The following is a 144,179-nucleotide window of genomic DNA, read 5'->3' on the forward strand; positions in this document are numbered from 1 at the left end:
AGAGAACGAAGCATCAGCCTGCAGCTCAGAGACATGGACTCCCTGCCTTTGCACCCAGGAAGCAGACAGTGAACCTGGCTCAGTCATCTTTTATCTCCACACAGATCAATACCAGTGAGGACAGGATACTGTTTGCTATAAATTATCAACTGCTGAGATTAGCTATCATATTTTGAAAGCTTGAGAAGCAGCAGTTTTGATGTGTTACAAGGAAAAATACAATACATGACAGATGAAAACAATTTTCCCAGTCCCAGAATTGGTCTGCCGAATGGATGAGTAGGGGCAGTGCACAGCCATGTCCCACTTCTGGTGGTCTTGGTACCAACATTCTTTGTTTTCCTCTCAGGCTGATGGTGTGGCTCAGCTTCCTGGAACTTTTTTCCCCTCCCTCCCCTGCTCCTATGAATGCTTCTAATTAGAGAGGTTCTAGTCATCAATGCTGTCTAACTCCCTTGGCCCAGAACTTCACCACAGCTACCCACGAGTAGGACACCTGCTGTCCCCCTGCCCACGTCCATTTGAAGGGTAATTTTCATTCTCTCCGAAACCAGAACCTCCTTATTTTTGACACAATGCATTGAGAATGGTGTGGGGAGGCATGTGATAAATCTTTGACTTCAGTAAAACTTTGACTGTCATGACCTCTCCTCTGTTTTTATAACAAGGCTTACGTACATTTGCAGAAGGCAGGTTAAAGTGGTAGACAAGGCCTCATGTCATCCAAGAAATGCCAAATGTGGCATCCTGAGTTAACACAGGTTAAAGAGGACTCCCAATTCTTGACACAGAATTACAAAGATTTATTATTTTAAGAATATTAGTGGTGTCATGGTTACAAATGGAGGAACGAGACCCACTGCTCTGACCAGTTGAGTATATGCTAAACTGGAGCTCCAGTAGATTAATTTCCAATGATGACTGGGTTCTCTCTTTGAGAATTCCCAGAGCTCACTATCAGAAGGCTGTCAGAGTTGGAATGAGGAAATATTTTGGTTACACAACCAACAGCACGGAAATGAAGATGTGAATCATAAAATGATAAAGCATTAAATATGGACTTTGAGCATTGAAGTCAGCTTTGACATTAGAGGGCTTTATGACTCTCCCTGGAACTCTAAAATGCTGAAGTTCAAGCTGGGGCCTGCTGAGATCCCCAACATTGACTAATAGCGAAACATTCAATTCATTCCAAGCTGTCCGTCACATATTTGGCAACAACACAGTTAAATATTAGCCCAAATCACATCTTTTTTGAATGCATTTCCAAGATGCAGGTGTCACTGGCTATGCCAGCATTCATTGCCCATCCCTACTTGTCGAGAGGAAAGTTCAGAGGTAACCAGATTGTCAGATTAACCATGATCTCATTGAGTGGGTCTGAAGTCATGTGTTGGCCAAATCAAGTAAGGACAGCAGCTTCCTTTCCTGAAAGATATTTATGAATTAAATGGGCTTTTTCACTGATATTCCATATTGGTTCCATAGTTATCATCAGACTCTTAATTCCAGATTTTTACTGAATTCCAGTTTCACCATCTGACAGTGAGGTTTGAAGCCCGGTCCTCCAGATATTATGCGGTCTTCTAGAGCTCTTCTTTCCCACGTGGCCACAGGCTCTCTGTAGCTCAGACCCAGTGCTTAATGAGATCATATTGAATTGCAAATTTTCATTCAGCATCTTCCAGCGTATCCCCACGTTTCCCATTCTCTGCTGAGCCAGGGAATGGTCTGCTCTCAATGAGATAATCATTTACAGAGGCGGAAGTTCATTTCCCTGTTCTCCCATACTGATGCTGAACAATTTCCACTTAACCACGCTGAGCAGAGACATTTATTAATGTCAGACAGGTACCCACTTACCCATTATTGATCTTTAGCGATTCCAAACTAATTCCTTTACCCCACTGTGTCACACAATCCCTCTGAATCAGCTCCAGACCAATATCAATGTCCTACAATCTCCTAACAGCTATGAAGCCATCCCCAACAATCCCAATCCCACAGCCTCATTCACTTACCTTCTACCACCTCTCCCAAATGAAAGCAGATGTAGGCCATTCTGCCCATCTAGTCTGCTCTACCACTCAATGAGATCATGGCTAATTGGATATACCTCAATTCCACTTGGCTGTCTTTTTCCCAGAATATGTTTTCAAGATTTAGTTTGTCAATCTCAATACACTTAAACAACTAATCTTTAACAGCCTTGTGGTGAAGATATCCATCGGTTTGATACTCTCAGGAAGAAAATTCCTCCTCATTACTGTGTTAATTGTGAAACCTCTTAGTCTGAGATGATGTCCCCAATTCCTACATCCTCCCAAAAGGTCTCCTCTGCAAATCTATCCTATTAAGTCCCTGAAGAATCTGGTACATTTAAAGAAGGTTTCCTGTTTCTTCTAAATTCTAATGAATAGAGGCCCAACCCACTCAACCTTTACTGGAATCAGCAGAGTGAAGCATTTTTGGGGTTGCCAACAATGCTGGGGTATTGCTTCTCAGAGAAGGGATGCAAGACTGCACACAGTATTCCACGTGCATACTACAGGGTCAGTACGGAGGGAATGCTGCGCTGTCACTGAGGGAATGTAGCACAGTCAGTCAGTTCTGAGGGAGATACTAAAAGAGTACAGAGGAACCTCGATTATCCGAATGAGATCTTGAGGTCCCAATAGAAGCATTACATCCAAGAGCTGCTTCAGTCCTGATCACGTCATTTGTTTACAATGATTAAAAACGATCTTGGCTTACTGAAATGATGCTGAGAACAGAACTGGACATCAATGAGAGCCCAGGCACCATCTCCAAATGACTGACCTCCTGCCCTTCCTGTCTCTCCCCACACTTTCCCTGGAGTCCTACATCAGGGTGAAGCCTAAACCCCCCTTCCGCTGATATTCTAAGGCAGCAGCAGTCTTACTATTGGTGTACAGTCGGGGTGGGGGGGGGGGGGGGGGGGGGGGGGGGGGGGGGGCTGACGAGGATAGTGGCACACAGGGCAGTGCTGGATGAGGTTGGGGGGCTGGCGGGGACAGACAGTGTTGGACAGGGTTGGGGATGAACGACAGACACTCACCTGCAGTGTGCTGCAGTCTCCTCTTGAGAATGGGGAGCAGCCTTAACAGAAAACTGAGACCCAGAATGCCGCCCATCTTGTTCGGGTGACCAAAGTTTCTCTGTATTCGCATCAGTGTTTACTGTGAAGAAGAACATGGAAGATATTGAATGTGGGGAAATAAATCACTACATCTTGGGGAAAAAAAAGTCTCCATATTACAGACAATGAGGTGTTGGCATCTTAAAATGCGTAGAGGTAGATAAATGCCTGGGTACTGACCAGATGTTCCCTAAAACTCTGGGAAGCTAGGGAAGTGATTGTTGGGTCGCTTGCCGAGATGTTTGTATCATTGATACGCATTGGTGAGTTGCTAGAAGACTGGAGGTTGACTGAGGTGGTGCCAGTATTTAAGAAAAGGTGGCAAGGAAAAGCCAGGGAACTATAGATCGATAAGCCTGACATCAGTGATAGGCAAGTTGTGGAGGGAATCCTGACGGACACAATTTACATGTATTTGGAAAGGCAAGGACTGATTAGGAATAATCAACGTGGCTTTGAGTGTGGGAAATCATGTCTCACTAACTTGATTACATTTTTAGAAACAGTAGCAAATAGGATTGATGAGGGCAGACCGATAGATGTGATCTATGTGGACTTCAGTAAGACATTCGACAAGGGTCCTCATGGTAGACTGGTTACCAAGGTTAGATCACATGGCATACAGGGAGAAATAGCCATTTGTATACAGAACTGACTCGAAGACAGAAGACAAAACTGTTGTGGTAAAGGGTTGCTTTTCAGGCTGGAGGCCACAAGGATTGGTGCTGGGTTTACTGTTTTTCATCATTCATGTAAAATATTTGGATGTGAACACAGCATGTATGGTTAATATGTTTGCAGATGACACCAAAATTGGTGTACAGCAAAGAAGGTTAGCTCAGGGTACAACGGAATCTTGATAAATAGGCCAATGAGCAATGGGAAGATGGAGTCTAATCTGGGAAGGTGAGTCTAACCGTTTCAAACACTTATCTGGTGCGTCAGGACCTCCATTTGCCGAGAGGTGTGAGGGAGGAGCAAAGGATTTCTGGGAAGGTTTTAAGTGGGTGAAATCTAAACCAGAGACCCTACACTGTAGGGCCTCCCTCCCAACCACCTCCTCTAACCTTACGAATCTGTATACTAAGTTCTCAGGTTTCTCTTTTTTTTCCCCTTTTCTTCCTTTGCTTAGTTCTGTGCAGGCTTTCAGAATAGCAGGATATGGACGTTAGGGCAGTTGCATGTTCTTCCTTCAGAATGTGGCAGGTGAGAGACACTTCACATGTCTCTGCCGACTACATCTGCGGGAAGTGCACCCAATTTCAGCTCCTTGAAAACCGAGTGAGGGAACTGGAGCTGGATGAGCTCCGGATCATCCAGGAGGCTGAGGGGGAAATTGAGAGGCTGTACATGGAGGTGGTCACTCCCCAGATACAGGATAAGGACGACTGGGTTACAGCCAGGGGGAGGAAAGGGAACTGACGGTCAGAGCAGGGACCCCTGTGGCCGTTCCCCTCAGCAATAACTATAACATTTTGGATACTGCTGGTGGGGACAGCCTGCAAGGGGAAAGCCATGGTTGTCAGGGCTCCGGCACTGAGGCTCAGAAGGGAAGGGGAGAAAATAGAAAAGCGCAAATGGTGGGGGACTCAATAGTTAGATGGATTGACAGGAGATCTCGGTCAGGAATGGGACTCCCGGAAGGTATGTTGCCTCCCTGGTGCCAGGGCCCGGGATGTCGCCGATTGGGTATTCAAGATGCTGAAGGGGGAGGGTGAGCTGCCAGAAATCGTGGTACACATTGGCACCAATGATACAGCCAGGAAAGGGATTGAGGATCTGAAAAGTGACTACAGAAAGTTATGGAGCAGGACGAGAAAGAGTAGTGATCTCAGCTTTGCTTCTGGTGCCACGAGATAGTGAGATGAGAGACAGTCAGCGAATGCAGCTTAACTCGTGGTTGCAAGGCTGGTGCAGGAGGGAGGGCTTCAGATACCTCGACCTTTGGGATACCATCTGGGGAAGGTGGGACCTGTACATGAAAGACAGGTTGCACGTAAACTGGAGGGGCACAATGTCCTGGGTGGAAGATTTGCTCATGTGACGCGGGCGGGTTTAAACTAGTTTGGCAGGTGGGTGGGAATCAGAGCCACATATCTGAGAGGGGGTCAGTTGAAGATGGGACAGTGACAGGATAGATAGATTCAATCAGGATGAATCTATTCATGCAATGAAACAAAGGGATCGGTTAAAGTGTCTGCTTTCATGCAAGGAGTATCCGAAATAAGAGTGACGAACTGGATCAGTACTTGGAGCTACGATGTTGTGGCCATAAGAGAGATGTGGGTTTCGCAGAGGGCAGGAATGGTTGCTTGATGTTCCAGGGTTTAGAATGTTTAAAAAGAACAGGGAGGGTGGAAAAAGAGGAGGAGGTGTAGCATTGCTAATCAGAGAGTGCATCACAGCGATAGAAACAAAAGGTTGTTGAGGAAGGTTTGTCTACTGGAGTCAGTATGGATGGAAGTTGGGAACAGCCACCACATTGGGAGTTTTCTACAGACTACCTAATATCAGTAGAGAAATTGAAGATGTTATAGGCTGACAGATTCTGGAAAAATGCAAAAGTAGCAGGGTTGTTGTTATGGGTGATTTGAACTTTCCCAATATCGACTGGAACCTCCCTAGTGCAGATGGTTTGGATGGAGCCGTTTTTGTCAGGTGCGTTCAGGAAGGTTTCCTTACTCAGTATGTAGACAGACTGACGAGGGTTGAGGCCATCTTGGATTTGGTGCTCAGCAACGAGCCAGGACAGGTGTCAGATCTCACGGTGGGAGAGCACTTTGGTAAAAGTGATCACAATTGCCTCATATTTAGTTGGCCTTGGAGAGAGTGAAAGGAGCAGTTACCAAGGGAAAATATTTAATTGGGAAACAGGAAATTATGACGCTATCAGAAAGGAGTTGGGAAGTACAGACTGGGAGCAATTGTTCCATCAAAAATGTCTCCACATGTCTGCTGTGTCCTATCTCAGCAGCAGTTGTTGCGAATGATGCACAAATTTGTTCCTCTGAGACAGGTAAGAAGGGGTATAATTAAGTAACCTTGGATGACGAGAACAGAGAAACTTCTCGTCAAAAAGAAGGCGGCAGCTTATGTAAGGTGGAGGAAGCAAAGATCTAGCACAGCTTTAGAGGAGTGCAAGCTTGCTAGGAAGGAGCTCAGAAATGGGCTGGGAAGAGCTAGGAGAGGGCATGAAAAAGGTTTTGCAACAAGGATTAGGGAGAACCCAAAGGCACTTTACTCATACATAAGGAATAATAGAATGATCAGGGAGAAGGTAGGGCCCATCAGGGATAGCGGAGGGAACTTGTGTGTTGAGTCTGAACAGATAGGGGAAGTCCTAAATTAGTTTTTTGCTTTGGTTTTCACCAAGGAATGGGAACTTGGTGTAAATGAAAACTTAGAGGAGTTGGGATACAGTCTTGACCAGATCAAGATTGATGAAGTGTATGTGCTAGAAAGTTTGGAAAACATTAAGATTGGTAAGTCCCGACGGCCAGACCAGAGAGTTATTCTAGGCTGCTCCGGGAAGCGAGAAAGGAGGTTGTTAAACTGCTGGCAAGGATATTTGCCTCCTCACTCTCCACAGGAGTTGTACCGGAGGATTGGAAGTAGGTGAATGTTGTTCCTCTTTTCAAGAAGCGTAACAGGGACACTCCTGGCAATTACAGACCAGTCAGTCTTACGTCTGTGGTCAGCAAAGGTTTGGAAAGAATTCTGAGGGATAGGATTTATGAATATTTGGCAGCATGATTTTGACAGAGGCAGGGTCATGCCTCACAAATCTTATTGAGCACTTCGAGGTGGTGTCAAGATAGGTCGATGACGGTCGAGCAGCGGATGTGGTGTATAGGGATTTCAGCTAGGCATTTGATAGGGTTCCCCATGGTAGGCTCATTCATAAAGTCAGAAAGTATGAGATACAGGGAGATTTGGCTATCTGGATTCAGAACTGGCTGGATAACAGAAGGCAGAGTGTGGTTGTAGATGGAAAGTATTCTGCCTGGAGGACAGTGTTGAGTGCGGTACCACAGGGTTCTGTTCTTGGGCCTCTGCTCTTTGTAGTTTTCATAAACGACTTGGATGAGGAGGTTGAGGGGTGGGTTAGAAAATTTGCAGATGACACAAAGGTTGGAGGTGTCGACGATAGCATAGAGGTTTATTGCGGGCTTCAGCGCGACATAGACAGGATGCAGAGCTGGGCTAAGAAATGGCAGGTGGACTTCAACCTGGATAAATGCAAAGTGATGCATTTTGGAAGGTCGAACTCAAATGCTGAATACAGGATTAAAGACAGGATTCTTGGCAGTGTGGAGGAACAGAGGGATCTGGGTGTGCAAGTACATAGATCCCTCAAAGTTGCCACCCAAGTGGATAGGGTTGTTAAGAAAGCATTTGGTGTTTTGGCTTTCATTAACAGGGGGATCGAGTTTAAGAGCCGTGAGGTTTGCTGCAGCTCTACAAGTCTCTGGTGAGACCACACTTGAAATATTGTGTCCGATTCTGGTCACCCTATGATAGAAAAGATACAGAAGTGTTTGAGAGGGTGCAAAGAAAGTTTACCAGGATGCTGCCTGGACTGGAGGGCTTGCCTTATAAAGAAAGGCTGAATAAGCTCAGACTTCTCTTTCTCGTGTGAGAGAGAGAGAGCGAGCGAGAGAGAGCGAGCGTGAGAAAAGACCTGATCAAGGTGTACAACATTATGAGAGGAAGACAGAGAGTCAATAGATAGAGTCAATAGCCAGAGACTTTTCCCCAGGGCAGGATTGACTGGTATAAGAAGTCATAGTTTGAAGATATTAAAAGGAAGGTATAAAGGAGACATCAGAGATAGGTTCTTCACGCATAAAGTTGAGAATGCATGGAATGCGTTGCCAGCTGTGGTGGTGAAAGCAGAGTCATTGGGGATATTTAAGCGACTGCTGGACATGCACATGGACAGCAGTGAGTCGAGGGGTGCGTAGGTTAAGATACTGTATTTTACATTAGGATTAAATCTCGACACAACATCGTGAACCAAAGGGCATGTTCTGTGATGTACTTTTCTATGTTCTAAATAGGTGCTACATTTTGGAAAGAGAAATCAGGGCAGGACTTTTATACTTAACGGTACGCTCCTGGGGCGTATTACTGAACAAAGAGACTTTGGAGTGCAGGTTCCTAGTTTCTTCAAAGTGAAATCACAGGGAGATAGGATAGTGAAGGCAGCATCTGATTTATTTACCTTGGGCAGTGCATCGATTGTAGAAGTTGAGAGGTCATATTCTAGTTGTACAGGATATTGGTTATGCCAATTTCAGAATACTGTGTGTAATTCTGCTCTCCCTGCTGGAGGAAGAATGTTGCAAAACTTGAAAGGGTTAGAAGAGATTTACAAGAATATTGCCGGGAACGAGTGTTTGAGATATAGGGAGAGGCTAAATAATCTGGGGCTATTTTCCCTGGAGCAGAGGCTGATAGGTGACTTTATAGATGGATAAAATTAAGAGGGGTATGAATCGGGTAAATAAACAAGGCCTTTTACCTGGGGTGGGAGAGCCCAGAACTAGCTGACATAAGTTCAAAGGAGAGAGGGGAAAGATTTAGAATATAGAGAACATAGAACAGTACAGCACAGAACAGGCCCTTCAGCCCACGATGTTGTGCTGACCATTGATCCTCATGTATGCACCCTCAAATTTCTGTGACCATATGCATGTCCAGCAGTCTCAAATGTCCCCAATGACTTTGCCTCCACAACTGCTGCTGGCAACGCATTCCATGCTCTCAACTCTATGCAAAGAACCCGCCTCTGACATCCCCTCTATATTTTCCTCCAACCAGCTTAAAACTAGGACCCCTCATGTTAGCCATTTCTGCCCTGGGAAATTGTCTCTGGCTATCGACTCTATCTATGCCCCTCATTATTTTGTATACCTCAATTAGGTTCCCTCTCCTCCTTTTCTCCAAAAATAAGTCAGAGCTCAGTCAACCTCCCTTCATAAGGTAAGTCCTCCAGTCCAGACAGCATCCTGTAAACCTGCTCTGAACCCTCTCCAAAGCATCCACATCTTTCCTATAATAGGGCAACCAGAACTGGAGCTGAAAAATGTGTTGCTGGAAAAGCGCAACAGCTCAGGCAGCATCCAAGGAGCAGGGGAATAGACATTTCAGGCATAAGCCCTTCTTCAGGAATTCTGAAGGGCTTATGCCTGAAATGTCGATTCTCCTGCTCCTTGGATGCTGCCTGACCTGCTGCGCTTTTCCAGAAACACATTTTTTAGCCCTGATCTCCAGCATCTCCAGTCCTCACTTTCTCCGTCCAGAACTGGATATAGTATTCCAAGTGCGGTCTAACCAAAGTTAGATAGACCTGCAACAAGATCTCACAACTCTTAAACTCAATCCCCTGTTAATGAAAGCCAAAACACCATATGCTTTCTTAACAACCCTGTCCCCTTGAGTGGCCATTTTAAGGAATCTATGTACCTGCACACCAAAATCCCTCTGTTCCTCCACCCTGCCAAGAATCCTATCCTTAATCCTGTACTCAGCTTTCAAACTCGACCTTCCAAAATGCATCACCTCGCATTTATCCAGGTTAACCTCCATCTGCCGCCTCACAGCCTATCTCTGCATCCTGTCAATGTACCTCTGCAGCCTACAACATCCCTCTGTACTGTCAATGACACCTCCAACCTTTGTGTCATCTGCAAACTTGCTGACCCATCCTTCAATTCCCTCAACCAAGTCATTAATTAAAAATTACAAACAGTAGAGGCCCAAGGACACAGCCCTGTGGAACACCAATCACCACTGACTTCCAAGCAGAATATTTTCCTTCTACTATCACTCACTGTCTTCTCTTGGCCAGCCAATTCTGTATCCACACAGCTAAGTTCCTCTGTATCCCATTCCTCATGACCTTCTGAATGAGCCTACCATGGGGAACCTTATCAAAAAATGCCTTGCTGAAGTCCATATACATCACATCCACAGCTCCAACCTCATCAACTTTTCTAGTCACATCCTCAAAAGAACTCGATAAAGGTTTGTGAGGTATGACCTGCCCCTCACAAATCCGTGTTGACTGCATTTAACCAAGCAATGCTCTTCCAGATGGTCATAAATCCTATTCCTAAGAATCCTTTCTAACACCTTGCAGATGACTGACGCGAGACTTACTGGTCTGTAGTTGCCGGGGCTTGCCCTATTTCCTTTTGAAGAGAGGAATTACATTTGCCTCTCTCCAGTCCTCAGGTACAACGCCAATGGAGAGTGAGGATGCAAAGATCTTCGCAAGTGGAGAAGCAATTGCATTTCTCGTTTCCCAAAGCAGCCGAGGACAAATCTGGTCCGGGCCTGGCGACTTGTCAACCTTAATGTTTGACAAATTTTCAGCACATCAGCCTCCTCTATCTCTATCCATTCCAGCATGCACACCTGCTCTTCAAAGGTTTCATTCACTACAAAAAGTTTGTTTCTTTCGTAAAGACAGAAGCGAAAAACTCATTTAGGGCTTCCCCTACCTCCTCAGACTCCACACACAAGTTCCCTAAGCTATCCCTGATCGGCCCTGCTCTTTCTTTGACCATTCTCTTATTCCTCAAGAGTAAAATGCCTTTGTGTTCTCCCTAATCCGTTCGGCCAAGCCTTTCTCGTGCCGCCTCCTGGCTTTCCTCAGACCATTTTTGAGCCCCTTCCTCGTCCGCCTGAGCTGAGCTTGACCCTAGCTTCCTCGACCTTATGTAAGCTACCTTCTTCCTCTTGACGAGACTCTCCACCGCTCTCATCATCCAAGGTTCCTTTATCTTATCCCTTCTTGCCTGACTTAGAGGGATATATTCATTCATCACTCGCAACAACTGTTCCTTAAACAGTCTCCACATGTCTATAGTGCCTTTACCATGGAACAATTGCTCCCAGTCCGCGCTTCCTAACTCATGTCTAATCGCATCATAGTTTCCTCTTCCCCAATTAAATATCCTCCCATTTTGCCTAATCCTCTCCTTCTCCATAGCTGTGTAGAATGTGAGGCAGTTGTGGTCACTATCACCAAAATGCTCTCCCACCACAAGGTCTAATACCTGCCCTGGCTCGGTTTCTGAGCATCAGGTCTAGAATGGCCTCTCCCCTCGTCGGCCTGTCAACATTCTGAGTTAGGAAACCCTCCTGAACACCTCACAAAAACAGCTCCATTCAAATCTTCTGCTCGAAGGAGGTTCCAATCAATATTGGGAAAGTTAAAGTCACCCATTGCAACAACCCCATTACGTCCACACTTTTCGGAAATCTGCCGACCTATGCTTTCTTCAATCTCCTGCTGCTATTGGGGGGCCTGTAGTAAACCCCTAATAAGGTGACTGCTCCCTTGCTGTTCCTAATATCCACCCATACTGACTCGGTAGACAGATCTTCCTCGACAATGGAAGCTTCTGTAGCTGTGATACCCTCTCTGATTAGCAGTGCTACACCCCCTCCTCCCTATTCTTTTTAAATGCTCTAAGCCCTGGAACATCCAACAATCATTCCTGCCCCTGAGAAACCCATGTCTCTGTTATGGCCACAACATCATTGCACCAGGTACTGATCCATGCTCCAAGTTCATCACTTTTATTCCTGATATTCCTTGCGTTAAAGCAAACACACTTTAACTGATCCCTTAGTTCTTTCCCACGAAAATCCTTCCCACTAGCTGGTCTACCTCTTGCTATTGCCTCATCGGCATCAACTCTCACCGCCGGTATACAGCTCAGGTTCCCACCCCCCCGCCATACTAGCTTAAACGGTCTTGAACTACTCGAGCAAACCTTCCACCCAGGACATTGGTACTCTTCAAGTTCAGATGCACAGTTCCCACATTCCCCAGAAGGATCCCAATTATCTACATATCTGAAGCCCTCCCTCCTACACCAGCTGCGCAGCCATGTGTTAAGCTGCACCCAAACGAGACTTAAAGAGCAGTTTGTTTCTTCCGGTATTTATAGTGGTCTGTCCGTGCCGCTTCCGGGTGTCAGTTTCAGCTGTCCGCTGTAGTGGTTGGTATATTGGGTCCAGGTCGATGTGTTTGTTGATGGAGTTTGTAGATGAATGCCATCAACAAACACATCGACCTGGACCCAATATACCAACCACTACAGCAGACAGCTGAAACTGACACCTGGAAGCGGCACGGACAGACCACTATAAATACCGGAAGAAACATCAAAGAAGCGCTTCACAGGAGGTTCCAGAGCACGGATGATGTCTCCTAGCCAGGGGACGAAACGTTTGCAACAAAAACTTCCAGCTCGGCGAACAGAACCACAACAAGGATGTAGGTTAAGCCAGATATGCTTGCACAAGCAGTAGTTATAAGCGTCTGTTTCCCACTTTTGAAGAAACACAGGAACTAACCCCAATTAAAAGGTCATAAGGATCACTAAGGTTGGGGAAAGCACAGATGGAGGGAGTAGATAATGGTGAAGAAAGGATATACCTAACAATGGGCCACAGCAGGATGTGGTCAAATGGCCTTGAGGCCAGAAATAAGCATTTTGTCGCAGACAAGGCCGGATAAGGCAAGAGATAAACAGGAGTAATGGGTGCCGGTCTTAGAGAAGTGGAAGATGTAAACGGGGAGGAGCAATGGGATAAAAAAACCAAATTACATAAATTAGTGTATTAGTTGAATTCAGTGTGTGTCCCTGCCTTGTAGACAGTGGACATCGCACCCTCTTGCAAGAGTGAAATAAATGACACTTCTGATTCAGATCTTGTCTTGAACTGAAATTATTGAAGCGAGTGAGCTTTGTTTCTCACACAGAGCATGTGAAAGAAACCCACGCAGACACAGGGAGAATGTGCAAACTCCACACAGACAGACACCCAAATCTGGAATCAAGTCATGAATGGACCTGCATGCCCTCAGTGGAGAGGGAGGAAGAGGTGAAGTGTTCAGCCACAGGGGTGGTAGGTTTAATTGGTGCAGGTGTCCCAGAGTTGTTCTCTAAAACTATTTGCAACATCACACTCTCAACTCTGATCTCCAGCACCTGGAGTCCTCACTTGCTTCCAAGGCTGGAATCGAACCCTTCCCTGGCACTGTAAGACAGCAGTGCTACCACTGAGCCATTTATTTAGATTATCTTGTCAGCTTAGAAGAGTTGGATTGGTCTGGTTCTGCACTATACATTACTATGGCTTCCAGGAGAAAGTGAAGACTGCAGATGCTGGAGATCGGAGCTGAAAATGTGTTGCTGGAAAAGCGCAGCAAGTCAGGCAGCATCCAAGGAGCAGGAGAATTGACGTTTCGGGCGTGAGCACTTCTTCAGGAATGAGGAAGATGTGCCAAGCAGGCTAAGATAAAAGGTAGGGAGGAGGCGCGTTGGAAAGTGCGATAGGTGGAAGGAAGTTAAGGTGAGGGTGATAGGCCGGAGTGGGGGTGGAGGCGGAGAGGTCAGGAAGAAGATTGCAGGTTAGGAAGGTGGTGCTGAGTTCAAGGGATTTGACTGAGACAAGGTGGGGGGGTAGGGGAAATGAGGAAACTGGAGAAATCTGAGTTCATCCCTTGTGGTTGGAGGGTTCCTAGGCGGAAATGAGGCGCTCTTCCTCCAGCCGTCGTGTTGCTATGGTCTGGCGATGGAGGAGTCCAAGGACCTGCATGTCTTTGCTGGAGTGGGATGGGGAGTTGAAGTGTTGAGCCACTGGGTGGTTGGTCCGGGTGTCCCAGAGGTGTTCTCTGAAACGTTCCGCAAGTAGGCGGCCTGTCTCCCCAATATAGAGGAGGCCACATCGGGTGCAGCGGAAGCAATAAATGATGAGTGTGGAGGTGCAGATGATTTGTGGCGGATATGGAAGGATCCCTTGGGCGCTGAAGGGAAGGGGGGAGGTGTAGGCACAAGTTTTGGATTTCTTGCAGTTGCAGGGGAAGGTGCCGGGAGTGGAGGTTGGGTTGGTGGGACGTGTGGAACTGACAAGGGAGTGACAGAGGGAGTGGTCTTTTCAGAACACTGATAGGGACGGGGAGAGAAATATATCCCTGGTAGTGGGGTCCGTTTGGAGGTGGTGGAAATGACGACGGATGATATGATGTATATGGAGGTTGGTGGGTTGGTACATGAGGACCAGTGGGGTTCTGTCCTGGTGGCGATTGGAGGGAAGGGGCTCAAGGGTGGAGGAGCAGGAAGTGGAGGGGATGCAGTTGAGGGCATCGTTGAACACATCTGGGGGGATATTGCAGTGTTTGAAGGAGGAGGCCATCTGGGTTGTTCGGTATTGGAACTGGTCCTTCTGGGAGCAGATGCGGCAGAGCTTCATGTGAATACAGTACCACATACCAAAGACAATCAACTGTAAATTGAGAAACACACATTCCCATTCAATCCATTTGAGCAGAGTGAACCCTGTCCTTGGGACAGATTATCCATATTTATTAATCCAACGCCATTAGGTGTTATTGCGGAGTTATGGTAAATTTGCAAAAACAGGGTTTTACAGGAACAAGAGCAGGCTGGCCATTCAGCCCCTCAATAAAGGTGCGGGTTCTGTAGCCTCACGCCATTTAACTGCTCAATGAATAAAAATACACACACAGTCCATTTCAGAGTTATATTAAACAACTGACCTGACACAGAGCGAGAGAATCCCAAACCAGGCCAACTCCTCCTCCTTCCCTCAGTCCCCGGGGCAGGGAGTGGGGAAGGTGGATCCTCCTGCGTCTGGAGGGGGTCCCGGGCCCGCAATCGCTGTGCCCAGCCATGCCTCTGTCTGCAGGCCGCAGCGACTGTTCAAGTTCAAGTGCTCGAGTTCAAAACAAAAACCCTCGGCCAGAAATTAATCCTAAAACAAAAACCTGTTCGGTAACGGCCGACCGGCGGGATGACTCTCCTCCCCTAGCGAACAGAGCATTAACGCTGACCACTCACCAGCGCCCAACGAACACGACGCCATTTTAGCTTCAGCACCCGCGTCTCCGCGCCCTTCCCCCGTCGCGTCGCGTCGCGTCGCGTCGCGCCCCGCCCACTTCGGCTCCGCGAAGTGACAGCACCCGTCCCTCGGCCCCCGCCTTCTCCCCAGCGTCGGGGTGGGGAGTGGGACGGGGGAGCGATTCGGCCCCGCCCACCCCACCGTCCTCGCCCCGCCCACTTCGGTTCCGCGAACTGCCAGCGCTCTACCCTCGGTCCTGCGAACCGAACCCCCACCAGGCCCCGCCTTCTCCCCAGCACCGTTGGGGGGGTGGGGGGAGTGCGTCGGCCCCGCCCACCCCACCGTCCTCACCCCGCCCCCTCCAATCGATCTGAGCTTGCAGCTGCTCGGGAACAGCCCCTCCGCCCGCGCGTGCCCCTCCCCCACCTCAGGCCCCGCGCGAGACGGCGGTTTAACGGCCGCTGCTCGTGTCCCTGACTGACCGCGAGCGCAGCTGCTTCAGGGAGAACATAGAACATGAGCGCGCAGTGCAGGCCCCGCGATGGCGCACCGCCCTGTCATACTAATCTGAAGCCCATCCCACCTACACCATTCCATGTTAAAAATCACACAACACCAGGCTATAGTCCAACAGGGTTAATTGGAAGCACACTCGCTTTCGGAGCGACGAATCAATCCAAACATCAGGTCACAGACAGAGAGCACAGGGGGCCAACACCTTCAACATATTGTCTAGCTATCACCATTGTTAACAGCTAACCCGAGAATGCAACTTTTAAAATAAAGGTTTAAGCCTTTCATCTGTTAGAATTCAGTGATAGTTTCACTTCTTTCAAGTGTAAATCACAAAACCCTTCCTTTTATAGTTGCATTCTCGGGCTAGCTGTTAACAATGATGATAGCCAGACAATATGTTGAAGGTGTTAGTCCCCTGTGCTCTCTGTCTATGCCATGATGAAAGGCTTAACAATCAATTTCTCAATGTATAATTTCAGTTACATCACACTGCAATTTTTTGCTATAAATTCTGTGTTACGATCGAGCCCTCCACTATCACCTGATGAAGGAGCGTTGCTCCGAAAGCTAGTGCTTCCAATTAAACCTGTTGGACAATAATCTGGTGTTGTGTGATTTTTAACTTTGTACACCCCAGTCCAACACCGGCATCTCCAAATCATGACACTATTCCATGTTTGTCCATTTGCCTGTCCAATGGCGACTTAAACTTGGCCAATCTACTACCAATGCAGGCAAAGCATTCCATACCCTTACTACTCTCTGATTAAAGAAACTCCCTCTGACATCTGTCTTATACCTACCTCCCCTCACTTTAAAGCTGTGTCCCCTCGTGTTTGCCGTCCCCATACTTGGAAGCATGCAGCGACTCAGTGGTTAGCAATGTTGCCTCACGGCACCAGGGTCCCAGGTTCGGTTACGGCCTCAGGTGACTTGTCTGTGTGGAGTTTGCACATTCTCTTCACCGCTAAATTTCCCCTACGTGTTACGTGCATAAGTCTGAGTGGGTTACTCTAAGGAGGGTCGGTATGGGCTGAAGGGACTGCACTGTAGGGAATTTAATCAGAAAAACAGCCTATTTTTAAAGAGAGACAACCCTTTGGGGAGAAAGTACAAAAACAGAATGGGCCGGCCCAGGGTGTCGCCAAGCAAAGTAATAATAACGACAAAAAATGTAGACAGAAAGTTTGAAGTGGTCAAGAACTTGGGCAAGTCCAAAGCTCACCCTTCTGAAGGTAGGCCGCCCCCGGGGACTCGAAACGTTGACACTGTTTCTGCTTCTCCGTCCTCTGTTGGAAAGTTGCTGCCAAATCTGAAACACAGCGAAAGGTTCCCCCCGCGGGTGTATCCCTGTTTAGGATTCTCTTCAGGTTCAGTTGGCAAGTGGAATAAAATGTGGGAAAGCGTGTGAAGTGGTGCACTGGGATTAGAAGAATAAGGTCATTAATAAAATACACAAGTTTGCAGAAATCTCAAGCTGAAAGCGGGACTTGTCAAGTCCGAGTTCAGGATGCTCTTCAGATTAAAATGCAGCTTTCAGGTGGCAGCAGTTGCAAAGACAAATGTAACATCAGTGTTTATTTGGAGAGGGCTAGAATAAACGAGCAAGGATGTACTGCGCAGTCTATAAGACGCTTTTGGAATATTGTGAGCAGTTTTGGGTCTCATTCCTGAGGAACTTTTAAAAATAAATTCCAACATATACTTTATTCACAACATCAAATGTGTACATACATAGTGACTGAAGCGTTTTGGTTGTGAAGAAAATAAAACAAACATTGGAGTTGTACTCCATCTGTGAAACACGCCAAAGGTATCTCTTTCTTAAGTAAGATTATATATCCACTTATATGTTAGGGGATTGCCTAATGGTATTATTGCTGGACTGTTAAGCCAGAGATCCACATAATGTTCTGGGCTCTGAAGCAGGCGGTGGAATTTGACTTCAATAATAATCTAGAATTTAGAGTCTAACAACGGCCAAAAATCCATTGTTGATTGTCGGAAAAATCCATCTGGATCACTGATATCCTTCAGGGAAGGAAGCTACCGTCCTTAATCGGTCTGGCCTACATGTGACTCTAGACCAACAGCCTTAACGGCCCTCTGGGTAATGAGGGATTGGCAATAAATGCTGTCTAAACAGCAACGCCCTCCTCCTGTAAGAAACAAACTCAATAAAATTATACAAGACCACTTGTATAATTCTCTTGCTGTACCCCTTTTCTGTATGCTTTCTTGATATCTGCAAAAACAGCACTTTTCCCCATTTCTAACACTCCTGTGAATGAATTTTAAAAATGATGTACCCGAATAGTCTGAAAACTTCAGCAGAAAGACCAAGCGTAAAGTAAGGAACTCACAGGGATTACACAAGCTAGAGAACCGTGAAGTCCCTCTTTGAATCTGCATTGGGCTGATGGAAAAAATCGTGGTGAACAAGAAAGGTTCTTTCGCCTTCTGAACACCACTGAGAATAGAGAGAGAGAGAGAGAAGTAAATGGGGAAAACTCCAGAAAAACATGTAGAGCCCACACCCACTGCAGACAGTAGGGGTCGATGTCACAGACAATCTCCAGGAGGTGGAGAGACAGCAAGCCTCATTCTTCATCTCCAAGGTAGTTTTCCAATGTGGGGTCCACACCATGGAGCAGGATAAAATGGATTTCATTTAATCTTCCAGATGGTGCACAGGGAGAGCTCTGTGCTCAACATCCTGAAGGCAGAAGATGGCTCAGTAAGGTCACCTCACTATGACATCCTGAGGATCAGCAAATCCTTTTATAGCTGATTACCTTGCACAAAGTCCACAGATAGCATGGCCTTCCATTCCTATCCTCTATCACAGAAATCTTAGATGAGACCCCTGGGAGAGGCTGGACCAGGCATTACTTCTAGATGAAATCAACTAGGCAAAAGTGAGGTCTATAGATGCTGGAGATCAGAGTCTAGATTAGAGTGGTGCTGGAAAAGCACAGCAGATCAGGCAGCATCCGAGAAGCAGGAAAATCGATGTTTCAGGAAAAAGCCCTTCATTAGGAATGAAGGCAGGGAGCCTCCGGGGTGGAGAGATGAATGGGAGGGGATGGGACGGGGGAGAAGGTAGCCAAGTGTACAATAGGTGGATGGAGGTGGAGATGAAGGTGATAGGTCAGAGACGAGGATGGAGTGGATAGGTAGGAAGGAAGATTGGCAGGTAGGGCAGGTCATGTAGAGGAGATGACCTGCAGGTTTTTTTTAATTTCAAAATATATTTTATTCATAGAAATAAATCCTTGGTACCTGTACAATTTGTCATGTCGTACATAGATATATACATTACATGTCTTAACATTACAAAGAACAGATTGAATTAATCAAGTTTACAGTTATCCAATTTACAGTTCCCTTTATTAACCATCCAGTCTCTTATTATTTCGCTGTGGCTTCAGCAGAACCCACCTAGTGAGTGGGTGCCCTGTTATACGATAGCAAAGGAACCTTCTTTAACCTTCAGTTTATGGGGTTACCATTGTCCATTTGACTGTCCTGTCTCTGGGGTAGCTGTCTGCATCCCCATGGTGAGCATGAATTGCTTGACCTTCGCTGGGCTGAGGTAGCTATCCAGCTCCTCACTGGGGTCATTGACCCACTCTGGTGTCATTGAGCCAAGGCAAGGGTCCACACCGTCCAGTTCTGTGTCTGACAATGGGACTGTCAGAGGATCACAGCTTTCAGTACCTGTAGTTTTAATAAATGCTTACACATTCATAGAATATATGCAATCTCAAATAATCTTACACTTGCCAAATGCTATCTCCATCATTTTTTACCCATTCCTTACTTATACATTATGTAGATTTGAACAGAGGTAAAGGAGCAGGTTTTGTGACCTTTCAGTGTGGCCTTGTACTAAAATTTATTTTCAATATTGGTGAAGACTAGCATGTGGGAATCATGCTCCTCAATTGTTGCGTGAAAAGTGAGTGTGAGCTGTCTTCACCTGCTGCAGTCCTTGAGTAGCCCACAGTGCTGTTAGGGCTGACTCCAGGACTCTGACCTGAATTGTGCAGAGAGATACTCTTGCTGCGAGTGTCCCTTTGCAGCATAAAGTCACCATAGACCAAGAGAATCCTTGGGAGACTGTGTGTGGAGTTTGCACATTCTTCCCTCTCCATGTGGGGTCCTCCCAGGGATCTGGATGTGCAATTTAGATGTATTGCTAAGATAACCTATGGTGTCGAGGGATAAGCAGGCGAGGTGGATTAGCTGTGGCGAATGCAGGGTAACAGAGTTAGGATTAAGGTGGATTGGGTTCTGGGTCTGGGTGGGATGCTCTTCAGAGCTCGGTGTTGACCCGATGGGCCAAAAGGCCTGCTTCCACACTAGGGGTCACTGGATTAAGCATAGAATCCCAAGTAATATTCTCGGACTTGGGTTTCAATTTGGCACTGGGGTGCATATGCATCATCACAGTCTGAGGGGTGTGGGTGTGGGCACAGTCTTAGCGAAGAGCAGGGCTGCTTTCTGAGGTGTTGAGAATGTGAACAATCTGAGGGGTCTGGGGGAGCACTGTCTGCAGGCTGGGAGGTAGGAAGAGACTGGTGCCCTTCCCAGAACATTTCCTCATGGCCCCCAAGGTGCGATGGTGTCATAATTTGAGTCGGAGGCCACTCCCCACTTCAGAGAATTCAATCTTTGGAAACAATCGGTAAAATAAATCACGTGCATGTGCGGGGAGTATCTTAAACATGATTGGAGGAAAATTATTATCATTCCAACATCACATGTTGCTTGGAGACGATTTATAAAAGCATACACCCAAACAGACCACGCAGTCACAACAAGAAGCAGTGCATGGGAAGATCCAATAAGTTATTTGCAATTACTGTCTATCCCTCTGTAGCAGACATCATCCGAAATCATAGTTCAGTCCTGGGAGAAATCATCTCAACATTGGAATTTGTCCACACTTGCACAGTAATGTATCGTGTGTGTGTGTTTGTGTGTATTAAACTAGCCAGAGTCATTCTGCTGTCATTTCAAGTTGATTGGTCCTTGATTTTTAAAAACTGGCAATAAACACAAAAGTGAATGTTGTAAAAGCTAAGACTCATTTAATTGGCATAAAGTGAACGCTTAAAATCTCAAAAGACATTGGGATGGAGGGGACAAGTAATATTACATTGAGATGAGGTCATGACATTCAGGGTGCGGCGGTATTGCCAGAATATTTATGCAAAGTTCATTAAGTCATTAGGATATTTCTTTTCAGAGAGAAAGAAACATTCCAAATACACTTGGAGATAGTTTTCTAACCAACCTGTAAATGGGTGTTATACACTCCACTGGAGCAGGTGGGACTTGAACCTGAACCACTTGACTGAAAGCTAAGGACACTACCACTGTCACATTCTACCTTTCCCACCATATACAAGAGCCCTACTCTTGGCTGCAAACAGGCATTGATTAAAAACAGCCAACTTGGTAAGGTATTCAAGAAGGGAGGGAGGATGAAGTTAGGAAACCACAGGGGACAGAAATTCTATGATTGGGAAACTCTTGGAAGCAATACTGGATCAAGGAATTAGTCTGCACTTGGAGAGAGGCAGGGATTAATCAACAACAGTCTATGTGGTTTTATTAAGGAAAGGTTATGTCTGACCAACTTGATTTCATTTTTCAAACAGATGACCAAGTGTGTAGATGAGAGCAATTGGTGTGGATTACTTGCGGTCACTGATGCTTTTGATAAGGTCCAGCATGGGAGACTGACAGTGAAAGTAAGTGGCTGAGTGGCAGGAAGCCGAAGGTGATGGTTGAGATGTATTTCTATAACTGGAAGCTGTGGCCAGTGGGATCTTGTTGGGGCACATATTGGAACCCTTACTGTTTCTGGTCGATCTAAACCATTTTGACTTGAATGTAGGAGGATTGATCAGTAAGTTCAAGGATGATATGAAAATTGATGTGGTTGCCAATAGTAGGGAAGATAGCCTTCCATCCCAGGAGGATATAGGTGGTTGGGTGAGATGGGCTGATCAGCGGGAAATGGATTTGAATCCAAATAAGTGTGAGGCAATGCCTTCAGTAGGATAAACATGGCAAGAGTATACATTGGAATAGTGAGGAAGGAAGTGGTAGGTTACAGCGGGATATAGATAAGTTGCAGAGCTGGGCAGAAATGTGGCAAATGGAATTCAATGTAGCTAAGTGTGAAGTCATTCACTTTGGTAGGAGTAACAAGAAGATGGATTACTGGGCTAATGGTAGGCTACTTGGTAGTGTGGATGAGCAGAGGGATCTTGGTGTCCATGTACACAGATCTCTGAAAGTTGCCACCCAGGTAAATAGTGCTGTGAGGAAGGCATATGGTGTACTGGGCTTTATTGGTAGAGGAATTGAGTTCCGGAGTCCTGAGGTCATGTTGCAACTGTATAAGACTCTGGTGCGGCCTCATCTGGAGTATTGTGTGCAGTTTTGGTCGCCATACTATAGGAAGGATGTGGAGGCATTGGAACGAGTGCAGAGGAGGTTTACCAGGATGTTGCCTGGAATGGTAGGAAAATCTTATGAGGAAAGGCTGAGGCACTTGGGGCTGTTCTCATTGGAGAAGAGAAGGTTTAGGGGAGATTTGATAGAGGTGTATAAGATGATTAGGGGTTTAGATAGGGTCGACACTGAGAACCTTTTACCGCTAATGGAGTCAGGTGTTACTAGGGGACACAGCTTTAAATTAAGGGGTGGTAGGTATAGGACAGATGTTAGAGGTAGATTCTTTACACAGCGGGTTGTGAGTTCATGGAATGCCCTGCCAGTAGCAGTGGTGAACTCTCCTTCTTTATGGTCATTTAAGCGGGCATTGGATAGGCATTTGGAAGTTATTGGGCTAGTGTAGGTTAGGTAGGATTCGGTCGGCGCAACATCGAGGGCCGAAGGGCCTGTACTGCGCTGTATCTTTCTATGTTCTATGTTCTATGATGACAGGACCCTGGGAAGCACTGAGATCAGAGGGACCTTTATGTGCACTTCCACCAGTCACTTAAGGATCAGGGTAGGTGAATAGAATAATTAAGGTATATTGGATATTGCATTCATTGGTCAAGGGATTGCATTTGAGCCAAGAGGTTATGCTGGAACAGTATAAAATACTGGTGACAGCATATTGTGTGCAATTGTGGAATCAACATTTCAGGAGGGATGTGATCGCATTGGAGAGGGTATAAAGGAGATTTACCAGGATGTTTTCTGGGCTGGAGAATTTCAGTTATGAAGAGAGATTGGACAGAGTGAGGCTGTTTTCTTTAGAGCAAAGGAGATTGAGAGGGGACATGATTGAGATGAATAAAATAATGTGAGGCAGAGACAGGAAGGAAATTTTCCCCACGTTTGAGGGATCAATTAAAGCACATAATATAAATGACAGAGAGTGTGTCAGATGGTTTAGATGGAATTCGAGTCGTATAGCACAGAAACAGACCCTTCGGTCTAATCAGTTCATGCCAATCATAATCCCCAACTAAACTAGTCCCACTTCATTGCACTTGGCCCATATCCCTCCAAGCATTTCTTACTCATGTACTTATCCAAATTTTTAAAACCATATAATTGTACCTGCATTCACCAGTTCCTTTGGAAGATTATTCCACATATGAACCACGGTGCATTTTTGAGAAAATGCTCATGTCTTTTTAAAATTTTACTTCTCTCATCTTAAAAATATGCCCCCATTCTTGAAATTCCCACATGCTATGGAAAATACACCTACCATTCATCTTTTCTATGCCCCTTATGATTTTATAAACCTCTCAAGTCACCTCTCGACCTCCTAAGACTCAGCCTATTTGGCTTCTCCCTCTAACTCAAACCTTCTATTCCTGGCAACACCCTTGTGTATGTTTTCAAAATCCTCCCTAGTTTAAAGTAGCCTCCTATATCAGGGGAACCAGGATGGACTTGGTATTCCAGAAGATGCTTCACCAGTGCCCTGTACAGCCTCAACATGACATCCCAACTGCTTTATTCAAAGGTCTGAGCAATGAAGGAAAAATATTTTCATCTCGAGGTTGATGAGAAATTGAAGTTTGTTGCCTGTAAGGCTATTATAGATAGAAACTTCCAAACTTCTTATTTAAGAAGGATTTAGGTGTACACTTGTGATGCCAAGACGTGCAGGGCACAAGATTATAATCGATAAGTAATTGTTTTTGACCAACACAGAATTGATGGGAAGAAGGGCCTTTTTCTGCCCTGCAGACTTCTGTAATTCTAAAAGCAGGACAATGAAAAGACTTTGATCAAGATGTTGGCACTAGGAATTGACAGTTGAAGCACCACAAAGATGGAGTTTTATTCTGAAACAGTATCACACCTGGACTCGAAGCATTACATCTGCTGTCTCTGTCTGCAGATGTTTGCACTTCGGCTAAGGTCCTCCAACATTCAGTGTTATTTGAGATTACAGAGCGGGCCTGAGACTCTAGAGGTGAAATCTGGTGGGTTGCTGGATACTGGAAGAGGAGACATTAACGTCCTGTTTGAAAATGGAAAATTAAACACAGAATTGGGAGGGTGTCTTTGAGAGAAGTAAGTAAAAAGTGCAGACTGGTACGTGGTCACACACTGTATCTGTAAATTCAAATTGTAAAGGAATGGGCCAAGTAGGAAAAGAATTCATTGCCGCAGAGTGCAGTGGAGGCTGGGAAGCTGAATGTCTTCAAGGCAGAGATTGATAGATTCATGATGTCACAAGGAATTAAAGGCTCCGGGGAGAATGCTGGTAAGTGCATTCATCTTGAGGTTGATGAGAAATTGAAATTTGTTGTCTGTAAGGCTATTATAGATAGAAACTTCCAAACTTCTTATTTAAGAAGTATTTAGGTGTACACTTGTAATGCCAAGACATACAGGGCACAAGATTATAATCGATAAGTAATTGTTTTTGACCAACACAGAATTGATGGGTAAGTGAAATGCCCATCAGCCATGATTGAATGGCGGAGTGGACCCGATGGGCCGAATGGCCTTACTTCCACTCCTATGTCTTATGGTCTTATGGACCCACTCTAAATTTATAAAGGAAGACTGAGAGCCCTCTTGCGGTGCAGTGTTAGTATGCCTGTCCTGAGAATCCCAGATTCAAGTCCCACCTATTCAATGGTGTTTAATAATATCTGCAAACAGGTTGATTAAAAAAAAATAAAAGAAAGGAAGACTGTTTGTGAGGCAAGATATTGGCAGCAAGTTCTGTTTTAATTTAAATGCCTTGTCCAGACGGTGAGAGTGTGTGAAGGTTTTCTGACTTGTGGGAGAAAGATGGATCTTCAAAGGGATATTTGTTCTGTTCAGTTTGCTCACTGTGATCATTACACAGTGTTGCATTTGCTCCCGTGGAGATGCTGGTCTAAGCTAATTTTTCACAATGTTGTTTAAAACATCCTGTTCAGGCAGGCTTTGAGGCAATTCTGGAACCAGTGGGGATTGTATCCAAGCTTTATGGCCTAGAAATAGGGATAAGCCCACTGGACCTAATGGCCACAGCGTCTTGATCAGATGGGCTAATGGACAAAGGAGTGGCAGATGGAGTACAATTTAGATAAATGTGAGGTGCTGCGTTTTGGAAAGTCAAATCAGAGCAGGACTTATACAGGTCCTCAGCTACCACCCCACCAACCTCCAGATACATCGTATTATCCTTTCTCTTTTCTGCCACCTCCAAACAGACCCCACCATCAAGGATATATTTCCCTCCCTTCCCCTATCAGCGTTCCAGAAAGAGCACTCCCTCCACGACTCCCTCGTCAGGTCCACACCCCCCACCAACCCAACCTCCTTCCCCTGCAACCGCAAGAAATGCAAAACTTGCGCCCACACCTCCCCCCTCATTTCCCTCCAAGGCCCCAAGGGATCCTTCCATATCCATCACAAATTCACCTGCACCTCCACACACATCATTTACTGCATCTGCTGCACCCGATGTGGCCTTCTCTACATTGGGGAGACAGGCCGCCTACTTGTGGGACATTTCAGAGAACACCTCTGGGACACCCGCACCAACAAACCCAACTGCCCCATGGCTGAACACTTTAACTCCCTCTCCCACTCTGCCAAAGACATGCAGGTCCTTGGCCTCCTCCATTGCCAGACCATAGCAACACCACGCCTGGAGGAAGAGCGCCTCATCTTCTGCCTAGCGACTCTCCAACCACAAGGGATGAATGCAGCTTTCTCCAGCTTCCTCATTTCCCCTCCCTGCACCTTATCTCAGTCCCAACCCTCGGACTCAGCACTGCCTTCTTGACCTGCAATCTTCTTCCCGACCTCTCCGCCCCACACCCCCTCTCCGGCCTATCACCCTCACCTTAACCTCCTTCCACCTACCGCATTCCCAACGTCCCTCCCCCACGTCGCTCCTCTCTACCTTTTTTCTTAGCCTGCTTGGCACACCTTCCTCATTCCTGAAGAAGGGCTTATGCCCGAAATATCGATTCTCCTGTTCCTTGGATGCTGCCTGACCTGCTGCGCTTTTCCAGCAACACATTTTTCAATTCTGGAATCAACCTACTGAACCCCATCTGCACCCCCTCCAGAGCTAGTGCATCCTTTTTTAACTAAGAAAACCAAACATGCACACGGTACTCCAGGTGTGGCCTCACCAGCAAATTGTACAGCTGTAACATTACGTCTCTGCTTTTAAACTCAGTCCCTTTTATCAATGAAGGACAAAATTCCATTTGCCTTCCTAATTACTTTTTGTACCTGCAGACTAACCTTCTGCAATTCATGCACAATGACACCCAGATCCCTCTGCACAGCAGCATGCTACAGCTTATTACCATTCAAATAACAATCTACTTTGCTGTTGCTCCTACAAAATGTATGACTTCACATTTACTAACATTGTATTCCATCTGCCAGACCTTTGCCCACTTACTCAATGTATCCATGCTCCTCTGCAAAATTTCACAGTCCTCTGCACAGTTTGCTCTGTCAATCCTCTTAATATCATCGGCAAATTTTGACACTGTACCCATGGTGCCCAACTCCAAATCATTTAGATTAGATTACTTACAGTGTGGAAACAGGCCCTTCGGCCCAACAAGTCCACACCTACCCGCCGAAGCGCAATCCACCCATACCCCTACATTTACCCCTTACCTAACACTAGGGGCAATTTAGCATGGCCAATTCACCTGACCCGCACATCTTTGGACTGTGGGAGGAAACCAGAGCACCCGGAGGAAACCCACGCAGACACGGGGCGAACGTGCAAACTCCACACAGTCAGTCGCCTGAGTCGGGAATTGGACCCGGGTCTCAGGCGCTGTGAGGCAGCAGTGCTAACTACTGTGCCACCGTGCCGCCCACTACATATCATCTGCATAAATTGTAAATAATTGTGGTCCCAACACCGATCCCTGAGGGACACTACTCATCACTGATTGCCAGCCAGAATAACACTCATTTATCCCCACTCTTTGCTTCCTGTCAGTCAACCAATCCTCTGTCCACACTAATACTCTACCCCTAACACCATGCATCCTTATCTTATGCAGCAGCCTCATGCGGCATTGATTAATGATTCAATTGCAGAGAATTGCATAGACTTTAGTACAACTGGAAAATAATTGTATCTATGCTCCCTATGAGATTATCCCTTTACCTGCGTGGCAATTACTCAGTGTACGTACTTCCTGCCTGCTTTACCTATTTGATTCAATGTTAACCCCATTACCCCCGTTTGTGTGAATGATATTGCACTGACAGTCAAAAACGTTTTATTGGCAAACTCAGTCCATAAAGGATTGAGGAGTCTTTGCAATGGTAACAATCCCACTGTCGAAAAGAGTTGTTCTGGAATAAAACAGCATGTCAGGCAGCATCTGAGAAGCCCTGATGAAGGGCTTATGCCTGAAACGTCAGCTCTCTGTTCCTTGGATGCTGCCTGACCTGCTGTGCTGTTGCAGTGCCAGACCTTTCGACTCTGACTCTCCAGCATCTGCACTCCTTACTTTCTCCTAACAATCCCAGTGACCCAGAGAGACTTAGCAGAATGAAGTCTGTCATTTTACTCTTCACCGTTTCTGGCAGCTTCATAATTTTATGGCTTATAAATGTTTTATGTTATTGTTATGTGGCATCTTTCTTTTGATAATACATCATTTAGTATTTTTGAACAATTTGGTTGGAGGCTGTAGAAGTTCAATTGCTGCAAAAACACCTTTTTTTCAAGCAATAGACATTATATATGTTCCCTCCACCACCAGGTAAGCTCCAGTGTGGCCAATTATAATTTATCAAGCAAAGTCTAGTTAGGGTAATGCTAAAACCAGAAGTGTGGGGATGGGGAGGTGGGGAAGAGAAGGAGGGGACTAAATCCAAATGGAGTAGGAGGTGGAAATGAAGCCCTCTAAATTCGGCAGTTTTTGCCTCTCCCAAAAGGCATTGAGAAAACTAGTGGAGCTCGCATCCTCCCTCTACACTGACTCAAATGTAACTGTGGAAGAAAGGTAAGTAGTTAGCATGAATGACCTTCTCCACTGCCACTGCCTGGAACAGGCTATGTCTCCAAATGGCCCTCAATAAATCCTGCTTCCTATGGATACCCCTCTTCCCTAGTACCCCCATCCTGTCCATTCACAGTCAGCATGTACAGGGACTGACCACTGGGATGTACAGGAAGATCCCAGTCTCCTGAAACCTCCCCACTCACTGAGAACGGGGATTTATCTGATTTCCCTTCCCCCACTCAGTTTGTCCCGTTCCCAAATATGCCCCCAATTGCATTCCCACGGATGTCTGTCCCCAGTTTTGCAGCTCCCATCATGCCTCCTATCTAATTGCCCCTCCTGGTGTGGCCTTTTTGCACTTCACAAACTGACCTTCACCATCGACGCCTCTCTCCCTCCCTCATATTTCATGCTCCACCCCCCCCAACCTTGCAGTGCCCACTATTTTACATCTCTCAATTTTGCTCCCAGAATTCCTCTCAACAATTTTATCCCATGCTAATTGTGCCCAGAACTGGGCAGAGTTAAAAATGGGGCGGGGGGGGGACATAATTTCCCTCATTTGGTCACCCTCCATTTTTTCTGGTCCTTCCCAGGTTTTGAACCTGCCCCAATTTAAAATTTCCCATGCCCCCGGAACCCATCTCCATTTTCCTGCCCCTGCATTTTTGCCCACCTCTAGATTTTCCACCCACACCCATCGCTTGTGCTTTTACCCCAAACAATGCCCCCCATCATCTTCTACAATTCTAATTGCCCCTCCCTCAAACTGTCACCTCTGCCAATCCTCCCTTCTCCTCTAACTGGATATAAAAGGCCTATGTTTCCACTGTGAACCCTCCCCCTACTTCTCTCAACCCTCGCCCCTGTGCTGAAAGGGGTGGGGGCACAGGGAGCAGTGCACTGACTGATTGACTGGGTTTTTGACTATGGCGTCTTCATGCTTTGCAAGATCTGAGGCCTCCCCCTGCACCCATCCCCAACCCTAGGTCAGTGAGAAAGGGGCTTTATCTCCCCTACCCACTGTTTGGACAACAATGGAAGACACCGGAAACAGCAAGATCCCACTCTATTAACTGCATGTGCCTACAGCTGGGAGCAACAGGACAGACAGAGGGGATGGAGGGAGAGATGGGGAGCGGGGAGGACAGAAAGCAAGTGAGATGAGGGGCAGAGACAGCGGGACTGACACACAGTGAGCCAAGAACACAGAAATATCCTGGGGAGAGACACTGAGATGGAGAGGCACAGTGTGAAACCCAGGGAAAGAGGGAAACATCCAAGCAGAGACAACAAAGGATAGAAAGCTCCCAGGGAAGCAAACTCCCAGGGAGATAAGAAAGGACAGACAAGAGAGAGTGTAAAACCCAAGGAAGGAACAGGACAGAGAGAGCGAGAGAGAACAAAAATCCCTGGGTCTGGTAACAGAACCCACAGGGAGAGAAAATGATGGACACAGGGAGGGGAGAGAGAAAGTAAAAGTCAAGGGAGAGAAATTCAAACAGGAGACAGAGAGAGAGAAATCCAGGGAGAGCATGTGAGAAGAACAGCCAGAGAGAGAGAGAGAGATACAACATTCAGTGAAAGAGAGAGAGGGGGTGATGGTATATGACAGATAGAATGTGTCTCAGCCAGAAACAGCAAGATCCCACAGGGCTGACAGAGAGAGAAAGTTGAGGGGAGGGGTGAGCAGTGAGGTTGGAGATTGAACAATTTAACAGTTCCAGAAAAGAGGGAGGATCCAGAGCTTTGTCGGAAGGGAGCCTTCAGGGCAATGTGAACAGGGAAGGATGGGGATTGAAAGAAAAAACGTGGGCCAGACAGAGGGCACTGGGAACACGGAGGTAGAGATGGGAGCTGCAGTGAGAGAGGAAGGCAGTGACATTTGTGGGATCAGACTGTGCAGCGGCTCCCCCTCCATCCTTTTGCCCCTTTGTCCCTGCCTCAGCCCAGAACTCGCCCCTTGTCGTAAAAATCCCATAGACAGCCTGAACCCCACAATTTTCTTTCCCTGTGGGTGTGAGAGTGTGTAAATGGACGACAAGGAGACAAGATCGTTTCTGATTGTTCTCTCTCTGGTTCCAGCTATTGTCCAATGATTCCTCATGGCAGAAATGATTTGATTCTCTATGGGTCCGCACCATCCCATGTTTCAACTCACGAATCCAATGTCCTCCTTGGAGCAGTGGGAAGCAAACTGAGAGAAATAAAAATAGATTTGAAAGAAAATGTAACAATGGCACGAAGAGCATAGCAAAGTCCCACTGCTCTCTGCCTCCCACAATCTCTCACTGTACCCTGTGATACTGGTTAAGTTTAATTATTGCTGCAAATGTGTTGCTGGTCAAAGCACAGCATGGCCAGGCAGCATCTCAGGAATAGAGAATTCGACGTTTCGAGCATAAGCCCTTCATCAGACCTCATTTTTTACTCTAAGTTTAATTATTGCATAATTACTACATTGCCTAACACCACAGCAACATCAAAATACACAAAATCACCATACAGCAGTTGACCAGATGCTTGCCCTCTCACTCTCGGTCTCACTTTCTCTCTCTCTTTTTCTGTTCCCCCGCCTCACTCTCTACATCTCTGATACCTCACTCTGTACCCTCTCTCTCCATTTCTGATATCTCTCTGTGACCTCTCTCTCTTTCTACCCTTCTTTTGCTCTGTCTCTGTTCCCCCTCTTTTTTTCTCTCTACATCTCTATTATGTCTCTCTCCAATTTAATCTTGTCCACTGTAATCTTTATTCCACCCTCCCCCGCCCACTTAAAATAACAATGGCTTTGTTGTACATGGTAAAGTTTTCTTTAACTCAACAAAAGAAACCTCGGGAGAAAGATGGAGAGAGACCCCCTCACAGCCATTCAGTGAATTAAATTGAAATGGCCAGCCCGCATCGTATTTCTGCAATTACCGTATTTTAGCCCCTTGGCCTATACACATCTCATATTACTCTGACATTGGAACGGATCTTTGGAGAGAGTTTCTCATTTAAGGTTTTAATTCCTTTTTTGGGGAGTCCTGCCTCCCAGATTCGGGGGGTTGACCACTTTGCATCACAATCCCAAGCTCTCAGTGACTTTAACTCCAGGTTTCAAACATGGTTTAAAAATGACAGGGCTGCAGTCCAACAGAACACAGTTCACCAGAAGCCCTGTAGAAAGCCTGCTCCCAACACACACACCCTCCCACCCACCCTCCCTTACCCCCCACCAATCACCACCACCCCCCCGCACCCCCCCCCCACCCCTTCGCCACTCTGTCTACCCTATGAGAGGATTAAACCTAGCGATCACACACGGACAAAATTCATCTGGGCCCCATGTTGTGCAGCCTGTCATATAGGCCTTTTTACCATGTCCTCCTCTGGAGGAAGCTCCTGCTTGAAGGTTTCCTGGTCCCAAACTCTCTCAATCTTCAATTCTTCAAGTGGCTGGAAAGATTCCTTTGGGAGGAAAGAGGAAACATTTGTGTCATTGAGATGTACAGCATGGAAACAAACTCGCCCAGGTCGACCAGATATCCCAACCCAACCTAGTCCCACCTGCAAGCACCTGACCCACATCACTCCAAACCCTTCCTATTCATATACCCATCGAGATATCTCTTAAATGTTGCAATTGCACCAGCCTCCACCACATCCTCTGGCAGCTCATTCCATTCATGTACCACCCTCTGTGTGAAAATGTTGCCTCTTAGTTCTCTTATATATCTTTCCCCTCTCACCCTGAACCTATGCCCTCTAGTTCTGGACTCCCCCAATCCAGGGAACAAAAGCTTTGTCTATTTACCTTATCCATATCCCTCAAGATTTTATAAACCTCTATAAGGTCACCCCTCAGCCTCCAGTGCTCCTGGGAAAACAGCCCCAGCCTATTCGATCTCTCCCCATAGCTTAAAGCGTCCAACATCTTTGTAAGTCTTTTCTGAACCCTTACAAGATTCGCAACATCTTTCCGATAGGAAGGAGACCAGAATTGCATGCAATATTCCAACAGTAGCCTAACCGATGTCCTCTACAGCCGCAACATGACCTCCCAACTCCTGGACTCAATACTCTGACCAATAAAGGAAAGCATACCAAACACCTTCTTCACTATCCTATCTACCTGCAACTCCACTTTCAAGGAGCTATGAACCTGCATGTCAAAGTCTCCTTGTTCAGCAACACTCTTACCATCAAGTGTATAAGTCCTGCTAAGATCTGCTTTGCAAAATGCAGCCTCTCACATTTATTTGAATTAAACTCCATCTGCCACTTCTCAGCCCATTGGCCCATCTGATCAGGATCCCATTGTAATCTGAGGTAACCTTCTTCCCTGTCCACTACACCTCCCATTTTGGTGTCATCAACAAACTTACTAACTATACCACCTATGCTCATATCCAAGCTATTTATATAAATAATGAAAAGTAGTGGACCCAGCACCGACCTTTGTAGCACTCCACTGGTCACAGGCCTCCAGCCTGAAAAACAACCCTAAACCACCACCCTTTGTCTTCTACCTTTGAGCCAGTTCTGTATCTAAATGGCTAGTTCTCCCTGTATTCCATGAGATCTAACCTTCTTCACCAGTCTCCCATGGGGAACCTTGTAAAATGCCTTACTGAAGTCCATATAGATCACACCTACTGCTCTGCCTTCATCAATCCTCTTTATTACTTCTTGAAAAAAATCAAGTCTGTGAGACATGATTTCCCACGCACAAAGCCATGTTGACAATCCCTAATCAGTCCTTGCCTTTCTAAATACATGTACATCCTGTCTCTTAGGTTTCCTTCCAACAATGTGCCCATCACAGACGTCAGGCACACTGGTCTGTAGTTCCCTGGCTTGACTTTACCACCCTTCTTAAACAGCAGCACCATGTTAGCCAACCTCCAGCCTTCCGGCACCTCACATGTGACTATCGATGATACGAATATCTCAGTAAGAGGCTCATAGTTGAAAGGCAAAGCAGAAGGGGAGATAGCACAGCATAATCTCAGGTTTTCCCCTCTCAGTGACACAGATAGTCTCTCAGCGGCATCCAAAAACAAACATATCGCCCGTTGAGTAGGGTTTTCATGCTGAAAAACTTTTGAAATACCGTATTAGCTGATTAAAGCACTCACTGTCTGTTACAATAGCATTGTGGCAACGGACGCACTGCAAGACCCCACATGTGACCACGCTGCAGCAGTTCGATAAACTGATCATTTTTATTTTCCTCCATGATGCTGGTTCAGTTTAATTACTTCCCGTCACCCCAGAATCGAACATTATAGTTATTCTTACATTCTCACAATGTCTCTCTCTCTCTCTCCCCTTCTGTTTCCCTCGCGCTTTCCATTTTTCAGTTCTTTCTCTCACTCTTTCTCTCATGATGAATGTTATCATCCTGCCCTCTCTGTGACTCACATGAATCTGACATTGTGACAAAATTTTAGAGAGGGTCAGATATTTGGGGCTTTAATTCTGCCTCCCAAATCCTGGCGTCTCACCTGTTTGAGTGACAATCTCAAAGTCCTGGTTAATTTAACCCCAGGCTTAAAACCTATTTAAAAAAACGACAGGGCCACAATCTGACAGGACCCAGTTAAGCAGAGGCCCTAACAAACCAGGCACCCACTCCCGCTCCCCTCCCCCCACCCCCCACCACCACGAGGAGATGAAACATTGGGGTAGTAAACAGACCACAACTCACCTGGGCCCCTCAGGGTGCAGCCTGGTGAACAGGCCTCAGGCCTCAAGCTCATACAGGGTGGCCAGTGGCTCAGTGGTTAGCACTGCTACATCACAGCACCAGGGATCTGGGTTCGTTTCCAGCCCCGGATGATTGTCTGTGTGGTGTTTGCACATTTTCCCTGTGTCTGGGTGGGTTTCCTCCAGGTGCTCTGGTTTCCTTCCACAGTCCAAAGATGTGTAGATCAGGTGAATTGGCCATGCTTAATTGCCCACAGTGTTAGATGCATTAGTCGGGGGAAATGGGTCTGGGTGGGTTACTCTTCGGAGGGTCGGTGTGGACTTGTTGGGCTGAATGTCCTGTTTCCACACTATAGGGAATCTATTCTAATCATGCCAAAACCCCTGGATGTTGTTCTTATCCAAGGCTTTCCTGACCCCAGTCATTTTGGATCTTCACTTTGCAGCTTTCCCAACAAAATTTCCTCAATATATAAGTGAGGAAAAATGAGTTGAAAGGGGGGAGTGAGATCACTTTGACACAAAATTGCAGAATAAGATCCCAGGTTTAAAAGCACTCCCATTCCCATTGCATTGCATAACATCCCATCAAAATCAAAATGCAAAGAAATCACCACACAGCAGTTGACCAGAGGCTGGAAACATGAATAAACACAGACAGCAAGATCCCACAAGCAGCAGTATGACCACAGACAGATCATGTTTTTAACTGATGTGGGTTAAGGTTTTGAATCTGTTTCCAGGATGACAGAAAGGGCCCAATCCTACTGTTTAACATTTCCAAACATTTCCCCCTTTCTTCTTTGTTCCATCTCTCACTTTTTCTCGCTCTCGGTGGCACAGTGGTTAGCACTGTTGCCTCACAACGCCAGGGACCTGGGTTCAATTCCCAACTCAGGCGACTGACTGTGTGGAGTTTGCACATTCTCCCCGTGTCTGCGTGGGTTTCCTCCGGGTGCTCCGGTTTCCTCCCACAGTCCAAAAGATGTGCGGGTCAGGTGAATTGGCCATGCTAAATTGCCCGTAGTGTTAGGTTAGGGGTACGGGTCGGTGTGGACTTGTTGGGCTGAAGGACCTGTTTCCACACTGTAAGCAATCTAAACTAAATCAATCTTCCTCCTCCCTTTCTCTCTCCATCTCTGATACCTCTCCCTCCGATTTAATCCTGTACACTGAAATCTTTCTTCACCCCCACCTCACTTTAAATAACAACAGCTCACTTTGTTGTCTGTGGAACAGTTTTCTTTGCTTGAAAACTCAGCAAAAGAAAACTGGAGAGAAAGAAAGAGAGAGAAGCCCTTCCAGTGACTCAGCGAATTGAATTGAAATGGCCAGCCTGTGTTTTATTTAAGTGACTATCACATTTTAGCCCACTCACCTATATACATCTCATTTTGTCTAAGAGAACAGTTCTTTGGAGAGTTTCTCACTTAAGGTTTTAATTCTGTTCTTGGGGAGTCCTCTGTCTGTCAGACACTCGCTGGGGATTGTCGTGTTTCGTTAAAACCTCAGGCCCTGGTTACTTTTATCACAGGCTTCAAATGACAGGGCCACAATCCTACAGGACCCAGTTAACCAGAGGTCCCTCCCCAACCCCAGAGAGGAGATTTAACCTTGACATGATAAGCAGACAACACTCACCTGGGCTTCACAGGGTGCAGCCTGTCAAACAGGCCTCAGGAGTGTGTGCCCCTCTGTAGAAAGCTCTTGTTCAAAAGTTTTCTGGTCCTAAACTCTCTCTCTTTGAATCTTCAAGTGACTAGAAAGATCCCTTTGGAGGAAAGAGGCAGCATTAGGGAGATTGAAACAATCCTTAGATAAGCACTTGGATGATTTTGAGATAGTGTAGGGGGACGAGCTGAGAATAGTTCACAGGTCAGCGCAACATTGAGAGCCAAAAGCCCTGTTCTGTGCTGTATTGTTCTATGTTCTATTGGTTGAAAAGGAAAGCAGGGAAAACTCCTACAGGGGTGTAGCACATCTAGATCCCAGGTTTTCCCCTCTCAGTGACACAGACAATCTCTCAGTGACATCCAAACATATTGGGCGACGAGTTGAGTTCTCATGTTGAAAAACTTTTCAAATAGATTAGATTACTTACAGTGTGGAAACAGGCCCTTCGGCCCAACAAGTCCACACCAACCCACACCCCTAACCTAACACTACAGGCAATTTAGTCTGGCCAATTCACCTGACCCACACATCTTTGGACTGTGGGAGGAAACCGGAGCACCCAGAGGGAACCCACACAGACACAGGGAGAACGTGCAAACTCCACACAGTCAATTGCCTGAGGCGGGAACTGAACCCGGGTCTCTGGCGCTGTGAGGCAGCAGTGCTAACCACTGTGCCACTGTGCCACCCACTAACAGGTTAGCTGATTAAAAACTCACTGCCTGTAACAATGACATGCGGCAATTGAAGCACAGAAAGATCTCACAAGCACCAACAATGCAGCAGCAGCTCAATAATCTGATCATTTTTATTTCCCTCTGTGATGCTGGTTTGGTTTAACTATTTCCTGTCACTCCAGAATCGAGTATTTTTATTTCACAATCTCACAATGCCTCTCTCCCTCTCTCCCCCTTTTCTTCTGTTTCTCCCGCGCTTTCCGTTTTCCAATTATTTCTCTCACTCACTTTCTCACAATGTCAACTTTAGTGAACCTGCCCTGTCTGTGACCCAAATTACTCTGACATGATAACAAGCCTTTTGAGAGGTTCAGATATTTTAGGTTTAATTCCCAACTCGTGGATTTCTGCCTCCCAGATCCTGGAAGTTAATCTGTTTGTGTCACAATCCTATGGCTCGAGTTACTTCAACCACAGACTTCAAACCTGTTATAAAAAACGATTGGGCCACAATCTGACAGGGCCCAGTTAACCACAGACCCCTACAAACCAGGCTTCCCCCAATCCCCATCTGAGGAGATGACACTTCGGGTCATAAACAGATCACAACTCACCTGGACCCCACAGGGTGCAGCCAGGTAAACAGGTCTCAGACTGCGCTCCCTCTTTGGAAGTTGCTCTTTTCCAAGCTTTTCCTGGCCCAAGTAATTTTGGATTTTCACTTTGCAGTTTTCCAAACAGAACTTACTCAAGATAAAAGAGGGAAATGGTGAGTTGAAAGTGGGGGGAAAAGAGAAATTTGATGCAAATTACACACCAAGATCCCAGGTTTAAATGCGCCCCCCACCCTTCCCGATCTCCATCCCCAATGCATTGCATAGCATCACAGCAACATCAAAATGCAAACAAATCACGAGATAACCAGAGCCTGGAAACATTAATAAACAAATGCACACATACGCACAATCTCAATCAGACAGGGAGAGATGCTCACTCTCAATAGAGAGAGAGAAAGAGAGAAAGAAAGGGTTTGAGGATTAATCTGACAATTTCTTGTCCACATTTAATCTCAGTGAGGGGTTTGTCGACTCCACCCCTATCTCTGGCATATTGCAAAATCCATCAGTCTGCTCCCTGTGGAGGCCTCTGTGTGATTGAGGTGTTAATTCCCAGGACAGGAATCTGGTTGGATATTAAGACTCTGACATATTAATTCTAGGGTAGTATGACATCAGCATTCCTACTTTGTTAAACTCTTTTTTTAAGGCTTGTTCGTAATGTCAGTCCAGTTTGAAAATATTAAGCATTGGTCCCACACTTGCATCTCAAAGCCTGACAGTAGACAACCCAAGGCACACATACAGCTGGGAAGAGAGGGAGATATCTGCTGAGGATCTCCTGGGATTTTCCTGGTGTATGTGTGGTTTCCAGAATCAAACTCTCTGTTTCTGACCCTACCTGTCTGTCTGTCTGCCTGTCTCTATTTCTCTCTCTCTCTGTCCCTGTATCTCTCTGTCTCTATCTGTCTTTCCCTATGCAGCCATTTCTAACTTGATTTTCAAATTCTTATTTCCTTCCTCGATTCCCTTTCTCAAAAATGTTTGCAGAGTTTGGGAACATAAGACATTGATCAAAAGCCTGCCTCTCAGCACCCACATTTCCCCCTCTCTGCCTCATGCCATCGTCTCTTGCCCACCCCACACCCCCCACCACCCCCCAACCCCCTCCCCCACCACACACACATATTTCACCCCCAACACAGGACTGGGGATTTCATCGGCACTATACACAGGTTTTGTCGGAGGAGGGAAAATCAGTGAGGGTCTGAGCTCAAATATTGTCACACAAATATCTTTGCGTGTAAGTGTGTGTGTGTGTGTTTGTGAAAGAGAGACCAAGCTTGTGTGTGTGCGTGTAAACATCTGAGTGCACAGTTTCCGTGTCAATGCTGTCACTCCACAGTGTAATTGTGTGTAATCCATGTGCTTGTGTCTCTATCCCAGTAATCCACTGGCCATAAACTGTCCATCACTCTCATTCACTTGCTCTCTCACACGTGTACACACCCACACTTGCACATCTCATTCAGTCTTTCACTCACACACACTTTTTCTTTCTTGCATGCGTGTACGTTCTTTCTCTCTCTCTCACTCTGCGTCTCGATTGCACACACATTCTCTCTGGCGCATACATACTCAGACACTCTCTCTTGCACACACGTGTTCACTCTCTTTCACATGCATGCCCACAGTCTCTTTCTCTCATGCACAAACAGTCTCTCCTAAACATGTGCTCTTTATCTTACTCGTGTACAAGCACTCTCTCTCACATGCACACACTGTTTCTCATGTGCGTGCACACTCTTTCTCGCTGACATGAAAACTCTTTCTCTCTTGCACCTGCACACATTCACGCAGGCACACATTCTATTTCTCTTACACACACCTGCTTTCTTTCCCATGTGCACATGCATTCTAATGCATGCATGCACTCTCTTTCTCTCTTGCACACGCACACAGTCTTTCACACTCATGCACATTCTTTGATTCTCACATACACTATATCGTATGTGCACACTCTCTTTCTGTCACACATGCATACTCTCTCCCACACATGCATGCTCTCTGAATGTGAGATTCAGCTGTCATTGAAGAGACAAACACAATTAGTTTGTATGGTAAAGACTATCTCACCCATCTCCTGTGGTGCTGCACAATGTTGATCTTTAAGGGGCCCTATTTTCTCCCTAGTTACTTAATGTACTTTATAATCTCTTTGGATTCTCCTTAACCTTATTTGCCAAAGCTACCTCATTTAGACAAGGAAGAGGCTGAAGGAGCACAGCAAGCCAGACAGCATCAGGAGGTGAAGAAGTCAGCTTTTCAGGTATAACCCTTCTACAGCTACCTGTAGAATGTCTCATTTTTGCCGTCTTGATTTCCCTCTCAAGTGCACTCCTACTGTCCCTATAATATTCCAGGGATTCACTCAATCCCAATTGTTCCTTTTTCTTGACCAGACCCTCAGGTAGATATTTCCCCTGGAGCATCGGGGGCTGAGGGGTGACCTTATAGGTGTTTATAAGATCAGGAGGAATATGGATTGGCTAAATATCCAAGGTCTTTTCCCTTGGGTGGGGTAGTCCAAAACTGGAACGCATAGGTTTAAGGTGAGAGGGGAAAGATTTAAAATGGACCTGAGGGCTAACTTATTTAAACAGGGAATGGTGCATGTATGGAAAGAGCTGCCAGAGGAAGTGTTAGATGCAGATACAATTACTACTTTGAAAAGATATTTGGACAGGTACATCAATAGGAAAGGTTTAGAGGGAAATGGGCCAAATGTAGGTAAATGGGATTAGTCCAGTTTGTGATAACTGGTCAGTGAGGAGGAGTTAGATCAAAAGATCTGTTTACATATTGTCTGACTGTATGACTAGGGAGATTTCAAGAGTCTAGAGTGTGTTGCTGGAAAAGCACAGCAGGTCAGGCAGCATCTGAGGAGCAGGAGAATTCACATTTCGGACCGGAGCCCTTTATCAGGAATGAGTCCAGAGGAGATGATTTGGGGAGTACAGTGAGAGAAGGACTCACTGAGATCTTTGCAGGAGAGGTGGAGAACTTTGTCAAGGTGGTCATCCTTGGAATAGGCTTCGCAATCAGGTTGAAATCACCTAGAAGAAAGTGAGTACTGCAGATGCTGGAGATCAGAGTTGAGAGAGTGTTGCTGGAAAAGCACAGCAGGTCAGGCAGCATCCGAGGAGCAGGGGAATTGATGTATCGGGCTGTGGCCCTTCATCAGAAATTTCAAGAGACAGACAGCATGAAAGACAGAGAGAGATAGAGAGAGAGAGAGAGAGAGAAAAAACACTGACACTTACAGGTTGACACACAGAAAGACAGTCCGTGAGTGGAATTTGTGATGCCTTTGTTATTGGGCTGCTTTCCATGATGACGCCAATCCCAGGTGTTTAGGAGTCCTGAATCTATGAAAAATTGAAGTTAAACCATCAACACACCTCTGACAATCAATGTAAAAATACACAGTAAGTAAGAGCAATGTAATGCAGAGAGTATGCTTTGTTTGCATATAAATACTCGAACAATATGATAGATCTTTGAGGAGGTGACCAAGCATGTGGATGAGGGTAGAGCAGTGGATGTAGTGTACATGGATTTTAGTAAGGCATTTGTTAAGGTTCCCCATGGTAGGCTTATGCGGAAAGTCAGGAGGCATGGGATAGTGGGAAATTTGGCCAGTTGGATAGAGAACTGGCTAACTGGTCGAAGTCAGAGAGTGGTGGTAGATGGTAAATATTCAGCCTGGAGCCCAGTTATGAGTGGAGTTCTGCAGGGATCAGTTCTGGGTCCTCTGCTGTTTATAACTTTTTTATTGACTTGGAAGAGGGAGTTGAAGGGTGGGTCAGTAAATTTGCAGACAATACGAAGATTGGTGGAGTTGTGGATAGTGAGGAGGGCTGTTGTCAGCTGCAAAGGGACTTAGATATGATGCAGAGCTGGGCTGAGTAGTGGCAGATGGAATTCAACCCTGTCAAGTATGAGGTTGTCCATTTTGGAAGGACAAATAAGAATGCGGAATACAGGGTTAACAGTAGGGTTCTTAGTAAGGTGGAAGAACAGAGAGATCTTGTGGTCTATGTTCATAGATCTTTGAAAGTTGCCACTCAGGTGGATAGAGCTTGTAAGAAGGCCTATGGTGTATTAGCGTTCATTAGCAGAGGGATTGAATTCAAGAGTCGTAAGGTGATGTTGCAGCTTTACAGGACCTTGGTAAGGCCACATTTGGAGTACTGTGTGCAGTTCTGGTCGCCTCACTTTAGGAATGATGTGGAAGCTTTGGAGAGAGTGCAGAGGAGATTTACAAGGATGTTGCCTGGAATTGAGAATAGGTCATACGAGGATAGGTTGACAGTGCTAGGCCTTTTCTTATTGGAACGGCGAAGGATGAGGGGTGACTTGATAGAGGTTTATAAGATGATCAGGGGAATAGATAGGGTAGACAGTCAGAGACTTTTTCCCCGGGTACAACAGAGTGTTACAAGGGGACATAAATTTAAGGTGAAGGGTGGAAGGTATAGGAGGGATGTCAGGGGTAGGTTCTTTACCCAGAGAGTGGTGGGGGCATGGAATGCACTGTCTGTGGGAGTGGTAGAGTCAGAGTCATTGGTGACCTTTAAGCAGCAATTGGATAGGTACATGGATAGATGCTTAAGTTTGGACAAATGTTTTGTTCTGTGCTGTATTGTTCTATGTTCTATGTTCTATCACATTATTTAAAGTATATCATTCCTTTGCTAATTTCTCGAGAGTACCAGCTGATAAGGTACGAGTTAAGCTCAAGCTCACTCTAATAGCATGCCCCTTTCTGTGGGAGAATATACATCACTGTGCAGACTAGAAATGATGCAGAGTCTTTAATGAACATGTGTAAGTGAATGCAGTCACAAATGAGGATGTGGAGTTGTATGAAGAAAGGTACTATTGTTCTCTGGCACAGATAAATGAGAGAGAAGGCTTAATGGGGTGTTTGAAAAAAATTGGGATATTTTAACAGGAACAGTGAGGAGAAACTGTTTCTACTGATGATGGTGTTTCCATGTTAATTAGAAGCAGGACAACAAATTCAGAAGACGAAGCAGAGGTGACTTGATGATGCATCTGTACAAGGAATGAATGATGGTGATTTGAAATTAATTGGAAGGGGATGAGAGTTATAAGTACAGTATTCAAACAGGGACATGAAAAAGCAAGAAAATTATAACAATTGAAAATTCCAGTAAACTCCAAATGATTTGGGGATGAGGGCAATAATGTTCAGTGGAGTCCAGTAGATAGCTCTTGCAAAAAAACTAACAGAGGCAGATTGGGTAGATTGTCCAGCTGATCCCTAATAGGCAAAGGTGCATGAATAGGAAGGGTTTAGAGGAAAATTGACCAAATGCAGGTGAATGGGATGAGTTCAGTTTGGGTTACTTGGTTGATGAGAGTTGTGTGAGATGACTTCGACTTGGAGACTCGCTCTCTCATTTTATTTTACTTGTTGTAACCTTGCAGAGGCAGCCAATTCTCAAATTCATTGTCATGTTAACCTTGCTGTATGTCTACTCCATAAATGTCTACCTCCACAGCTAATAGGAGAGACAGAGGAGAGCACGTGCATACAACACTGAGTTCAACTTGCAGCTCGGGAAGGCTGACAAGCAGGAAAGATCAGGAACACGTCCTGTGCACAGATTTGAGGGGGATTTGCCAGGTGAGAAAGAGTATTTTGCAGAGGGGCAGATGGCTGCCATAATCAGCATAATTATGAGCACTATGAGACAAGAGTGTCTCCATCAACGTCAGCAAGGCAACAGTCTCTCCACCAACATCAGCAAGAGAACAGCCTCATCAACATCAACAAGACAACAGCCTCTCCACTAACATCAGCAATAAACAGTCTCTCCATCAATGTCAGCAAGACAACAGTCTCTCCTCTAACATCAGCAAGACAACAGTCTCTTATCAACATCAGCAAGACAACAGTCTTCCATCAATGTCAGCAAGACAACAGTCTTCCACCAACATCAGCAAGAGAACACTCGCTTCACCAACATCAGCAAGACAAGAGTCTCCTCATCAACACCAGCAAGAGAACAATCTCACCATCAAAGTTAGCAAGACAACAGTCTCTCCACCAACATTAGGAAAACCAAAGATCTGGTCATTGACTTCAGCAAGTGGAGTGGAGGGCACACCACTGTCTTCATCAGTGGTGCTGAGGTGGAGAATGGTCAAACGTATCATCCTTCTGGAACTAACAATTACCAACACTCTGTCCTAGACTATCCACATTGATGCTACAGTCAAGAAAGTGCAGCAATGCCTCTACTTCCTCAGGAAGCTCAGGAAATTCGACATGTCGTCAATGTGTTACCACTTTGCATTAATGCACCAATGAAAGCATCCTATTTGGATGCATCACACCACAGTTTGGCAACTGCTCTTCCCACTACCACAAAAAAACTGCAGAGAGTCATGAACACATCCCAGTCCATCAAACAAACTAGTCCTCCCTCAATTGATTCCTAATGAAGGGCTTATGCCCGAAACGTCGAATTTCCTATTCCTTGGATGCTGCCTAACCTGCTGTGCTTTAACCAACAACACATTTTCAACTGTGATCTCCAGCATCTGCAGACCTCATTTTTTACCTGAAGATTTTAACCTACTGCGAATCCTCTTGCAAGGATGCCTTCCTTGAAGAAGCTCTCTTCCTCCCTCTACAAGGATTTCAGTGAGTCTCTCTCTCACTGCACCCCCCAGGTAAAGATTCCTGATGAAAGGCTTATGCCCAAAACGTCGAATTTCCTATTCCTTGGATGCTGCCTAACCTGCTGTGCTTTAACCAGCAACACATTTTCAACTCCCCCAGTTGACTCTATCTACACAACCCATTGTCTCGGGAAAGCAGCCAACATAGTCAAACACACCCTCACCCCAGTTATACATTCTTCCACCCTCTTCTTTTGGACAGAAGATACAAATGTTAAAATTACCGAACAAATAGTTTCCAGAACAACACCTTCCTTGCTGTTATCAGACTTTTGAGTGAACCTCTCAAAATATTACAGCTGATCTCTCTCTCGCTCTCTCTATACCATGGTGGCTGTAATACTGAATTCTGTTGTCGGCTCTATTACCCTGATGTCAGTTCATGTGGTATGATCTGCCTGAATAACACATAAAACAATACTTCTCACTGTATCTTGGTGCATGTGCTAATAATAAATCGAATGAAAGATTCTGTGCAGAAACATGACAATTGTTTGGATTGCATTTCCTTTGCAGCAGGAGACCCACAAAACGTCAGGGTGTTTGCTGTAAGAACACCAAAGTTGCAGACACCATGGCTCCCTCTGGATACATAAACCAGGATTGTTGTTTAGGCATTTTGAGGCAGAGCAGGATTTTGACACTCAGAGGACCATCCAACATGACCCTATGATGCTGAACTTCAAGACATATTTTTAAAAATCCATTGTTGTATGTTTTATTCACGACTTTCCACGATCTCATCGTAGTGCTTCGATTGCCCACTTGGGTGTGCTACTGCTGTGTGGATGCCCAGTTACACTTACAAACATTGTTTTTTGCGTGGTAACACACGACTAGCAGGACTGTGTAATGACTTGACTGAAGACTCCCCACTATCGAAATCAGTGTCTCACAGGACTGTGGCATTACAATGACGTCCATTTGATTTCTCCCAGCGTTTTCCCAGACGTGACCAATACATTACTGGACGGACGGCAACCTGAACGGGCTGAAGGCTGAATCGAAGAAGCCAGCCACCGTTGTAACACTGTTAAAGATGCACAAGTGTGTGCTCACTCCAAAGAGAGAAGTGCGACACGCAATTTACATGTTCACCATGGTCTGAAAGAGAATTGAGTTTGTTCTGATTATCAGGAAGAGCAAAATGCCCAAAGCATGGCAATAATGCTGCAAACTCATGTTCAGTCCAGATTCATGATGATGTTTTGGAAAATATACTTCGTTCCCCGTAATGAGACCTCAATGACCAGGGATAACAAGGGATATGAACCTAATATGCTCTCATGAGCACTCCCTCCAGCTGCTGTCTAATCTGCTGGACATTTCCAGAATGTTCCATTTTGTTTCCATGTTTCTCTCATGCCTTCTCATTAGTCATTTTATAACACTTTCAACTTTAATATTGTGGAGGGAGAGAAGTTTAGAGTTTGGTACTGCATCTCTCCCACTTTTGAGAGACTTGTTGTGTGTTCAATGACACCCATCTGCTGGTTTGCGTTTGGGAAGAGGCAGGATCTCATCAAAATTATTATTTTTTTCACTCGTGGGATGTGGGCGTCACTGGCTAAGCCCAACTGTTATTGCGCTCATTGCCCACTTGAGGAGGTTGGGGGGGGGGGGGGGGGGGTGGGTGAGCTGCCTTCTTAAACTGCTGCCATCCATGTGCTCTGTGTTCCCCTTAGGGAGGGAATTCCAGGAATTTGACCCAGAGACAGTGAAGCAATTTCCAAGTGATATATTTCCAAGTCAGGATGATGAGTGACCTGGAGGGAAACTCGCAAGTGGTGGTGTTCCCAAGTATCTGCTGCCCTTGACCTTTTTAGATGAAAGTGGTCATGGGTTTAGAAGGTGCTGTCTGAGGATATTCCGTTAATTTCTGTTGTGCATCTTGTAGATAGTATACATTGCTGCTACAGACGATCAGTGATGGTGGGAGTGAATGTTTGTGGATGTAGGGCCAATCAACTGCTGAGTCCTGAATGGTGTCAAGCCTCTTGAGTGTTATTTGAGTTGCACCCATTCAAACAAATGAGGAGTATTCCATCACACTCCTTACTTGTATTTTGTGAATGCTGGACAGGTTTTGGTGGGTAGGGGAGGTGTGGGGCGATGGGGGGGGGGGGGGGGGGGGGGGGGTGGTCCAGGATTATGACTTTGCAACCAGAGAATTGGATTTCATTCCTGCAGGATACTTCTGAAGACAATTCCACCATTCATAAAAAAGCGGGTCACTCACTGGACAGAATGATACAGCTATAAATGTTGGGAACGTGATTTGGACGAGCGAAGATCTACAGAGATGTGCAATGGAGAGATGAGAAAGTGCTGCTATAGAAACATAGAGAGGGAGAGAAGGGGATGGGATAAAACAGGAAGGGAGAGATGCATCATTAAAGTGGGAGCGAGCAATAGGAAGTATATTGTGAAAGGCAGGGAATTGGGAGATGAGATGGGAAGAGAAGACAGAAGCGAGAATGAAAGAGAGGCAGAGGCATGAATGGTGAGAGAAGGGGACAGCAAGAAGAATGGAAATCGGGGGAGAAAGTTGAATTGGCGACAATGACAGATGTAGGAGAGAGAGAAAACGAAGAACCAAAGGCGATCCGAAAGAATGGGGGGGTGGGGGGGGTTAGTTGCAGAGAGGTTTGTGAAGGAAGGGGAATAAGGAAGAGGGAGAATAGTGAGAGGTAACTACAAGGGATAAGAGAGAAAGAGAAATAACAGTGGAAGGAGAGAGTAGAGGGGCATTGGTATTGGGTGATCCCCAGACTAAACAAAAACAAACATTTCAAAATGGATAACACTGTTTATTAATTACTGAACGGCTTAAATACAATCTATAACAGAATAGTGCAACTCCTGATATAATCAGAATCGAAAGGTTTTGTCATTGATACTTTCAAATAAATGATTGGCTTGGCATAGGTTTCATTCTGTACTTTACTTCACATCCAAACTTCACAACCACCTTGTCACAAGCAGTCTTACCCCCCACCATGTGAAGACTCAACCTCCACATCGTCACCTCATCCACCTAACCCCTCTGCACTGCACACCACACCTCTGTGAGTTCCCAGGCTCCACTTTCCTCCCAAAGCCCTCCTTGTCTACATCCAAACTGCAGCCCTCAGCCTGCACAGCCTTACCCTACTAAATTCAAACCACACCCACAGGCACATATTGATTCTCACATGTGCACACAGACACACATACATACACACACACACAGAAATAAACATACTATCACATATACATAGAGATTCACACAGGGACAACAGATACACACACACAGTCACACACATACACATACTGTCACACAGATACACACAGACTGATGTACAAACATAGACAGATAGATCGACACACACATAATGGGTAACGGGCGAGCAGCTTAGACATCTGTGTCCTTCGTCAGCTCATCTCCCTGTATTTTGACCCCAGCTTGGGGATTCTGTTTTGTTCTGCTTTGTTGGAGTTCCTGTCGCCAGTGCAGGTACAGGTTTAAGGGATGTGTGTAGGTTAGGATTACCAGAACGATGAATCCAATGTTCACCTGCATCAAAATGGAGAGAAAAGTTCACAACAATGAGAGTATCCCAATGCATTCAATCTCGATCTTCCTTTCCTGAAACAATAGAAAGATGCAGTGTAGGAGAACGCCATCTTTTCCCATGTATTTTTCCTGCAGTTTCCAAAAGGAAATCCGATTTGTTCCAATCACTGCTAGGTTTTACTTTCTATCATTTCAATCTATTTGCTTTGAGCTGGAATGGCAGTGTACATAATGGTTAGCACTGCTACCTCGCAGCATCAGGGACCTGGGTTCAATTAACCCTTCCATGACTGATTGAGTGGAGTTTACAAGTTCTCTCTGTGTCTGTGTAGGTTTCCTCTGGGTGCTCCAGTCTCCTCCTATGGTCCAAAGATGTGCAGTTCAGTTGGATTGGCCATGAAAAATTGCCCATAGTGTGCAGGCTAGGTGGGCTAGCCATGGGAAATGTAAGTACATAGGTTGGGTGGTGGTTGGTCTGGGTTGGATTCTCTTTGGAGGATCGGTGTTGACTTGATGGACTGAATGGCCTCTTTATGCACTGTAGTGATTCAGTGTGAGATGATATTGAACCTGTGTCGCATATTAGTTCAAATAATGTACTCAGGAAGACAATGTGCTATTTCATCTCTTAATTCTTCCTTATGCTTGCTTAATCATCAACCTGTCTTTTCCGAAAGTCATTGAGGACTACAACACAAAGAAGACTCTTCGGCCCATCAAATCTGTGCAAGTCAAAACCAACCACCTAACTATTCCAATCCCATTTCCTATCACTTGGCCCATAGCCTTATCTACCTCTGCATCGCAAGTGCATATCTAATTACCTCTTCAGTGTGATGAGTGTTTCTGCCTCTCCCACCATTAAGGCAGTGGGTGCCACATTCTCACCACTCTCTGGGTGAAAAACATTTCCTCCCATCCCCTTTAAAACCCTTGACCCTTTACATTAAATCCATGCCCTGGGTCATTGATCCCTCTGTCAAAGGGAAATATTTCTGCCCTATCTTTGCACCTCATTATTTTATCCATCAAAATCATGTCCCCTCTCTGTCTTATCTGCTCTTAGGAAGACAGCCCCAGTCTGCCCAAACTCTCGTAATAACTGAGACTCTCCTGCCCAGATAACATCCTGGTAAATTTCTTGTTCTCTGTTCTATTGACAAGTTGTATTTGTTTCTCTTGTTTGCCTGTGCTTAATATTACGATGATTTAAGTGGATTCTTCTGTGAAGGTTATTTGCCTCCGGAAAACAACCCCAGATCTCCTGCCTGACCCAGACTGAAATCCTTTGTCTACAGAATTCTTGTAAATCTTTGCAGTTTCCTTTGTATAGCAGTCATTATCTTCCTAAATTAAACACAAAATTCAAGTGTCATAAATGAGTAATTTACATTGAGCACAGCTGCTGTCTTCTAATTCTGGGTCTCAGTATTATATTCCTTTTAGAGGTCCGGACGGATAACAAAGAGGGTGTGAGATCAGCTACACATCGGTCTTCACCTTTTGGAAACTAGAAGAGACTTCTCGTTCAATTCTATTTTGAAATAGTGGCGTCAGAGACACTCTACTCATTCCCCTCCTCACTTTATTTATCTTTGCATCTCCCTCTTTCTTTCTCTCTCTCTTTCTCACTCTTTCGTGCCCTCGCTCTCTCTTTGGGATTTCTGCCCTTCCCCTTCTCGCTATCCAACCTCACTCCTCAGTCTCTTTCTCATTCCTATTTCCCTCTTCCTCCTTTCATGCTTTCCACTTCCAAATCCCTTTTTCTCACCTCTCACTCCTTCATCATTTCAACATTCTCTCTCTCCTGATCTCCCTCGATTTTCTCTTATTGCCTCATTCTCTCTCCCTGTGCTCTCTTCGTTCCTCCCCCTTTCTCTTCTCTGTCCCTCTGTCTCCCTTCACTCTCTCCTCTCTCTCCCATTTCCAAACCTATTCTTTCTTTCTATGTCCTCGCTCTCTCAATCAACTCTATACACCCTATCTCTCTCTCTCTCTCTCTCCCCGTCAACTCTTGTCTCTCTCCTCCCCATATTCTTCACTCCTCTCTCCCTCTACTCTCACCTCCTCTCAATTTCTCTCACTCTACATTCTCTAGTTCAAATCTCGATCTTTTCTTCTGTTCCATCTCTCCTCTTTTTCTCCATCTTGTGTCTTCCCGCACTCTCTGTGCCTTCCCCATCTTCTGTGACACGCCCTCACACTCCAAGTCTGATACTTCAGAACATGCCTCATATGTGTTTCATATTTGACCCTTGGCTTTTTCAGGAATATTCACAGAGGGGATCTGAAAATCCTGATTGGTGGCACACACTCACAAAGAGAGGGTTATTATTCAAGGGTCCCTGGATCAGTGCGAAGCAAGGGTACTGAAGCAGCGAAATAAATGCTGAGAGAGTCTGTCCCACGCCATAGATTTTCCCGAAATGACAGGAAGGGTACCTGAAGGGAACAAGAAAGAACAGGAATGAAGGAAACGAATCAGAGAATGACATTAAGCAAGATGTTCACTATCAGCCTGCCATAGAATCATGAAGACTTCTAGCACCTAAAGCTCTTTTGCCTTTCAAATCAGCACTGGTCAAAAACCACCAGCTACCTATTCTAATCCCATTTCCCAGCACTTTCACCCATTGGTTTGTTTGCCTTGGCATGTGCACATCTAAATCCTTCTTCAATGTGATGAGGGTTTCTGCCTCTCCCACCTTTACAGGCAGCAAGTTCCACATTCCCACCCCATCCTCTGAATGAAGGAAATTTCCCTGCATTTCCTCTAAACCTCCTGCTCCCTCACTTGAAATCTGTTCCCTCTGTTTATTGATCCTTCTGTCAAGGGGGAATAGTTTCTTCCTGTCGACACTAGCTATGCCCCTCATGATTTTATACACCTCAATTCTGTCCCCCTTCACTCTCCTCTGTTCCAAGGAATACAATCCCAATCTGTCCAACCTTTCTCCATAACTGAAACTCTTCAGCCAAAGCGCCATCCTGGTTAAACTCCCCTTTCCAGTGCAATCAGGGACAGGTACATTTAGCTGAGCATTATTTTCACGCAAACTGCCAACCACACCTTTTAAGTCATTTGGTTACTAAAACATTTACATTGTCGTCAGTTTATCTGGCATCCCATGCTTGTATTTGCACAATAGCCCAAAAACTTACATTTCACAATAAATTTTATTACCATATCCCTCTCTGGCTAAAACATTGCTTTATATTTCGATCAACTATTCAAGGGACCGTGGGTTCAAGCGATTTTTCAAGTAGAGGCTTCTTGCATAGATTATACTGTTGGGATTCTAAGCAATCAACTCATCTTGTAGAATCCCTAGAGTGTGGAAGCAACCTTTGTTTCGTACCCCCCCCCCCCCACCCCCCCACCCCTTAGTTGACCTCGAGTTGAGCATCTTGCAAACACATTGTTGAGGATCCACAATCACATTGACGCCAAGTAAGGGTAGAATGGCTTCCTTCCCGTCCTGTTTGTTTCCACAATATCCGATGATGGCTCTCAGTGTCACTATCACTGAGACAACATTTCAAAATCAGATTCTTTGATTCACTTAATGCACCTTTAATGGGCATCAGTTGGCAGGTACAAGGTCTATTGCCAGTCACTCATTGTCTTTAAGATGGTGATGGGGTCTACTTTTTTAATCCATGGTACGCCTCGTGATGGGGTAAAGGTCAAGCCACCATACACGGGCTGGGTCCTTCGTTACTGCGAGGTGATTGATTGTGAGGGTCAGCAAGCCTCAGGTGAGTGGAGAATTTGCAAAGGCAAGACCTTCATGGTAACCTCAGTTGTACGGGAATTTAACTCATGCTTTGGCGCCATTGCACACCAGCCATGATACACTGGCAGTAGATTCATGGATTCACACAGATGTACAACATGGAAACAGACCCTTCAGTCCAACTCGTCCATGCCGACCTGATATCCCAACCCAACTAGCTCCACCTGTCAGCACCCGGTCCGTATCCCTCCAAACCCTTCCTATTCATATACCCATCCAGATGCTTTTTAACTATTGCAATTGTACCAGCCTCCACCACTTCCTCTGGCAGCTCATTCCATACACGTACCACCCTTTGAGTGAAAAAGTTGACACTTAGGCCTCTTTTACATCTTTCCCATCTCATCCTAAACCTATGCCATCTAGTTCTGGAATAACGACTTTGTTTATTTATCTTATCCATGCCCTTCATGATTTTATACACTTCTATAAGGTCACCCCACAGCCTCCAACGCTCCAGGAAAAAACAGCCCCAGCCTCTCTCTGTAACTCAAATCATCCAAACCTGGCAACATCCTTGTAAATCTTTTCGGAACCCTTTCAAGTCTCACGGCATTTTTCAGATGGGCAGGAGACCAGAATTGTATGCAACATTCCAACAGCGGCCTAACCAATGTCCTGTACAGCTGCAACATGACCTCCCAACCCCTGTAAACAATACTCTGAACAATAAAGGAAAGTCTATCAAACGGCTTCTTCATTATTCCATCTACCTACTATTAGGAAGGAAGGTTTTTGGGATTTGACAGGAATAGTGAACTTGTGGGTGATGCTCCAATGCGTCTGCTGATCATTTCCATTGTGCTGACAGAGTTGACTGGTTTGGAACGTGTTGGTAAAGGAGCATTGGTGAGTTAGAGAAGTATGCATTACAAAGGTGCCAGATGGGGCACAAGTTCACGCTCCCTTCCTCGCCCTGATGGTGCCAAGGATCTAGAGCGTTGGCGGAGTGGCATGGGCCCAGAGAAATGGAGAAGATGACTAGTCAGCTGACATTACCACTGCACCATCTTAACCACGTCATTCCCAATCACAGACCGAACCGGCTGGGAGGCATTTTTTGTGTTATTTGCTCATTGGAGATGGCCATTGCTGGATAACCATTTATTTCCCATCCATAGTTGGTCCTGAGAACGTGGTGGCAAGCTACTGCTGTAGCCCAGATGGTGTAGGCTGAACAATTGGTACAACTGAAGGGCTTGCTGGGCCATTTTAGACAACAGTTGAGAGTCAATCGCCTGTGGGGCCTCATGGATGCCTTCCCTGAAGGGCGTTAGTCAGCCAATTTTGTTTTCCTGACATTCGACAATTTTTTTATGGTCATTGGGAGATCTTTAATTCCAGGCTTATTTTTATTGAATTCAAATTCTGCCATCTGCCACGGCAGGATTCGAACCTGGGTCCTCAGAATATTACATGAGTTTCTGGATCGGTAGTCAGATGACAATGCCACGAGGCCATTGCCTCCCCATTGTTACTCGGAAAGAAAGATTTCCCACCAAATAATGGAGGCTAGACTTACACAATGCTGATGAATGCAGCATCTCCCCCGTATAGGAAGGAATGGTTGATCACTTGTAGGATAAAGGACACATACTGAACCTCCAGGATGGGAATAGTTGCCGATATCGAGAACAGGACACACTGAGTTATGGTGATAATGAGGGAAACCACAGCTGACCTCATGCCAGCCAATCGCTTTGAAACAACTGAATCTGACAAAGAAAGAGAGCAAGGCTGGTTAGATAGAAAGACTTATAATCACAGCCAGAACTAGGATGGACTTGAGTCAAGGGAGGTGTGGGTGGGGGGTCGGTGAGGGGAGGAAGGGAATTAGCATCAGTGACTTAGATGCACCAAAGATGTCTGACGATTTACCAAAATTAAGAACTGACCCTGCATCCATTGCTATTTGTGGATGAGAGTTCCAAACCTCTACTAGTCATTGTGTGTAGAAGTGCTTCCGAACATCTCCCCTGAATGATCTGTCACTAATTCTCAGACTCATTTTACAATTTACAACCAAAGGAAATCGTTCACCTTTATTTACTCTGTTAATAGCTTCAAACTGCACTCGATCATCCCTTACATTTCTAAGTCCTAGAGAAAGCAGACAAAATGTGTGTCATCTCTTTTCATCCCTGGAGTTCAGGCATAATTCTTATAAACCTACGTTGTACACCCTCCAAGGCCAATACATCCTGCCTGAGGTGTAATTCCTAAATCTGCTGACAGTACACAAGCGGGTTCGAACCAGGATTTTGCATAACTGCAGCATAATTTCTGCATCCTTATACTCAAATCCTCCAGATTTAAGGGCCAGAGGGAAAGTTGCGGGATGAAGTGGATCTTAAAAATAAACAGACGGAACGAGCAGAAGAGTGTGAGAAGGGATCAAAATGAAGATGATATCTTAGAAACATTCCCCCCCCCCCCCCGCAATTTTGTGAGAGATGAATACCTGCATGCGGTTTGCCTGACTCTGCCTATGTGGCTATGCACATCGTTAGGTACTTTTTGAATGGGGAAAGGCTTCAGAAATCTGAAGCTCAAAGGGACTTGTTGGTGCAAGTTCACGTTTTCCTTCAGGTTAACGTGCTGGTTCGGTTGGTAGTTAGGAAGGCAAATTCAATGTTAGCGTTCATTTCAGAGAGGGTTGGGTACTAGAGCAGAGATGTGTTGTTGAGTCTGTTTAACGTCAGGCTGTATTTGGAATATTGTGAGTAGTTCTGGGCACATATCTAAGGAAGAGTGTATGGACATTTGGTCCAGTGCATGTTGACAAGAATGATCCTGGGGATTAAATGTTTGTCATTTGAGAAGCAATTGAGGACTCGAGAACAGTACCCAATGGAGTTCAGATGGATGAATGGAAATCCAATTGAAATGTGCCGAACGCTGAAAAACCTCGATAGAATGGACATGGAGAAAAAAGTTTCCATTATTAGGGAGACAAGGGCCCCAGGAAACAGCTTCAGGGTAAAGGGAAGTGAGATGAGAAGGAATTCATTGTCAGAGAAAGGATGTGGAAGCAGAGTCATTGAGTGTATTTAAGATATATAGGTTCTTGATTTGTTAGGTGATCAAAGGTTATGGGCAGAAGGCAGGAGAATGGGTTAAAAAACATATCAGCGACGATTGAATGGCAGAGCAGGGTTGAGGGGACGAATGGCCTCACTCTCCTTCTATACCTTATGGACTTACAGAGACAGCGGAGGGAATCAGTGGACAGAAGCAGTAAACCGAGGGAGTGATCTCAATGAGCAGCCCCCATTTCTCAAAGTTCCCTGAGTTTCCAGTTACCCACGACGTCTACCCACCCTCTTGTTCCCTGGCCAACATCTCTTTCTCAGGCTTGCTGCAGTGTTCCAGCGAAGCTCAGCATAATCTGGAAGAACAACATCCCATTTTCCGCTTGTGGACCCTGTAGCCTTTAGGACTCAACATCAAGTTCAATAATGTTAAAGCCTGAAAAGCTTCCTCCATGTCCACCTCCGAACAGCCCAGGTCCTGTCATGGCATGTGCTTTTTTCAGCATTAGCACTCATTCATAGCCCCAATTCCCACCTATCCAAGCCTCGTTTCTTCTCTGGCTTACTATCTTCCATCCCTTTTCAATTCAGCAGTTCGTGTCTCTCTTTCTGGGCTCTGTATTCACCTATTCATGTTTTCCTCCATCCCCTTCCCTGTCAGCAGCATAAACACAGTCTTTTCCGATCTGCTGTCAGACCTAAAAAGGGTCACTAGTCCCCAAATGTTCACTGTTCTTTGTCACCACGGACTTGTCCATCTCTCTCTGTATTTGTGTCTGAGGGATCTATGTCCATCTCTGAGGCTGGGAGCTGTTTTAATTGTGACTGACAGAGCGCCCAGTATTGGGAATGTGATTTCGTGTTTGATTCCAGATCACCTGAGACAGAAAATGTTCACAACTAGATTAACCTGAGAGTAAGGTTGGGAAGAATGGGGTTTGGGGGAACGGGGGAGCCAAGGGATCTCAAGTGTCATTCGATGATGCTGAAAGAGCTCAATGGACTATTTGAGAGCAAGGGAGGCTAAAGATGAGAAATGGACTTACTGGGGTCGGGGGCAGAAATGCTCAATACCCACAATTGAATCACACAAAGTACCAGCAGATCACATCTGGATATCCTGAAATAGAAAGAATTTCTTTTTCCCATGTCAAGGGCCTCTGACTCTGTAAGATCAGAGCTCTGTCATGTGAGTTATAGAGAGATAAAGACCAATGACCGTACAATCTGAAAGCTAGACAAGCAGGAGGCTGAAAAAAACACAGCAAGTCAGGCATCATAAGGTGGTGGAGAAGTTGACACTTCAGATGTAACTCTTCTTCAGGACTGGGGGTGGGGTAAGGGCAGTTGGTAGAAACAGTGAAGGGGCAGAAAGTTCACATGCAGGAGACTTGAAGCTCTGAAGGAGCTCTGTGTTAGCCTCAGATTTCCTGAGAAAGGACAGCACTTCAGAACACGTCCATGGATTGTTTTAATCTGAGGGTGGGGGTGAGGTGAGGCTGGATCTGGATAAAACGTCTGTCAGACCACAGCTGGAGTATTGTGCGCAGCTCTGGAATCCACATTATAGGATGGATGTGATCACACTAGAGAGGATGCAGAAGATTTGCCAGGATCAGGAGGAGGATGTTAGGAGAGGATGCAAAGAAAAACTTTTTTAAACGCGGAAAGTGGTGGACATCTGGAATGCTCTGCCTGTAAGTGTAATAGAGACACAAACACTTATCACATCGATGAAGTATTCAGATGTAAACTTGCAATGTGAAGTTGTACAAGGTCATGGGATGTGCTTGGAGATGTCATTCAGGAACTGTTTCATCTTGGCACGGATACAATGGTCAAAGGGCCTTTTTCTGTTCTGCAGACCTCTGTGGATGTAACCTTTTTATATATCTAGTGCCTGCGACTGTGTGGAAAGTCAGTAATCATAACTTGATTACCTGAAATTTTATCAATTGAACCTGTACAGAGATACCAGCACAGCCCTCCTGGCCCAGAGCTAAGGACACTGCCATGGTTCCACAAGGGTTCTCTCGATTAGGAAAATATGAGAATTGCTGATGCTGGAGCTCAGAGTCGAGAGTATAGTGCTGGGAAAGCACAGCAGGTCAGACAGCATCCAAGGAGCAGGAGAATCAATGTTTCGGGCATAAGCCCAAGGGCTGATGCCCGAAATGTCAGCTCTCTCGATCAATCGAGACTGAGAGGATACTCAATCTTGAAGCCTGGCCATTCATGCATTGGCTCTATTCAAAGAGTGTTCAATTTGCTCATCAGGATTATGCAAGACTGGTTGAAATATGAGTGTTCCTGACGTCGCGAAGGGACTCCTTGGTGATTTCCATTTACCTGAAATAGCTTCGGAGGTTTTGTCTGTTTGTTGAAGCCAGTCCATCACTATCCCATTCCAGGGAGCACAGAAAAATCCACAGATCTGTGTGAGGGCGAATGCATTTGTATACTTGCTCACTAGGGATGTAGGTAGAAAGAGAGAGAGAGAGAGAGAGAGAGAGAGAGAGAATTGGAAGGAGGGAACAAAGGGAGATATGAAGTGAGCCAGAGAGTGTGTTAAAAAGCAGAGAAGCAAATAAACAAACAAAGAATTACAATCAAATACAACTTAAATATTTCCTAACACATTTATCTAAGCATTTTTTCCTGACATGCAGAATGGAAACTGTGGGTGTTGCAGAAACTCAACAGGTCTGGGAGCTTCTGTGGAGAGAGAAAGCAGAATAAACATTTTGAATCCAGGCTGAAGAAGGGTCACGTGAATTGAAAACATTAACTCTATTTCTCTCTCCACTGACGCTGCCAGACCTGCTGCGTTTCTCCAGCAATTTATGTTTTTGTTTCTGATTTTCTGCATGCATTGTTCTTTGTGTGTGTGTGTGTTTCCCGCTCCCGATATGTGGATTTGTGGCATAGAGACATTTTGTATCGGACGACTGGTCTGATTAAAAAATGGAAAGTAATTTTTAATTGTCAATTTATTTATTCCAGTTTAATTGGCATTTAGCATGTGGATTGTCCTGATCTGGGGTTGGGACGCAGATCCCATTGAGGAAAAGGTCACCAGATTTTGATGAGGTTTGGGATCCACATGTCATGATGAATTTAGACGCAGATATCTATACAGGCCCAGTACAGTCTGGGAGCTGAGTATCAGTATTGTTTGGAATGGAAGTCTCAATGTGTATAAGCTAATATTTGTAAATGAGTGTACTGATGATTTCAAGTTATATCCTACATCAACCATCTTCTTAAAACAAATCAAACCCACCTTGAGATGGCAAACTGAACGTGAACCCTCTAAATTCACTCCCATGTGTGGATTAGGTGTTATCCTTTGTATGACGATGTATGCCCCAGTTTGTACCATAATTCAAATCCCAATGTGCATCCAGGTATTCATCTGGTAGCCTATCTAATCTATCTCTCCCACACTCTCACATCTTACTCTTCTTTCGCTCTGCATTCTGTCTCATTCTCTCCCCCACTGTCATCCTTCTACCATTTCAGCCCCACCTATTCTTAAATTAAAAGGCTCCCCATTAATTTGCAGATGTGATTGCTCTCCTCTTCTGTGAAGGAATTGGATTGTTATTTGGGAGGCACTGCATTGAATCAAAAGGGGACCAATGGGCCGTGGAGTGGCAGATGGAGTTTAATTTAGGTAAATGTGACGTGCTACATTTTGGAAAGGTAAATCAGGGCAGGACTTATACGCTTAATGGTAAGGTCCTGAGAAGAGATGCTGAACAAAGAGATTTTGGAATGCAGATTCATTGTTCCTTGACAGTTGAGTTTCAGGTAGATAGGACAGTGAAGAAAGCGTTTGGTCAGAGCATTGAGCATAGGTGTTGGGAGGTCATGTTGCAGCTGTACAGGACATTGGTTAGACCACTTTTGGAATATTGCATGCAATTCTGGTCTCCCTGCTATCGGAAGGATGTTGCTAAAATTGAAATAATTCAGAAAAAAGATTTATTGGAGCGTTTGAGCTATTGGGAGAGGCTGAATAGGCAGGGGTTGTTTTCCCTGGAGTGTCAGAGACCGAGGGATGACCTTTTAGAGGTTTATAATGTCATAATGGTCTTGGATACGGTAAATAGCCAAGATCTTTTTCTCCACGGTAGTGGATTCCAGAATCAGAAGGCATAGGTTTAGAGTGAGAGGGGAAAGATTTAAAGGGACCTAAAGAATAATGTTTTCACGCAGAAAGTGGAGTGTGTTTGGAATGAGCTGCCAAAGGAAGTGGTGGAGGCTGGAACAATTAGAACATTTAAAAGGCATATGAATGGGTATGCAAATAGGAATGCTTTAGAGGATTATGGGCCAAGTCCTGGCAAATGGAACTAGATTAATGTAGGAAAATGGGTCAGCTCGGATGAGTTGGACTGAAGGGTCTGTTTCCATGCTGTACAGCTCTATGAATCTACTTGTGGAGCAATGTCATGCAGAGATATGAACCAAAGGTAGTGGATTGCCATGAGATTATAAAGCAGCTGGTCACATGATGGGTGGAATGACCTCTTTGCGCACATGAGTGATTCTGTGATTCTCTTCTCTGTTCTCTGTCATGCAATTGCAAACTATTCAAGTTCTCCCATTATTTCCATCTCGGCCCAAACTCTCTGGCTCCACCTCAACCTAGCCATCTCTCCTTTTCTTGTTTCCTTGCTCAGTCTTCCTATTTTTCCCTCCTCTCCAACCTGGGCCATTGATCGCTGACGTGACTCGACGCCTTACCCTCCGTGGTATCACCATGAGACATCAGCATGAGCATGGGGTTCAGGGTGCCGATGAACAAGTAGTGTCGGAGCTGCAGGACGGAAATCCACATCAGGTGAGTGGCAAACAGTCTGGAGAAGATGCAACTTTTGAACGAGCGGACTTTATCCATCTTCACATTGATCCCTGCAGGGTGGGGGTGGGGAGGGGAGGGTTGGTGTAGAAAGCTAGAGCGTCAAACATGCCAGAAATTACTCTGGAAAGAAAATGTGGCAGCTCTAAGGGACTCCAAGAAGTACTGAGATCAGTAGGTTTCCTTTCCCTTTGCAGCAACACAAAAGGCCATTCATTTGACCTGTCAGACCTAATCCAGATCAGGGAGGAGAGCCAGGGAACTGAGATCGGGGAGGGCAAACACAAATTGCTGAGCTAATGTAATGCAGTTTGTTACAGCAGACATGCAGACAAAGGTAAAAGGACTGACCCTGCTTTAGAAAACTCTACTTCAAGCCTGGTGACAATATTGTTACCTCTTCTAAACACACCTTCTGAAGGTACACAACCTTCGAGAGTCTCAGGGCTTGATTTATGAGAACAAAGTTAAAAAAAATCACACAATGCCAGTGTATAGTCCAACAGCTTTATTTGGAAGCACTGGCTTTCGGAGCACTGCTCCTTCAAACCATTTGGTGAATGCTAGTGTTTTCAAATTGACTTGTTGAACTATAACGTGGTGTGTGATTTTTAACCTTTTACACCCCATTCCAGCACAGGCACCTCCAAATGATGATGAGAACAATACCTGGTCATGAATTTGAAGGTATGTACTGTACTCTTAAGAGATAATGAATGCTGTTTTGCACTGAGAGCTGTCATATGATTAACTAGAAGTCCCAGAGTGTACTGGAAAATTTAAAATATGTAACATTTGGGCGTGAAATTGATACCTGAGTTGGTTGCTGTTTTGACAACAACTCGAATTTAATGAATCAGTTTAAATTATATCCCAGGATACTTAAACCAAATCGAGTTTGAATTTATTGTTTTTCCAATATTTAATCAATGAATGATACGATATTTGGGGTATAAAAAAGGCAGGCACTCTGAAAGTGAGGCAGTGTAACTGCCATCAAGAGAGACTGCCATTCAAAGACATTGAGTTTTTAAAAGAAGTAACAAAGAGGATTGATGATGGCAGAGTGGTAGATGAAAGATGTTCCACAAAGTTTCCCATGGGAGACTGGTTAGCAAGATTAGATCTCATGGAGAACAGGGAGAACTAGCCATTTGGATACAGAAGTGTTGGAGGGTGTGGGGGTGGGGTAGGGGGCTTGTATTTTAGGCAGGAGGCCTGTGACCAGTGAAGTGCCACAAGGTAGGTGCTGGATCCAATACTTTTCAACATTTATGTAAATGATTTTGATATGAGAATAAGAAGGATAGTTACTAAGTTTGCAGATGACACCAAAACTGGAGGTGTAGTGAACAGAGAAGAAGGTTACCTTAGATAACAATGGGATATTGATCAAATCAAACAATGAGCTGCCAAGTGGCAGAAGGTGTTTAATTTGGATAAATGCATTTTGGAAAGCAAATCTTAGCAGGCCTTACACACTTAATGGTAAGGTCCTAGGGAGTGCTGCTGAACAAAGAGGTCTTGGAGTGCAGGTTCATAACTCTTTGAAAGTAGAGTTGCATATAGATAGGAGAGTGAAGAAAGCGTTTGGTATGCTTTCTTTTATTGATTAGTGTATTGAGTACAGGAGTTGGGAGGTCATGTTATGGTTGTGGAGCATATTGATTAGGCTGCTGTTGGAATATTGTGTCCAATTCTGGTCTCCTTCCTATGGGAAAGCGTTGTGAAACTTAAAAGGGTTCAGAAAAGATTTACAAGGATGTTGCGAGGGTTGGAGAATTTGAGCAATTGAAAGATGTTGAATAGACCAGGGCTGTTTTCCTTGAAGTATTGGAGTCTTAGGGGTGACCTTATAGAGGTTTATAATGTAATGAGGGACATGGATAGGAGAAGTAGACAGAACGAAAGGGCATAGTGAGAAGGGAAAGATATAAAACAGATCTCAAAGGAAACTTTTTCACATTGAGGGTGGTAAGTGCATGGAATGTGCTGCCAGAGGAAGTGGTGGAGGCAAGTCCGATTGCAACAATTAAAAGGCATCTGGATGGCTATGCGAATAGGAAGGGTTTGGTGGGATATGGGCTGGGTTCTGGCAGGTGGGAGTAGATTTGGTTGCGATAACTGGTCGGCATGGACGAGTTGGACCGAAGGTTTTGTGTCCATGCTGTACATCTCTATGACTGTGACTCTACAAAGTTACTTTTTCATATGAAGCATCTTCACAGTAAAAGAAAAGAGACGATTCCGGGAGATACTTGAGACAAAAGCCTCTGTGTGGTTTTGAAATTAAGTTGATGTAACTTTGATGTTTTTTTTATTGGACCAGTATATTAGTACAGAATTGGAGGCAGATAATAACAGTTAAATGAAATGGGACTTAAAGTTGTAAATAGTTGTTGTTTGATGTTCAATTTTATAACTAAGGAATAAATTGATATTATGTTCTTTAAATATTGATATTTGGGAGTTTACTGTCACTCATATTTTAACAGATTACGAGGTGAGGTGAGCTTTTCTGAGTGTTACATTTAATTAATGAAAGGGTTCACTGATGTGTTGTAACAATATCTACTCCAAAGTTAACTAACAGCAGAGATCGTCCAAACTCAGATTGTGATGCCTGGACTTTACCATCTCGAAAGGTAATTAATTAATTTTCTCAAAATATGAAGCAGAATGAGATAAAGCACGATGTCTGCTGATTGAGTAATATGGAGCTGCAGAGAGCAGAGTCTAGAAATTAAATCTGAAATTCCAGCTCTTAATAAGGAATAATTTATCTATATTTAGCTGTCATGTTGACCATGAACCCAAGTAAACATTGAACAGTTTTGAGTCTAATAGGTTCCTTATGGATATGATTGACAAATGAGTAGGATTGATGTCATTTCAAATACTATACATTTCGCAACGCGACTCACTGGAGTTTAGAGAGTTGATCTCATTGAGAGATGTAGGATTTTTGAGGAGTTCGACAGACCAAATGTAGAGAGAATGTTTCTCCTCATGGGAGAGTCTAGAACTATAAGACATAATCTCAGAATAAAGTGACAGCAATTTAAGACAGAAATTATTCTCTCAGAGGGTTGGGAGCCTTTGGAACTCCCTGCAACAGAGAGCTCGGGGAGTAGAGTCCTTACGCATTTTTCAGACTGAGACAGATAGTTTTATGATCAGTCAGGGCATCAAGCACTACCGAACGAGATTAGGAAAGTGGACATGAGAAATGTCAGATCTGCCATGATCCTAGCAAATGCAGAACAGGGTCGAAGGGCTGAATGGCTTGGGGAAGGGGAGTTAAAGGAGGGACAGAAAGTAAAGCAGAAGAAAGTGGAAGGGGGTAATGACAGGTGTAAGAAAAGAGAGAAGTTATGTAAAGACGAGGGAGTTTGGAGGCGAATGGGATGGAGAGGAAGAAGGCATTCGCACCTGTTGAGGGTTTGGTTTGGATATTAAAGTGATCAGTCGGCTCCATCTTTTCCTCTTTCTCTTCCACCTCCCACTGTTTGTTTTCGGGTCTCTTGTCCATTTCTACGTCTGCCTCATTTTCTACACGCAAAGGCTTCATCTGCCTTACAGTCTCCTCTTCACAGGACGATGAGTCTGACCCAAATCTCTTGCAGGTGATTCTGCCCAGTCAAAGCAGAAAGTTTCTCATTAAACACGAGGTGCAAGGATAACCAAAAAGACGAGATATTGCTTTAACATGATGTAATATTTACGATCATTACTAAATGCAAATCAGAACAGAAATATTCAAGAGATTATCGACTGGAGCTAAGTGAACTCCTTCTAGCTGCATTCCATTTCGGTGATAATATTTCATCGAACCCTGCAGTAATCATATCTAACACTTACTATTTGGATCCAAAAGGAATTATCTACATTTCATCTAATGTTTTATTTAATAACCTTCACTCACAGAAGCACTGAGGGGAGGATCCATGGATCCACAAATCCTTCGTAGATTGTGCCATCCAGACATAAGAAGCCAGTTGCATCCTAAGTGTTTGAAATGATTTTGTACAACCTTCCTGTTCTTTTTTTTTTCCTCGATGAAATTCACGCGTTCTTGGGCTTTTCCACACACTCTCTTTTTGCAAAACTGTTACTGACAAAATTGAATTAATTTAATCATAGACTGCTGAATACTGTGAAAAGCTTTGGTCCACTTATCAAAAGCAATAAAGATTGGAGCAGGAGGCACCCTAAAGATGCTTCACTGGGCTGATCTTATGTATGAAGGGATTGTATTAGTGCAACTGTCTTATGGGGAGAGGTTGAATAGTTTCATAAGTTCAGAAGATATCGGAGCAGATTTAGAGCATTCGGCCCATCAAGTCTGCTTCACAATTTGATCATGGCTGATATGCTCCTGCCCACCCCCCCCCCACCCCCACCCCTATTTCCTGCCTTCTCCCCATATCCCTTCAACCCATTACCAATAAAAAAAACTGTCCAAATTCTTTTAAAATTCACTCACCACATTTTGAGGTAGTGAATTCCAAAGATCGAAAACCCTCCAGGAGAAATAGTTTCTCCTCAACTCTGTACAAAATTTGCTACCTCTTCTCCTTAGACTCTGGCCCCTCGTCCTAGAATGCTCCACAACTGGAAGCATCCACCCCACGTCCTTTTTATCCAAACCTTTTATCATCTTGAATACCTCAACTTCATCTCCCCTCAGTTTTCAAAATTCCAGAGAGCACGGGCCTAGACAGTTCTTCATACGACAAACCCCTCATCTCTGGGATTAATCTAGTGAACCTCCTCTGAACAGTCTTCGATGTCACTACATCTTTCCTCAAATAATGGGACCAAACTGCACACGACACTGCAAGTGTTATCTTTGCAATGCCTTGTATTGTGGCAACAATACTTCTTCTTTACCTTTATATTCTATTCCTTTAGCTATAAAAGTCAGCATTCCATTCGCAATGTAGGACCTGTTCTCTTTGACTTTTACAAGAATGAGAGGCACCCTTATTGAAATGCTTATGATTCTCAGTGTGATTCTTGGGTCAATGTGAATATGTTATTTTCTTTCATTTGAGAGTCTAAGACCAGAGGGCATAATCTCAGACTGCATATTTAAAACAGAGATGAAGAGGAATTTCTTCTCTCAGAGAGTGGGGAATCAGTGGTATTCTTAACCACAAAAGTTGGGTCATTAAGCATACTCAAGGCTGACAGAGATTTTATTAATTAAGGGTAAGGGAAATGGAAAGGGAAGTGGAGTTGAGAATTATGAGATCAGCTGATGTCTTGCTGAATGGCAGAGCAGACCTGATTGGCTGAATGCCTACTGCTGCTTTTATGTTCTTAACTATCCCCCTCCTGGTATCTCTGTAAGCTACTTGGAATGGTACTAAGTTGTGTAATTATGTAAAATGCACTGTTCCCAACATCCCCTCCCCCGCCCCAATTTATTTCCTTCTTGCCAATTTGTCCATGTGTACCCTATATCTAAAGGATCCAATTACATAAGAAATCTGGTTTGATAAGAAGGAAATCCAGCTCCAATTCTCACTTTCACTTTCCAAACTCAGATATTTATCATCTGCAAATGTGTTAATTCTGGCGCCAAGCCAAGTGCTGGATTTAGTACAAAAGCTTGTTTTGTCACTCCCGAGACTCTCAGAAGGGCTTATCTCTCCGTTGCCTTAAATGTGTTGATTCCCACGTGCCTGAATTGCCATTGATGTTTGTTCAGTTTATTGTCTGACTCCTCTGAACAAACAAGCCACCAAATCATCTGATCAACACAGAAATAAACTGCAACATCCCCTTCGGGGCGCGTGCTGCTCTAGGTTGCTATATTTCACACGGAATGGAACACAAGCGACGATGCAAACATGCATAATATTTCAGAAAATTCGCAACTCAGAGTGAGGATTCCTTGGGGTTTTTACAGGCTAGTCACTGAAAAGTCTCATTAGCATTGCTCAAGTACGAAGGAATAACTGTCTCCTTAAGAAAGATTATATATATGACACTCTGATGTGTATTGCCAACTCCATTGTTACGTTCAGGGTCACGATTGCCCCAGAGCTGCGTGAGCCATGCTCTTGCGTGTAGGTGATAGGCTAGGAGTTCTGACAAAAACATCAGCATGTCTGGCATCATCTAAAGAGTGAAATCATGTTAACGTTTCAGGTTCAGTGACCCCTCCTCCGGGCTGATGGGTCAACCACATTGCTGTGGGTCTGGAGTCAAGTTTCAGCCAGATCAGGTAAGAACAGCAGATTTTCTGCTCGAAACTGGACCATATGGTTCCAGACAATCATGAGACTCTTATTTCTCCATTAGTATTTAATTCAAACTCCACAATCTGACAAAGCGGGATTCTAATCCAAATCCCCAGAATGTTAGCTGGATCTCTGGATAAAAAAGTCTACCAATAATACCACCAGGCCACTGGATACTTTCAAGTCAATCTGTTCAGAGATGCTAGGATGCATCTCTGGAGCAGATGGGCTTGAATCTTGGCCTCTTGGCTCAGAGGTAAGGACATTACCAATGCACCACAAAAGATTTTAAACACAGGCATTATTAGGCTGGAACACGTTGATGCATTTAAGTGGATGGCTATTTCGAGAGAATCAGTTTGCAATGGTGTAGGGAGAAAGGGTGGAGATTGTGTCATGATGCTCATTTGAAGTGCTGATGCAAGCTTAATGGACTAAATGGCTTCCTGCTGCCTCCTATCACAACAATTCGATAACTCTTGACTCCAAAATATTTTCTCAGCGCTTACAAAGTCATAGAGTCATACAGCCTTCAGTTCAACTAGTCCATGCCAACCATAATCCCAAACTAAGCAGATCCCAACATCTGTTTGCCCTTGGCCCATATCCCACTAAACCTTTCCTATTCATGTACCTATTCAAATGCTTTGTTATATTGTAACTGGATCCTCATTCACCACAATGTCTGACAGTTCATTCGAAATGAGAAACACTGTCTGTGTAAAAAAGTTGTCCCTCATGTCCTTTTTAAATCTTTCTCCTCCCACCTAAAAAATAAATCCTCATTTTTCCCTCCTCCACTCTAGGGAAAAGACCTTTGCTATTCCCCTTATCGATACTCCTCATCATTTTACAATCCTCAGTCCTCAACCTCTTCCGCTCTGGTGAAAAACATGCCAGCCTTTCCAGTCTATTTTAATATGCTAAACCCTCCTTGCCCCGCAACATCATTGGAAATCTTTTCTGAACCTCGCTAGTCTAATAATATCCTTCCTATAACAGGATAACCAGAACTGGACACAGCACTACGGAGGCCTCATCAACATCCTGTATAACCTCAACATCATGCCCCAACTCTTTCACTTAAAGGTCTGAGTAATGAAGCCAAGTGTGCTACGTGCCTTCTTAAACATCCTGTGTACACGTGAAGCAAATTTTAAAGGATTATGCCAAATCTACTTGTTTAGAACTAAAAGCTGAAATTGTTCTCAGGAAATATACATCTTGTACATAAACCACTTAAACCCTTCATTAGGTGAAAGCCCACAATACATTCCCAGGGATTAGACACCTCACAAGGTCCAGTCCCCTGTTAGATTTAAGTCTGCAATTTGCTGCTGCCTCATTCATTTGATTCCATTCTTTCTTGTACTTCGAGAATGATTGGTGAGGAGCTTCACTTTCAGTAAACTAAGTGGCATTCAAGGCCATGAAGGAGTATTATTGAGAATCAGGAGCATTGAAGTTCGTCTGGAGCCACCTATATTCCAGCTGTGGTCAGGATAACAGGTTCTGATCACTGCAGTGAACCAAACAAGCTTTTATGAAGAGCACTGGTCATTTCATGGTTACAATTAACCAGCCTACAAAAACCGACCAAATTTCTGTTTAGATTTCAGCCAGCAATTCACTGCAGCATGTTGCATCTTTAAGTGAACATTGCACATTTATCGACAAGCCCAGTGTATGTTGTTCAATGCATAAACCTACCGTCACAAGTCTGAAATATTCCAAACTGTCTGTTATTCTTACAAATCCCGCTGAAATGTTAAATTACACCCAACCCTCTAACCAGGTCTGGCTATCTGTAATTCGACTAAGAACGCACATTCAATTCTTGATTAGATAACAGCCAGCAATGAACTTCTACTTATCACTTATGCAATGTTAAAAACAAGCTGCAAACTTTGGTCAAAGTCCTGGCTAAGAATTGCCTACCATTTGTTTGTTCTTTCAGATTACAGGCTAAAATTAACTCTTGCATGACGCTTTTCTATATCACTCAGAGGAATGGAAAGACAATTTATTATCTAAATGGAGAGAAAAACTTAATTCAGAGGAATCAGGGTGCCCTTGTGCAGGAAATACAAAAACCCCACTGGCAGGGGCAGCAGGTAATAAGGAAAACCAATTAAATTTTGGCATTTATTGCTAAAAGGGTGGACTATGACAGAAGGGAAATGTTGCAGTAACTGTACAAATGTTAGTGAGAACATTGTACTCAATCTTTGCCTTTTTATTTGAGGAGGGAAGCAATTGTATCAACGGAACATCAAAGGAGGTTCACTTGGTTGATTCCAGAGATGAGGGGATTGTCTAATGAAAAGAGACAGAGCAGTTTAGACCGATACTGTCTGGAGTTTAGAAGAATGAAAGGAAATCCAATTGAGGTAGAAAAACTTCTGAAGGGAATTGACAAGGTCGACGTAGAGATGTTTCCTGATGTGGAGCCGTCTGGAATGAGAGGTTATCATTTAAGGATAAGGGTTGAGCAGATTTAAACCAGAGAAGAGGAAAAAATTACTTCTATCAAAGGGTCATGAAACTATGGAATTCACTCCGTCAGCATGTGATGGATGCTGGATCATTGAGTAAATTTCAGGAGGAGATTTTTAATTAGTAACGGATTGAAGGCTTGTAGAGAATGGGCAGGAAGTGGAGTTGAGATCAAGATGAAATCAACCATAATCATATTGAATGGCAAAGCAGACAATAGGGCCTGAAAGGCCTAATCCTGCATCGAACTGTTATCCAACAGACAAAGCCTCGCCCAGTTTCCAGCTTGGTACTCACTTCTATATAAATCCCAGCTGGGTTGTTTTCAGGATCTACCTAAATCTTAAATATTCGTACGTTTTTGTACAAATTACACGCACCTTGAAGTGGATTATATCCTCTACCGAACACCAGTTTCTATTATTCCATCAGGAAATTAAACAACTAGCTAAACATCTGGAAATATAGTTCCCAGATTATGACTAGCCACTGGAAATCAAGGCACAACTCGAAATCCCCAGCTACTTAACTCACTCCCAGATGCATATAATCTCTTTTCAGTTACTATTATCCCTACTCAAGCCATCATTGAAATGCACATCTCCCTCCACCAATGGATACTGTCCCACCTACACATCGCTGTCCTTCCTCACTACACATACACATACACGCACGCGAGCATACACACCACACACACACAAATGTACACATACCCAAACATACACGCACACGAGCATGCATACACATGTATACACGCATATACATAAACATGTGTACACAAATCCACTCCATACATATGACCCTTGATAGAATCGAGCGTGTAATCATTGCTTGGTATCAGTTATTCTAACACAAAGAAACACAGCACTCAGTTGGTTTTCAGCCATTGACTCTCATCAAAGAGCCTGTTTTTCTTCACACAGAATCTTTAAATTACAAACTATTCTGCAGTTAAAACCTTTTTGTTGCTTTTCTAGAACCATTTCTGAATGACCGAGGACTAGAGTTCTGACTAAATTAATTATAAAAACTCTAATATGTATTCATTCTAGTGGTTTGTAAGGAATACTTGATATTGAATGACTTGCTCGGTTATTTCAGACAGCATTCAAGGATAAATCAAACCAAGAACTGCAGGTAATGGAGATCTGAAACAAACAACAACAGAAATTGCCTAAGAAACTCAGCAGGTCTGGCAGCGTCAATGGGGAGAGAGAAACAGAACTAACATTTCGTGTCATGTGAATGTCTTCAGAAATCATAGAAGTCAAATAAAGATGGTATTTATGCTGATGATGGGGGAATAGGAGGTTGAAAGAATTGTGCACATGGGGAGAGGCGAGAGAGAGAGAGAGAGAGAGAGAGAGAGAGTAGGCAGACAAAGGGATTGACGATGGTAAGCCAGGGCAGCAGAGAAGCTATAACAGAAATTGCTGAGAAAGTTATCAGAACTGGCAGCACCTGTGGGGAGAAGGCAGAGTTAAAATCTCAAGTCCAGGGACCCTTCTTAGAGAAGGAAGAGAAGTGATAATGGAGACTATGAGCAATTGGAATGGGGTTGGCTGTGCCTCAGGTGAAGACCAGGAATGTAGGGTTGGGAGTAGACTTGGAGTGAAGTGTTCTTGATCTGAAGTTATAAAACTCGATGTTGAAAACTGGCCACAGTTCTGTGAGAGTAGAGTCAGCTTTTTGACTGTTTGGGAAAAGGAATGCAGATTCCCTTCCCTGAAGTAAACAAGTGAACGAGATTTTTTTGTTTCGATTCTGAAAATTGTTCTGATAAAGTTTTGTGGCTCCTGCTCATGAGTCTAAACAAACCAGCTCAACTTTCAAATTGATTTCAGACGACGTCATATTCTTAAATTCTTTATGCAAATATGGCAGAACTTTCCACTCGGCTCTACATTGTAGGTTGCATCCACAATACAATAACCTGTTATTGCACCCAATGCTGCAACAATTAGACAACTAACTAGTTGCTGATAGGGGGTCAGTTACCTCAGATGGCTGGGCAAAGTCTTTGCTATTCTTTACAAACATCAGCTGACATCCTTAGTTAAATTGCTGTACATGTCCTTAAAAATCTCAAGCCATTCTATTTATAGTCCACGTGAAATTCTTGATGATTTGTTATGTAATTCATCCAGCAACGCAGCATATTCAGTCAGATTACGTGCCCGTAAATCACTTGTTAATTACATCTCGGTCTGAAATTAACTCTTTAATTGAAATGAAATAAAATAATTAAATGAAAGAATTAATTTCAGACCAAAATGCAAAAGAACACTTTTATACTGAAATTAAAGAGATTATTTCAGTGTAAAATCATCTTTTGCAATCATCTGAACTTAATTCTTTCATTTCACTGTGACATGAACTCTTCTCATCCAAGTTTAACTTTCAATCAATCATTTACAGCTTGAAATTAGTTCTTGCATTTTGATCGAAAATCAACTCTTCCATTTCGGTCATTTTCATTTTAGGAAGTTATTATATCCATCATTTTGGTCCAAATTAACTCTTGTGTTTCTTTCATGGGATTTGTAAATGCCCAGAAAATATCAGTTACTATCCAGTCTGGATCTCTCTCATTGATGACTCTAATTTTAGATTATTGCTATTTAATAACTGTGTACAGGTGCTGTCGCACTGAAACATTCCTTCACGATCTGGATTCCCAGATGACCACCACCTACAACACCTATGTGCACATACACAGGCACCGATAGATCCTAGCCAATCATATATTGCAAACTAGGTGCCATTTCAACAGACAATAGACAATAGGCGCAGGAGTAGGCCATTCTGACCTTTGAGTCAGCACCACCATTCAATATGATCATGGCTGATCATCCTCAATCAGTATCCTGTTCCTGCCTTATCCCCATAACCCTTGATTCCACTATCCTTAAGAGCTCTATCCAACTCTTCCTTGAAAATTTCCAGAGACTTGGCCTCCACAGCCTTCCGGGGCAGAACATTCAATACACCCAACACTCTCGGGTGAAGACGTTTCTCCTCAACTCTAAGTGGCCTATCCTTTATTTATAAGCTGTGTCCTCTGGTTTGGGACTCACCCATCGGTGGAAACATACTTCCTGCCTCCAGAGTGTCCAATCCTTTAATAATCTTGTACGTCTCAATCAGATCCCCTCTCAGCCTTCTAAACCCAAGCATATACAAGCCCAGTGGCTCCAATCTTTCAGCGTAAGAAAGTCCCGCCATTCCGGGAATTGACCTCGTGAACTTACACTGCACTCCCTCAATACCCAAAATGTCTTTCTTCAAATTTGGAGGCAAAAACTGCGCACAATATTCCAGGTGTGGTCTCACCAAGTCCCAATACAGCTGCAGAAGGCCCTCTTTGCTGCTATACTCAATTCCTCTTGTTATGAAGTCCATCATGCTATTAGTTTTCTTCACTTCCTGCTGTATTTGCATGCTCGCTTTCATTGACTGATGTACAAGAACACCTAGATCTCGTTGTACTGCCCCTTTACCTACCTTGACTCCATTTAGGTAGTAATCTGCCTTCTGTTCTTGCCACCAAAGTGGATAACCACACATTTATCCACATTAAATTGCATCTGCCATGTATCTGGCCACTCACCTAGCCTGTCCAGGTCACCCTGTAGTCTCCTAACATCCTCCTCACATTTCACCCTGCCACCCAACTTTGTGCTATCAGCAAATTTGCAAACATTACTTTTAATACCTTCATCTATATCATTAATGTACATTGTAAAAAGCTGCAGTCCCAGCACTGATCCTTGTTGCACACCGCTGGTCACTGCCTGCCATTCCGAAAGGAAGCCATTTATCACTCTTTGTTTCCTGTCAGCTAACCAATTTCAATTCATGTCAGTATTTTGCCCCTAATACCATGTGCCCTAATTTTGCTCACTAACCTCCTATGTGGGACTTTATCAAAGGCTTTCTGAAAATCTAGGTATACTACATCCACTGGATCTCCCTTGCCCATCTTCAGTGTTACATCCTCAAAAAACTCCAGAAGATTAGTCAGACATGATTTCCCCTTCATAAATACATGCTAACTCTGACCTATCCTGTTACTGCTATCCAGATGCATCGTAATTTTGTCCTTTATAATTGACTCCAGCATTTTTCTCACCATTGAGGTCAGACTAATTGGTCTATAATTCTCCATTTTCTCTGACCCTCCTTTCTTAAAAAGTGGGACAACATTAGCCATTCTCAAATCCGCAGGAACTGATCCTGAATCTACAGAACGTCCGAAAATGATCACCAATGCATCCAATGCATTTTAGGGGTCAGATAGATCAGATGGCTGGGCAACATCTTTGTGATGTAGAATGATGTCAACACTGCAGGAACAATGCATGGACTAGCTGAGATTGATATGAGAATGAAAGAAAAATATGAACCGGGGATCTGAGGCAAACAAACATAGTAAGAGCTGGAGGAACTCAGCGGGTCTGGCAGTATCTGTGAAAAGAAAAAATAATTAACATTTCAAGTCCAATGACCATGGAAATATGTACTGCCTTATTGCCACCAGTTGTCTGTCTTAAACAATGAAGCAGTCATATGGGACTATACTGAAATATCTGTTATTGAGATGTGCATAAGCACGAGCTTTGAATGCATTTCGACTATAGGTCCACTTTAAAGTATTGCAATTTTTAACGTAGGCCTTACATTAGATTCTACGCTAAATCTATAAAAATGCTCAGCATATGTTATCTAGAAATAATATCTGGAATGTCTGAGGACGATAATTTATACTGTAACTAATTTTTTTCTATCTATGCTCCGATAAATATTACTTTCAAGGATATGGTTGTGAGTGGAGAGACCAGCAGTTACTATGTGTCTTTAGTTTAGAGTCATAGAGATACACAGCATGAAAACAAACCCGTCGGTCCAACTTGTCAATTTCGGACAAATATCCTAACGTAATCTTGCCCAATTTGTCAGCACTTGGCCCATATCCATCTAAACCCTTCCTATTCATATACGCATCCCGATGCTTTTTAAATACTGTATTTATAACAGCCTCCACTACTTCCTCTGGTAGTTCAAATGTATATCCAGCTCTCTATTAAGCCCTCCCATGGAATCTGCCTCCACCACTCTCCCAGACAGCACTCTCCCACTCTCTGAGTAAAGAAGCTTCTCCTCATGTCTCTCCAAGCTCCCTCGCTGACAATGTTTGAAACTGTGAACTTTAGTTACTGACATAACCAGCCCAAATCTTGTGATTAGAAGGTATCCCGTAACCAGCCACTGGTGCATTTTGTCTTCATTCTACATGGAATTGACATTGGATACTTATTAAACAGACATATCCCAGGATGGCATTCATTTCAAAAACTTTTCACTCCATTGTGTTGTCCAGCTCCTTACTTAGATACCAGACAGGAATCCAATGATTGTATTCTGGCGTGCAACGAAACTTTTGAAATCTGCCCCCCATCTAGACACGCCATTTACAGTCTGCAAATCTATTCTGATAGGAATCATAAACATAGGAACAGGAGGAGGCCATTCAGCCCCTGGGGACAGTTCCACCATTCAGTGGAACCATGGCTGATTTTTAGCCTCAGTCCAAAAACTTGCCTGTTGCCCAATTTCCTTCACATGTTTGCTTAACTAAAACAATTATTGAACTCAGATTTTCCTTGAACATCTGATGCAACATCCATTGGTGTTTGTGGAGGAGAGTTGCAAACATTTCACTGTGCTTCCTAACATCTCTCCTTAATGCGCTGGCCCTCATTATCTGACTGTGCCACCATTCCAAAATCTCCAAGCAGTGGAAATGGTTTAGCTTTATCTTCCATGTTAATCTCTTGAAGACTTCAAGGAGATCACACCTTAACCTTCAAAATTCGAGTGAAAACAGACCAAATTTGTACAGTCTCTCCCCATAACTTAACCCTTAAACTCTATGTATTATTTCTGTAAGCCTACAGTGTACTCCTCCAAGGTCAGCTTAACTTTCCTGTGGTTTAGTGCCTAGATCTGTTCACATTGTTCCATGTGGGGTCTAACCAAGGTTTGTATAACTGCAGCATAACCTCTGTATCCTTATACTCCAGTCCTCTCTATATATATTACTTAACATGTAATTGTTCATCCCACACAATGCTCAATATCCCTTATTGGTTCCAGTACTTAACTCATTCTTGTGTGCTTTAGTTGATGAGATCATAATCTACCTCCCAACGTAATTTTAGTCTCCAATTCATCTGCTGGACGGTATACTACTTCATTGATTTTTTTTTCAGTCTCTCATACTTTTCATTCTGGCGTATCCGTTATTCTTTATTCAAGTCAGGTGAAGCCTCGATTAGATTCCAATGTATCACACATATCACATGTTACTCCATACATTCCATCCCACTGGCCTATCGAATAGACTCCCCCCACCCCCAACCGCCTCCCCTCCATAACTGAGTCTTGTTACGAATTAAAATAAATGGAAATTACGTCCAGTGCTTCAGTTCTATGTCTGGCTCTCTGGTATTACAGTTGTCAAACACATAACTGTGACTGGATATCGATTATTGTATTTAAAAACCACTTGCATTTCTCCTGTAGTTCCCAGTGTTTAACATATTCCAATTTCACGTTATTCTACAATTAATCTACAATCCCAAGCATCCAATTTTATTCTAGCCTCTAATTTAAACGCCCACTCTTTCTTACCCGTATGTGTAATCCTCTGGTAGAGGATAAGGGATATTTTTCCGGGGGAGGAGGAATAAGACACGCAGCACGTGGACAATGCTCATTGAGCTGATGAACAAGAAAATAGATCTCACTGAGAAACCAGCTTGGTACAAAACCTAGGGTATTATGAGGGAAAAGAAATAAAACAAGAGAAGGCAGTTAAAATCCACTCAGCCTGACTGACCACGTCAACATTACCCATCCTCCATTTCAGGTTATCCCGTCTTTCTTGTTCACCTTTGACCCACCTCCAACCACTGTGTCATTCTCTCTTTCTCTTCACCAATCTCTATCACATATGTACCCACGCTGCCTCTCACTTCAATCCAACGTCCTCTCCAACTCTCTGACCCCCACCCCAATCTAACCCATGCTTCTTCCCATGCTCTCTTATATTTGTTCATACTTCCTTCCTGATCTTTCCTCACTATCTCTGCCTCCAAATTTGTTCAACCTCCTCATCTCCCGAACTTTGCATAATGTGCCATCTCTATTCAGTCTTTCTCATCTTCCGTTTCTCTCCATTTCAACCTTTTTTTTACCTCTCCTTTCCTCTCACTGAATGTACATGCACCCAGTACTTTGTTTTTACTTCGCACGCTGTCCTTGTGTTTAACTTTGCGGTTCCCCAATCTCCCGCTCACCTCCTTTGTCCAGCTATCTTCCTGTCTTCTCTCCCCACATTCGCACCACTTTCCACTCCGACTCAACACACTGTGTCCTTATTCCTGATTCCCTCCTTCTCTATCAAATAGAGTGTTGAGGGTCATCCTTCTGAGATGCTGGGACTAATTCGATCCAGGGTAACTTAGATACTAACACATCAAGCCATTAAGATGCTCTGCACCATCCAGACCTACTTTTCGAGTTATACAGCATGGAAGTAGACCCTTCATTCTAACTTGTCCATGCCGACCAGATATCCTAAACTGAGTTAATTCCATTTGCCAGCATTTGGCCCTTATCCCTTGAAACCCTTCCTATCCATATACCCATCCAGATGCCTTTTAAATGCTTCCACTATTTCCTCTGGCAGTTCATTCCGTACCCACACCGACCCTCTGCATGAATAAGTTGCCCTTAGAGACCTTTTAAAGCTTACCTTAAATCTGTGCCCTCTAGTTTTGGACTTCCCTACCTTGGGGGGAAAAATACCTTGATTATTGACCCTATCCATTCCCCTAATGATTTTCTTAACTTCTATAAAGTCACCCCTCAGCCTCCGACATTACAGGGAAAACAGTTTCAACCCATTCAGCCTCTCCCTGTAGCTCAAAACCTCTGACCCTGGCAACATCCTTGTATATCTTTTCTGTGTTCTTTCAAGTTAAACAGACTTCATGTGCTTGGTGAGAAAAAGCAGACTACAATCTGAATCATCATCCCTGTTTCATTCCGTTATAGCATTTGAAAGGCATCTGGATGGATATATGAAGAGGAAGGGTTTAGGGGGATATGGTCCAGTGCTGGCAAATGTAACCACTTTAAGATATCTGGTTGGCATGGACGATTTGGACCGAAGGGTCTGTTTCCATGCTGCATATCTGCCTGACTTTATGACTGTATTAACTGGTCCTCATATGACTCACTTTAACGAGCAGAAATGCACAGGATGAGGAAGCGAAGGCTCCATTGTACAAAGTGATCACTGTGGATCGTCGATCTCCAAACAGATTTCCAACCTAGGAATCAGCCACACACAAAAAAAATCAACAATCTGTGGAACTTGGATTGTAGGATGGACGGTCTCTGTCTGCATCACTCCCACTTTCTGTGGCCCAAAGAGAGCAGGAACTCATTAGACCCCCCAGTTGCATTATTTGCAGTGTTAGAGCAATATAAAATAAAACCTGTAACAAGTGAAACAGAAGGTCTTCCATGCCATTCACTTTCCTGTGACAATGAACGATCAATGGGAGAAAATGGAAGCCTTTGACAAGCTAACGCGAACCTCAATTTTTATTTTTCGCATGACTGAGTGGGACAAAGATTGGAAGAAATACAACGTGGAGATAAATGTGAGGTTTTGCAGTTTGGCCGGAGAACAGAGGAGTGAATTATTATTGAAATGGAGAAAGACCTCTGAGAGGTGTAGAACAAAGATAGTACTTGTCCGTGAATTACAAAACACTGGTGAAAAATTTCAGTGTGTCATAGGGAAGGAAAATGGCAAGTTGGCCGTTATTTCAAAGAGAAAGAAGCCTAAAAATTAAGCATGTCTTGCTACAACAATGCAATGCACTAATTAGATCACAGCTAAATTTGTGAACACAATTGGTCCCCTTATCTAAGCAACGATGTCCTGGCACAAGAAAGTCTACAGAAGGTTTAACCTTAATATAGAGTCTTATGAGGAGAATTTGAGTAGGTCGGGCCTGTAATTACTTTATTTGATTCGATTGTTGTCACATGTACCGAGATACAGTGAAAAGTATTGTTTTGTGTGCTGACCAGGCAAATAATTGCTTATATAGAACATGAGGGTAATAGAAGAGAATCCAGAATATAGTGTTGCAGCTGCAGAGAAGATGCAGAGAGAGATCAAATCTAATATATGAGAGGTATGTTTGAAAGTCTGACAATAGTAGAAAAGAAGCTGTTCTTGAATCTTTTGTTAAGTGATTTCAAACTTTTATATCTTCTGCCGAATGGAAGAGAACGTAAGAGAGCATACTCGGGGTCTTTGATGATGTTGGCTGCTTTCCTGAGGCAGTGGGAAGTGTAGATGGAGTTAATGGATGGAAATTCGGTTTATATGATGGATTGGCCTCTGTTCATAAGGTTGTTGGAATTTAGAAGAATGCGATGCGACCATATTGAAACATACTGGAGACCTAAGGGACTTGAAGAGGAGATATGGAAAGTTTGTTTTGTCGTGTGGGAGAGTCTCAGACCAGAGGGAAAAATCTCAGAAGAAGAGGTTACACATTTAAGATAGCAATGAGGATGAATTTGTTCTGTCAGTAGGCTGTGAATCTGCAGAATTCATTATCGAGGTCGAGTTTGGGACATTCACTCTACTGAATGCTGAGTATCTACCTAGAAGTGGTTGGGGGGGGGGGGGTGGTTTGGGGGGGGTGGGGCTGGAGCGGCGGGGTGGTGTAGAAATTGGGAGACCCTGAGTGGTTACAGATAGGGCTGCAGCCAATGCGTAAGGACGGTGATGGACAGATGAATGTCACGTGGCACAACAGCGGTAGTTTCGAGCAGCAAAAAGATTAGTTGACCACAGATTCAGAAACATAAATGGAACCCCCCCCACCCCCATACCCCAATGTTGGAATGGATTGTGTGAATGGATTACACTCTGTCCTCCTGACGTCTCCCATTTTCTCTCTATTCAGAGCAGGAGTGGGTGTAGCAGACAGGTGGCTCAGTGGTTAGCATCACTGCCCCACAGCGCTCGGGACCCAGTTTTTAATTTCAACCTCAGCCATTTGGCTGAGTGGAGTTAGCAATTCACCCCGTGCCTGCTTGGGTTTCCTCCGGGTGCTCTGGTTTACTCCCATAGCCTGAAGATGTGGGATACTCAGAGAATTGGTGCAGACTACATGCACTGAGTGGCCTTTTTTCTGCACTCTCTGGATTGAAGGAGTATCCAAACAGTGTTGCGTTACTTCCCAGTGTGCTCCGCCCATCATTGGCGCCCCTCTATCAGCTTAGGTTTTACCTTATTGCTCATTCTAAGGCAGTTCAGTTCTCTCTCGATACTGATACCCCAACAACAAGGCACTCCTGCCCGGTCCGGCCTTTCACACAGCAGCACGGACGCTGACAGAAATAAACTCTGGAAACGACACAGTACCACGCTACTCACTGCCCCGTTCTGTTCTGATCCACATTATTAAACACTACCTGCATGTTGGAGATGTAGAAGGTCCCTCCTCCCACAGCGAGTAGGCAGGCGGCAGGGAATAGCAGCACGGCAGACGCTGTGGACAGAGATGAGAGGAACATGTCAGAAACAAAGTGTGTGACACCTTTGAGCATCTCACTGTAACAAGACCCTTCGGAACAAGGACAATAGTTTATATGAATTGCACTCACTGCAGTCACATCAGGAGCATTATCAGAAAAATCCTCTCTGTTAGCTGTGATATTGTTTCTCCACGGAGCCAGCATTTATAACTCACAATTACTTGCCCTTGAGAGGGTGGCAGTTGTAGCGATTTTAATGAGATCAGCTGGCTGGACCTCCGAGAATCTGAGATCCCTGACTAGTCTGTTAGTCTGCTCCAGTCAGTGAGCCCTGGCTGACAGATTAAAAAAAAAATCAAAGTAGGCGAAATGGAATTGTCACTGGACAGTTAATGCAGAGAGCCAGGGAATGCTATGTGGACCCAAGTTAAAATCCGATCTCGGCAAATGGTGCCACTTAAATTCAATAAAAATTCTGGAATTAAGAATTTAATGATGACCTTTAATCCAATGTTGGAAAAACCCATCAGGTTCACTATTGTACGTTATGGCAGGAAACTGCCATCCTTACATGGCCTGACCTACATGTGACTCCAAACTCATAAATGGTTAACTTTCAAATGCCATCTTGACCAATATGCATGAGAAATAAATGCTGGCTTAGCCAACAACACCCTCATCTGATGTGTGAATAAAAGAAAATGATTCCTGATTCCTCTGGTAACTTATTCTAAAGTCAAGGACTTCCACAAATAAAGGCAGACATGGTGATGGGATACAGGCCTCTGTGGAATTATTTCAATGGTAAACATCCTCCTTCATCCCTAGAGTCTTTACGCCGTAGGTATACCATTGATGCTGATGTAAAAGAGGTTCCACAGTATGGACTCAGTGCCAGTGAAAGAAAGGCAATGTGTTCCCTTGTCCGGAAGGTGTGTAGCTTGCATGGCAATTTGCAGGGCGTGGTTTTCCCATCTAACTGCTGCCCTTGTTCCTTAGGATGGAAGTGTTGAACTATCTGGAAAGATCTTGTCGAAAGAGCCTTGGTACGTTGGTGCTTGGAGGAACACAGCAGTAAATTGGTGATGGATGGATGCAGTGCCGATTTGGTGTGTGGCTTTGGTTAGGATGGTGTTAGAAGTGAATTGGATGCTGGGAAACTGGGGTTAGCTCTCTCTCCTGGTCTTGTTGCCCTCGTGATGGCAGCTTCTGCACCCAACAATATTTCCTCAGAGTGTATCCATCAGTACACACCATTTGACAGTGTCACGCTCTGTTACTCCATGCATCAGAGTAAGTCACTTTCAATTCTGGCATTTCAAACATGTAGGCTTCCATCATGGTTGTCTGGACAAGCTTACAAAAATTAAAGGAAACGCAGGGATGCTTTCTCATTAGAGAGACAGAGAGAGGAGGCAGTTTAATCTGAGTTACCCGTGCCTCAGACGAGGGGAGAGGTCGAGAAGGAGCGTTCTTCAGACTAACTCCTGCTGTTGTGGGAAGTGACCCATACGCTGCATAGCAAACCACCTAACTGAGCTGCACTGAGTAATATCAGGGGCACAATGACTGCCCAACCACAGCTGGGGCTATTGTTTAAGTTTATTAGTTAACTGCAGCAGCCCTGCTCCTTAAACTAGTTATGCACCTTGTGTGTGCTCTACTGAGTTTACTATTCCAGTAACACAAACATGACAGTCCCATCCCTTAAATCATGCATCAATAATATAGTGAGTTATCCTGCATTAGTAATCCAGTAGTGTAGAAACCGTACCATCATGTGTTGACTTAACACTGAAATAAAACAATACTGCTAGAGAATCTTAGATTATAAATCGAGGAACAATCCTGCACCCACACACTTAGCTAATTAGTTCACTATTAAACCATTATACTGCTATATAGGGAATTATTAGTTTAACAATGTAACTGTGTTAAAGCAATCTTCTGGTTTATTGTTACAGTCACGTAGCCAGAAGACTTTCGAGTTGTGGAGGAATGCCTCACAGACATAACAGTTATGCTATAGAATCCTTCAAACGTAATTCCAGGAATTTAACCAGCAACGTATGGCATGCTGGATAATTAATCCAGGATACTCGCTTGGTGAGGGATGCAGTTGCTTTGGAGGCGGTTCGGAGGAGGTTCACTGGACTGATTCCAGAGATGAGGGGATGAGAAAATATTGAGCAGTTTTGGCTAATACTCTCTGAAGTTTAGAAGAATGAGGAGAGATCCAGTTGATGTTTGTAAGATCCTGATTGACAAAGTAGCTGTACAGAGGATATTCCCTCATGTTGGACAATCTCAAACGAGGGGCCATCGTTTTAGGCTAAGGGATTAGAAGATTTTATCAACTAGGAGAAAGTGAGATCCGAGACAAGAAGTGTGGTGCTGGAGAAGCACAGACGGTCAGGCAGCATCTGAGGAAAAGGGGAATCGACGTTAAGGGCATCTTTTCCTGTTGCTTGAATTCTACTCCTCCTCGGATACTGTCTGAGTTGCTGTGCTGTTCCAGCACCACACTTTTTGATATGTGCACATTTAAATCAGAGATGTGGAGGAATTACTTCTCCCAATGTGTCATGAATCTGTGGAGTGAGCTCCACAGAGTGCAGTGGATGTTGGGACGTTTAGTAAATTTAGGGCGGAGGTTTACAGATTTTGACTTAGCCATTGAACAAATGGTTATGAAGGAAAGTAGAGTTGAGGCCGAGATGAGATCAGCCATGATTGTATTGAATGCCAGAACAGGAGTAAGGGTCTGAATGGCCTCTTCGTGCTTCTGGCTCAAGATTTCTTATGTTCTAGAATAACAGCTGCCCTGGTGTAGTCTGGAACAAGAGATCAATAACATAATCACTGTCTGAACTTTTTATACATAGTCAGAAAAAATATATAACTAATGCATTACCACACACCAGATAGAACGTTAACCAGTCTAGGGCTCCATCCTGGATTATTAATCCAGTTACATAATCCGAGTCCGAGTCTAATATTCTGAGAACGAGGGTCAGAGCGTTGAGGAGAGATGTTAGGAAGCACTTTGACACACAAAGGCTTGGAGAGGTTTGGAATTCTCTTCCACAAACAGCAGTGGATGCTGGATGAGTTGTTAATTTTATATCTGAGAGATAATTTTCTGTTCAGCAAAGGATTTGAGCCAAAGGAAGGTTTTTTTCAGGGAAGCACGGTTCATCCACGATTTGACTGAAGAGCAGAACAGTGTCAAATGGCTATGTTGCTATGCCTAGGCCACCCGACTTGATGCCAATTAACCTAATGTTGCACAGGACCTTGAGGATATTCACTTTGTAACTCAATTTAGAATTGGAAGCTGTCATTTGCCGCTCTGTTTGTGTCTGCAAGAAGTCAGTGAATTGCCCTGGAATGTAAAAATTTCCCTATCCATTACCAGGGAAATCCTGGAATACTCACCAGCTGTAGAGAAGGCGATCAGCAGTGTTCCCGTGGTGTACATAGATCTGAAAAAGGTTTATACAAAGAGAGAAACACATAATTCATTCACCTCCATCTCCACTGATACTTGTTTTCTAGCATCTCGTCCGAATGGCCAGTTTTGAATTCTCAGACTGTGGCCCTTCTCCCCTCCTCCGGCTTCATTCAATATTTGCTCCTCCTGCTGCCCTTCCATCTCTGGCTCCATCCCTCGCCTGCACCCATCCCACTTAATGCTCCGTATTCCACTCCACCCATCCCCTTGTATCCCCACTCCTATTCAAATTTAATGTATCCCGCCCACCCCTCACGGTCTCTTCCTCCATCTCTGTTTCCCCTCTGACCAGTTCCTCTCTCTCACTTGCACGGGGCCCACACAGGGGACCGACCCACAACAAAGAGTGCCCAAAGTACTCACATGGCCATGAACTGAGCCGGCATGGTGCCAAAGCGATCAAAGATGTAGCCACCAGGGAGGGTGGTGAAACTGTCCATGAATGAAGCCATGGTAAAGATGAGGGCAAAACGTTCATCTTGGAGGTAACAGTCCACTATGAAACCGAGAAAGAGAGTGACTCTGAGGTCAGAGTGAGGTATCTGAGATAGCATGGTGCGCAGGTTGGAACCCTATATATCAGGAAGGATGTACTGACCCTGGAGCGGGTTCAGAGGAGGTTCACAAGCATGGTCCCAGGAATTGAAAGGCTTAACAAATGAGAAGCGTTTGAGAATTCTGATCCTACACTTGATGGAGGTTGGAAGGATGAGGGAGTGGGGGTGGGGGTTGGGGGTTGGGGAGTGGGTGGGATCTGATTGAATACTGAGCAGCCTCGACAGCACAGATATTGGGAAGGCGTTTCCATTGGTAGGAGAGACTAGGACCCGAGGACACGGCTTTAGAGCAAAGGGAAGACCTTTTGGAATGGAGATAAGGAGGCAGTTCTTCAGACAGAAAGTCGTGAATCAATGAATTCATTGTCACAGAAGGCTCTGGAGGCCAGATGATTGAGTGCACTTAAGACTGAGACAGATATGTTCTTGAGTTGCAAGGGAATCAAAGGTTACTGAAAGAAAGCAGGAGCCTGGGGTTGAGAAACTTATTGGCCATGTTTGAATATCAGATTAGACCGATGGGCTGAATGGCCTAATCTGGATGAAATAATCTCATGATAATGCCAGTAGGCATTGACTCCCCAGGGATAGCCTTACCTGTGCCATTACTGCCTCCAGGTTCGCTGACATTGTGCGACGAGGTACAGAGATTATAGAAATAGCCCTCCTCCTTCAACACAAAGACCAGCGAGGCCCAGCCAAAGATGGCACCAGCGAAGCCAATGCACTCGAAGATCCCTGAAGCAAACGTCAGGTAACGCTTGACTCTCTCACCCAGTGACAGCATTTGCCCTGATTCTGGGGTAAATTCCCTTCAGTCTTCAAGAACTCTGTAACATCAAAAAGAGCTGTTGCTAAAAAAAAACACATACGTCCGGGACAAGAATCGAAGACCGGACAGACACGATGAATTGGGGATTAACCCTGATTAGGAGCAGTGGCAGGAATTGTTAACTTCAAAGTCAAAGTTCCTGATACACTATTGAGGCAAACAATCAACAGCTTTTGCTCACTGTTTCTGCATGGGTTTACAAATTCATCAACACTGCAGCACTGCTCAGCACTGACCTTCCGTAAATGCAGCAATCCCTCAGTACTGGCCCTCCGAGAGTGTGGCACTCTCTCAGAATTGACTCTCCAATGTTGCAGCACTCCCTCAATATTGACCCTCCAACAGTGTGGCATTCCCTCAATATTGCTCCTCAGACAGTGCAGCACTGCCTCAGTACTGCCCATCTGACAGTACAGTATCCCTCCATACTGAACCCCTAACAGAGGGGGGCTCACTCAGTACTGACCATTTGACAGTGCGGCATTTCCTCAGTACTGACTCTTTGATAGTGCAGCACAACTTCAGTACTGACCCTCCAACAGTGTGGCACTCCCTCAGTAATGACAATCTGACAATGTGGAATTTCCTCAGTACTAACCCTCCTACTGTGCAGTATTCTAACAGTGCAGTGTTCAGAATAGACACTCATATGTGCAGCACTCAGTACTCACCTTACAACAGTGTGGCAACCTCTCAGTACTGACCTCCTGACAGTGCAACACTTCTTCAGTACTGGACGTTTGAACGTGTGAGACTCCCGCGGTACTGACCCCCTGATAGAGCGGCACTCCCTGATTACTAATCCTCTGACAGTGCTGCACTCGCTCAGTATTCAGTGAACAACAATGCAGCACCCTGTCAGTACTGACCCTCTGATAGTGGTCCATTCTCTCCATACTATCTGACAGTACAGTATTTGCTCAATACTGGCACCATGAGAGTTCAACACTCCCTCAGTACTCCTCCTCTGATAGTGCAGCAGTGCCTCTGGAGAAAGTGAGGCCTGCAGGTCCAGGAAATCAGAGTGATAGGGTGGTGCTGGAAAATCACAGCTGGTCAGGAAGCATCCGAGGAGCAGGAGAATCTATTTTCACGTAAAAGCCCTTCATCCAGAATAAGGAACCCTCAATTCTAAATCTCTGATTGAGTAGCATTCCCTGAGTACTGATCATTTGACAGTACAGTATTTCCACAGTGCTAACCGTTCAACTGTGTGGCTCTCCCTCACTACTGAAACTCTGACAGTGCAGTAGTCCCTCTGTACTGACCCTCTGACAGTGTGGCACTCTCTCAGTGCTGACTCTCTGACACTGCAATGCTCCCTCAAAACTCACCAAACTATAGTGCAGTACACTGTCAATCAGACCCCCATAGAGTGCGGCACACCCTCAGTACTGACGCTCCGACAGTGCAGCACTCACTCGGTAAACACTATCCGACAGTGCAGCACTCTATCAGTACTGAATCTTCGATAGTACTATACTCCTTCCAAACTGACCATCTGATAGTACAACATTCGCTTAGTAATAACCCTCAACAGTGCAGCAATCTGTCAATACTGACCCTCTGACAGTACGGCAGTCTCAGTACTGTCCCTTTGACAGTGCCACACTCACTCCATACTGATCCTTCGACAACACGGCTCTCCCTCAGTACTGACCATTTGGCAGTACAGTATTCCCTCATTACTGACCATTCAACAGTGCAGCGCTCCCTCAGTACTGACACTTTGACAGTGCAACAGTCCCTCAGTTTTGACTCCTGACAGTGTGGAATTCCCTCATTTTTGACTTTCAGTGCGGCATCCCCTCAGTCCCGACCCTCCGACAGTGAGGCATTCCCTCAGTACTGACCAATGGACAGTGCGGTTCGCCATCTGTCCTAATCACCTGACAGTGCGGCACTCCCTCTGTATTGACCCTCTGACAGTATGGCACTCACTCAGTCCTCAGCATCCATCAGGTCAGCACTCCCTCAATGCCGACTCTCTGACAGTGCAACACTCCCTCAGTACTGACCATACCTGACAGTGCAGCACTCCTTCAGTACTATTCCTTTGGCAGTGTGGCACGCCTTCAGTAAAGATCCTGCAACAGTCCGATTGAGGGCTGAGAGTCATCCCTCTCATCCCTCTGCCAGGCTGAGACTGATTGGATTCAATAAATTTGATATGAACACAACAGGCCCTTGTGTTCCTCTGCGCCACTCAAACCTACTCCTGAAGTCAAACAGCGCAGAAGTAGACCTTTCAGTCCAACTTGTGCATGCCAGCCAGATATCTGTGTCCCATTTGCCAGCGTTTCAGCCTTAACCCTCCAAACCCTTTCTATTCGTATACCCATCCAGATGCCTTATAAATGCTGCAATTGATCTAGCCTCCCCCATTTCTTTTGGTAGCTCATTCCATATACACACTGTCCTGTGCGTGAAAAAGTTGCCTCTTAGTTCCCTTTTAAATCTTACTCCAATCAACTTAAACTTATGCCGTCTAGCTCTAGATTCCCTTGCCCTGCTAGAGAACAACCTTGTCTGTTTAGCCTATCCATGCCCCTCATGATTTTGTGAACCTCTATAAAGTCATCCCTCAGCTTCCTACATTCCAGAGAAAACATCCCCAGCCTATTCAACCACTCCGTCTAGCTCAAACCCTCCAATTCATCCAACATCCTTGTCAATCTTCGTTGATTGACATAACATAAAGACAGACCCTTCGGTCCAAGCAGTCCATCTGGCCATAATCCCAACTGAACTCGTTTCACTTGTCTGTACTTGGTCCATATCCCTCCTCATCTTTCCTTTTCATGTACTTATTCAAATACCTTTCTTGCGACTCTACCTGCATCCTCACCTCCTCTAGAAGTTCATTCCACACTGCCTGCTTAAAAAAACAAGTTGACCCTTATGACTTTTAGGAATCTTTCTCTCCTTGTCTTAAGAAAACAACTCCTCCATAAGTTGAAATTTTTGTTATCCATTCAAGATGATGGTGGCTGATCTGTAGCCTAACTTCTGAAAGCTGCCTTTGTCTGAAAAGCCAGGAGAACGTCAGACTCAAAGCCATCTATCAAGCACTTACTTAAAAACTCGACAAATCTTCTGCATCTATTCTGCCAAACAGCTACTGCTCTTCGCGCGTTTAATTGGCCCGTCTTTCTGCTCTGTAACAAAATCGATCTCGATTCCTGGATTCCCCGATCAAAGCTAACAATTAATTACCTGTTGATCTTATTTTCCTATTATTTACCTAGACCGATTAATATCTTGCAAACTTTGATCGACCCAGCCCATTCCTTGATTGTCCAAATTCTAAGAAGGGTTGTTCTAGTTTATTTGTTGGAGTAAGAACATTTTATAACGCAATTTATTAATCATCTGTGTAAATAGCTACTTCGTATCCAGCCAAGCTAATATCTATGACACACATTATTGTGCACTGCAGCACTGGCCTTGTCCCATCATTATTGCAAAGAGGAAACTCTGGAAATAAGCAGAGGGAGAAAATGAGCTGATATTCCAAAGCAACCAAGAAAGCCTCTGATGGACTTTAGGACTACCTTGTCATTAGTGATATAGATGGTTGGTGATGGTTTAATCTAAGGGTCGCCATACCTCAGGTGACGGGTTAACTTGAGACGGAGAATTCTCCCTGGTCACCTCAGCCAGTGTGGGAATTGAACCTGCCCTTTCCGTGTTACTTTACAATAAAAGCCAGCTCCCCGGGCAACGGAGCAAACTGACCCCTCCCCCCCCCCCATCCCCCACCACCACCTCCAATTGCGTGCCAACATATTAACGCGTAATGTCTAATCTAAGGTTGGTTCTGTTCTGAAGACGCATGACTGGACCCAAAACATTAACTCTGCTTTCTTTCTCCACAGATGCTGCCAGACCTGCTGAGTTTTTTTTCAGCAATTTCTATTTTTGTTTCCTATCGAAGGTTTCTTCAGCTCAAAATTGCCTCGTGAGCCAGCCCCTTTTTAAAAAAATTTCTAGAAACACCATTAGGACCACAATTCTGTCCAACGTGTGGTCTTTGATCTCAACACCCATATCCGTGCGAGGCTGATCGCCCCTTCACTATAATTTGTAACTTCCATTAATGAGCAAACTGCTTTCTTATTACAGGTATCCCCAATTTTCAAACGTTAGCTTTATGCCACTTTGCTTTTACTAAGGACTTACATTATTAATAGTTTTCATTAACTGAATTAAATCCGAAGAGGATTTTCGCTTTTACAAAAAAGGGTGCCATTTTCCCCATGCAAATTAATGCTTCTTTGCTTTATGCCATTTCGGCTTCCGTAAGGTTTCATAGGAAAGCTCTACTCTCCGATATTGGGAGATATGTGCAATGGGCTCCAACGTGGATAAATCTTTTTGGCTTAGGTTGACATTTTGGAAGTCGATAGCTACAAATGTAACCATCCGGAGCCTGGTCTGTGCCTGTAATATTGCAGGCGTGTGGATTACGTGTGTAAAATCCATGATCAGCTGCATTTTGTTCCATATCGCTTTTATCAGAATACAGCCATGCATCTTAGGTACAAAGTGCCTAAGTTTACTTCAGAACTGTTCAAGGTCCTGGACCCTGTTATTAATTAAGAACGGCCCTAATTAGTGAAAGTTAAGTTTGATTGCTGTGTGTGACAACAACAATCTTGCCCTTTTGACTTTTAATCTTATCAATGCCTTTCCACTTTACATCACCATCTTTATTTGTAGTTTTACATTGAAATGTCTGAATGACCTCGCGTCTCAGATCAGCTGATACACTGCCTCAGCATTCTGTGAGTTGTCTCTGTGATTTAAACTTTGTTCACAACCTGTTATATAGTTCCCTCCACCCAAAATTACTGGTGAAACTCAACAGGCTTGGCAGCATCAGTGGAGAGAAAGCAGAAGTTAATGTTTCTGGCCCAGTGACCCTTCCACAGGACAGTTCTGAACTCTACTTTGTCTCCATAGATGGTGCCAGATCTGATGAGTTTTCCCCAGCAATTTCTGATTCCGAGCATCAACAGTGCTTTGTTTTTAATTACCTCAAACAACCTTTTAAATGATTTTGATAAACGCCTCTCGAGGATGTAGTGTGAACCTGGGTCAGAGGTAGGAACACTGCCAATATGCCACACCGATCCCTCTATTAGCTGGGCTTATGAAAGACATGTGTCTGTTTCAACCATGGGTTTAAACTTTACACAGTGTGAGCAAACTTTCTATGAAACAACAAAGAATGTTTTGCTTATCTCCATTGTATTCATTAACACCCTGTGATGATAAAGCATTATTTATTTTGATGGGTTTGCAATTTATTTCTTGCCTGGTTCGATTTTCAGATAAATTAACTTCCCAGAATGAATTGCCTTATCACGCCCCTTTCAAGTTCCATCTATGTTTTTTTGGACCAGCAAACAGCAAAGGAACTGAGCGAACTTGTTATATTGTAGATTTTCTCAAAAACCTTTAATGGCGAGCTTTAATCTGGAATGCACATTGGGGTCAGGAATGGATAATGCCAATCCATATAGCATTTCATCTTTCCTAAGGAGTTCGCTGTCTTGCACATCCAATTCACTTTTCCACATCCAGAGCTCAAGAGCACCATGCCAGGGCAAATTATAATTAATTCTCAGCTCTCGTAAGGACATCTTTTCAGTTATCAAGTTTACATCAACTCCCACTGTACCCGTAAAGCAGTGAGCTCCAATCCATTACCATTCTAACTCTCACACCCAAACCTCAACAGTCAAATATGTGTCCACTGTCCCTTGTACTGTGCACTGATGGAGAGGGTCAGCAGCTCAGTTGGCTGGTTTGTAATGCCAACATGGGCCAGATCAAACCCCTTTTTCATATGTCAAGGAGAAAACCTGGACCCTACTGTTTATCATATTTAAAACAAATGTAAAGAGCTGTGTTCCATGACTCAATACAAGCAAAACAAATGGATTAGCATAATTTTAACACCATCAAAAATTAATAAAAAATATATATTATTTAACTGCCAGGCATCAACTGCTACAAGGTACCAACATCCCACACACACACTCTTGGCAAAGGCAAATTCAGCAAAATAGATTTCCCCCACTTGCTATCTCCTCCATAGATTCAATATATCATTGCTGGTTTCTCAATGCATCCGTTTATGATGTTCAAAATCAACATATGTTTGCCAACAGCTCGCTCAAGTGGATTCGCCACTCTGAAGGTTGTGTGGATGCTGGATCTCACTTCTGTTGCCCCAGTATAGTATTTTGATGATGGGCTGATAGGTTACCTGACAGCCTATTGTGGTGAATTTCTATCTCTCAACCTCCACTCGTGGCATCAGTGACAGATTTCGTAAGTCGAGATCAGAAGAACAGTGGTCCACGATAAATCCTTGGAGTTTCTTTAGTTTAGAAAACAATATATCCAGGAACTGTGGTTTTCTGTTCTGAAAACCTTTCTTTTCTACCCAAAGGAGACACATCAAAATAAAAACAATAAATTTGCCAGGAGTGATTTATCTGCTGTGTCTATCTTCCATTAACTCAGATATCTCAAATAAGCTTTTTTGGTTGCATTTTCCAAATTAATGCTCCTTAGACTTTATTGCAATTATTGCAACTACGTTCTCTGTCTGAATGTAGGGACAGATCATAGCTGCTTCTATTGAACATGACAAACTGAGTAGCAATTATTTCAGCCCCACAGTGAGCAGATACTCCAGACAAATACACGATGTACTGATGTTAACCGAGAGTTTGGAATTAATAGTCCGAACAGCGCTCGCTTGCATACATACCACTATCCAATGCATTTGAGATGGAATTGGACACTTGGGGATGTTGTTACTCAAAACTCACTGTCCCACTGTAAACAAATACACAGTTCAGTCTTAGTACAATTTGTTTTTTTTAAACCTTGGCTTCAGTTATTCATATTTTCTTTTTACTTCCATTTATTTTAATCTTTTTAATTCCTTGACCAGGCAATACCCCCTGGGTATTGTAAGGAAAGACCATGTTGAAATTCCTACCTGAAGTATTCCAAGTTGAGAGATTTCAATCACCATATTTTTCGGATACTGCGGATTATCACTGCCACTGCAGGAATAACCTTTACACTCTGTTTATTGAGCACAATCTCTGCTACACCTTATCTGGTGAGCACTTCGGGTATGCTTCATACTGCTTCATTTGGAGACGTGTGAAACAAGGAATTAAAAGCAGCAGGAGGCCATTCATCACCTGACCTTACTCCACCGTTCAACTTGATAAGTTCTTTTTTTTCTTCCATTATTCCTTGGTATCTTTAACACTGGAAAATCAGCCTCTGTCTCTAACAGTCTGATACGTTCAGGGCTGTTGTGGAATGTAGTTTCCCCTCAGTAAAACTCAACGTGTTTCATTTCAGTTGGTGATGAAAGTACAATGAGAAAAAGTGAAACAAACTTAAATCAGTCATTGCGGCAGTTGTGCCATTCCATAATTATCTTTCTCACTCAGTCTGCTGGTGTACTTTGAGATTTCAAGAGGGCTTCGACAAAATCATTCAAAATGGAGTAAGTGAACACGTATTCATAACATCATCATTGGTATGAATTTCCATCATACACGTAGAGATGCAATTGGAAAAAGGGACCTTGTGCTGTTTGAATTAGCCTCCTTTAAATACAATAGCTTTGGTGCAAATTGCCCCGTAGGCCAAAATGCACAATTTCAGAAGCATCACACGAACAATGACAATTTAATAATAACATTTTTACAAAAGACAAGTGAGGTAAGTGAGGAGCATCCTTGTACCGGTTGTGACTGCTGACATCTGGGCTCCTTCTTTCTGCTGGGCTTCCACTATTAAACACAGAAGCGAGCTGAAGCGAGGATTATGGCACTTGGTGTATAACATCTCATTCTGCTCAATATCATCTGAAGCAAACCGTCCAGCTGCAGAGCAGTGAAGAAAGCATTGCTTCCTTCTGTCTGCATTGAACCCCAAAGATATCGACAACTGGATTTAATGGGACATTTCCAAGATTCTGAAGTTTCCATGGAGAACTTGTTCCCAATCCTGAGCAGCCTTTCAGCAATTGCCCTTTTATAAGACAGTACACAATGTGGGATATTTCACACAAATGTTCAAGGCGTAAACTCTGAGATTCAGAATCATTGCTGTTCAGCGCATCGATGAAATCTGTAGTTTTATGGAAAATATCTCAGTCATCAAGTATGAACAATAGTATTTTTCAGGCTGTATCCACAAAAAAAAAAACAATGATCAGTTTGTCAAATGGAGAAGAAATATCGTATCACTTCACTTAAACAGATTCTCCATCGATGGAATTCATTTGCTGAACTTTAAATGGAAAGATCACATCACTCTTTTGGTACATTTCGCCTGCTGCCCAAACATGGATATTTTTCTGTACCATCTCCAAAACCCAGGGCTCCCATGATGAGGGCAGTCCCAGAGACTCCTGTCTCTTCGCTATGTTTTCTCACTAAACAATCTAATGGTATTTCGCCTGGATGATTATTTTACGCATTACTCCAGAATTCTTCATCTGCCATACTCAAAACGTGTGGTGATGGAAAAGCACAGCTGGTCAGACAGCATCCGAGGAGCATGAGATTCGATGTTTCGAACATAACCCCTTCATAAAGAATGCTCTTTTCCAGAAATATGAAATATGCTTTTCCAGCACCACGTTAAGAGTCTGATCTCCAGCCTCTGCCATCCTCACTTTGCCCTGCTCTTTAGTGCATTGTCTACTTGTTCCTGCTTACCCAATAAAGCAATAACTTGTGCTTGGGCGTATCTTTCACTCAGTGCAAATGTCGGAATTTTTTCTTCTCTGCTGTGATTAAAATTCTCTCATTCCTTTTGTGTAGTTGTTCTTTGTGTTTCTGGCAAACTTTCTGGAATAACAATTTTCAAAAACATTAAAATTGCCATTTATTGGACCGTTATTTAACAGAGCAATGTTATGAATTGAATGCTGACCAATGAATCAAGGAAAATATCACCCCCAAGGAGAGTTATTGCAAGTACTATTGTGTCTGCCTTTGATATTGTCAAATGGTTGTTCCATTGATCAGTTGTTTTGAAATCACCCGGATTTATTCCAGTTATTTGAAATGGCCTTTCATACATGCAGGGAGTAGAATAGTGGTATGTAAGGTCGCGGAGCTGATATTACACTGGGTCAGGTTAAGTTCCTGGAGATATGAGTTCAAATCCAGCAATCGCAGGTGGTGACAAGGATGTATTCTTTGTTTACTCATGTATCTGGATTTGCAGGGACAATAAATGGGAGGTAAATTCAGTTGGACAGTGTGTTAGCACAGCTGCCTCACAGCACCAGGGACTCGGGTTCGATTCTATTCTCAGGCCAGTGTTCCTGCGACGTCAACCTGGGTTTCCTCTTGGTGCTTCAGTTCCTTCTCAAAGTAAAGATGTGCAGATTGGATGGATTGGACTTAGTAAATTGTTCATAATATCCAGGGAGGCATTTGCTACCTGGATTTATTGTGTGAGGCATGGGGACAGGGAAGAGGGATGGGTCTGTGTGGGATGCTCATGGGAGGGCTGGTCAGAAGTCAATTGGTTGAATTACCTTCATTCACGCTACAGGGATACTTTAATTCTTTGAATACTGGCGAGGCCAGTGATGTGTCTAGAAGGACAGTGAGAACATCAGGGAGGTCAGTGATGTAACTGGCTGGAGAGTGGCAATACAATGAGGGCAATGATGCATCTATTGTTGGAATCCCACATTTTTCACTGGGTCTCCTTCCCTCAGGAAAGGCAGTATGTTTTCCTCCCTTGATTCTTCATGGGACTCCAGGTCCTGGAGATGGGGGATAAATGATGATCTCAGCAGGAATGCACACATGCAGTGCCTGAGAAGGTTCATACTTCAATCAGAGAATGAAATGTTCTTATTAAAGAGGGCAGCTCCTACCATAGAATACAAAAGGAAAACTCTGAGGCATATTCTCACACTTGGAATAACCTTTCTCGATGCAGCATTGGTTGAAATATTTTGTGAACTCGGAATAGGTGTTTGAGTGGGCAGTGTTATTGTTGACAGATTCCAGATTCTGTATTTTTTTATTTCATTATGGTGTACGAGCAGCAACACTCCTTCATAACCGGCATCAAACTTATTATTATAATTAATTTGTTCATTTACAGAAATTTGAAAAACAGCAATAAAGCTGAGCAATGTTGTAACCTTGATCTCTCCAAGGAGCTTCCCATATAGCATAAGTCAGCAGCTCAGAGTTTCAAATAAGGAGCTTGTCAGCTGCTTGAAAGGACAGATCACCTCTCACGTAGGATACACACCGACCAATTCATTGAGTAGAGAAGGTGTTTCACGACATCCTTGCTTTCATTGGCATCCATGGTATATCTTTATAATAATTGCATGCGTTTTAATTTGCTACTGATCTGTTCTCTGCTTTTATCTTTGAGCAATAACATCTCCAGCTCACTGACTGGTCAGCTGTATCCAGGCACCAGGGCAGTGAGAGCCATTCACTGAACAGAATTCTCGGTACAATTCTCCACTGACAGATATTCCCAACTTCACTGCTGCTGCAGCATTTTCTGATCTCAATGTTCTGTCATCTGTTCTGGTTTCATGTGGTTTGAGGGTATAAAGAGAGATCATGCAAGTCAGGTCTGAAGAAGAGTCATTGCACTCGGAAGTTTAAATCTACTTTGGCTCCAGAGATTCTGCCAGCCCTGCTCAGTTTCTCCAACAATTTTTGTTTTGTTACACAAATGAAGCCTCCTCGCTCTCGAATTTAGAAGGTAAAGGGTGATCTGAGGAAATTCCTATGATGTTAACGAAAAATATTGGAAATCATAATTATTCTCATTGGTTAGGGATTCTAGAATGAGGGAACGTCGTCTGAGAATTTCTGTCACAGTGTTCCAGCTTGGGAAACACTGACATACAAAGGATGGTAAATCATTGGAAACGATTTTCGCAAATGACAGTGGATGCTGGATCATGTTTGAATTTTATATCTGAGGTAGTACATCTTTTGTGCATCAAAGAAATTAAGGGATGTGTGCCCCATTTTGCTTTGTAAAACGTAGTCTACCTATCATCGTTCATGGAAATTCTCTCCTCCTCCCCGTCTCTGGCCAGTGAAATCAAATCTTGACAACTTGCTCTCCTGAGCCCTGTATGTCAAGAGTTCTGTCATGTACAGATGTGCAAATTTAAAGTGGAAATATCGGAACAGTCCAAATACTCACACGTTTTAGTGATCAGTCAAGTCTGGAAAAGGCTGAAGGATGAGAGCAAAGGAGAGAATCGCAGAGACAGAAAGATGGAGAGCAGAGGAATATCTGTGATTGTGGTTGTTACGACCTCTGTGTTTCATCCTTCTGTGGTTAACCTATGTTGTAAATGTCTTATATTATGTCATTCAAGGAATCAATCCTCACGATTACTCGAGTTTTGTGTATCACTTCAGGGGAGTTGGTTACATGCTGCGGAACCTAAGTGTTGCACAAACACACTTATTTACGCTGCAAAATTGTCTGTTTTCAGAGCAAAGATCAGTATTGCAATAAAAATACCTGATTATGTGAATTCCTCGTGTTATAAATAAGTAAAACTCCTCAGCGGACCCACAGAAATGTCATACTGATTCCAGAGCATGAAATAACCTTTTAAAGGTATTCACTTGTGCGATATGGGCATCGATGGCTGGGTCAGCATCTATTACCCATTCCCTGTTGCCCCTTGAGAAGGTGGTGGTTAGCTGACGTCTTGATCCACTGCAGTCAACAGTGCCCTGAGGGGAAAAAAACTCCAGGATTTTGATCCAGCTGCAGTGAAAGAAGGCAATACAGTTCCAATTCAGGAAAATATCTAGCTGCATGAATTCCTTACACAATGAATAAATGAAACTTATGAATGATAACTATGCTGGGCTCACTATTTTTTTAATATCAAGCTTACAAATTCCACTGGGCTGCTAAATTAATGCAACCCGTAAACAGATATTTCCTGTCATTGATTGCAAATGCAATAAAAAGCAAGAAATCTGGCTGCTGTTAAAAGTGCTGCAATGCAGCCCTCTGCTGTCGCACCCAGGCCTCTGCATGTGACGTAGAGGAGGATTCAAACTCTCAAGGAATAATTTGTGTAACAACTGCCAGAATAACGGGACTTGATTTCCAGTGCATGGCCCCAGAGAGCTGCGCCATCACTAATTACCAGTTGAATAAATTAAACAAAGGCACTCTAAAGAAATCATGCAGGATTGTGAGGAAAGCTTTCTATCATCTCGTTGCATTAAATGAATCGTTTTCGAATGTGGAAGTAGAAACTTGTAGAAATTTAAGCAAGGTAGTCATGTCACAATTATTCATATTCTAATGCGCATTATTCATTCATATTTTAGAATAAGTTCTTTCAATAAAGTGTCAAAAGCAACTGATGGAAAAAAGGTTTCAATATCCTGCCCATATTTACGAGCCCATATTTGGACAATGCTACCAGGGAAATCGGAAATTCACATTCTCAGAATTTATAATAGTAATCTTAAATACTAAGTTGTTCCCGCTATAATGTGATTGCAGATATGCTATTATTGACATGTTTCCAATTGCCTATTTGAGAAGGAGCCTTGAGCAGTATCTCCGGTTTGAAAGGTTGTGTTGCCTCCTTTCAAGAATTGGCAGATTGGCTATTAGCGTGAGATTGTCAGTGTTTGAAAATTCCAGCCCAAATAGCAATTTTAAAACCATAAGATATAAGAATAAATGGATACCATTCAGCCCATTGACTTTGTTCTGCCATTCACTGATCATTATCCATTCTATTTTTGTGCCTATTCCACGTAACCCCTTGATTCCCTTCCTGATTAAACAGCCTGTCTGTATCAGCCTTGAATATATGCCAAGATCCAGCCTCGACAGTACTCTGCGGTAATGAATTCCACAGATTCACTTCCCTCAAAGGGAAGCAATTCGTCCTCATCCGTATATGAAGTGGGTGACCCCTTTTTCTATGACTATGCCCTCAGGTGCTGGACACTCCCACAAGGGAACGCAAGCTTTCCACACCTCTCCTGTCATCTAAAAATCCTATCCATTTCAATAAGGTCGCCTCATATTCTTTTAAACTCCAATGAGTGCAGACCCAACCGACTCAAATTCTCCACATCAGACGTTCCCTCCATCCCTGGGATCAGCCGACTGAACAATCTCTAGACTGCCTCCAATATACCATTCCTTAGATAAAGAGACGAGGCTGCTCACAGTATTCCTACTGTAGTCCCACAACTGCCTTGTACAGTTTAAGCAAATCCTCATTGAAATAAAGACAAACAATGAAATAAAAAAAGAAACGACGGTTGTTGCTAGAAATCAGCAACACATTCAGAAATTGATGGAGGTACTCAGCGGGTCTGGCAGAATCTGTGAAGAGAAAACAGAGTTAATGTTTCAGCTCCAATGACTCTTCTTCAGAATTGCATTTTTCCAGCACTTTCCGATTCTGGTTACAGCATTCCATTCACCTTCCCCGTTAGCCCACTGATCTCAGGTGATGGATTTGTCTCATTCATAGATGAGGATTACCAATTCCTTCTGTTCTGTAGCTTTTTGCAGTCTTCCTCCATTTAAACAACTTTCAACTGCTTTATTCTTCCTGTCAAAGTGTAGAACTTGATATTTCTCTGCCTTATATTCCACCTGCCGCGTTTTGGCCCAAACATTTAATCTTTGTATAACATTCTGTAGAATTTGACATCCACCCCATTTGTCTTTCCAAATTGATTCACTTCCCTCACCAAGTCATGAATGTGTATATCAGCATTAACTGTTGTCCCAGTACTGAGATACTCTACCAGTTACAGGTTGCTATCCTGAAAATGCCAAACCTCCAATCCGAACTTGGCCCCTTCATGGCCACTCTCTGTTCTATGCAATTGGTCAATTCTTGGCGCATGTCAGTGTTCTAGTCCGACACTACAGTCTTAGGTCTGTTTCAATTAAGAAAGAAAACAGGGACTCTCAACTTCTCTAGTACCATTCCTTTTTGACCCCACCCCATTGAACCTTCAGACCACCTATGTCCCAAGTGACGGCTCCACATCCCCAAACAGAAATGCGGAGACATTTCTTCAGCCAGAGCGTGGTGGGCCTGTGGAATTCATTGCCACGGAGTGCAGTGGAGGCCGGGATGCTAAATGTCTTCAAGGCAGAGATTGATAGATTCTTGTTGTCTCGAGGAATTAAGGGCTCCGGGGAAAATGCTGCTAAGTGAAGTTGAAATGCCCATCAGCCATGATTGAATGGCGGAGTGGACACGATGGGCCGAATGGCCTTACTTCCACTCCTATGTCTTATGGTCTTATGGTCTTATGATATTTGCAACTCCAGTATCCCTTGTAACAGGCCCCTCCCGTTGACCTCTGTCTCCCAGGCGTCAGCATGTTTGCTCTGACCCTTGTGTCCCCAGTCACAGACCTGGCCCTCAGATCTCTCTGAACACAGTATCCCTGGTAACAGACACTGCCCCCTGATAATTGCGACCCTGGTTTCTCTGGTTATACCCCCGGCCCTCTGACCATTGTGACCCTTTTTTGCCCAGTAAAAGACCACGTCCCTGTCATCGTGACCCTGGTTCCCCCAACAATAGACCACGTTCCCTGACAACTGTGACACTGGTTTCTGCTGGAACGGACCACACCCTCTGTTCATTCTGACCCTAGTTTCCCCATTAATAAACCCTGCCCTCGTGACTGTGGTTTCCCCTGTAACAGATCACGCCCTCTGACGACTGGGTCTACCATTTCGTAGGTAATATACCCGACCCATTTGATGCATGATGGAGGAGCAGGTGATCACCGAGGGACTGCGCAAACACGTCCATGTCACTGAGGATGTCATTGGCTTCCCTTCCAAAGAGGACCTGCCAGCATCAAATATGGCGGCTGCCAGATGTGTGGGGAAGCCTTCATCATCCTCTCCCTTCCCTCCTCACCACGTCTCATCAGACACTTTCACTCTCTGCTGGTTCCACACACCCCCATCAAATCTAATAGGGCTCAACTCTGAGACTCACCCTCATTAACATCCAACAACGTTTCACAGATAGATAGGAGCAAGAGCAGGCCATTCAGCGCATTCAGAGTCTGGAACCCCAATCCAGAAAGTCTGGTTCACCCAGAGACTCTCGGAAGACTGGAGAACTCTACACATCAGTCCCTTGTGCAGTCATAGCCATCAGGATTTGGGCCAAGAGCTGGGAGATAGCTTTACGAACATAAGACCATCCAAACTAGGAACAGGAAGAGGACATTCAGCCCCTCGAGCCTTATCTGCGTTCAACAGGTCATGCTGTTCAGCATTTGATTGAACCACTGATACAGTGATGGAGAAAAGCAAAGCGTTGTGCTATGGGCAATTCTCATACAAGAGCTCTAACCAGAAAGGGAGCATAATAAACCATTTACCATCCTTGGCGTTTATTTGTACTCACATGCATGGATGAAAGAATTATGGGTATCAGCGTGTCTCTAGGATTTTTACCACATGTGGGCGAGCTCTGGCCTGCGGAGGAGTAAGGGTTTGCAGAATGGAAATGAAGGGACTGAATGGTCGAGAGGATCTGTTACACAAAGCATAGGTAAATCCCACAGGTTTCACTCCCTCCATCTCTCGCTACAGCTCTCATCTCTATTCCATTGTTCTCACCTGGCCCCCACATCTTTCCCTATTGCTATCATCTCCGATCTTTTCACATACCCTTTTATTCCTTTTCTACAACTCTCTGCCTATTTGTTTTTGCACCATTTGTTTCAGAAATGCTTAATCATTGAATCTTTCCAAAACCAACATCCTTGCTCAACTCTGTCTGCATCTTTTCCTCATTTCTGGGGTATTTTGCTGTTCTTGCTTGTAGATCATGCTGTCTGCTTAGCAGCAGCACCCAACTCTCTCTACTCCACCTCTGCTGTCTCAACTCCTCCACGCCTACCGTTCTATTTCTCTCACTGTGATTTTTGTCTTGTTCTTCCCCCTTTTCTCTTTTTCTTTCCACGTTTTGTCGCTCTCTCGAACCCCTTTTTTCTCTTTGTATCTCTTTTATATTCTGTTTCTCTCCCTGGGTTTCTCTTTCTCTCTCTCTCTCTCTCTCGCTAGCTATCTGTCTGCCCTTCTATCATCCTTTCCATCCATCTGCCTGTCGCCTGGCCTCCTCTTGTTCTCGTTCCATCTCTCTGCCCTTTTCTGGTTCTCTCCCTCCCTCTCTGTCAGTGCTTCCCTCATCCTGTCCATCCCGTTCTCTGCCTGTGTGTGCTTCTCCCTTTCTCTCCCTGCAATTTCTCTCCCTCTTTCTCCGTGGATGCCTCTGCTACGCCCGAGAGACTGTGGAAGTCTGGAAGGTGGGAGGCGACAATTGTGGCCATGCCTCTGTGTTCCTGGGTGAGGAAAGGCTCCAGTGGGACAGGGCAGAAAATCTCGACAGATGGACGGATTTGCCATGGACCACGTCAGAGCTGCTCAAAACATTTTACGAAGATAGCCAAGATCCTAAATTTTTATTTATTAGAAAGGCAGACATCGAGTGGATATTCCAAGAGTGGTGCCACTGGTCAAACGGCTCAGGTTTTTTTAAAAAAAAGATTATAATTAAACAACACGGTTGAAACACAAGCAAAAGGAAACAGAATTTAGTAAAGCTTAACTTATTTGAATACACAACTTAATCAATATTTGACTTAATAAAGATGTTCCAATCACTGCAACTTCCAAGGAACACACTCCTTGGAAAAAAAGGAAATTCAAACACAGGTGCTTAAAGCAGGCGAAATTTCAGAGAAAAAGTTCAGGCAAAACTCTGTTCAAGTATGAAACCTCTTTTCACTGTAGCTCCTTCACTGGTTCCCATCAGGCTTGTGAATCTAAAAACTAAACCAAACTGGGATAAGTATGAAGTGGGAGAACTGGCCATTTTCCTGCCATTTTTACAAAGTAGCCATTTCCAGCCAATTTAAAACCTCTGTATTTATGTACCCCCTTGAGAAAAACCAAGAACAGCATAACCTTATTCGGGGGCGCAGCATCACACTGTGCATAATAGCGATCAAACTTAGGCCAGCCAGCCCACACCAACTCAGTAACCCATGTTCAAGGGCCTGGGGATTAAGGCAATATTGGAGGCAACAAAATATTTGTGGGACGTAGGTGGTCGAATATTAGCTGGTCAAATATTTGGGGATGCAAAATGTTTGGGGAAGTTTATACATTTGGGCGTGCAGTGAGAGTGGGGTTACAAAGAATTTTTGAGCATATTCAAAACTGGGTGGGCACGTTCAGGTCGAAAAGAAAGAGAGAAAGCAAGGTTGAGAGACAGGGAGAGCGAGTGCAATTTACACACAGGGAGAGAGATGGAGAGAGTGGGGACATAGAAAGAATGGCTGAGGGAGAGATGGGCAAAGGGTGGAGGGGAGAGGAAAGACTGATGGACAGAGAGAGGGAGACAGACAGAAAGACATGCAGAGGGAATTAATCAGTTATAAACCGCATGAAATGTATTTCAAATGCGGGAACTGGCAACAAAGGTGCTGGTTTTACGACAAACTGTCACCTTCTTATCATTTGGCATGAATGAAACATACGGTAAAAGTTAACCACATCCTTGTGCATTCCAGGCCAATACAAAATGCTTTTGTATCTTAGCCTGAGTTTTTTTTTATACCCCTCGGTGACCTCCTATAGGTAGTTCATGTCCTACCCGTAACACCTCCTGCTTGTATGCTACCAGTAACACAATCTGGTCCACTTCGACCCATTTCTCCTCTTCGATAATCAGTCGTGGTCTCCATTTCCGTCTAAGGATTCTATCTTTAAGGTAATATCCCTTTGGAATATTATCTGCCTCCTTTTCAGAGTACGCATCCACATATATATCCTTTATCATCTTCTCTTGCTATTGCAAGTCTCTTCACCTTTCAGATTTAAGCACCATCTCTGACCCTTTGCCTGTGCAGGTTTTTCCTGCATCATTACATCAAACAAGGTATCCACTAACTGACCCTGAACTCCTTCATCGTTGTCTTTACTTTTCACTTTGTGCTGTGAGTGATAATAGAGGGAACTGGTTACTAACAGTCTGGGAAACTATCGGATATTTCTGTTTTTACTCCTGAGTTTCTTGGATTTCCTTAGGCTTCTCCAAAACATGGGGTGTCAAATCGTGCCAAATAATTCCCAAGAATGAACTCAATTTCTGGAGCAGACACTCTGACCATCACTTCCACTGTAACATCCCCAGTCTTGAGTTCACATTTGAGCTGGATATTACAGGGTGGAACGCTAAATATCTGGCCAATCCATCCCATAAATTACCACTCTCTCGGGTAACAGATCAGAAGGAGTGCATATTCTCCCATCTCTAACTGTCAGCGACTGATTAGATACTGTATCTGTCAACATTATACCGCCTGTCCTTCTCCCCCGTTCTTTCGAGTAAACTTTACCCACAGAGGCGAATTCTTTGTCAAGGTCATGTACAAACTCCATACCAAGTCCGTTACTAGTCTGTTCCCTCTCCTGAAGCTCCTCAGCTCTTCACGGTGTCTCCTTTGCTACATTCAGTAATGCCACTTGCTTAGGTTCTTTTACCACACCTTTCCCACAGTGCTTTTCTTTAACGACAAGCACTGTGTCTTTACGTGTCCCGCCTTCTGGCATTGAAAATACCTTTTCCCAGTGCCCTTCTGAAACCACCATCACTGTAATTTTATGTCTCCCACTCCATTACAGAGAAAACACCTGAAGACCTCCACCTCCTGCGTTTCTTTAATCTTTGGTAAAATCTTACCAGTACGCTCAAAACTTGGTTTTGTCGTGTAGTATCTACATTTCTCCCAATTTTTATCCCTCACAGGACGAAATTCTGACCAGAAACTTGTCTTTAGCGCCAACATGTACTCATTTTGCTGCCCTTCTCCTTTGCTGAACTTTCTGTTCATCCACGGGAATTCTTACTTTCTCTGGAAGTGATTTATTGAACTCCTCCAGCAGAATGATCTTTGTTCGCACCTCAATGGGCTGATCTACATACAAAGCATGCACCCATCGAGTAAAATGTTTATGTTCAATTCTTTTGTCCAGGTTCCTTCTGTGCGTTTCTGATCCACTGCCTACATGCTTCTGGTACGAATTCATAAGCACTTAAAATAGCCTGTTTAACATCTCCGTAAACTCTTGATCCCTCAACTGACAGTGTGGCGATTACCTCAATGACTGTGCCTGCCATTTTTGTCTGAACTAGCATTATCCGAAATCCTTGGACTACTCAGTCTGCCTCGCCAATATTTCAAATGAAATAAAGAAGACTTCAGCTTCTTTCTCGTCATAATGTGGCAGAGCTTTGATATATTTACATACTTCACTTCTTTCTCTTTTGATCTCCATTCTGTTAATTTGACTTTGCTGTCTAAGTTGCAACTTCTAAAGTTCAAACTCGATCTCTTTTTGTTCAGCTAAGAACTTTCTGTCTTTTCCTTTTTCCCCTTTCTCTTTTCACTCTCTCTTTTGTCTCTTCCTTCCTTATTCTCCCTCTTTGCTCAGTTAAGAAACTTCTTTCTCTCTGTCTTTCTCTTTCTCTCTTTCTCTTCTCTTTCTTATTTTTTTCTCTCTCTCCTTCCCTTTCACTCTCCCTTTGTTTATCTTGCAACTCAATTTTCTTCAATTGTAATTGCATTTTGTTTCCCATTTTTACTGCACTGGTCTGGTTCTCTGCCACACTTAGGCGTTTGACTAATTGCCTGGCAATTTGAAGTTTACTTTTTTTATTGATTAAACACAAATCTAACTTATTTGCTAATTCTGAAACTATGGCCATTTTCTTTCCTTCTTAAATTTCTTGCCAAATTTGAGGAACATCTTCCAATCCCAGAACCACTTTGGCAATTGTAAGAGCGATTTTTTTCACTTATCATTTAGTCAAAGACAAGTCACCGAAAGTAAGCAAATTGCCTTCACCTACGGTTTCTTTAAAGTTCCCAATACTAACCCGTAAGTGCTTAAGGCTGGTGGGAATATCGTTCCCCCAAATAAATTCAAATCTGTTTAAACCAGTTCAAATCCCTATGCTGAACTCCCAACCTGTTCCCTGGATTTGTAATATCTCCTGCTTATTGTAAGCCAGCAACACAGAAAAGCTTAATCCCGTGCAGAAATCTGTGAAAATTCGAGAGGCCAAGAACTATTCAAAGTTAAGAATAACAACTTTGTTTCTTAAACTAAAACAGACAGTAATTAACTAATAGGTACATATAACTCCTTCTTCTAACCTATGTTTTACTTACCCCTCTAAAATGCTAGATTGATAAACCCCCGATCAAACTTTAGAAAGCAAAAGTTATTGTCTCAAAACCAGAGAACTTTCAGTTTTCTCTGAATTCGTGTCTTCTTTTCTTCTTCTTGGGGATTCCATTCCACAGTTTACTTATCAATAAAGGTACCTTTAAGATGTTAGGCCATCTTTACTTACCAGTAGTTTGGCACTTCTCCTCTCAAATGTTCAGTTTTCCCCTGGTTTGTATCCCCAATATATCGGATGTGTTATTGGCTTCTAAGATTGTCAATATACTAAATTTATACTGGATTGGCGTTTGATATTTTCTGGCAATGAGCTAAACTGATCGGCCTAGTTCCAATCACTTTTGTCATTTCCAGGCAACCAGCTACCCTAGCTACCCTTGCTACCCCAATAACTGGAGCACATGTTACAGTGTATCTTATTGAGAACACATGGTGCTGTCCCTGCTAGATTTTGACTCTCTTAAGGGAATAGTACACACCCATCTTCATAACACCAGGTTGATTTTCCAACAGGTTTATTTGGAAACATTCGGTTTCAGAGCACCGCTCCTCCATCAGGTGGTTTGACTTTCTGGATCATTTTAATCAGATATAAAGCAAAAGTGAACAAATTTAGAAACATCCAAAATTCTGACTTCTTGAAAATCTTGCAATGTGGCTTCTGTGTCATAAAAATATTTAAAAAGCTGTCGGTGAAAAGGATGAATTTTCTGCTGGTCTGAGATAGAGAGGGTTACGAGTCACGAGATAACTTAATGTTGTCACTTTTCCCACGGTCTTTCAGAATAATGACTGATACTTTATTTTGAAAACCAATTGCTTTTCTTAAAAATAAGCCATTCTACGCATATGGACAAGGTATGTCTCGTATTTTTGTGCTTCCCGTTTCCTCTCCTTTATTCAATTTGGAAATTCTTTATTCCTGAATTATGAATTTAAATGGGTTGTTAGTCAAACTGTGTGTGTTTTGGGAGCAATTTTTTTTCCAGCACAGGTGTCCGTTTGAAACAAAATTGTAAACTTTTGTTCAAATCTTTGACTTCCTTCTCACAATACTTTTCAAATGCTTTCACGAACAACGTCATGTTTTAGCATGAGTAGTTTCTTCCTCGACTGTGTTGGAGAGACATTCATTCGACCCTTCTGCCTCTGTGCTAACTCTGTCTTGGGTGACATCGTACGACAGCTTTGCCTCACTCCATGGAGAGGCGAAGGCAAAGTCTGAGCATTTTAAAGATTGCTCCTGGCACAGCTGAAGTCTTTCACACTGTCGCATAGGTTTCAGGGCCAACTGACCTCTTCCAAGACAGCAGTAACAGCTGGCCTGTTGGTTGAAAGTTACTGCTTGACCCTTCCTCAGTTTTATGTGACCCCCACCACCCTACAACTTGATAGCTAGGCAGTCCCTCTGTGGGACCCCAGGGACATTTGTACTGAGCTTTCGTGGAGTTTGGGCAGGGCTCCAAACCAATTATTGTTAGGAGTCAACTGGGAGTTAATGACTGAGGCATTCAGTGCCAATAGTGTGACTGGGTGGTATTCAACAACCCATTGTACCAGAAAGAAGACACTGTCTCCCTCTCGTCAATATGAGTCTTAAGAGACTCTGATTCGTTGATCTGGAGAAACAGACACTGAACCAGTCACACGGACCACAACAAAACACTCAACCGACACAGATTCAGGGAAGTATGTACACAGAGGCATATATACATGCAGACAAACACTCATACATGCATGTATTAAAGATAGTGGAATTTGAGTTCAAATGATGATCATGAATTCGTTGTCAATTGTTACATAAGTCTATCTAGTTTGCTACTATCCTTTATAGAAAGAAGCTGCATTCTTACCTTGTCTGGCATATGCATGATTCCAGGCACACAGCAATGTGCCTCTGAGCAATTCAGCTTGGGCAATAAATGCTGACCTAGCCAAAGATGGCCTCATTTTGTGAACGATTTTTTAAAATAATCAAGACATACAGAAAAACACACGAAGTTATGTACTTCTAAATGTACACAGTTCGAGACACACATACACAGGCATATACATCTATATACACATACACAGAGAAAAAGGCCGAGCACTAGAGTGAAAGAGCATGTGACAGAAAATATGAGAGCTCAAATGAGAGACAGAGAGAGAGAGAGACAGAGAGAGAGAGAGAGAGAGAGAGAGAGAGAGAGAGAGAGAGTGAGAGCGATGGAGAGAGAAAAGACAAGAAAGAGAATGTGAGCGAAATAGTGGGAGAAAGGGCTAGAAAATGAAAACATGAAGGAAAGAGAGGAAGTGGGAGAGAGAGAGAAAGATGAACACATAGAGAGAGAAAAGAGGTGAGTGAGGAAAAGAGTTGGAAGTGGGAGATGCATGTGACAGAGAGAAAAAGATCACAGAGAAAACGACTGATAAAAAGAGTGAGCGAGAGAGAGTGGGAATGAGAGAGAGAGAGGACGAAAGAGAGGGATAGAAATGGTGAGAGAAAAAAGGGAAAAGGAAAAAGAAAAATGGAGGAGAAAGAGAACGGGTAGAGAGAAAAGAGGAGAGAGAGAAAGGGGGAGAATAAAGGCGAGAGTAAAATGGCTGGAGAGTCAGAGAGAATGAGAAAGTGTAGCGTGTAAGAACGTCAAAAGTAGTGAAAGGGAAAGGGCAAGAGAGAGAGAAAGTGCGAGAAACAGAGACAACGGGCATAAGAGTGAAATGCAGAGAGAGAGAGAAAGAAGGGGCAAGACTGGGGAATCTGAGAGAAAATGGCAAGTATGGATGAGAGAGAGTGAGAGAAAGTGCAAGGGAGGGAGACAGACAGAGAAAGGGTGGGGGGAGGAGTGACAGAGATTTTAACGTAGTTGTTTCAAAACCGTATATCCTGCCTTGAAACTGAATAATAAATTGTACCATGTTAGGGTCACTGTCTGCTAGAGTATGACCATTGATTAAAATTCAAACATTTCACACTACTGGACACAAAGAAGCCCGATGGCTGTATTTGAATGATGCTGGTAATTTCTCAAGTCTGTTTCAGACTCTTTGTCTTCCATTGTTCCTCTCCACTCCACCCCCACCCCACCCTACCCCACAGCATCTACAATCTGATGCTCACAACCCTGACGCTGTACCTGGAAGCAAAAACAGAATTTGCTGGAAAATCTCAGCAGGTCTGGCAGCATTTGTGAATAGAAATCAAGGTCAGTTTTTTTTTTGGTCCGTTCACCATTCCACAGAACCATGTGTCATTTTACATGCTTGGCTGGGAGGGAAGGGGAAGTGGTCGATGAAACAGATTAATGTTTAATTTGATAAACATCACCTCTGATTGTGCATCACTCCTGGGAGGGAAGGGGAAGTGGTCGATGAAACAGATTAATGTTTAATTTGATAAACATCACCTCTGATTGTGCATCACTCCCTCAGTACTGACCCTCCAACAGTGTTAATCCAGCAGCCACTATACGTCCCCTCTTGACTGATCTGACGACAGTGCAAAACTCCCTCTGTACTTATCCACTGACCATGCGGCAATCCCTCATCGGCCCTCCAAAAGTGTAGTGCTCCTTCAGGCCAGACCATGTGAGGAGGCCAGTTGGTTTCCCCGAATGGTATCACTGAACCAGATGGGTTTTCTCAATCTAAACAATGGATTCATGATTATCATTAGATTCTTAATTCCAGGTTTGCATGGGATTCAGATTCCACCGGCTGTTGTAGTAGGATTCGAACCTGGGTCTGGAAGTATTCATTGGATTTCCTGAGCTAAAGTCTACCGAAAATGCCATCATCACCACTTCCACAGGGGAGGACGCTGAGGTATCATAGACAGAGCATCTGTTTTCATGAGTGCATATGGGTGCATGTGTACAAGTATTTGTGTGTGTGTGTGCATATATGTGTGTGAATGAGAGAGAGTGTGTATCTGTGCACATGTGCATGTGTGTATGAGAGAGATTGTGTACATGTCTGACTCTGTGTTGTTAGTGCTATCCGTTCACATGGTGCTGTGAGCTGCTGCCCTCCCTCGCTTTCTCCTATACGATAACCTTAGGTTTTTCACTGTGCATCACCCAATTGCAAAGGCGTCGGGAGGTCAGAAGAGGTTCGCATTGTATCACTCTCAACGTAAGGGAGCTTGCTTGCACAATTTGGACCCTGGGCCCCACAACAGGAAATTTATATGAGGGGAGGGTTTCAGGTCGTAGCCCCTCGGATTTGTAAGCTGAAAACTAAGGAGCCAACATTTGTTATCCTACTGAATTCTTAATTTTACATCAATCAACGAAATTGTGGAATTGGACAGTTTCCTGCATTACTGATCTTCGTTGTGAACCAGGACAATGTTGCTACAAATATAAATATTCGGTGGTTGGGTTCTGGAAATGTCACGATATCACCTGTCATAATATCTCACATCGAAGCAGCTCAGTAGTTGGCTGTTTGCGACATATGTGGTTTGTTGAATTCTTACTCAGAACTGAGACCATGTATTTAATTAAGACGTACAGACAGTTCCAAACTGATAGGGATTACCAAGGAGTAAAAACCAATTCCACCATGCATTCTTTTGGATTGTGCTCCAACAGGGAATCTGCAGGACGCCAACTCAACATGGCATAATGGATTTGATTAAATACTCCCGACTTATCTGAAGGAAAAACGCTCCAATAACCCGCAAGAACTCGACAACATCCTGGACAAAGCAGTTCACGTGATTGGCACCACATCTATATCTATTTATCCACTCCCCCATTGTCACCCAGTAACAGAAGTGTGTACTATGGATAGCCTGCACTGTAGAAATTCACCAAAGATCCTTCATCCAGCACCTTGCAAACTCAGAACACCACTTCCATTTAAAGGGTAAAGAGCAACAGAATACTAAACCTTGCAACTTCCCCTCTAAAGTGCGCACCATCCTGACATGGAAATATGTCACCGTGCTTTCACTCGCTGAGTCAAAATTCTGTAATATCCTACAATCAACATTGTGGGTCTAACTACAGGACAAGGACTACAGTTGTTCGCGAAGGCTGGTCACCACCACCTTCTCAAGGGGCAACAAAGGACAGGTATTAAATGCTAACCTGTCCAGTGAAGTCACATCCCAAGAGTGAAGAAAAATAAAGAATATTTGCTCGTGAAATAGCAGAGATGCCTCTGCACTTCATTGTGGAGTTTTCTTTTTGATAATGCAAGGATTTCGTGTGACCAGAAATTTATCTGAAATAAACCACCTTTCCTGAGGGAATGGTACTCAGTGAACAAGATGGGCTTCCAACAATGGAGACATCACTGACCTCACTCTTACTGACACTGGCCATCCACATACTCTATTGACCTCATTCTTATTTTCACTGTCCATCTGATAAATATCAGCATTATCTGCAAGAGGGCGGCAAGTGAGGTAAATAAAGAGCGTTTACTAAGACGTTTGTTAGAATTTGGAATGCACTGACCAGGAGTGTGGTTGAGATGGATTCTACTGGCGACTTCAAGAGAGATCTGTGTAAGTATTTGAAAGTGACGTCTGTTTCGATGTTAAATTGCCATGGATTTCCGTGGTGCTGTCTAAGGGCAGTCCGTTTCGGGCAATGTCACGATTGCTAATTGAATGCTTGAAGTTTCTCATTCTCCATCACACTTTAGGCAGTGTTGTACGGTGGCTGTAAAAGTTGGCATTGTATCACGTTCAACACAAGGCAGGTTGGGAGCAGTATTCTGACTCAGCACAGCTTGACAGGAAATTTCTGATTTGACAGTATTGGAGTATCAGCTCATTGGAATTGGGCATCTTGATTTTGAAGATTGGTGAGCCCAGGCATTTGTTGTGAATTTTTTTGGTGAGTGAGTTCTCGTAATTCGCGTAATCAACTACCACAATTTCTCACACTGAAACAGCTCTTTTTTGTTACATTCTGGGGTCTGTTGAAATATTACTGAGCAGTGAGACCATGTATTTAGATTAGATTAGATTACTTACAGTGTGGAAACAGGCCCTTCAGCCCAACAAGTCCACATCGACCCGCCGAAGCGCAACCCACCCATAACCCCACACTCACCCCTTAACGAACACTACAGGCAATTTAGCATGGTCAATTCACCTGACCCGCACATCTTTGGACTGTGGGAGGAAACCGGAGCACCCGAAGGAAACCCACGCAGACACGGGGAGAACGTGCAAACTCTACACAGTCTGTCGCCTGAGTCGGGAATTGAACCCGGGTCTCAGGGGCTGTGAGGCAGCAGTGCTTACCACTGTGCCACCGTGCCGCCCCCAAAATGGAACATTTTCTGATTGACTATTCTATTTATTTTCATCATTTATTTTCGAAGGATTTGAATGTGATGGAGACTTACAGAGGGTTTAAAGCTAATAGCAATTATCTAGAAGGAGATGTCATTTCCCCAGACGATAACTTTGGATTGTGCTAAGATGGGAAATCCACAGGCTTCCAGATCAACTCTCTATTGAGATAAGGACTCTTCTTCAGGATTGCGATAAAATACTCTCTGCTTGCCTGGAGTCATGCAGATCCAACAACACTCAAGAAGCTTGACACCATCCAGAATGAAGCATCCCATTTTATTTGCAATACATCGACAAACAGGTCCTCCCTCCACCACAGAAACAAAGAAGGAGCAGAGTGTTCAATTTGCAAGATGCACTGCAGAAAGTCACCAAAGATCCACAGATAGCACCTTCCAAAACTATGACCACTTCCACCCTGAAGGGCAAGGGCAGCAGATACATGGAAACAAGATTCCTGCCAGTTCCACGATAAGGTATTCACCATTCTGACTTGTAAACATATCATAGTTTCTTCACTGTCAAAGGGTCAAAATTCTGGATTTCCATCCTTAACGAGCTTTTGGATATATAACAGCACATGGACTAATTGTTCCAAGGAGGCAGTGCATTACCGCCTCTGATGGACCAACTGGGACGGGAAATAAATGTTGACTGAGGCAGAGATGACAACATCAAGTGATTAAAATGCAAACAAAAACATGGTCTAAAACAATAAGATCCTTCTTTAAGCTTCACTGAGGGATATTATTTAGTCCTAGTGTAATGAATTTGTGTAAACAGAGATTTTACTGTAGTAGTGATCTTCGCTCTGAACCGAGGCAATGTTGCTACATAAATAAATGCGTTTGTGCAACAATTTAATCTCTGCAACATATAACCAACTGTCTTGATGTGATAAAGGAATGCCGAGTAATTGTCAGGATGGACTACTCGAATGACATAATGTAAGAAATTTGCAACAACAACTGACCACAAAATGATGAAGCTCCCAGATATAGTGAAGAGCAATATCACTGACTTTCTTCTGCTCTCCATCTCTAGGTCTCGGTGATTTTCTCCTTTGCACTCACACTTCAGCCTCTTCCGGACTCGACTAGTCACTATAATGTGCCTGACTGTCAGAGCATTGAGCAACAAAATTAAAGTGAATGGCAATATGGGGGTCAAAATTGTATCAAGCCAATCTAAAACCACCCACCAATGCTCAGTCATGTAACTTGACTTCGTTTTACAGAAATAAGATACATAGTTGATTATCACCAAAGGATCATACTGAAAATAGAAGGGGATGTTTTTTAAACAGAAAAGGGTGCAGGTTGTTGCTAGAACCACAGTCGCATTTTTCTCAGTGCAGTATTTTCTTTTCAGCTTCTGGCAGCAAATGTTCACAAATCGGTCGAAGGAGAAAGTGACGGTAAACCAGACAGAGCAGTCCCTGGCTACACGAAACAGGACTCCAGTGACACTACACACAGATGTGATGGCCAGGAAAGACCGCGGGTAATAATAAGTGCGAAACCTCCTCAGAATAACATCGGTGACAATGACCATCAGATCAGCAACTGCCATAACGACCAGATAGCGAGTAGTGCAAGGGGAAACACCACACTTTCCTCGGGAAAGGAAAGTAATTGCCAGCAAATTAACTGTGGAAGACAAATGGGAAAAGAACCAGTGAATTACTGATCTGAAATTCTCCCAGGCTATTACATAGAGCGGCAATAAGTCTTTAATACCCAAAACATCACACTGCATGACTGGAGGTGGCTGATGGAAGTGAGTTTGAGATTTAAGACTTTCACAGCCATCTGAGACTGTCCTCCAGCGCAATTAATTCAGAGATTATGGAGTTTGACAGTGAATGAGCGCACGCCACACCCTCCCCTTTGGTGAGCAGAAGGAAGTGAGGCATTTCTTTTGGTTTACAAGTTAACTATTTGAATGAGTGTCATAAATTCTTAAAGTTCTCAATTGAAACTCTGGCAGGTGCAGAAACGTATTAGAAACGTGACCTCCAAGCAGTCAGAGAACTAATGATTGAACTGTTACCAAACCATACTCTCCCCTTCTTCTTGCAGCAGATCTTCCCCTTGTCTTAGCATTGGACCAAATCGTGTTCAGAGCCATCAGAAGACGAGGATGCAGGTTTTCATAGCCTACACAAGGTTTCAAACAAGCCTACTCCACGTGTCTTACACAAATACAGAATAATAGAGCATGTATAACTCCGTTATTGAGAACGTATGAGTGTCAGGGCTGCTCTGATATTTACACTCTGAATGTACACATCTGCACATGACAATCAACTTGGATCAGGTGAGAATTTGTCAATATTTGAATTTCCTGAACACAGATGATGATGAGGAATTGCCAGCAGGAATGCCAGTTAGGTGAAGCTTTACAATTCAAAGATTCAATTCCTTTGCTTAACAAAGGAAAACAATGCTATCTTATTAATCTGAATAATTGATCCAGTATCTACTGCCGTGTGTGGAAGAAAGTTCGAAAACTCTCCCACCATTTCTGTGCAGAAGTAAATATCCTTCAATCTCTTTGCTTAACAAAGAAGAACAATGTTATCTTATTAAACCAAATAACTGATCAAGTATCTACTGCCGTTTGTGGAAGAATGTTCCAAAACTCTCCCGCCATTTCTGTGCAGAAGTGTTTGCTAACACCTGTCGTGATTGCTCTGGCCTTAATTCTCAGACAATATTCCCTAATTCGAGTATCTCCAATTCATCGAAATAATTTAAATTCCCTTGTTTTTTTTCTTTTTAATGTCTTGCAAGACTTCACTCATATTATCACTTTACCAATACAATTCTCGAGCAAACAAGCTTCATTTGTATGATAAAATCAGATATTGCTGTGCAGGACTGACAGTACCTATGAGAGAAAACAGAGTTCACTTTTCAGATCCAGTGATCCTCGTTCAGAACTAACTTGTTGAATGATCCACATATATTTCACCTTTATGAAACCTTAATAGATGACAGAACACTGAGAGAAGAAAATTCTGCAACAGCAATGCAGTTGGGTGTCTGTTTCAGTGCAGAATTCTACCAAGGATGCTGCACTGTGAATTGTTGTCACTTTTCTGGTGAGTGAATAACGCTGAACAGTGAGAGAGCTGGGGATGTTATTGTTCAAAAGATAAAACCAGAGAGCAGATCGGTAGCAGATTAAATAAAAATAAATTGTCTTAATGCCATACCAGGAACTCCAATGATTGCAAGAATGGTGTAGAATACTTTCTTCACTTGTTGAATTGCTTGAAACATTTTTTTTCCGTGCCAGGTGATCTGTCCCTTCAGACAGCTGACAAGCTCCTTGTTTGAAACTCTGACCTGATGTATTCCCAGAGACAGTGCCTTATACTGTGTGGAAGCTCCTTGGGGAGATCGAGGTTGCATCATCGCTCATCTTTATTGTTGATTTTCAAATTGAAAAAAAATCACTACAATAACAAATTTAATTGCAATTATGAAGAATCGTTTCTGCTTAAATATTAGAACGAAATAACAGAACCAGAATTTCGAATGTACACTGTTTCCCCAAGTACTCTGAGCCCCATACCCACATCTGAAATTATTTCAGCATATGCTGAATCAATATAGTTTAATCCATGTATGAAAATATATTACAGAGCTGCCCTTCTGTATTGTCGGTTTGGGCTGACCAATTTAAAGAAGAATATTTCACTCACTGATTAAAGTGTGAAAATTCTCCCACACAATGTTTGCATTGCTGCTGAGGTCAGCACTGATTCCCCATTCCCAATTTCTCAGGATAATGAGTCATGTGAAGAACCAAGTGAGAAGAACTTACTGTCGTTACTGAGGAAGGGGAATGAGTGAACAAGATGGGTTTTCAAAATTGGAAGTCGAAAAGTGTGGTGCTGGAAAAACACAACCAGTCAGACAGCATCTGAGGAACAGGACAGCCGACATTTTGAGTAAAAGCTTTTCATCAGGAAAGGGGGTGGCTCAAGGAGGCAGAGCGATAAATGGAAGGAGGTGGGGCTGGGGGAAGGTAGGTGGGAATGCAGTCGGTCGATGACCCAATTAATCATTCTTCGAAGACTAGTGCTCAGTTCTGGACACTTTACTTAATGAAGGATGTTGGCTGACCATCTGTCAATATTGCTGACTTGTTCCTCCAGAGGTCCAAATCATGTTCTGGAGGCCTTAGTTCGAAACCTTCCGGGGAAAATGGTCGAATTTATTTTTTTTTAATCCAATGAAGATTATTGTCAATTATCAGGAAAAAGGCATTTGGTTCAGTCGTACGTTAAGGCAAGGAAACTGCCATGCTTAACTGATCTGGCATACATATGATATCAGTATCACAACGATGTGATTCACTCCTGAACTGCTCTCTGGGCAATTAAGGGTGAGCAATGAACAGTGCCTAGCTAGTTACAAACTCATCGCGCTAGTGAATAAATGACAGAAAAAGCCATGGAAACAGCTCAAAGGAGATTGACTGGAATGAAACCAGAAATGAATGATTTTAGATACAAGGAGAGACTAGATGTAGAGCATGGAAATAGATCATTCGATCCAACTTGTCCATGCTGACCAGATGGCCCCAATTAATCTAATCCAATTTGCTGGCACTTGTCCCATATCCCTCTAAGCCCTTTCTATTCATATGTCCACCGAGATGCATTTTGAACTTTGTAATTGTACCAGCCTCCACTCCCTCTGGCATTCCTTACGAACATCACCATCTATGTGACATAAACATCCTCCTTGGGCCATTTCAAATCTTTCCTCTCTCACTTCAACCCTATATCCTCTGGTGTTTGGAGTTTTCTGTTCGAAGTTGAGCAAAGACCTTGTCTATTTATCCTATCCTAGCCCCACATGATTGCATACTCTTTTATAAGGTCAGCTCTCAGACTTCGACATTCCAGAGAAAACAGCCCCAGCCAATGCACGCTTTCCATACAACTCGAACCCTCCAAACATGGCAATACCCTTATAAATCGTTTCCGAAACTTTTCAAGTTTCACAAAATGTTTCACATAGCAGGGCGAACAGAACTGCACTCCGTATTCCAAAATGCCTTACCAATATCATATACTTTAGCAAAATGACTTCCCAACTCCCAAGCTCAATGCGCCAATAAAAATTAAGCATATCAAACGTATATTAAGGGCATACGTTCTGCACGATTTTCCATTCCAAAATGCAACATCTCACATTTATTAAAATAAACTCCATCTGCCACTGCTCAGCCCATTAGTTTATCTGGCCGAAATTTCGTTGTACTCTGATGTAACCCTTTTTGCTATCGATTACACCCCCATTTTGATGTCGTCTGCAAGCTTACTAACTATATCTTCTTTATTCACATCCAAATCATTAATGTACATGACAGAAAGCAGTGTACCAAGCTCTGGTCCTCGTGGTACACCACTGGTCACAGGCCTTCAATCTGAAAAGGAACCCTCCACCACCACTCTTTGTCTTCTAACTTCGAGTCAGTTCTGTATCCAAATGGCTAGCTTTCACTGATTTCCATGTGACCTAAATTTGCAAACAAGTCTACCATGGGGAACATTGTCAAACACTTTACTGAAATCCATGTATAACACGTCCACCGCTCTGCCCTCATCGATTCATTTCATTTCTTCTTCAAAAAACTCAAGAAAAGTAGTGAGACATGATTTCCTATGCCCAAAGCCATGTTAGCTATCAATAAACGCGTGAGACATCATTGCTCCCGGTATACTTCCTGGCCTATCAGAAAATATGCACCAAAACTATTGTGTTTTTAAAAAAGCTCAATTAGAACATCACAAAGCTCCCTATTTCTAATTGGATCTCTGCATTTATGAAGGAAATTTGAGACGATAGTTTTGGCTCCGTGGTCATTTGGAAGGATATTGTCGCTGCACAATTAAAATGTCCAAAAACACCAGTTCATCAAGTGAAGGAAATCGTAACTGATTGGTACAATTATAATTATGACAGATTTAAGTTTGTTTCACATTTTCTCATTGGTATTTCATCACCAAAATCAAAGAAACAGATTGCCTTTTACTTAGTGGTGCGGGGGATGGGAGGTGCTACACTATGAAACAGCCTCAAATATGTCAGGCTGACTGAAAGAAAAACTCAATAGTTGCGTGCAAAATTTGGAAAATGAGAGACAATTAAAAAAAAAGGTTCCTTGAGATATTGTATGTGTTCATGAATTTGGATGCACAATTGTGTTGCAAGATGCCTCAACTCTAAGGAAGATAATATGATTCACAAGGTGACCTCTTAAAACCTCTGACCGCATGGCCCCTTCAAAGGCATTAATGATGGTTCAGGAGATTGACGAGCTGGATCTGTACAGCTGCGGTATAGACAATGAGGGAATCTATCAGCTTGAAGAGGCGCTACATAAATATGAAGTATTCAGGTCATGCAACCCAATGTTCAATAACATTATTACATTATTATGTGACATTATGTGAGGTTAATATCATTAATATCATAGAGTTATCTTCGCTGAAAATGCAACAATATTTAGAAGTTGGCCATATGTGATGCCAAGTCGTAACAAACTGTGGGTCAGCGCTGAGAAATGTGATGAGAATAATCAGGGAATCGCTTTTGATTTTGTTTAATTCATAAACTTTGTGATTAGAAAATAATTTCTGTGACATATCATGAATAGATTGTGATTGTGTTGTTGGTCTTGTTTGAATAGTAATAGGAATGGGAATGCACCATTCAGCCCCTCCGGCCTATTCCGCTATTCAATAGCCCAATCCATGCCATAATTTTTAAAAATCCTTTCTCGACAAAGTTTGTCTGTCTCAGCTTTAAAATTAACCACCACTCCAACATTCTGAATCGTTTGAGGAAGAGATTTCCAAACATCTGTTCACCTCTCGCATGTAGGTGTGAAACGTTTCTCCTGAATGCTCACTAAACTGTGGCCCATGAACACTGCTGATGAGCAGCAAGACCTCTCATAGCCAGCCATGGGAAAACTCAATTTAAAACGTTCATTCATACCATAACCAGCCAATCAGGATTGGATTCTCTTCCCTCACACTCTCCAGATTAATTGTGCAGGTTCTTTTCTCCTTTCAATGTCATTCGCGTTGTTGACCAGTCTGCTTTGAAGCACATGGTGCAACTCATTTATTAAAAGCTGCAGCAAAACCTAGCTCCAGACATTAGAACTGCAATCAGATTAAAGACTGTAGCCTCTGAGCGTCAGCAATATCCTCATACCAAAACAAATGGATGCAAGCCATAAAATTACACTTAAATTACACTGCATTTGTTTATGTCCTTCCTGGATTACCATACCACCAATCACGAAACAGATCTGTAAACATTTCCCATCTGACTCACTTCTCCCAGTGACTTATTAGCTGTTTATATTCTTTCCTGGTCTCAACATGAATAAACTGGGTGATTCGGAATGACAGCTTCAGTGAGCAGCTTACTCTACGTATCCTCGTTTTGGGCCCCACTCTATTCTTCAACGATCTTTTTATGATTAATATGTTAATATATTATTACAGCTTAATGCTCATTGATCAACATTTCCGGAAGGAGTTACGCCAAATGCCGTAATTTTACTATATGGGCAGCATAAGAGTGAGGTCCATGATGTATGGAGATTGATATTGACAGTAACAGTGAGGTCAGTGAGGTATCCGATTGGACAGTGACAATAAGAGGGAAGGCAGTAACGTATCGGGATGGATATTGTTAATTTGAGTGTCTGCACTCAAGATAATTTCTGCATTATATGGAGGTGCTGATTTGATGATGGATGTGGGTCAGTCTGAAGAGAAGGTTTGGTTGTGATTTTAATAGTTGAGACGTTTGTAGGGTGGGTCTGTTATTTCGATGAGCTACATTGGTTTGGGAATTTACATCGTGCAATGTGTTTTTATTCAACTTAAATGATTACCTAAATTTGCTTATTTTTTACTGCATATGCATAAAGTGAATCTACTTACAGTGTGGACACACTGAATTCCTTTACTCTTATATTACGCAGGTGCAAGCTGCACAGACAGTGACATGGTCATATTATCACTCAGCTACATTTGTGATCACGAGGTAAATATTCTGTGGGTGTCGATTTGATTCCACCATGGCAGATACTGAAAGTCAAATTCTATTCCGATCTGGAATTCAAATGCTCATCCAAGTGTCTTTTGGTGGAAACCTATCTTCCTCACTGTGTCCTATTTCCTCAGGAAACGCAGTATATTCTCCTCCCGTGGTCCTTAATGTGTCTCCAGGTCCGTGGCAATTGGGAATGGGGGATAAATGCTGAACTCAGCAGAAATGTACACATTAAGTACATCAGAAGATTCACATTTCAATCAGTGAGTGAAATTTTCTTCTTAAAAGAGTGCAACTCCTACCCTACGGTGCAGAAGAACAGCTCTCATGTGTATTTTCACATTTGGAATAAACTGTCTCAATTCAGCGTCGACTGAAATATATTGTGCCTTCAGAATAGGGCTGGATGTATTTGAGTGGTACAGTGTTATTGATGGCAGATTCCAGATTCGGATTATGTTATTTATTTGTTATATATGAGCAGCAACACTTCTTTATGACAGGGGTAAACCTTTTTTATTGTAATTAGTTTGTTCATTTACAGAAACTTGGAAATCAGCAACAAAGGTGAATAATGTTGTAACCTCGATCTTTTGAAGGAGCTTCCACACAGCGTAAGGCAGCGTCTCTGGGAATGCATCAGCTCAGAGTTTCAAACGAGGAGCTTGTCATCTGTCTGAAGGGACAGATCACCAGGCATGGAAAAATGTTTCAAACAATTGAACAAGTGAAGAAAGAGTTCTACACTGTTCTTGTTTTTATTGGAGTTCCTGATGTGGATTTATGAAAATTGATGTTGTTTCAATCTGCTACTGATCTGATTTTTGGGAGTTTCTTTTGAACAATGACGTCTCCAGCTTACTGACTAGTCAGCCTTAACAAGACACCAGAACAGTGACAGCAATTCACTGAGCAGTATTCTCGACACAATTCTTCAGTGGAAGACACTCCAAACTTCACTGCTACTGCAGCATTCTCTGACATCAGTGCTCTGTCATTTGTTTCAGTTTCATTTGGTTTCAAGGTATTTAGTATTAGTTCAGAGGAACGGTCACAATATGCAAAACATTAATTCTGCTTTGCATCCCACAGATGCTATCAGACCTGCTGTGGGATATCTGTTTTTGTTACATAAATGAGGCCCGTTCTTACAAGAATTTAGAAGGTAAAAAGGGGATCTAAGCAAAGTCCGACAAGATATAAACAGGAAAAGAGTAATTCGATTCATTGGTTGGGGACTGAGGGAGGATAGCCTGAGAATGACGCCCAGGTCATTGAGGAGAGATGTTAGCAAGAATTTCTACACACAGTCTGGGAGAGACTTGGAAGTCTCTTTTACAAACAGTAATGTATACAAGAAAAGTTGTTAACTTTAAATATACGTTAGCATTTTTTTGATGAGCAAACAAACTGAGGGATATACGCTCCATTTTGCATTGTGAAGCATCATTCAAGTACCATCCCTTCTGGAATTTCTTATCCTCTACACCGTCACTGGCCAGTGAATTCAAATCTTGACAGATTGCTTCCTGATCCTTGTGCGTTGAGATGTTTTCAATGGACTGATGTATAGAAATACACAGTATACGTATCACTGCAGTCCGAACACACAGGTGTTATCACGACGGGATCACTGTATGCTGTTATACTGCATTTGTGTAAAGCAATGGAGTAGTTTTGTTTCAAATCTTACACAGGTTCTGGTGATCTGTTTCCTGGTTCTGTTGTTCCTCCAAACAGGATTTGTTCCAACGTCAAGAGCAGGAGATGAACCGAACAATGGAGAAGGGAAGAGTTTGGTTTTTCAGCAGTCCAATCATCAATCTGTGACTGGTTGGTACTGAGGTTTCTAATGGGCTTCTGCCATAGTTGGAGCTGAGAACTGTAAGAATCTTTTGCACTCATTCAGATAGTCACCGTGCAGCCAAACAGAATCACAAACTTTCTTCTGCTCTCCGAGGCTGGGCCACCAGCCCAGTCTCTTACCACACTCCATCATCTCTGGAGTGATTGGACTGGAGTTCAATCTGCGATGGGTGTGGAAATATGGCAGTTTAATGTCACTGGACACCAATCATATCTAACCACAGAGTGCTGAAATCAACCAGGCGAAAGTCAGAATTGCAAATGCTACAGATCATAGTCGTGAGTGTGGTTTTGGACAAGCACAGTAGGTCAGGCAACATCCGATGTTTCAGGCAAAAGCCATTCTTCAAGAATGGCTGATGGTGAAGGATTTATGCCCGAAATGTCGATTCTCCTGCTCCTCGAATGTTGCATGACCTGCTGTGCTTTTCCAGCATCACATTCTCAATTACTCACACCGTGCTCTAATTTTCGTTGATGAGATCATATTTCTGCCATCTGGACAATTTCCACTTAGAAATTCACTCCATATTTTCCTGTTTGACTAGCACAGTTAATTTGCTGCCGATTGTTATACTTTCCCAGGGAAAGTGCAGTGATTCTTCTTGGGCTATTCACTACCTGATGTTTATTGCAGATCCGGATCTGATGGTCATTATCACTGATGTAATTCTGAGGAACTTCCCTATTATTATCTCCCACTGTGTTTCCTGGACATCACTCTTGTATGTAGTATTACGGAAATCCTGTATTGCGTAACCAGGAATTGCTGTGCCTCTTGCCACATCACTTCTTCCTTTGACTGATTTGTGACCATTTATTTCCAGAAGTTGAAAAAGAAATACTGCAAAAAGAAAACTGTGACTGTTGTTCTAGCAATAGCCTGCATTCTGTTCTGGTTGAAAAGCATCTCCTTCTATTTTTTAATGTGAACCTTCGTGAAAAACCAACAATGTTCCCTTCAATTTTTAAAGAAAAACCGAGCCTCTTTATCGAGACTTGGTGGGAGCTATTAGATTGGCATGACACGGTTTTGAACCCTGTACTGCCATTCGCTTTAATTCGGTTGCACAATGTTTTGACAGTCAGACATATTTTAGTGACCAGTCGAGGCCAGAAGAGGCTGAATGGTCAAAGCAAAGGAGAGAATCACGGAGATCCAGAGATAGGACGCAGAAGGAAGTCTGTGCTTATGCACTTCACCATCTTTAGAAGCTTCATCTTTCCTGGTCAACCTTTGTTGTGCATTTCAAAAATCATGTTCAAGGAAGCCATGCTGACAATTATTCAAATTTTATACATAACTTTAGTATAGTTGATTACATACTGCAGATCGTAAGTGGTTGTACAATCACAAATGAGCTGCCAGAGTATGTGGTGGAGGCTGGTGCAATTGCAACAGTTAAGAAGCATCTGGATGGGTATATGAATAGGAAGGGTTTGGAGGGATATGGGCCGGGTGCTGGCAGGTGGGACTAGATTGAGTTGGGATATCTGGTCGGCATGGACACGTTGGACTGAAGGGTCTGTTTCCATGCTGTACATCTCTATGACTGTATTTACTTAAGCAGTAACACTGTCGAGGTTCAGAGCGAAGATCAGTAACACAGCGAAACATCTAGTTACATGGATTCCTTACGTTATGAATAAATAAAACTCCACTGAGAAGCCCACAGGAGCATCCCCTTGTTTCCAGGTGTTGAATTATTTTTATTTACTCATGGGACGTGCGCGTCGCTGGCTGGTCAGCATTTATTATCCATCCCATGTTACCCGTTGAGAAGGTGCTGGTGAGCTGTCTTTTTGAAGCAATATATTCCATGTGCTGTGGCTGGTGTCGTTAGGGAAGGACTTGCAGGATTTTGACTGGCTTCAGTGAAGGAACAACGACATACTTACATGGCAGAGTGATGAACGGCTTCACGGGGAACTTGTAGACGATACTGTTCCCAAATATCTGCTGCCCTGGCCTTTCTAGATGGAAGTGGTCATGGGTTTGGAAGTTGCTGTCTGACGAAGTTTGGTGAATTCCTGTAGTGCATCTTGGAGGTGGTACACACTGCTGCTACTGATCCTCAGTGGTGGAGGGAGTGGATGTATGTGGATGCGGTGCCAATCAAGTGGGCTGCTTCTTCTTGGATTGTATCAAGTCTGTTGACTGTTTGTTAGAGCTGCACCCATTCATGCAAACCGGGAGTATTCCATCACATCCTGACAGAGAGTCCTTATCCCAGTGCAGGCAGAGAATTTAGCTGGGAACCGTTGTATTTCTCATCGGTACACAATCCAAAGATATTTTGTGGTGGATTGGAATTTCCTACTCAGATTTCTATCAGATTTGAGTTATCAGTGCACCTCCACGAAGATCAATTCCTTTGGAATGTTCTGATGAAATTAAATAGAATAGTTAATCCAAAATTGATGGCCTATTAAATAAATGGTTTCATTGCTCAGTAAAAAGGCACCAGATACCATATTAATGTCATAAACAACCAGCTATGAACTGTTTTGATGTGAGACTTTGTGGCAGGTGATTACACGACATTATTAGAACTCAGCAAACAAACGTGAATTAATGCTGCATCATCGTTTCAGTTCAGAGAGGAGTTCAGTTGCACAGGAAAATATTTAATTACAATTAGTTTTGCGTTTCGAATAAATTAAACTTTTGTATGATAACTAGTGGCTGAGCTCCCAACTTTACAGCATCGCATTTTCTAATTGTAATGGGATGCTGTTCCAAAGCAGTCCACACAGAAAAGTACTGTCCAGGGGTGCCGAGTCAAAATAGCACAATGGCCCTTCCTTCTGTTGAAAGTGCTAAAATGTCACACTTTGCTGGCCACCCCTCACCATTGAACATGAGGTGATGGAGAATGAAAATCATAAAGGATTTAGTCAGTGAGGGAGGGAGGGACGACAGAAACTCAGAACCCAAACAAACTGACATCAACATGAACACCACACACACACACACACACACACACACACACACACACACACACACACACACACACAGTGTGCACAGTTTTGAAACTGTACTGAGGTACTTCAGTACGCAACACACTCAGTGGAAAATTATTGTTGTACCTCTGCAATGTAGAAATTATTTGTCTTTGAGTGGTATTTCTGACATTATACACATTCAATAGAGCATTTCCACTGCAATTGTATCCAGATATCCCTGAGTGAGAAAAGTGCGAAAAAAGGATTAATTTTATAATACATTCTGCAGCTTGTAATGTTTTCTGATGAGGTCTCACATAGTCTGTGAGAAACGATACAAAGGTGGAGGGGTGGGGCCACCTGTCATATGAAGGGACAGCAAATGTTAAGTTGCAGCAAATACAATTTTGCAACATGGGAGACAAACTTGGCTTTCACACAGAATTGTTAATCTCCAAAAAAATCCATCAAAGTTTCAGAGAGTATTTTCAGCTCAAACTTTCTCACAGAGCAATTATCAGAAGAAGGGCATTTATCATGCAAGATCAACAGAACGAACTTTGGAGATAAAGCATAGATAACATAGACAGGGCAAACTTGGAGAAGCTGAATTTTACTTTATTCCTTTCTTATTAAGCAGGGTTTTCCAAACGGAAATTGTGTTTATTGAACAGCATTCATTACAGTAGGATTTAGTTCAGTTGGGGAATAGTTAGTATTTAGGGGGAAATTGTGTGGTTTGACGGTAATTCTGGTAAATTGGTTACTGTTAAATATTGAATAAATGCATTGGTATTTGTTAATACTAAGTGGAGTTTCTTTTCCTTTTAACTTTTAGAGGATGCGAGGGGTGAGGCGAATTTCTCTGGATGTTTTCGATTTTATTATTCGAAGGGAAGTTCGACTGTCATCATAACCGTTTGGGGTTTGTCTATCAGATAATTATGGGAGAGGTAAGAGCATGTCAACCTTCGAGACGGTGCCCATTTCCCTTTGTACACTCCGCAAAAACACTTCACCCCATTCTGTCTCCCCTTCCAAAGTTATGCCCTACTCTAATTATTTTCCTTACCCCAAAAATTACCTCACGAAATGTGCTTCACACGACCCCCCAAATACACAAATTTTACTGCTATCGTTGTACTGTTGTGCTACACTCCCTGGGGCTGAGGTATTTAAATCTGTGTGGATTGAATGACCTGTGACTGACCTGGTCAGTGTGCAGCAAGCAAATGCTCATTGAATCCTCTTCTTGTGGAGACAACTCCTCCACTATGTCTCACACTCTGCCTCTCCCCCTCACCCCCTCGACCGATCTCTCAGTTGGGAGCAGTACGGTGTATCAGTGGTTAGATTTATACCTCACAACTTCAGTGAACTGGGTTTGATTTCATCCAAGTTCTGTGCAGCGTTTGCAGCTTCTCCACATGGCAGTGTGTGTTTTATTCAGGTGCTTTGGTTTCCTACACTGTCAAAAGCTTTGCAGATTAGGTTAATTGGCAGTGCCAAATTATCCCGTATTGTCTCAAGAAAAGTAGGTTCGGTGTGTTAGTCTTTGGATGCTCTTCAGGGGGTCGTTGTAGACTTGTAGGAATGAGTGGCTTTTTCCACACAGTAGGAATTTTAGGAATACAGCCCGTCCCTCTCAGGGAGTGCTGCACTATTTGAAGGTCAGTGATGAGGGAATGTTGCACTGACAGAGGCTCGTTTCTGCCAGGGATTGCACTGTCAGAACGTCATTATCAAGGGAGTGCTGCAAAGGATTAGTACCGTGGGTGGGATGAATTGCGAGAAGGTCAGCACTGTGGGTGTGCTGCACTGATAATGTTTAGGGAGTTTTGTTGCATTTGAATATGGACTGTGTCAGTATATGAGGAGTGGCACATTGGTGATGGATATTGCACATTATTGTTAATCATCCCCATCTCGGAAAGTTTGAAGGAACGAAGGTCGTTGATGAAGCAGCTAAAGACGGTTGATCTCATGACTTAACCCTGAGGAACTCCTGCAGCGATGTCCTGAAGCTGGCATGACTAAACCCTAAAAGCCACAGTCACATTTCTGTTTGCCAAACTTGCCTACTGTCTACTGTTTGCGTTGTTTGATATGGAATTAATCACGTTCAGCAGCGTAACAGGTGGTCAACATAAGTTTCTGCATGTTGCTGGTATGATGTCCTTTTTTTTTAACCAGGGTTTCATCTCCTGGAAACACAGCTCTTAGCTGTTTCCACCAAATCTTGGGCATAAGTTTTTAAACTCTCGAGCAGAATAATCTCTCTCTTAGAAAGTCTTATCTATATTTAAAACATGCACCCATCTATCTAAAGGACTACTGTTATGGACTAGGGCAGACCAATCACAATATTCTTAAGCAGGCAGCCCAGACTATAACTTTCCAATTTGTTTCGGTAAGTGCATAGTGAAAATTACCCGGATTAAGTTAGCTACGTTGACTACTAGACTTTAAAAGACAAAATGTATTCACAAAAATACACAGTGAAACACAAAGAACAGTATAAATAACTCTTACAGAGCCCAGTCTATCCAAACTACACTTAATTATGCTGTACTGAATATACGCAACAATCCCAATAAGCAAACTCCTTTTAAAAACCAGAATAAATGGAGCACATGCTTACAGTTTGAAGTTGAATGGCAGAATGAGAGGCAGAGTGAGTTACCACACAGCTCACTGTTGAACCCCTCACCAGTTCAAGACTGCACTAAACTGCTCACCCAGAGAGCTGATCACTCCCATTTCATGGAACCGGTCACATCTAAAACATAACCTCTTTGGCCTGAAGTCTCATCAATTTTACATATTCGCAAAAGGCCTCTCAAAGTCTTTTTCATCTCTGTACCAAACTAGACTGATCAGAGCCCGGACTGATGGATGACCCCTCTAAAAAAAAATCAAGAAAAGAGTATCCTTAGCCAAAGAACAGATTTTAGAAAAAAAGGGACTAGATTGATTAAATCTCTGCCCTTATAAAAATGAACCATCAGTACCATTTTTAACCCATCAAAAATGGTTCGTAGTCTAAACAAACATATACACTGCAATGGCTATAAACATGTGAATATGCACAACCGCAAGCAAATTCAGGCCGTTGAACACCCACCACTAAATGCCTCCATATCTTATTCCAGTCTTGATAATGCATCGGAAATCATGTTTCACAACCTGCCACAAGCACAATTCTCAAATTGAATTACAGCAACAACAAGCTCCATAAAAACATTTTTGTCCTTAAATTTTTTCCACAAATGTCAATCGGTTGTAATCAGTGTATACCTTTGTCTCAGATGCGTTGCTGGTAATATAAACACTGAAATGTTGTAATGCCAGCGTCAAGCTTACAGTCACTTTCTCCACCGTTGACTATTTTTGTTGATGAACGCTCAACTTCCGGAAAAAAAAATACTTTCTAAGTCTTTCTATTCCCTCGTCATCTTGCTGCAGGAGCAACGCAGCAACACCCACATCACTAGCATCGATAGCCACCTCGAAAAGCTTCGTGTTATCCGGCGTGGTTATTACTGGAGAAGTGGTAAACTCAGATTTAAGGCTGTCAAATGACTTGTGACAATCTGCTGTCCACTGAACCGTCTTAATTTTTTTCAACAATTTGCTGAGTGAGCAGCAACACTGCTAATGTTGAGCACAAACTTTCAGTAAAATCCACTCAACCCCAGGAACCGTAGTCCTGCTTACATTTGGGGAATCAGGAAAAGACCTTATTAGTAAGTTCCTGACATGTGACTGGAGCGTTTTTCATACCAAATGGCTTGACTTTGAACTGACATAGACCATTTGGTGTTACGAAATTGCCTTTGCTGACTCGGACAGAGATACTCGTCAGTAGCTTTTGAGCAAATCCAGCTTAGAAATATAACTTGCTTGTCTCACTTTTTCGAAGCAGTCCTCCAGACGTGGAATTCGATATGCGTTAGACTTTGTAACAGCGTTGGCTTTGCGATAGTTCACAGATAACCGTTAGATTTTGGAAATTTGGGGCTTAATGTAAACTGATTAAAAAAGACAAATTTGTTTTTGTATATAGTCAACACATCGCTTATCTGTTTCAACACAATGTTATACTGATAACTTATTCTGGATTATCCATGGCTCTCTACGTCCTTGATAGCTTTTCAACTCACTTAAAAGAACAGTACTCCTACATCTTCACAACAGTTGCTCTGATCAATTTTCCAAATGCTTGCGTATTCTATATCCACCAACCACCATTCCTTGTACTTGGCATGATGTTGTCAAAATAATTAATTCAAACTCGATGGAGTTTTAGCAAACTGAGCATAATTTAGATAACTCTGCAAAAGCCAGAATTTGGCAGTTTGGAAACAGTTTGAAGACAAGATGACATTCCAACGTAAGCATTGACTGTTGTGAATCCCTTTACTTCTCTTTGCGATTGATTCTTCTGCCTGTCAGACCCTGATAACAAGAATTTGTGACCATTAGTTGTCCATCTCTTTTTCCTTCTCTCTCTTATAGGTAAGTTGGTGGCAATTTCGACCTTGATCCAGGGAAGGTGTGGCCTCTCTACCTGAACTATTCGCTACCTGGTGGCCATGGCAATAGCGGATCTCTTGGTCACCACCATTGATGTCATACTGTATCAGCTCAATGCCTATTATTTCCCAGTGTTCTTCCTCGATACCACTCCTGTCTTCAGCACTTGCTATGCCATATCCCAGGCAGCTACAGGCTGTTCAGTTTAGTTCACCATCAATTTTTACTTTGAATGTTTTGAAACCATTTGTTGCCAGAAGCTAAAAACAATGTACTGTACCCAGAAAACTACAACTGTGGCCCTCGTGGAAACTTGCATTTTGTTCTGTTTTTTAAAAAATCCCCTTCTTCTTCTCTGTTAATCCTTAGAAGATGGTCAACGATGTATCATGGCTCTGTTATATAAAGCCAAGCTATTGTACTGATCCGAGATGGGTAGGCTTTGACAGGTTTGCTGTTCTCTTAAGACGTTGCTCCTATTCGCTTTCATTTTGTTGCTCAATCCTCTGGCAATAAACCGCATTTAGGAAGCCACTCAACTCTGTCAGGGACAGAGAAGTTCGCACAAGGGAGAGAATCGAAATGACCCAGAGATGGAGAGCAGAAGGAAGTCTGTGGTTTTACTCTTTACCATATCTGGCAGCTTTATACTTCTGTGGTTGGTGTCTGTTACAGTTTTTTAAAAAAAATATTATAGCATCACAAAAGCAATGCTGAATATATATTTGAAGAAACTGGAATTTTGCTGCTCAACTGAAGTTGCTTTGCAAACATATTTATTTATTGGGCAAATTAGTCCAAGTTCAGGGATCAGCTCAGGCATGCTGTGAAATATCCACTTATACCAATTACCTACTTATTGAATAAATCGAGCGTGAACAAGCCAGGTTAGGATCCCAGTGTTTCAAACACTATATCAAGAGCAATGCACCATCAGGCAAGATGTGACAGCTGGAGCAGTGGACGTAATGGAATTAACTTCGATAGTATTGGAGGGAACAAACAGATATACCCCACTTCGACATACCTGTCCCACTTCTATTTATTGTAAATTCATTCATCGGTGTCATTGGGGAGAGATTGACAAGGTGAGGATTGTTTTCGCTGTTTTCAGACGAATTGGGGATCTCATAGAGACTAATAAACTTCAAACAGGACTAGATAGCTGTAGTTGCAGGAAGGATTTACCTGATGATGGATTTGCCCAGAACCAAGGGTCACAGCCTCAGGATTCAGGGTGGACCATTTATGATGGCGATAAGGAAACATTTCTTCTCCCAAGGAGTGGTCACTCTATGGAATTCATTGCTACAGGACGTAGTTGATTCCAAAACATTGAATGTATTCAATACTTGGTTAGATATTGCACTTAGACGAATGGAGTTAAAGGTTATTGGAGAAAGAAGTATTAGAGTATTGAGTTGGACAATGAGCCATGATTGTGATGAACGGTGGACCAGGCTTGTCGGGTAGAATGGCCTCCTCTTGCTTCTCTCTTCTACGTTTCTATCACCAATCCCCAACTACCGAGCGGGATATTAAGAGTCAACCACAGTCTGGAGTATGTTGCCAGCCAGATCAGGAAGGGATTATATTTTCCTCCCTGAAAGGAGATTATGAATAACGCGATTTTCGAACAACTGACAACGGTTTCATAGTCAATACTTACAAATTTATTTCTAATTCAACCATTGCAGGATTCGAACTTGGGTTCACGCAGTTCTCTGGCTTAATAGTCAAACGAAACGGCCACTAAACCATTGCCTTTCCAGCTCTTCTAGCACCTGCATTTTTTCACTTCGTCCCTCTTCCTGTGAATTTCTTTTCTCTTTCTTTCTCACTCTCTCTTTCTCTCTTGCTCATCCACTGTGGGCCTTTCCTAATTTCTCTTCTTTTGGTTTCTTATTTCTTCCTGATGGAAAGACGTCATGCAGTGAACGCTTGCTTACTCCATTACATTTTTCAACCAACTGCATTCTGATTAAAATAAGACATTACTTCCAGACCAACATCTGCCTAATCAATCTTTCTCCAAAAAAAACAATAGCTGCATGGAATGAATTCTGGAATACATGCTCACCAACAAACTGCTTTATACACTTGTCAGTGCCTTCGCAGTCAACAATCTTTTACACTCCAACAGTGGACGAAAGGTGGAGAGCGAGTTCACTCAGAGTTGAATAACCTAAGTTCCACCGATTACCTTTTTTCAAGTTTGCTAATTCCCCAGACTGCCACCAGAGTGGAGCGTTGCTCAACAAATGGCAACCATTTATCGGACTGTGACCACACCTCCTTACATTATGAGCCTATCATACACTCTCTAGAATGACCTTCACCCATGTTATGTGGGACTGTCATGTTGACAGTGCATTGCCCTTCTCCATCTTCACTCATAGCAAACAGGATTATTTAGATTTGGGTTGAGAATTTAAAACTGGAAACTATTCGCCATTATTTTCTCTCACATTCACTCCTGATCAGGACGAAGAGTGGTCAGCCTAGCTTTTTTTTTCTTTTCCCCTGGCAATATATGTTGCTTTTACTTTCGACACATGATGCAATGGATAAGGTGCTGTGCACAGGAAAATATGCACCAACTGGAAGTAGCACAAAGCGTGAATATCAATATTAACGCTGCTTTGTCTCTCCACAGATATTACTGAGTTTCTCCAACATTTTCTGCTTTCCTTTTTTTTCAGATCTCCAACATCCACAGCTCTTGCTTTATTTTTGAGAGAAGATAAGATGCATAAACACCAATGTCGTCTTAAGCAGAGAGACAATGAAGGAGAAATGGGGTGAGAGAGATAAAGTAGACATTGAGAAAGAGATTAAATAAAAAGAATCGAAGGGACAGAAATGCAGAGAGCGGTGGAGAGGGAAAAATGCAAGAGGAAAGGGGTGATGAAACATACAGCGAGGGAATGAGAGACAGGGAGTAATAGATTTTAAAAAAAGCTAGAACAAGAAAAATGGGACAAAGTGATTGTCAGGAGATAGACAGATGCGATAAAGACGAGAAAGGAGAAAGAAAGAGAGTGTAAGGGAGGGAAGCAAGGAGTTACAGAATTAAGGAAACGCGACAGATTTGAGAGGAAAATATGGAGGGGCGAATGCAACTGTTCAAATGGGAGATTTCAAAAGGAATCTTGATTTGGAAATGAAGCAGTGAGTAAGTGCAATGGAAGCTGAGAGTTAGAGAGCTAGAGATAGATGGGAAAAAATGCATGATGAGATGGAGCATGGAATTGTGATGAGGGAAGGTAAGCAGAGCGATTAGGTCCAGTTTTAAGAGCTGAAGAGAGAATGAAAGAAGTACAAAATGTTTGGTGATGAACGGAAGAGAAACATTATGAGGTATTGGGTCTGATTTATATCCCCAGGAGAGAGGACAATATCGATATTTGGTTTTTATTTTGAATCAAACAGCCTATAGCGAACTATTAAGCAAAATAATTTCTGCTGAGTTTCAACTAAAATAAGACGACCTCTTTGACACTTAAGGGACCCTACTGTCTCTCTAGTTGGTCTCTTGCTGTTAAGGTACTTATAGAATTTATCTCATATCCTGTCTTTTCTTTCCTGCTATTTTTGTTAAGAATGTCTCTGCATCGTTTGCACTGCTCAATAGATTCATTTTAACCTAGTTATGTATGTTTATTGCATAATTCTTTTTGATTCTTGACTCGAACCTTGATATCATTATTCTTCCACTGATTTCTAATCATACCAGGCTCACCATTCACTCTAACAGGTGTATGTCTCTGAACTCTCATTAGCACACTTCTGAAGTATTTCACTTATCAGACGTCTTTTTACTTACGAACACTTATGAATCTACTCCAATCAATTTTAGGAAGTTCTTATGTCTGAGCATTCCAAACAAATCCTCTCTAGTTACAGTAGCAACGATTTCTTAATCAAATATGCCACTGCTCCTCCGCTTTTTCTTCTCTGTCTATCCTTCCCTTAGCATCTGGAACCTGATATTGAGGTGCTGGTCCTGTCCATCCCTCGGCCATGTTTCTATGAAAGCTATTACGCCTCACTCCCATGTTTCTCAACATGCCCCGACTGCATCAATCTTTTCTTTAAGACCCCCTGCATTGAAATAACTGCAGATTATTTCTTCAGAGGCAGTTTGCTATCTGACTTGTTCTTGATGGCATTTTCTGATTCGTCTGTTTTTTTTTCAGATTCAAATCTGCCCGCATCTGTCTTTCCACTTTATCTAGTACTTGGCATCCCTCCACACTTCTCCAATCACCCTGGATAGCTCGTTCTGGAGCACGGGTCTTCTGTACTATTGTCAGAATGCTCTCAGGGCCTATAGTTTGCAGCATTGAATATCTCAAAGTGCTTCTTGGCATAATGTGGAATGAATCAAATTGGCTGAAGACAGGTATTTGTAATGCTGAGAACCACTGGAGGAGTCCGAGATGGATCATAATTTGTGGTGGTCGCTCTTAGCGATTATGTCATGGACAGATGTATCTGCATGTCGAAGATTTGTCAGGAGTTGATTCAGAATTTTTCTGACTTATTGGTTCCCTCACCAACTGCTATAGACCCAATTTAGCAGCTATGTCCTTGAACTTTTGATTGTCCTTTGACAATACAAGAATCAAAAATGAATCAAAATAAATATCTGATTGTGCCGAAATGTAATAACTGTAATAAATCTGCAATCCTTTCTTGAACGAACCCTCGAATCTCAGTAGCAGTCGCAGGATCCTCACTACTCTCAGTCCAGCATTTTGTAATTTGATTTGAGTGAAAAGATTACTGTGATTACCATCAAAGTTAAACAGTCAACAAATGCCTTCTAGTTTAAGAGGCACTTATACAGACACATGAACAGGCTCTGAATAGAGGGCTATATCCACGTGAAGGCAGATGGGAAGAGCTTAGATTGGTTGCATGATCGGTACAGTCATGATGGGCTGAAACGTCTGTTTCTGTGCTGTATTCTATGTTCTCTTTCCTATGTTCTTTCTTCTATGACAAGTGTATATCAGATACAAAGGGAGCCAAATAATCTGAGGACACAGAAGGATATAGAAAGTGCAGGGGGAACTTACAGAAAACAATTCAGCAACGAAGCAAGCCGAGGGAAAGTCGCAAGAAAGCGGACAATCAAGGAAAGAGTGTGGATTATTAGAAAGTAAGGATAAAATCTGCATGTGTTTTTGGAGGACATTGGTCAGATTTTAAATGAATACTTCTCACCTATCTTTACATAGGAGCTGGAGAGTGTTGGTGCATAAACCAGAAAAATAGACTCTGACGTTCCTGAGCAGACTGATAGTGGAACTAAGAAGATACCTGAGGAAAAACATAAATTGTTGGAGAAACTCAGCAGCTCTGGCAGAATCCGTGAAGAGAGAAATTAGATTTAACATTGCGAATTCGGTTACTCTTGAATGTTCTGATGAATGGTCACCGGGCTTGAAACGTTACTTTTGCTTTCATTCTTGCTGAGTTTCAACAACAATTTCTTTATTTTTTTTGTTTCAGACCTCCATCACTCGCCATGCTTTCATTTAGTTTAAGCAAATGCTGGAAGCTTCAGTGGGCATAAACATGGACAAATCCACAAGTCCGTGTCAGCAGGTTGCTTTGGAAGACAAGGGAGGAAATTACAGTGGCCCCGACTCTTATATGCCACCACATTAAAGGGGATGGATCAAGTGTTAGGAGGTGGAACTAGTGCAATTTTAACAGTACAAACACGATGGGGCTAAAGAGGTTTTTCTGTACTTTAACAATGTACCATTCCATTACTCCCCACATTTATAGTGATGGAATCCTGTGGGAAATTTCTAGCCCTCACTTCCCCATTCTACTTCCCATATTTGAACACGAGTCCCTTTTCGCTCTTTGCTCCCCCAGAGCCCGGTCAAGAGGTAAAACATCTTGCGTTTATGGCTTTTGGCCCGTCCGACGAACAGGTTCAGACCCAGTAGAGAGTCATCTTTTTCAGCCTGGTCCATGACTTTTTCCCGGGCTATGTGAAGTTCTCCTGGACTCTAGTTGGCGGGTAGGTGAAGGGAAAAGATATGGTGATGGAGAGAGATGTTCAGGATTTGGCTAGTCACTACAGTGCAACCAGCAGGGTGACCGTGCCAGCGGACGAATGGGGACAATAGAAGTATCCATGCAAAGTGACCCATTATCGCAAAGAGAGCCAAGAGATACAATGGGAAAAATCAATCAGCAGTAAGAGAGGTACGTCTCCCCAGTATCGTTGACAAAGTTTCAGTAAAGATTTGCAATGATTTTGCCAAGTTGGAGGGTTTGAGTTACAGGGAGAGGCCGAAAATGCTGGGGGTGCTATCCCTGGAGCTTCAGAGGCAGAGGGGTGACGTTATAAAAGTTTATAAAATGAAAAATAGCATGAATAGAGAGAAGAGCGAAGGTCTTTTTATCCAAATGGGGGCAGTCCAAAACTGGGGGGACATAGATTTCAGGTGAGGGCCAAGCTCTAAAAGGGAATTAAGGGGAAACCGTTTTGTGCAGAAGGTAGTGAGTGTATGAAATGAGCTGACAGATGAAGTGGTGGAGGTTGGTACAATAACATTTAAAGTTTTAAACATTTATAAGGCATCTGGATGGGTATATGAATAGAACAGATTAGAAGGATTTGGGACAGATGGTGGAAAATGTAACTCGATTAATTTCGGATATCTGGTTGGCACGGACGAATTGGACCAAAGTTGTAATTGTGTTGTATGTCTCTATGCCTCTAGTACTCTGGAACTCACAAGGATTGCCTCTGTTCACGTCCTTCTATCCAAGCTGAGCCCAAATTCAAATGTTGCATAATAACATTTTGTACAGTTTTTTTCTTTATAATCATCTGTGGGATGCGGATGTCGCTGGCCGGCCTGCCTTTGTTTTTTACCCTAGTTGCCCTCGTGGGTGTGAGCTGCCTTCTCGAACCTCAGCAGTCCACTCCTGTGGGTTGACTCACAAAACTCTTAGGAAGGGAATTCCAGGATTTCGACCCAGTGGCAGTCAAGGAAAGGCGATATTTTTCTAAGTCAGAATAGTGAGTGACTTAGAGGAAAACTTGCAGATTGTGTTATTTCCACGTGTCAAGACCCTTGTCCTTATGGATCAAAGTGGTCGTGGGTGTGGAAGGTGCCATGTTTAGTGAATATCTGCACTGTGCCATGTATATTATAGACTACTGCTGCTAAGCATTGGTGGAGGAGGGAGTGGCTGTATCTCGATGTAATATCAATCAATCGAGATCCTTTTTGCTGGATGGTGTCAAGCTTCGTGAGTGTTGTTGCAGATACCCCCATCCACGCAGCTTTCTCATTATTCCAATCAAAATGTGTCACTTCATACTTATTGAATTAAAATGCAACTAAAAACTCTGCACCTATTCCACCAACTTCTTCCTATTCTCTTGAGATAAATGATGGTCTTCTTGAGGTGGTTGTTGTCGGCTCAATAATTGTTCATTTGACTGTGTGAGTAGACTTCTCCTGCTTTGCTTTGCTCGTCTGAATGAAAGTCACATTTTATAGATCAATAATCTTTTTTTCTTATTTCTTATAGGACTATGTGAAGGGATAGGTAAGACTTTTTTCTGTTCCAGAGATGCATGCAGATCGAAAGAAACGCGTACCCAGACACGCCCACATGCACAGAAAAGATACACAACATATTACAGACATAGGCAGACAGATGCACACACAAGCACACGAGCAAATATGCACACAGAAAGACATACACACACGTACACACACCCGCACACACACACGGACAGATACACACATCTATCATATCAGGAAGCAAGGCCAAGGTCTTCATAAGCTGAAAATGTGTTGCTGGAAAAACGCAGCAGGTCAGGCAGCATCCAAGGAACAGGAAATTCGACGTTTCTGGAATCCTGATGAAGAACTTATGCCCGAAACGTCGAATTTCCTGTTCCTTGGATGCTGCATGACCTGCTGCGCTTTTCCAGCAACACATTTTCAGCTCTGATCTCTAGCATCTGCAGACCTCACTTTCTCCTCCAAGGTCTTCATAACTAAATTTCTACGATAATAGATAAATACTGCCCTCTTGAACTTTTAAAGTCTGTTTGACGTAAGTAAGATTCCCGTGATTTTGATACAGAATGCAGATGGAAGAGCAATATAATTCAAAGTCAGGATTGTGAGTGTTTTGGAGAGGAGCTTGCAGATTCTGATGTTCCTATTCATCTGTTTCCTTTGTCCTCAAGATAACATTTATGGGGGTACCAAGTGTTGTTTCTGGAGATTTGTCAAATTTTTGCAGTCTAACTTGTAGATAGTACACATTGCTGCTAATGAGTGTCAGCGATGGAGGGAGTGGATGCTTGTGGATGTTGTGCCAATTAAGGGTACTGCTTTGAACTGGAGTCCAGTTGAGATATACAGTCACAGAGTCATAGAGATGTACAACATGGAAGCAGACCCTTTGGTCCAACTCATCCTTGCAGACTAAATATTCCCAACCCAATCTAGTTCCACCTGCCAGCACCCGGACCATATCCCCCCAAATTTATCCTATTCATATACCCATCCAAATTGCAATTGTACCAGCCTCCACCACTTCCTCTGGCAGCTCATTCCATGCACATACCACCCTCTGAATTAAAATTTGCCCGTTAAAAATATTTTATATCTTTACCCTCTCACCCTAGACCTATGCCCTCTAGTTCTAGACTTCCCGACCCCAGGGAAAAGACTTTGTCTATTTATCCTATCTATGACTCTCATGACTTTATAAACCTCTATAAGGTCACCCCTCAGCCTGCGAAGCACCTGAGAAACAGCCCCAGCCTGTTCAGCCTCTCCCTATAGCTCAATTCCTCCAACCCTGGCAATACTTGTACATCTTTTCTGAGCCCTTTCAAGTTTCACAACATCTTTCCGATAGGAAGGAGACCAGAATTGCATGCAATATTTAAACAGTGCCTAACCAATGTCCTGCACAGCCACAACATGACCTCCCAACTCCTGTACTCAATATTCTGACCCATAAAGGATAGCATACCAAACACCTTCTTCACGATCCTATCTACCCGTGACTCCACTTTCAAGGAGCTATAAACCTGCACTCCAAGGTCCCTTTGTTCAGCAACACTCTCTAGGGCCTTACCATTAAGTGTATAAGTCCTGCTAAGATTTGTTTTCCCAAAATGCAGTACCTTGCATTTATCTGAATTAAACACCATTTGTCACTTCTCAGCCCATTGGCCCATCTGGTCCAGATCCTGTTGCAATCTGAGGTAACCCTCTTTGCTGTCCACGACACCTCCAATTTTGGTGTCATCTGCAAACTTACTAACTGTATATTTTATGCTCACATCCAAATCATTTATGTAAAAGACAAAAAGCAGAGGACCCAGCACCAACCCTTGTGGCACTCCATTGGTCACAAGTCTTCAGTGTGAAACCATCCCTCCACCACTATCCTCTGTCTTCTACCTTTGAGCCAGTTCTGTATGCAAATGGTTAGTTCTCCCTGTATTCCAAGGGATCTAACTTAGCTAATCAGTCTCCCATGGGGAACCTTGTCGAACGCCTTACTGAAGTCCATATACATCACATCTACCACTCTCACCTCATCAATCGTCTTTTTTACTTCCTCAAAAAACTCAAGCAAGTTTGTGAGACATGATTTCCCATGAGCAAAGCTATATTGACTGTCCCTAATGAATACTTGCCTCTCCAAATACACGTACATCCTGTCCCTCAGAATAACTTCCAACAACTTGCCCAGCACTGACGTCAGGCTCACTGGTCTATCGCTCCTTGGCTTGTTCTTACAGCCTTTGTTAAACACTCTCACCTCGTTAGACAACCTCCAATCTTCTGCCACCTCACCTGTGACTGTTGACGATACAAATATCTCAGCAGAGGTCCCAGCAATAACTTATCTAGTTTCCCACAGAGTTCTAGGATACACCAGATCAGTTCCTGGGGATTTATCCACCTTTCTGCGTTTCAAGACATCCAGTAATTCCTTCTCTGTGATTTGGACATTTTGCAGGGTGTCATCATCTATTTCTCTACAGTCTACACCTTCCATATTCTTTTCCACAGTTATGACTGATGCAAAATACTCATTTAGTATCTCCCTCATTTTCTGCAACTCCACATAAAGGCCTCTTTGCTGATCTTTGAGGGGCCCTATGTTCTCCCTAGTTACTCTTTTGTCCTTAACGTATTTGTAAAAACTTTTTGGATTCTCCTTTATTATATTTGCCGAAGCTATCGCTGTCCCCTTTTTGCCCTCCTGATTTCCCTCTTAAGTATATTCCTACTGCCTACATCCTCTTCTATCCACTCACTCGATCTATCCTGTCTATACATTACATATTCTTCCTTCTTTTTCTTAACCAAACCCTGAATTTCTTTAGTCATCCAGCATCATATATTATTTTAAATCTAATGGAATTATGGTCGCTAGCGCAATGTGCTCCCCTCAGTCACCTGCCATGCCTTATTTCCCAAGAGTAGCTCTCACGTTTTGAACCTTCTCTAGAAGGTACATCCACATACTGAATCATAAAATCTTCTTGTACACACTTAACAAATTCCTCTCCATCTTAACCCTTAATGCTATGGCAGTCTGAGTCTATGTTTGGAAGTTTAAAATGGCCTACCATAATCACCCTATTGTTCTTACAGATAACTGAGATCTCCTTACAAATTTATATCTCAATTTCCATCTGACTGTTAGGAGGTCTATTATACAATCCCAATAACGTGGTCATCCCTTCCTTATTTCTCAGTTCCACCCAGATAACTTCCCTGGAGGGAGTTCAGGAATATCCTCCTTCAGCACAGCTGTAATGAGTTCCTGGACAATGATAAACACCAGCAATGGTAACGCCACTGAATGCAAAAAGTTGTTGGTTCGATTATCTCTTCTTGGGTTCTATCAAAATTAAGTTGAACGAGTGTGGTGAAACAGCTTATTTAATAAATCATAATTTTAAAGCTTTTGTCATGGGACAAAGAAAGGTAAATGTCATGGGGTTAGTGATGTTGTTATCTGGCATAATCGCAAAGAACGGTACATGATAGTACACAAGTATTTGCATTGTCTCCTGTGTTTGGCAAAGGCAGATTCATCAGAGACCTGCATATACTTTGAATGTTCTCCTGCAGGAAACATTGGACATTCACTCGTTACATGTATTCCAGGCTGATAGAGTTTAGATAAACATAGAATCAATACAATTGGCATAAGTAAAGTTAGCATGGAAAGTCCAACATGGTCTTATTGAAATACAGGACATTTTCAAAACTTCACCGGATCACCTTACGCTGTTTGATTTTTATTTCATTCTTTGATATTGATGGCAAGACTGGTATTGATTACCTGATCCCAGCTACCCGGTGAGAAGATGGGGGTGAGCTGACTTCTTGAACTGCTGCAGTTCATGTGCTGTAGGTTGACCCACAATGCCCTTAGACCGGGAATTATAGGATGTTGACCCTGCAACACTGACGGAAGGGCGATATATTTCGATGTCAGGATGGTGAGTGGCTCAAAGGGGAATTTGCATGTGCTGGCATTCCAATGCATCGGCTACCCTTATCCTTCTAAATAGAGATGACCATAGTTTTGTAATGTGCTTTCGGAGGATCTTTGGTGAATTTCTGCAGTGCATCTTGTAGATAATACACTTTGATGATATTGAGTAGCGGCAATGGAGAAAGTGAATGTGTGTGGATGTCACATCAATCAAGTGGGCTACTTTCTCCTTGATGAGGTCAAGCTTCTTGAGTGTTGTTAGAGCTGCACCCTTCTCGGGCAATATTCACTCACAATCCGGACTTGTGCCTTGCAGATGTTGAACAGGCTTTGGGGAGTCAGGATGAGAGTTTCTTGCTGCCGAATTCCTCATCTATGACAGGCCCTGTGTTTACTTGGAGAATTCAGTTGAGTTTCTGATTAATGGTTACCCCCAGTTCATACTTCTTTACATTCGTACATTATGTCTCTGTCTCATATCTGTGTTCTTGAATTCCACCCACTCACTCAGCACTGCACGCATCCACCCCGATAGTCCAAGGTATGTGCTGTCATTAATGTGTTTTTGAATGTGAAACTACAATGAGTTGTTACTGAAGCGAACTAGCTGTTGTGTGTTTGCTTCTTTTTCAGCAAAGATGATACAGACACAACAGGGATTTGTTAAAACAGCCTACACTTTCCTCATCTCCAAAAGCATCTTATACATAATCACCATCATCATCGTGTTGTTCAAAATGGGGTATGTATCAGAGAAGTTCTGAAAGGATGAATTATTCTGCATTTGTCGAAACACAAATTCAACACTCTTCATGCTTTTAGATTCGGGTGAGAATTTTTTTTTCATATGTCGCTGGACCAAATTGATTCGAATACAACTATCTCTAACAAAGTGAGATGGTAATTAATCAAAAAGCTGCCAATTATGTGGGCTCCTCTGCACTGAAGAGATAAAACACAGACAGGGTGACCGTTTTGCAGATTACCGGTGTTTTGCTGTAAAAATGTTCTACCTGCTATTTGAACATACCATCGTGTTCCCGGGCCCACACCTCTGTCTCGAACCTGCTGCAGTACTCCAGCAAGCACATAGCAAGCTGGAGGAACAGCGTTAATGTTCTGCTTTGCAACCTGCGGCCTTTAGAACTCAGTCTGAGGTCCAATTATTTTAGGGCCTGAACACTTTTTGCCAAAGAAAGAGAGGAGCAGAAACAAAATTCAAATGGAGGGGAGATTGGGGTACAGCAGGTAAGATAGTGATTGAAAGGTTGCAAGTCAGCTGGCGAGCTGTACATGTGAGATAAGAGAGATACGGTGGGGAAATGGAAGTCAAGACTACGAGAGGAATAGACACAGAGTGGGGTTTAGAACAGTGCTGAAGGATATACGAAAGGTTGGGAAATCACAGAAATCCTATTCTTAACAGAAAGAAGGAAATATGAATAAACAGTAAAGGCGAGTCCATAAGAGAAAGAAATATCAAATTTGCGAAAGGAGAGCAGTCTTATTTATGTGAAATATATTTCAGACTTGACACCAGAAAGTCAAGCGAAATGTTATGTTTCATGGACCACCTGTATCGCCCTATTGCCCCATTCTTGCCCCATAATCCAGCAATATTTGCTCCAATGAGCTTCTCTCCAATTGTCCACTTGCGATTTACAGTTGAATCCATTTCCATGCCAATTCTGGTAAATGGGTCCTCTTCAAAAACTCAGCAGAAGACAAGATATCCATGAATTGCTTACTCAGCTTCTTTCAAGAACCACATCGACCCTTTCCTCTGATTTCTGCGATTACATTCCACTCCTGTTTCCCTTCTACTCGTCGGGAAAACTGGCAAGAAGTTTTGATTAACTGAGCCGGGACAGGAAGAAAATAACGGAAAAAGTCATGGTGCAAACCATGTCCTTCAAAACTATTTGCAAGTAGGAGGAGAGAAAATCAAATGCATTTACAAAGTTGATACTCTGTCAGTTTCTATCATTGATAAATGTTTTGAAATTTTATGTTCGTGGAATGCCATCGAAATTGAAATAAAGTTATTGAACAAGTGGGATTGCAACATGTTAGTATTTCTTCTTTTATTTCCTCACTCGTTAACCTCTTAACAGAGCAGATTTTGCTTTTGCACTTGTTTCGATCAGTTAATACTTTCCCTTTTGCTCAATAAGTTAGATTGAATTATTTGCACACCTATTTCCTTGCTTCCATCTTTTGATTTCATCATTGGAATTGTTAACAAACAAAGGAATGATATATTTTGATAGTTTGCATTTTTGGCTTATTGATACTTGTAATGATTACGCCCTGAATATTGTCATTCAAACATACAAGATAGTTGTTGGCCAGTTTTATTGAAAACAAGATATTTTTAATGAGGCAAATATTAGTTATCCAGCTCATTTTGTCCATTAATTGACTCACAAACAAAGCCATCTTAGAGGTCAGCCAAGAATCCATCAATTGCTATGCATCCGATATCCTCAGTATGGAATTCATTATTATATATGTAATGTTTAAAGAGATTAGGACTCTACTCACTGGGGTTTAGAAGAATGAAAGGTGATCTTATTGAAACATATAAGATTCTTAAGGAGCTTGAAATGATAAATGAAACGACTTTTTCCATTCACAGAGGAGTCTGGGACTAGATGGTATAGTCACAAATTAATGGCGCACCAAATTAGGAAAGAGAAAAAGACAAATTTCTGCTCCCAGTGGTTTGTGAGTCTTTGGAAATTTGCCACGAACAATTGTTGGGCTAGTGTCCTTACGTTTATTTAAAATTGATATGGATAGACTCTTGATCAATCCGGGAATTAAGTGCTACAGGGAAAGCTGTGTGGACGTGAGGAATGTTGAATCATCCCTGATGCTATTAAAAAGAGAACAGGCTCGAATAGCCAAGTCCTCATCCTGCTCAATATGGTCTTTTGGTCTTATTATCACATATAGGCCAGACCACATAAGGAAGGCAGTCTGTCTTGCCAGAAGGGGATAGAAAGATTTTTTTTGTTTGTTATAAATTATTCCTTAGATTTGCGTTCTACAGTTTCGCAAGATCAAATTTGAATGCATTTTCTCATGTGCAAATTTTCGGCTCAGAACGTTTAGCTGCAGTAACACAACAGTATCACATGACCGAAATGGGGCGGCACGGTAGCACAGTAATTAGCACTGCTGCCTCACTGCGCCAGAGACCCGGGTTCAATTCCCACCTCAGGCAACTGTCTGTGTGGAGTTTGCACATTCTCCCTGTGTCTGCATGGGTTTCCTCCGCGTGCTCCGGTTTCCTCCCACAGTCCAAAGATGTGCGGGTCAGGTCAATTGGCTATGCTGAATTACCCATAGTGTTAGGTACGGGGTAAATGTAGGGGTATGGGTGGGTTGCGCTTCGAAGGGTCGGTGTGGACTTATTGGGCCGAAGGGCCTGTTTCTACACTGTAAGTAATCTAATCTAAAATGGATGAAGGGCTCCGGAAGCTGTAAGGCTTAATGTCATTTATTAATGGAGACATCGAAGTTAAACATAGAGCATAGGAGCAGGCGTGGTCCCTTCGGCCCTTTGACTTGCTCCACCATTAAATATGATCATTGCTGATTATCCAAACTTGTTCCCGCTTTCTGACTATATGCTATGATCCATAAATCCACCTCCTGCTTTGAAATATAAGAACTGGGAGGTTAAGTTGGGATAGGAGAAAAGGCTGCACTCAGAGTACTGCAAATAAATTCAGATCACAGCAGTCCCTAAATTATGTCAGGGGGCGATCTCTAGTGGTATTACTGTCGGACTGTTAATCCAGAGACCATAGTAACGTTTGACCATGCAGGTTTGATTTCTGCCTGGAATTTTATATCAACAAAAATCTGGAATTAGAGTCTCATGAAACCATTTCTAAGTACTAGGAAACACAAAGTACTAGGAAGGCAACTACCATCATTACGTCGTCTGGCCTTCGTGTAATTCCACACCAACAGCAATGTGCTCGACACTTAATTGCCCCCTGTAGTGGGAACTAAAAGTTGGCTCAGCAAGCGACGCCTTCATCCCGTGAGCCAAATAACAAAGAGAAACCAGAAAAGTTACAAAGACTATTGACAAGGCATTGACAAAGCTAAAACAAAACTCAGTCACGTGGAGAGATGGCATAGTCGGTGGCTATTTGACTTGAAATGAGAGACGAAAGGGCAGACTGGTTTGAATTGAACAAAACTATTTTGTTCTAAACATGCCAATTGGATGTGCCGATTTTACTTATTTAAGAAACCAGGAGAGATAAACATAGGCTAACATTTGGGAGGTTTAGCAGAGTTTAGAGAAGAATTTATTTACCTCAAAAAATGTGAATCTTTCATCCAGAAACAGTGGCAGCAACAGATATAACACAATGTTTGGGACACATTTGGATCTGCACTGGAAATGCCATGCACGAGACGTCTGTGAACCATGTGAGTCCGAAACCCTGCATTTACTATGGCTAATCCACATAGGCTACATATCCTTGGACACTGCCATGCCCAACTGACATATCCAGCATACCTTAGAACTGCGGGACACCCTTCATGTCCAAGACTCATGAAGAATCTGAGATCACATCATGCTTAAATTTTTGCTTGTATATCATTAAAGGTGGAGTCTGATAGAAAGGAGTGAGGGCAAAATTTAAAACAGTCTGGCAATCAATTTTCCTGAAAGGTAGGACAGAAGCAGCCAGTGAATAGGGAAATAAAAGTCAACGACATTCTTGAGTGCCTGGAGTTGCCAATAGGGGAAATCCTTATGATCCAGGCTTTTAGTTTGACAAATATCCGGGAATGTCGTCAGCATTGTTAATACTAATAACTTTGGAAAAAAGAACACTCGACATTTCTGTCTTGAATTGAATGTTAACTATATCTCCTGGAGACATTGTTCCAGATAACTACTAAAGGCTGAAAAATATGGATATGGAAAGGCAGGGCAGGTCAGACAGCTTCGGAGGAGCAGGTTGTTTCGGGTGAGCACATCGACTTTCCTGCTCTTCCGACGCTGCTTGATCGGCTGCGCCTTTCCATATTGAACTGACTCCCAGTTCCGGCATCTGCAGTGCTTACTCCCTCATTACTAGAGATTGTTTGCTTCACATCATATTTGCACGACAACATGGCAATTTTGTCCGTTAGCCTATTTTGGTGCCTTGTGTCACGCGAAAGGAAAAATCCAGTGCCTGTGGTTTTCTGCAAACGATGCTTGATTTGCTCAATGTTCAAACCGCACACTGGTCTGTTTTTTTCCGCTCTTATATCTGTTGACCTACTTAAATGCTGGCAGCTGTACTCTGGTAACCACACTCACAGTCAGCGTGTTTTCTGTTTCTCTGTGTGACATGATGATGTTTCTGTGTTTCTGCAAGGACATCAAAAAATGTTGTTCTTGGGAGCTAGCAGAGACAGAATTTGATGAATTGAACTGACAGGGTAGACAGAAGAGTTTATGTCAAACTACTGTGCTCTTGAAATAGTCCGATGACTTTATGTGTGATGTTCTCTTTGAAATCTGGTTTCATTGCTCTACCGTGATGATTCCAGTAAGAAAACG

At 43.3% G+C, this 144,179-nt stretch overlaps 1 protein-coding gene across 1 annotated transcript; it reads right to left on the reverse strand.

The window, feature by feature from the left end:
• Positions 1 to 46,823: 46,823 nt before the first annotated feature.
• Positions 46,824 to 82,921, reverse strand: LOC132834512 (equilibrative nucleobase transporter 1-like). Its single transcript, XM_060853436.1, has 13 exons — positions 82,732 to 82,921; positions 81,941 to 82,073; positions 81,502 to 81,548; positions 78,001 to 78,077; positions 75,735 to 75,827; positions 74,122 to 74,261; positions 62,114 to 62,313; positions 58,567 to 58,734; positions 56,200 to 56,283; positions 55,648 to 55,671; positions 52,305 to 52,491; positions 49,304 to 49,427; positions 46,824 to 46,985 (listed from the first exon to the last, which is right to left on the reverse strand). The coding sequence occupies exons 1-13, from the start codon at positions 82,919 to 82,921 to the stop codon at positions 46,824 to 46,826; spliced, it is 1,629 nt and encodes a 542-aa protein (XP_060709419.1).
• Positions 82,922 to 144,179: the final 61,258 nt, after the last annotated feature.

This window comes from Hemiscyllium ocellatum, chromosome 40 (genome assembly GCF_020745735.1).
Source record: "Hemiscyllium ocellatum isolate sHemOce1 chromosome 40, sHemOce1.pat.X.cur, whole genome shotgun sequence".
In the NCBI taxonomy this organism is placed as follows: domain Eukaryota; kingdom Metazoa; phylum Chordata; class Chondrichthyes; order Orectolobiformes; family Hemiscylliidae; genus Hemiscyllium; species Hemiscyllium ocellatum.

Excerpts from the sequence above, each read along its gene's own strand:
- LOC132834512 (XM_060853436.1), bottom strand. The coding sequence starts at position 82,921 with ATGCTGTCACTGGGTGAGAGAGTCAAGCGTTACCTGACGTTTGCTTCA. Across the intron at positions 82,074-82,731 it reads TGGAGGCAGTAATGGCACAG|TGGACTGTTACCTCCAAGAT; the intron begins GTAAGGCTATCC and ends TCGGTTTCATAG. Across the intron at positions 58,735-62,113 it reads CCAAACCAAACCCTCAACAG|GGATCAATGTGAAGATGGAT; the intron begins GTGCGAATGCCT and ends CCCACCCTGCAG.